Here is a 144,179-nt window from a genome sequence, read left to right as displayed (position 1 = left end):
TGTATGATCTCCGGCATAAAAAACCTCGGGTGATGGCAACTACCGATCACCAACTTCAATATAATAAAAATGTAGTTACAACTTCGGATGATAATGAGCTGAGTACAAGGATCACTGAGTGTCTAAGTGTTGAGAGTTGTGTCGTATGTTGTGTGTGTTCTTCCGAATGAGGAAGATGGGTATTTATACATGTGTAGGTAACTTATTTTAGGTAGATAGACCACTAATCAGCTCATTACCCCCTTTAGAAATAAAGATAATCTAGCCTAAATTGCTGCCCTTAGATCAAGCCATGTTTCCATATCCGGCACAACGTTCATCTTCAATTCAGCTCTTGCCATATTTGTAAAAGCGCGTCCCTGGATCATGATATGTAGGGCATATCCTGCTAGATATTCCTGCAAAATAATATTGTAGTAATCGAAAATGACCGTTAGTATAAGGATCACCATATCGTCCCATGATCCTGATCCTGAAGTCTGGCTGAGGATCACTATCTGCCAAAGAAACAAGGATCATTTGTCAGGATCACGTATAAGGATCATTTATAGTAAAATCCAGCCCCAACAGCTTCCATCTGCAATCTCTGGGATAGGTGTAACGCCCTGTGTTTTGTACTTTCTATTTATAGCTTGTCTTACTCGTGTTGCTAATTTTGGAAGCTTTGTATCATTGTACTCGTTCCTTCTAGTACTCGTTGTAAACTCGAGATTTTGATCATGAATGAAAACTTGCATTTCCTTGTTACATACTATACATACACCATAATACGATTAATCATGAGATCATTTGATACTTCTTTGTGATACTTACAAACATATGTTGAACTTGTAAATATGTGACATATACTTGTTACTTACAAACATGTTACATACTTGTACATTACACTTTTTGCCTAGTTAAATCATGTTTTATTTCATATTTCACCTTGTTACAAGTTAGGGGAAACATTGTTGCATATTATTACACAACTTAACTAATAAAATTACTCATTATAATGTTTTAAAAAAATAAAAAACTAAAGAAACATGGCAGCCCAAATTCAGCAAAATTCAGCCCCATATAGTTGGGTTTTGTGGGCTAGTTTCAAGGTGTAACCCCTTCTAAACACTTCCAAAGCCCAACCCATTGAAACCCTAATCCTTCCCCCTATAAATACCACTTATAACCAGCCTCCCTACCACTTTTGCAACACTAAAAACTCTCAAAACATCCTCCAAACCGTAGCTGAAAGCAAAGGTTCGAGTAGATTGACACCCCTTCACGAAAATGAGCATAACTCACTCAATTCTTATCCGATTCACTCGATTCTTTTTCCTACTTGCTTGTATAATCATGGGGTTCGATTCCTAGACTTCTCCTTGGAGAAATCAGACCTGGAAATGCCCCGAAATAGTCCATAAACTTTCTGTTTGTTTTTATGTTCATCAAAAACTTGTTTAAATCTATGCAACTTGTGTCCAACACATCTCATACCTATGTCCTAATGCTTACAACTTATCCCATGGTTGGTTAAGCTTAAAAACAAGGTTGAGACATCTAAATCAGAGGTTAAAACCTCATAAACTTTCTGTTTTTAATTAGGGTTTTACCCACAAGTAATGTTCAAGTGTGAAACTTGTTGAATGTGTGATGGTTGGATTAGCTTGGGCTATCCTTCATAAGAATCCACTCATTACTTGATGTTTTGCTATAGATTAGTTGTTGTTAATACCTTGATACTTGTATGTTCATGACCCTCCTTGTTGTTTATAACAACAAGTGTAGTGGTGAACAATAGAGGTGCCTAAATGGAAGCTTGTTCTTCCTACCTCATGTATGTATTCTATGACACAAAGAGGTACCTAAATGGAGACATTAATCTCCTACCTCATGCTTGAATCATAAGACTTGTAAACTATATAATATCTAAGTTATTCTATATGTATACATCTAAGTAACTAAGACTTGATGATGACTTAATAGTTATTTGTTAAGTGGACGTTACATCATCTATGACCATGCCCTTGTTACGACTCTAATGGATCTTAGAATCCATGAAATCATACCAACTCTTTTGAGTTTCAATAGTGTCAAGAACAAGAGTTATGCGTACAAGATGATTATTTTCACCTATGTTACTTTCTATATATTAAAAACTCCGAATCTATAATCTTCCGTTATACGCCAAACTCACACACCTACGTTTCCTTGTGTAGAAGGACAAGGTGCTCCGAACTAATTCATCTACAAACTTGCTCTCGGAATTTCAAGTCACCACTTGTAAACCGTGAGTATACTCGTATTTCCCCCTTTTTACTTTTACCACTTTTGGGGTGTAACATGTTTACCTATTAACTTACACATGAACACTTTATTAAACACATGAACGTTCCTATAACATGCTTGTATACGTGATGACTTGATACTTTAAACTTGGGTTATTCTTATGTGTTGAACTTATCATTAACTTCGTACGAGCCAAACCTTGACATATGTAGCGCTATAGGATTAACGACCCGCCCGTAAACTTGAGGTTATGTCTTGAGCATATTGCGTTTTCTTGGTTTGATATGTTAGACACATGCCATATTTAAGGTTTATCTTGAATCATATGCTTGCCATGAGGAATTGATCACACTTTTTAACTTATGCTATGTACGTACCAAACTTGTATACTCGCCTTTGCTTTTGCATTGAATTGTATTTTTAAACATGTTACAGGTTGATGATGATGAAATGAAAACGGATAGCAAAGATGCCTAAATACTCACTTAGACGTTTAGGTTTAAAGTGTTGTATCAATTTTGTTTATGTTATGTTGAACAATGTTGTTATTTGCTTTTCTTGTAATGTTTTGACATTTATTTTGGAAATGAAATTTGGATTATTAAATTATTGTAACAAATAGCGTTATGATGTCTCGAGCAATCTTCACACTTCGTCTCATCCCGATGTTTCCGCCATTGGTTGGGGTGTGACAGATTGGTATCAGAGCCATAACTATAGGGAATTAGGAAACTTTTGCCCTAGTCTATAGTTTTAGGAACTTTGTCTCTTATTTGTTGTTTAAAACATTTGTGCTCTATCTTACATGCTTCCTAGCTACACTTCTTGTTAATAAATTTATGTGCCTTTCCTAAGGCTAACACGAATACACTTTTGCTATTTTATACTCTTGTAACATCAACGAGACAACTTTACCAAAATAGGCGTGAAACCCACAATTTGGTAAACGACTCTCACTCTACCTTTAATCTATTTTTGCACGAAATTTCACCATTAAGCTAGGAGTGACATCCACAACTTAATGGTAATTTCCATTTCAACTCTAGTGGACCCTTGTCAAAGTGTCAAAATTTTATTTTGGCCGACAAGTACCAACCACATTTAGGGTACGAAATCGTCAAGTTAGGGGTGAAACCCGCATCTTGTCGATTAAGTCCCATTCCTTGATTTTTTTATTCTCGCCAAAGTCCCGAATGTTCCAATCATTTAGAGATGTGTAGTAACCGGAAGGGTAAGATACCGTTAATCGCTTCTCGACGAGAGTATCTTACTTATAGGCCAAAGCACAATATCTCTAAATCGAAAGGACTTTCGACCCACTTTGGAATTGTCGACGTTTCTCTACCCGAAACATTCCTATGTTTTATTGAGCCTCTCTTTTATGTATCTCAATTTATATGTGATTTTATACTTGAACGTTCATTCATTTCGAAATGTCGTTTTAATCATGTCGCACATTATCGCAATCACAAACAATAATAATTCTCATGAACCAACTAAATTTATATTTTCCTATTCGCAACTTATGTGCTATACATGTTGAATGTGTGTTGGAAACTTATGCTTTATGTGAACTTTACTTGGTACTTGAACATCTACTTGCTTTGCATACACAAACCTTGTTTTCAATTAATGATCAAAGTCTCATCCTTTCCCTTCTCTTTCAAATCTTTTAGATGTCTTCTAGTTCATCCAAGAAACTCAAGTCAAAGAAGGGTTCGACCTCCTCCGCCATGTCCCAAAAGGATTGTATGAAGTTTATGGCTAAACAATTTGCAAAGGTCCTACCCGACATTGTTAGCAAGATCCAAACCGATTCACCCCATGGTTCGGTCGACTCAAAGGCCGACAAACCCAAATCGACCTTCCAATTTAAGCACTTCATGGCTTGTAAACCCTTAGAATTTACCGGCAAGAATGGCGCTACCGCCATGATGAACTGGTTTGATGCCATCGAGCTTACCTTCTTGCAAAGTGGTTGCCCTGACGAACTAAGAACCTTGAATGCAACCGGTGTGTTTCGTGAAAAGGCACTTGAGTGGTGGACAACTGAGCGTAACAAGAGAGGAAACGAGGTCGCACACGCTATGCCGTGGGACGATCTCAAACAACTTATGAAGGATCACTTTTGTCCCCCTCACGAACTCCAAAAGTTGGAAAATGAATTCTGGAACCTCACGCAAAAAGGGAGTGACATGGATGGTTTGATTACACGCTTCAAGCAGCTTAGTGTTCTATGCCCTGGTCAAGTAGAAACCGCCCCCAAAACCGTGGCCAAATTCATTCGTTGTGTTGCACCTTCTTTAACAAACCATCTTGCATCTGCCAACCCTCAAACCATTGAAGACGCGTACCGCATAGCTACCGAACTTAACAACAATTGTGTTCTTCATGGAACCTTTGACAAGGTTTCAACAAAGAATGCGCACCAAGCCACCATTGACTCCCCTAATGAGTCTAAACCCTCCCAGCAATCTAAGAGAAACCAAGGCAAGAAGCGGAAGGCTTCAAGCCAAAACTGCGCGGTCGTCACTCCGCCAAACCCACAACCCCTTCAAACTGTGCCTGCTTTCGATGGTGAACGCAAGGTTTATACTGGAACGCACCCAAAGTGCGACAAATGCCGATATCATCACCCCCCAAACGCTCATTGTCGAAAGTGTGACAAGTGTGGCCGGTATGGGCATCTCTCGCCATACTGTCGTATCCCCCCACAGGCCTACCAAAACCAAGCTCTTTTGGCTCCAAATCAAGTCGCCCCTGTGCGAGCATGCTTCACGTGTGGTGATACCAACCACATGGCCAATGTGTGTCCTCAACGATATCAACCACAACAACCTCGACAGCAACAACCACAGCCACAACCCCAACAACAACAACAGGTTCAAGAACCCGCTAGGGGTCGAGCTTTCCTTCTCACCACAGCTCAGGCTCAAAATGCAAACGACGTCATCACTGGTACGTTTCTCATTAACCATGTCTATGCTTCATGCCTATTTGATACTGGTGCCGATAAAAGTTTTGTGTCGTTAGAATTCGAGTCTTTGCTCAAGTGTAAACGCTCTAAGTTGCCAAAATCTTTCGCTGTCGAAGTTGCTAATGGTAAAACCGTCAAAGTCAATTCTGTTCTCTCCAATTGTTCACTAATCCTTAACGATCATACGTTCTCAATCGATCTCATACCTATGCAAATGGGTAGTTTCGACGTCATAGTAGGTATGGACTGGCTTAGGCGAGTTCGTGCTGAAGTTGTCTGTTCTGAGAAGTTTATTCGCTTGCCTCTTCCAAATGGTGATTCTCTACACGTCTATGGTGAAAAGCCTTCTCAAGGCCTTAAGCTTATGTCATGCATCAAGGCAAACAAGTGCTTACGCAAGGGTACCTTCGCCTTTCTCGCCCACATCGTGGAAAAGAAGGATAAAGGCCCAAGCATAAGTGACGTTCCTGTTGTACGTGACTTTCCGGATGTATTTCCCGAAGACCTTCCTGGTCCTCCTCCTGCTCGTTCTGTCGATTTTCGCATCGATTTAGTGCCTGGCGCTACGCCTGTCGCTAAGTCCCCCTATCGTTTAGCACCCTCTGAGATGCAAGAGCTCTCGAGTCAACTTCAAGAGCTTCTTAACAAAGGCTTCATACGCCCTAGTACTTCTCCTTGGGGCGCTCCCGTTTTATTCGTCAAGAAGAAAGATGGGTCCTTTCGTATGTGTATTGACTATCGTGAGCTCAACAAGCTTACTATCAAGAATCGATACCCTCTTCCTCGCATTGATGACCTCTTCGATCAATTGCAAGGCGCAACCTGCTTTTCAAAGATCGATCTTCGTTCTGGGTATCATCAACTTCGAGTACTCGAAGAAGATGTGCCTAAAACCGCCTTTCGTACGCGTTATGGTCATTATGAGTTCGTGGTCATGCCCTTTGGTTTGACCAACGCACCTGCTGTCTTTATGGACTTAATGAACCGCGTGTGCAAAGCATACTTGGACCGTTTTGTGATCGTCTTCATCGACGATATCCTCATCTATTCCAAGACGCAAGCAGAGCATGAGCAACACTTGCGCCTTATTCTTGAACTCCTTCGTACTGAACACCTATATGCCAAATTCTCCAAGTGTGAATTTTGGTTACAAGAAGTTCAATTCCTTGGTCACACTGTCAACAAACTTGGTATTCACGTTGATCCCGCAAAAATCGAAGCTGTGAAAAATTGGGTCGCACCTAAATCTCCGTCCGAAATCCGTTCGTTTCTTGGTCTTGCTGGTTACTACCGTCGTTTTATCTCCAACTTTTCGAAAATCGCTGTTCCTTTGACCTCCTTGACTCAAAAAGAGAGACCTTTTGTTTGGGGTCCCGAACAAGAAGAGTCTTTTCAAACGCTCAAGGACATGCCTTGCAATGCTCCTATCCTAACGCTTCCTGATGGTAACGATGATTTTGTCGTGTATTGCGACGCTTCAAACCTTGGTCTTGGTTGTGTCCTTATGCAACGTGACAAAGTTATCGCTTACGCATCGAGGCAACTCAAAATTCATGAGAAAAACTATACTACTCACGACCTTGAACTTGGTGCGGTCGTTTTTGCATTGAAGATTTGGCGACACTACCTTTATGGTACTAAATGTGTAGTCTTCACCGACCATAAGAGCCTTCAACACATCTTCAATCAAAAAGAACTAAACATGCGTCAACGTCGTTGGGTGGAATTGTTAAACGACTATGACTGCGAAATCAAATACCACCCGGGTAAGGCGAATGTAGTAGCCGACGCCCTGAGTCGTAAAACTCACGTCCAAAGTATCCGTTGTTTCCAACTCGTCCACGATCTTCAAAATCGCATACGTAACGCCCAGTATACATCCGTTAATGAGGGTAACCTCTACAACGAAATGCAATGTGGTGCTGAGAATAGTCTTGTGTCCAAACCCGATGGTATTCTATACTATCTCAATCGCATCTGGATTCCCAATCGTGACGATCTTCGCAATTTCCTGATGAAGGAGGCCCATAACACGAAATATTCTATTCACCCTGGTGCCGATAAGATGTACCATGATATGCGTACTTCCTATTGGTGGCCTGGAATGAAGAAGGATATAGCCACCTTCGTTTCTAAATGTCTTACGTGTTCCAAAGTAAAAGCTGAACATCAACGTCCCTCTGGCTTGCTCGAACAACCAATAATTCCCGTTTGGAAGTGGGAGAGCATTGCCATGGATTTCATCACTAAGCTTCCTCGCACTACAGCTGGTCATGACAGCATATGGGTCGTCGTTGACCGATTGACCAAATCAGCTCACTTCCTCCCCATTCGTGAAGACTTCAAAGTCGAGAAATTGGCTAAGGTCTACATGAAGGAAATCATCTGTCGTCATGGGACGCCCATTGATATCATTTCTGACCGTGATGCCCGTTTTACGTCTCGTCTTTGGGAAACTTTTCAATCTGCTATGGGTACTAAGCTTAACCTTAGCACCGCCTTCCATCCTCAGACTGACGGTCAAACCGAGCGTACTATCCAAACCTTAGAGGATATGCTTCGTTCATGCGTAATAGATTTTGGTGGCAACTGGGATTCATACTTGCCCTTGGCTGAATTCTCGTACAATAACAGCTATCACACGAGTATCCAAATGGCTCCTTTCGAAGCATTGTATGGTCGCAAGTGCCGTTCGCCTATTTCTTGGCACGAGATTGGTCAAGCCCAAATCACCGGTCCCGAGCTTATACAAGAGGCTACGGACAAGATTTTACAGGTTCGAGACAACTTATTGAAAGCCAGGAACCGACAGAAGAGTTACGCTGACAAAGGACGCAAACCTATGGAATTCGAGACAGGTGACAACGTGCTTCTCAAGGTATCCCCTTGGAAAGGCGTGGTTCGATTTGGCAAGAAAGGGAAACTCGCACCTCGCTACGTTGGTCCTTTCAAGATTCTCGAAAGGATTGGCAAGGTTGCGTATAGACTGGACCTGCCTGAAGGACTCAGCAATGTACACCCTGTCTTCCATGTGTCCAACTTAAAGAAATGCCTAGCTGACGAAGGACTCCACGTTCCTCTCGAAGACTTGCAAGTCAACGAAACACTTCACTTTGTAGAAAAACCGGTCGAAATCATGGACCAAGGAACCAAGCAATTGAGGCGCAGTCGAATTCCTATTGTCAAAGTTCGATGGGAAGGAAAACGTGGCGCTGAATTTACTTGGGAGCTCGAAAGCGAAATGAAATCGAAATATCCTCATCTTTTCCCTGAGTCTTCCTAAATTTCGGGACGAAATTTCCTAAAGGAGGGGAGACTGTAACGCCCTGTGTTTTGTACTTTCTATTTATAGCTTGTCTTACTCGTGTTGCTAATTTTGGAAGCTTTGTATCATTGTACTCGTTCCTTCTAGTACTCGTTGTAAACTCGAGATTTTGATCATGAATGAAAACTTGCATTTCCTTGTTACATACTATACATACACCATAATACGATTAATCATGAGATCATTTGATACTTCTTTGTGATACTTACAAACATATGTTGAACTTGTAAATATGTGACATATACTTGTTACTTACAAACATGTTACATACTTGTACATTACACTTTTTGCCTAGTTAAATCATGTTTTATTTCATATTTCACCTTGTTACAAGTTAGGGGAAACATTGTTGCATATTATTACACAACTTAACTAATAAAATTACTCATTATAATGTTTTAAAAAAATAAAAAACTAAAGAAACATGGCAGCCCAAATTCAGCAAAATTCAGCCCCATATAGTTGGGTTTTGTGGGCTAGTTTCAAGGTGTAACCCCTTCTAAACACTTCCAAAGCCCAACCCATTGAAACCCTAATCCTTCCCCCTATAAATACCACTTATAACCAGCCTCCCTACCACTTTTGCAACACTAAAAACTCTCAAAACATCCTCCAAACCGTAGCTGAAAGCAAAGGTTCGAGTAGATTGACACCCCTTCACGAAAATGAGCATAACTCACTCAATTCTTATCCGATTCACTCGATTCTTTTTCCTACTTGCTTGTATAATCATGGGGTTCGATTCCTAGACTTCTCCTTGGAGAAATCAGACCTGGAAATGCCCCGAAATAGTCCATAAACTTTCTGTTTGTTTTTATGTTCATCAAAAACTTGTTTAAATCTATGCAACTTGTGTCCAACACATCTCATACCTATGTCCTAATGCTTACAACTTATCCCATGGTTGGTTAAGCTTAAAAACAAGGTTGAGACATCTAAATCAGAGGTTAAAACCTCATAAACTTTCTGTTTTTAATTAGGGTTTTACCCACAAGTAATGTTCAAGTGTGAAACTTGTTGAATGTGTGATGGTTGGATTAGCTTGGGCTATCCTTCATAAGAATCCACTCATTACTTGATGTTTTGCTATAGATTAGTTGTTGTTAATACCTTGATACTTGTATGTTCATGACCCTCCTTGTTGTTTATAACAACAAGTGTAGTGGTGAACAATAGAGGTGCCTAAATGGAAGCTTGTTCTTCCTACCTCATGTATGTATTCTATGACACAAAGAGGTACCTAAATGGAGACATTAATCTCCTACCTCATGCTTGAATCATAAGACTTGTAAACTATATAATATCTAAGTTATTCTATATGTATACATCTAAGTAACTAAGACTTGATGATGACTTAATAGTTATTTGTTAAGTGGACGTTACATCATCTATGACCATGCCCTTGTTACGACTCTAATGGATCTTAGAATCCATGAAATCATACCAACTCTTTTGAGTTTCAATAGTGTCAAGAACAAGAGTTATGCGTACAAGATGATTATTTTCACCTATGTTACTTTCTATATATTAAAAACTCCGAATCTATAATCTTCCGTTATACGCCAAACTCACACACCTACGTTTCCTTGTGTAGAAGGACAAGGTGCTCCGAACTAATTCATCTACAAACTTGCTCTCGGAATTTCAAGTCACCACTTGTAAACCGTGAGTATACTCGTATTTCCCCCTTTTTACTTTTACCACTTTTGGGGTGTAACATGTTTACCTATTAACTTACACATGAACACTTTATTAAACACATGAACGTTCCTATAACATGCTTGTATACGTGATGACTTGATACTTTAAACTTGGGTTATTCTTATGTGTTGAACTTATCATTAACTTCGTACGAGCCAAACCTTGACATATGTAGCGCTATAGGATTAACGACCCGCCCGTAAACTTGAGGTTATGTCTTGAGCATATTGCGTTTTCTTGGTTTGATATGTTAGACACATGCCATATTTAAGGTTTATCTTGAATCATATGCTTGCCATGAGGAATTGATCACACTTTTTAACTTATGCTATGTACGTACCAAACTTGTATACTCGCCTTTGCTTTTGCATTGAATTGTATTTTTAAACATGTTACAGGTTGATGATGATGAAATGAAAACGGATAGCAAAGATGCCTAAATACTCACTTAGACGTTTAGGTTTAAAGTGTTGTATCAATTTTGTTTATGTTATGTTGAACAATGTTGTTATTTGCTTTTCTTGTAATGTTTTGACATTTATTTTGGAAATGAAATTTGGATTATTAAATTATTGTCACAAATAGCGTTATGATGTCTCGAGCAATCTTCACACTTCGTCTCATCCCGATGTTTCCGCCATTGGTTGGGGTGTGACAATAGGCTTGACTACCTCTGGAACACTTGAGATCATATCTTTTAGCTTCTGCAATTCCCTGGCCATAGCATGATTGATACCTGTATCCTGCATGAATCCATGGTTAGTGGTATGATAATTATTTAAAGTATTACCTCCCATTGGGTTCAAGTTAATGAATCCATATTGTTGGGATTCTGGAATAACGGAGGGACCAGTGGAAGCAATGGTCTGCATTGGAATGAAGTCCCCTTGATGGACATCTAGACTTCCTGTTTGCAAACTTTTTAGGGATCCTGGCATCTGGGAGGATCCTGGTATCTGGAAGGATCCTGGAACGAAGGAGGATCCTTGACCCTGGGATGATCCTGGAACAAAGTAGGATCCTTGAAACTGCTGTGCTCCCGGATAGGCTCCCGAATTCATGAAGGATCCCATATGCTGGGGATAGGATCCTGCCGGCTGAAAGTGTGAGCCTGATGCCTGAGTCATTGTTGTTGATCCGAGGTGCAATCCTCTTGATTCTCCCATAATTTGCACGTCTGGAATTTCCGATGGCTGAGAAGTGATCATTGGAGTATCAAAGCTCAAGGATTTGGGCATCAGTGGGGAATGATCCTCTGCCGTTCTCCTTTGTCTTTTGAGATCTCCAATTTCCCTGAGGATCCTTTCATTAGTTTCATCCTGCCGCTGCATACGATCCTTCATCTGCAAAATCAAAGTAAATACATCACTAGTACTGGGAATATAAGAATTCATAGCAGAAGAAGATGGAGGTTTAGAGTTAGTAGGAGTTTGTCTCTTCTCAGCATTCTTCTGGGATCCTGCCGGTGGAGGAGGCAGAGTGTTCTGAGACGAGGTGACTGCAGACATCGTCGTGGACATGTTTTTCAATGATGAAGCCATGTAATTCTTTGAAATGATTTCGAACAGAAAGTTTTCTTATGAATGAAGCACCAATTGCCCCACGGTGGGCGCCAAACTGTTTTGGTCAAAAATCACACAAGGATAATGCAACCAAACTTTATGTAAATGGGGTATGATGCTTGGTTTGTAGAAAAAGTAAAGGATCACTTCAATGTGAAATATGCAAAGACACAATGATTTATACGAGGAAAAAGCCCTTGATCAATGTATGATCTCCGGCATAAAAAACCTCGGGTGATGGCAACTACCGATCACCAAACTTCAATATAAGAAAAATAGTTACAACTTTGGATGATAATGAGCTGAGTACAAGGATCACTATAGTTTCGAGTGTCTAAGCGTGTGAGAGTTGTGTTGTGTGTTCTTCCGAATGAGGAAGAGTGTTATATATACAAGTGTAGGTGACCTATTTTAGGTAAAAAGACTAATAATCAGCTCATTACCCCTTTAGAAATAAAAGTAAATCTAGCCTAAATTATCGCCCTTAAATCATGCCAAGTTTCCATATCCTTCACAACGTCCATCTCCGATTAAGCACATGCCATAGTTGTAAAGACGTGTCCTTTAATTGTGATGCTTAAGAGCGGATCCTGCTAGATGTCCTGCAAAACAACATTAAACTCAACGAAAGCAACTGTTAGCATGAGGATCCTATGATGGTCCGTGATCCTGATCCTGGAACTCTGCTGAGGATCACTATCTGCCAAAGAAACAAGGATCACTGGTTAGGATCACATGTGAGGATCATGTATTGTAAAAATCCAGCCCTAACAATCATTATCATTATCATTATCATTATTATATTAAAAAACCATTCTTATGAATAGTAACACTACTATATATTAAAGGGTAAATTACACTTTTTGTCTTTTTGTTTGTATCGAATTACAATGGATACCCTTTAACTTCGATAATTATAGTCATAATCCTTTAATTGTAAACCACATCACACCCTACGTCCTTTGGCACTAACCAAAGTTTTACCTTCGTCAGTGGATCATCCCATTAATTCAACATAGTGATTTACATGAAATACATTTGATTGCTAAACATGCTCTTATTGTATTTTAAAATTAAAACTCTCCATTTACATTTAATTCAGTTACATGCTTTTGAAACTATGATTTATGATTTTCTATTTTAGTTATATCACTTATTTTTATTTATGTACAGATAAAATTTTTATTCAAAATTTAACGGGTCAAATGTATTGGAGTCTTTTTTATCGTGAGGAACCATATTGACACCGTGCAAACAACTTTCTTAGCGATATAGAGTACTTTTTATATCGTAAGCTATAGCGAGTGTCCGTACTGTACCGATATTATGACGAACCGAACTGATATCTCCCAACAGTTTATCTTTTATAACTTTTAAGACATGATGTTTTCAAAAATTATGAGTGTATGTTATGATGTGTTTATTTTTATCTACGTCTTAATATAGTTTTTTTTATTTTTCAAAACGAGTTATGAATAGTAATATACAAATAATCGAAACATAAACATACAACAATGTTAAACCACTAACTTTAATTTTTGGGGTCAAATATGGTTGGCTCACTTGTTCTTTCCTTGCTACCGTTTCAACCAAATTTGTGCTGGAAAGTCAAGAAAAAAAAAACAGAGTTATGTATTCAGATTTATTTTCAAAAAAAAAAAAAAAAAAAAAAAAAAAAAAAACTGATTGTAAGAGGAAAATCAAATTAGATATTATTAAGAGTAAACTTCCGTTTTGCTCCCTGTGGTTTGGTCACTTTAACGGTTTTGCTCAAAACCTTTAAAAATAGCCATTTTACTCTCTGATGTTTTGGTTTTTTTTGCCTCTAACTCCATCCAAATTGTTTGTTTTTCCATTTTGCTCCCCGCAGGGAGCAAACTGGGAACAAAACCAAAACATCAGGGAGTAAATGGCTATTTTTAAAGGTTTGGGGCAAAACCGTTAAAGTGAACAAACCACAGGGAGCAAAACGGAAGTTTACTCTATTATTAATTAAAAGCTTTTAAAAATAAAGTTACTATTTATTGTTGTTGTTTGTTTGTGATTCAACTACTTATACAATATTACTCACAACTTGGTTTTGAAAAATAAAAAAAATATCTTGGGACGTAGATAAAAATAGACACATCGTAACGTATACTCGTAATTTTATTAAACATCGTATCTTAAAATTGTAAGAATTTTTTTATGGCTTTCAGTTGAAAGTGTGAATGTCATTTTAAGAATATCATAACTTTATTTTTTAAATTTTTTCTTTCGGTTGCTATAACAAGTGTTGGTACACCAAAAAAATAAATCGATGATGACCAAATTATCGCCGCATTAAGCGAGGAATCACACTATTTAAAAGATAAAAATTGCAATCCCTCTAAAGTGATATGTTGTATTAAAAATTGGTATTCTCAAGATATGTCGATATAAAAGGTTAAAAAACATTACATCATGCCGTGTCGGTGTACGTGTGGCGAGACTGGGTCTTTACTTTTAGCAAATAAACTGTCAAAAGTCGTGGGTATCCCAAGTCACTTCCAATATCACACTATCCATATTTAATTATATGCGATATATCCACCGAATATACACGTACCTTAAGAAAAGTCTTTTTTGATTGTTCATAAACAAACAAAAATAATATGAAATGCTTGGATATTATCACTCTTTTACTTTATCTAAGTAGACAACTAACTAATTGAATATGTCTTAATACATGTTTTTCTTTAACTGTGAAACATGTATGTTTACCATGTAATCACGGAAGGATCTCCTAAAAACTTTTTTTTTTGTAAGTGGTATAAGAAGAATTATAATATGACATGGGACACTTTTATAAGTAAGATTAAATAATACAGGAAAAGTTATTGTACAAGAAAGACTTTTATCTATAATATATACTAGAATTACCACCCGCCGAAATGCGGCGGGAATTTATTAGTTATATATCATATTAGATATATTAGATGAAAGGCAAATGTTTCTCACATGGTCACGAGCCTATGTGAAACCGAGAAAAAAATAACTAAGTCGATTTCTGACTTGCGCATTACGAAAGACCTATCAAACGGGAAAAATAGACGCGCTGCGACGGACATTGCAAACAAGAAAAAAATAGATGAAAAAATGTTGAACCGTACACGCACGTTGCGGTGTGTTAACTCGGAAATTTAGAACGACACGTTAAACGGAGAACTTATGAAAGATGAAAAGTATATAAGAGACTAAAGTTGAAGGTAAAAAAAGTATTGAGATTAAATTGCGAAAGATGAAAAGCTTTGGGTTGAAAGTAAAAAAAAACTAAAGGGGTTAAATTGCAAAAGATGAAAACTTTTGAATTAGAAGTGAAAAATCAAATTAATCAAAGGGGTTAAAATACCAAAGATTGAATCTTTAGACTTAAATTGACAAAGATTGAAACTTTAAAGTTAAAAAAGAAATCAACTTCAAATTATGAAAACAAAAGAGATAAATAGATTTAGTTAAATTGATTATTATTATTATTATTATTTAATAAAAGAGATAAATAAAAAAAATAAGAGTGAGAAATTACCAGAGAGAATGACACGTGTCAAAAAAGGATTTTTGTTTATTAGTATAGAAAGATAATTCATAAGGACTTTATAACTAAGATTAAATAATATGGGGAAGGTTATTGTACAAGAAAGGTTTTTATATTACATAAGGATATTTTAAAATATCCAAACATTAAGATTTTTTTAATTGCATAAGGTTCAACTTAAAATGAGGTAAAGTAGTCTTTCAAACACTAATTACGTTTTAACTTTATCTTAATTACACTTTAATTCCCTTATCTTTACAGTATTATAGATAATTAGTTAGACCGTAAGTAGTCGAGCGCCATAGGGGCGCCAACCATGCCATAGCGCCCAATGGCACCAGGGACCCCCTCCCCCCTCGCGCTATGGCTTATTGACCCCCCCCCCCCCCAATGCCAATGCTGAGGTGAACGTCGTGTTCACTAGGAGTGGAAGGAGCACGGGAGTGGAGCGACTACCGATAGAAGATGCCATACCGCGTGTTGCAGCGACAACATAACGTTTGTGACTTCGTAGTTACATATGATACGATGATGACATTAACATGTGGTGCCCAGGAGTTACGTGACTCGTTTTATACTTTGTTACACACATTACGTTAGTGACATTAACGTGGTTAGACATAGATAAAAAAGTATAATGTCTTGGACGTTGTGGTGTAAAGTTGTAAAAGTAATTCAAACAAAAGAAGTAAAGTGTCGGAGAAGATGAAGTGTGAAATTATTAAGTAGAAATAAATCAGGGTCAAAGTTGTTAAATAATAAAAGTCATGGATCAATGTGTCACTTACCAAATGATTAAGGTTAAATTGTAAAGCTTGTAAATTTGAGGGTAAAAAAGAAAATATCAAACTATGTTTGAGGGTAGAAAAGACATTTAAAGGGTAAAAAAGACAATATCAAACCATGTTTAAGGGTAGAAAAGACATTTTCAAACCATAGTCCACGGGCCATGGTTTTTAAGATATAGATAATTATCTTTTCTTCGGAAATTTATGTTATTATTATGAAATTAGCGCATAATAAAAAGTTCAAACATCTTATGGTGAAGCTGATATGTATGTATTGTAGGTATAAACATAACAATATAAAACAACTAGAATTATAAGAAATAATATACCTAGAAATCTTTATGAGTACTTTTATAATAAACTAACAGGGCACTTGATGCCCGTAGATATGCCCAATTCCTGCAAGTATGCCCGATATCCAACTCCATCGGGTATTGAGCCATTGAGATTAAGGATACTTGTCTTGTTACCATCTCTAAGTTTCAATTTGATCCGAATTTTACTAGACACAAACCCTTACTTTTAGCATAAATGGTAAGATTCTTTATTCAAAGCAAGACAACAAAAATAAATTTCACTTTCCTCACAAACTATGCGAACCACTATGTCAAATCCGGTTTACAATATGAACACTTTCAAACCGAAATTACGATTACGAATTTTGATGATATTTAAAACTTAACCTAACCAATCGAATTGTTTGCAACCAGTCATAGCTAATGCTTCCAAAAAACAAAAGTTAAAAGCTAATACCTTTATTTGACTATAAAATTCATAATAAGTTAAAGACTAATACTTTTAATTGACTATCAAATTCAAATAAGCCTACATCTTCCTGTAATGTTTTCAGAACGGGATCAGACGTTGAACCGGTCTTTTTACCGGTTCAATGGTCTGACATGTCCGACCGGATGTAAGAACTGGAAAGTATCGTAAATATTATCAAAATTAATAGCATTAAATCTGAAAAAATATATAAAAAACCAGTTCAACCCTTCCAAAAACCAGTCCGACCGGCCGGTTTCCTGGTCCAACCGCCGGGTCGCCGATTCAACTCCAGTTCAATGTATTTCTGGCCCGATACCATGACCCGGACCGGCTCAACCTCTGGTTCCCGGTCCGACCGGCCGATCTGGTCTAGATCTGAAAACACTCACACACAGTTAATATAAAAATTAGAAGACGACACATTTATCGAGTATTATAGGCATTAACTTTTCATTTCCCAACATATATCTTTTTAACAAGAATTATAATACATTTTTTTAATAAAAGCAATTAGAAGTTTACACTTGTTACAAAACTATCATTTGAACGCAAGTTATACAATAATAAATTGAATGATAAGGTAATGTCACAAAAGAGAGCAACCGTATTGGACATGTGTAGTGATAGAGTTTCATTGAGTAAGTGGCAAAACATGTAGGATAGTGGGATTATATAATTTGAGAGTGTAGTAAGGTTTATATAGATGTGGGGTTATACTATGTATATAGGTATGTGTGTATATGTGTGAGGGAAAACAAATGTGTAGCGCCGTATTCACCATAGCGAGCTTCCATAATCTCAAGCCATAGCGCCCCGAGGGATGGTGTGCCCGGGCTATATGGTGGTGGGTGGCGCTGGATAACGCTCGACTACGAAAGGACTAAGACCCGTTATACATCTTTTTTTTTAACAGCGTACGGTTAGGATGTTGCTAACAAGGTTAGTAGTTAGTATGTTAATATCACCAAGTTAGTATTAAAAATTTAAAATCACCCCTTGCCTGGGTTTGAACCAAGGACCTCCAAAAGAAGCAAAGCTTCTCACCTCCCTCTTAACCATTAGACCAAGAGATCATATTTGATTGTTATACATCTACATTAAAACAAACAAGAGTTAAATAATGGGTTATTCGAAACAACAAATTAAATGTTAAAACAAAAAAAATTAGGGCTGGCATATCGTGTATACCTGTACACGATAAGACACGACACGACACGATAAGACATGATACACGAAATCCCATACACGAACACGACACGATAACTTATCGCGTTCTTTTTTTCAAACACGAACACGCCACGATATACACGAAAATTACCTGTTAATACCTGTTAACACGACTGTTATACACGAAAATTACCTGTTAATACCTGTTAACACGAACAAAAACACGAACACGACATGCTATCTGAGAGCTACAGAGGGAGTTTAGGGTTTTTTTTTTTTTTTTGAATTGAATGAGGAATGAAAATAGAAAGGAATTAAGGAACACACACGCACGTGGTTGATGAGTTTAATTAAATTTAATTTCTTATCATGTACTAACGGGTATTAACAGGTATACAGATATATAACCTGTTTTGTACACGAAAATTAACAGGTAATCTTGTGTCTACCTGTTTGGTACACGATACCTGTTAAGGCCACACACGATACCTGTTAACTTCGTGTAGGTTCGTGTCCAGTGGCGGAGCCACACTTTGAACAACGGTGTCGTCCGACACCATTGAATTTTGTGTAGCAAATACAACGTATAATAGGAAAAATTCAAGCGACACCATTGTTTTTTTACGAGCGACACCATTGTCTTTTTACAAACGACACTATTGTTTTGTTTTCTTCTAAAAGAATTACTTAATAAACAAATTTATATTTCAAAAATTAAGCCCAGTTATTTGAATTTAATTATTATACTTTAAATCAATAAAGGTCCATGCTTAATTTTTATTTTTTTCTAATCCAGTAAGCATTATAGCCCATGTCTAGTTGGTTTTATTTCAATTGTTTAACCTAACAGGATGTTTGATGATCATTTGAGTGATGCGTGCACTTATTTGTTATAATGAAAAAGAGGGTTTTTTTTTTTTTTTTTTTTTGCAAGTTGCCATTGAAAACATAATGAATCGTTTTCAAAACATGAAAACGCGTACAAAGCAACTATTAAATGCATTTTTTACATATTTCAAATGACTTTGTAATTTTGTTATGTGTTTTTATTCAATGATAGTACTTTGGGCATGTTTGGCTAAGCTTATTTTACCTAAAAAGGACTTATTAACTTACTAGTTTTTGAAAAAGATTTTTTAAAAAAGTGTTTGGATTAGCTTATAGAGTGAGAAAAGCCAATAAGTCAATAAGTTGTTTTTTAAAAAGTGTTTGGCTTAGCTTATTGATGTAAAATGACTAAAAGCTAATAAGTCAATAAGTTGGTTCAAAAAGTCACAACATTCTAACTTCTTAAAAATAACTTTTTGATGACTTTTTCTCCTTCTCAAAAACTCCTTTTTAACTTTTTGATTAAGTCAATAAGTCATAAGTTGGGTTGGAAAAGCTTAGCCAAACATGCTCTTTTACTGTGATATTTGCTTTTATTGTGTGATTTGACCCTACTAGATCCGAATCGATCCAAAAGTTCGACTCTGGGTTACTATAAACCGAGGTATCCATAAAAAAAGACACCATAAGAAAAATTTTCTGGCTCCGCCACTGTTCGTGTCGTGTATTCGTGTATTTGTATAAAATTGCCAGCACTAAAAAAAATACATGTATTGTTTTAATTGTAAAAAGGCTAGTTATATAGCTGGCATAAATGCCATTCAGAAAAAAAAAATATAGTTGCATAAACGTTTCCTCTCTCACTATGTATAAAAATGCATGTATTGTTTAGTCAACACTATGTATGTACCATTTTTACGGTTAAGTAAAATTGTTTCGAACGTAGCCGGACCTAAATAAATGTACCTGGAGTTAAATATACACGTATGATTTACGATAAATGTTTATGTTAAAAAGCTGGATTGTCTAATCGAATGGCTTTTAACGAATGAAGTTAACACTTAACACCATCTATAAATGTTTGTACGCAGTGGTGGAGCCACATAGGGTGATACGGGCTCACCCAGGGGCGAAGTATAGAAGGTTGGGAGGGGCGCCTGACCCCCCGAACTTTTCGCTCAGTAGTGTTATATATGTAGTTTTCGTATAGAAATTTTTGGGTATATACGTTTTCGACCCCCCGGTTCTATAAATTTTTTTGGTATATACGTTTTCGACCCCCCCCCCCCCTCGCGTCATTCAGGTCAAGCTTTGCCAATCAGATTTTCAGTTTATGTAGAACATACAATAAAAACTTTTGAAATAACACAAATGTTATTTACAATTGACACGATTGATTTTATTAAAAAAATTTGATACCATTGACATGAAAAACTATATATACAGTTTACTAAAGAACAAAATTAATGAACGTTTTATTTGATGAAACAAAAAACTTATAGTTTATTAGTTAAGCTTAATTAGTTAATTCTATCTATAGCATAAACGTCAATTTACTATCCTGTGGTTTGACCCAAAAATCAATTTTGATGCCCTTAAAAAACCTTTGGTGAGTTACACCACTCACCTATGAAGCACGGGGACGCCAAGTATCATCAAGTACCTGTTTCGGGGACGTTTTGTGGACGAAAACGCCATGGGGACGTTTCCGGGAAAGTGGGGACGACAGTATGACGTTTCGGGGACGTTTCCTATTATATCCGCAGAAAAAATCCGACTCCGGTGATGCTCTCTGCCGGAAACCATGAAGAAGAAGATAATAGAAGAAGAAGATGAAGATAGCGGCTTGTTTCAACATGTTTTATTTAGGCTTTAGGGTTATATAACTTTATGTATTTTGACATTTAGCCCCTCTATCTTTCACTAGTTTTCATTTATTCCTAAAACTTGTAAAATTTACATAAAAAAGTGTAAAATTAGTGAGTACATGTTAACATTTAACCTCCATTATTTTCACTAATTTACATTTGGTCCTTAAGCTTATAAATTTATACATAAAAATATATTTTTTTTTTGCAGTACCTTCATCGTACCCTTATCATGAATCTTTGAGTTTTGTCGTTCCCCGTACCCGTATCATCCCCGTACCTGTTTCCGTGCTACATAGCCACTCACGTTTGAAAAGCACTATACTTTACAACCTTCCGTTTGTTGACCGTCAAATATGTGGTGAACTGACTATATGGCCCTTGTTTTTTAGTACCAACCCAATTAATACATTCCATGCCAAATTTCTTCCCCAATTCGATGTTCAGTAGTTCGAGCATCTTCATCTCCAATTCAATCGATTGAAGTAAACATCGACCCAACATTGATACTTAATTAATTCGTAATTTCCATCATTCATCATCATTATCATCGAGTCCATAGAGGTACGAAGCATCCAATATAATTTGCAGCAAGTGTGGTGGAGCTACATGCAGCAAGTTTGGTGAGTATGTTGCAATTAAATGAGATAAATGTGGCATAATTTGCAGAAGGGCGATTGTGGATGGCTACGATGGGCTGATATTCCCATTTGTTCCAGGTGTGACAATTTAATACCTGCTTTGTTAAGGAGTATCGACGACCATGAACAATTGGCAAAGACGAAAGCTAAGGAAGTGTTGAAATGGAATATTGTCTTAGGGATTAGTTGGTTTTTTTATGTAATTTACTAAAAGCTATGTAATTTTTTCAGTGTATTTGTATGTAGATGACTTTTAATCGATCTAATGCTTATAATGTTATTGTTGAAAACCTCTAACGGATCTAATGTTATGTAACTTATTGTTATTGTTGTTGTTCAATTGTTGTTCTTGTTTCTTACCTATCTTACTAGCTATTCATTCCTGTATTTTGGTAGCAATGTTGTGAACATGTTGAGGATCATGAGGTTCAAAAAGCAAAGGTTGTGCAAGTAGAAGAGGTTCAGAAAGTAGAAGAGGTTCAGAAAGCGGTTGTAGAAGTAGAGGTTGTGCAGGTAGAGGTTGTGCAGATAGATGAGGTTCAAGAAGGCAATGATGAAAATGATGAAGAATATTATGAAGAATCGAAGTTGGACTATGACACGAAAGTATTGAAAACGACGTGGGATTACGATATAGAAGAGGAGGACGATTGGTACCATAATCCATATGAAGGGGAGCATGTTTTTGATTCAGAATGGTCGATTGATGATCGTCATTGGAACATGAGGGGCCATTAAAATTAGATTGTTATTTGTAATGCTTGACTTTTGTGTTGATGGTAATGTATGACATTTATGTTTACTGTTATAAAATGTCATTTTTCCTTCCAACAATTGTTATTTATAATGTACATGTTGACTTATTGAGGTCATACAGAATATGCTATGCAAGACTTTCATTGGTGTTGACTTATTGTGATGTGCAATTTGACTTTCTTTGGTCAAATTGCATATTGTATGCTGCAACATAAAACATCACAAACAAATTGGTTCTTTTACCAAACATCACAAATATAGACCTTATAAAAGTCAATCCAAACAGAGTCAGACATTGTCTTTTACCATACATCATAAACATAAAAACCTACCATTGTCTTAGCATGACCACACATAATACATAACCAGTCTTAACATAAAAACATGAAAACATTAGAAAGATCTAGAACCTGTTTTAAATCATCATCATAAAAACATCAGAAACCATCTTGACTTGGGGTTGGAGCATCTTGTGTAACATTCCGTGATTCTTGAATTGCATCTTTTGTTGCAACCACATTTGAATCCCCTTCACCACATTGCCCTTTGCAGCTTCTCTGCTTGTGACACTTATTGCCACATTTGCTACATGTAGTTATGTTACCTTATCTTGTCATTTTCCCCCAGTAGCAAAGTCCTTTTCCACAACAGCCTCATCAGATGCCTTTCTTTTCTTCTTTTTTGGCCTTCCAACCTACAAACACAAATGACTTTTATAAGTCAAACACATTCAACTAACACCAATGCATTTTAATACATATGCAAATCTCACCCGCTTATGATGTTTAGGTGGGGTCAATGTTGTTGGACACTTGGAAGGTCTCCACATGTCTGGCCCTTTGATTGGTTCAATTGCATTTATGTAAACTTTTTTTCATGTATCTAACCAGTACACTTCAGAGACACATTCATCTGGTAGGCCAACCATCACATAATTCCTTGACATGTCCAATATGGCTGCTACAACATGTTTACATGACATGCCAGTTAATTCCCACTTCCTAAAGGAACATGTTTTCTCCTTTACATTCACTACACACTTGGACCTTTCACCGGTTACCCAAACAAATAAAATCCAAGTTAAGCATACTTTAGCCTTAACAAATAAAAAAAGAAGGGTTACCTGGTATTTAGTAGCTTAAGATGCATGTTCTTTTATGCTGTTGAAGATCTCTATAGCGTGTCATGTTAATGGACCACTTACCCTTGCTTGCAGCTTCTTCACTTTGACAATCCTTTTTGTCATGCATTCCCTTATGTACTCCAAACAAGTTATCATAGGCTTGTCTCTTACTCTAATTAGTTACCTGTTAAAGACCTCACAATTGTTGTTCAATAGCATATTACATTTAGCAGTCTAGAAAAATGGGTTCTTTACCAGCTGTTATAAGGGATCAACTTTCGCCATTCATATAAACTAGGTTCTTTATCCTTAATTTCAACTATAGCTCTTTCAAAGTAAGGAATGAATGTTTTTGAAGTTGCTCCCCACATCATGTTCTTGTAGACATCTTCACGCCATTTCTTCTTCATGTTTTCATGAATGCGCCTTAAACAAAACCTGTGCGCAGCTTTAGGAAACACCTTATTCAGAGCTGGTAAGAGCCCTTACATGAATACACAAAATTCAGGTAGGAATTCAAATAGAAACACCATTGTTATATAACTCAAAAAATCACAAATGAATTACATTTTGCCTATCACCAATAAAAGTGAAATTTGCATTGATTGGTAAATCATGATCTTCTTTGGTTAATTCCAAGAACCACTTCCAAGATTGAAAGGTTTCTGCCTCCACAAGTGCAAATGCCAATGGATAAATACCATTGTTACCATTTACACCTACTGTAGTCAAAATCTATCCTGGAAATGGACCTATCATAAAACAACCATCTAAAACGAAAAGTTCTCTACCACGTAACTCAAAGCCTCTCTTCATAGATGCAAAACAAAAATAAACCCTTATGAATTACCTAGTAGGTCTACTGGGGTTAGAACAGGGTTCCACATTTATTCTAGTTGTGCTTCCAGGGTTTGCTCTATGCAGTTCTTCACAGAAAGATTTAAGCATACCATACTACTCATTATAGTCACTAATTATCTTTTGAGTTGCCAACCTGTTAGCTTTGAAAATTATTATATTAGAAATCTGGATTTGGTGCTTATTTTGGAAATAAATCTTGAATAGCCTAAACATGCATGTTTGGTTTACTTTTAATCAGTGGTTGAATCTCCTTGGCTATGGTGCTCATAGTGTAAAAAGTAATATCTCGAGTTTGGAGACACTGATGTTGTTCTTTAACTGTCGTCACACGCTACATATCATAAGTCAACTGCCCTGAGATATGAATTGACCAAGGGATGTAGGTTTACACTGATTTTTCCTAATTTTTTTTACCTCGCCCCTTCACTTTCACCTTTTGCCCTTAAGATCCTTCACCAATTTCAACAGTTGTATTTGTACCCTTGAAACTGTGTAATGTTATATTAGTACCGAAACAAACAACCCTATATCTTAATTACCCATTACTGTAAATCTACGCATGCCTTCTAGCCCTATCAACATACCTTTTCACCATTTCGTTCAATTTCTGCTTGTCATCGATTAACTACTCCAACAAAGAAAGGATCATATGATTGGTCACCACCTAAAAAATTGTATTTTCTTCTCCTTCTGGCCCTCTTTGTAGCTCTTTCTAGAACTGTGAAATTCTCATCGTCATCACTAGCAAAGTTATCATGATCAACACTCATGGCTTCCTGTTCATCATCGCATTAGTCACTTAGTTCATCATTTTCCTCAACATCAATGTCAAAAATAGACCTAGATTACCTCATATCTACTTCAACATCCTCTATAATATTATCTTCATCTACAATATAATCAGGATCATCTTCATCATTATCCTCTCTATTCTCACTACCCTCACTGCCATTGTTACCCTCAGATGATCCATCATCACTGTTTACCTTTTTCAGTATCAATCTCATTAACACTTTTTATGAATTCAACATATAATAGTTGGTTCAAAATCCTTACATGGATCAAATTTCCCTTCAAATGTGTTCAACACCACATGTGAATTCCAATGTCCAACATAAATTTCTATAAGCTTAATTCCTTTTCAGACGTGATCAAACATACATTCAAAATCATTATCATTACCTAACACTTTAAGACCTAAATCCAAACACAAACTAGGAACCTTAAGATGAAAATAAAATACCATGTCACATGGATATCCGGTTGCTTAACCATTTCCTCCAATACATCAACACCAAAATCATCCATGTCAAGACTATCAATGAGGTGTGTTGTACCACCTACGTGATCGGAGTGTCGCACCCCGGTCAAAGATAAAATTTATAAGCCCTAATTACTTCAAACTAAGAGTTACTCGTAGCAAGGGGTCGAACCACAAAAAGTGTATGGTGTGTGTTAAGCTTTGATTGATTATGAAGTGGAACAACTTATGAAGCTCGCTAAATTGAATTTTTGTTTGTTTGTTGAAAAAGGTGTCGGAATTTGACCGACAATTTTACTATGAATTACTTATAAGATTACTTAAACTATTGCAAAAGTTGATTACTTGATTTAAAACTATAATTGAAACAAGGTTCACACTTGGTTCAATAATCGCAAGACCTAGGGTTCCTAAACATTTTAACTTGATTTAGTTGAATTAGGTGATTAACGAATTTAGTGTCATGTGGCTTAGGTGCCAAGAGCTATCAACGTTACGAGAACGGACCGCAATGCACTTCATTACCAAGAACATGTAAATTCTATTATATGATAAGGCATAATTGCACATAAACATTTCGCAAAGTCAAATCTAATCTTCACTCGAGAATTTACGAATCCAATACAAATGCAAGACAATTATCATAAAATTCAAATGTTTAAAACTACTTGTAACAAAATCAAATTAAGCACAAATGTTGAAACCCTAGAAATTCTTACAAAATCTACCCCAGGGTGAAACCCAAGGAGAATAGCCGTTCATGGTTGATGGAACAAGATCACCGGAGGATGAACACGAGCCACTAGCCATGATCATGATTCTTGGAAGAGCGATTAAGGTTAGGGTTAGGGTTAGGGTTGGATGGTTAGATAGTGATTGTGGATTGGATGGAAGATGTGGGATTGGTGATGATGATTGATGGATTATGGTTTAGGATTATGATGGATGATGGTTGTGATGATTGGTAATTAGTGAAAGGTTTTGAATGATGGTGATAGTATATTTGGCTCCCAAGAACTGATGATTATGTTTTTAAAAACGTAACTCCTTATTATTCCTTTTCAAATTCGGTCAAACCAGCCAAGACACAAATCCCAAGAACTGATGATTATGTTTTTAAAAACGTAACTCCTTATTATTCCTTTTCAAATTCGGTCAAACCAGCCAAGACACAAAAATCAGCGTCAGGAATAAGGGTCGGTGACGCGATGTGTTAAATGACTTTGTGTCCGATGCTTTTTGCTACTGCCTGCGGGCAATGTTGGTCGACGCGATGCATCAGCCATGCGTCACCATGTTGTCGCCAATGCCACTTCCATATCCGATTTCCTGTTTCTTCCATTCTCGCACCCGGTTAGTCCCAATCGTATCTCGATGCTCTGTAAAGCTCCCGAAAGCCTCCTTAAACTTAGTTAGACCTGCAAACTACAAATTCTATCAAAGTAAGCTATTCGAAACTCAAATTCATGAAAAACATAAACCTTAAAATGATTAAGCGGCAGGTTTTTGTCAAGAACACGATATCAAGAACGTGAAAGCTTTATAAGCCACTAGTCGGCACGGTTTATTCCAAAAGAGAACAGACCAATTCCGACAAGATTACCGGTTAAAACCTTACAACCAAACAAATCAGATCAGGGGTATGATCTGTTACAGACTGAGATCAAAACGAGATCTCTAATACTCTCGACACTGAGAAAAAGACAAGAACCTCTTGCTGATGGTTCTGGAAAAAAAGGAGACAGACTTCAGCAGCGATGAATATAAGCTGATGTTCTTTTTGTGTTGAAAGGATGATGTATTGGTGTGTTGTATGACTGTCACAAACCCAAAGCCAGCACCTCCTTATAAACAGACAAGAGGCTTTTGCCTTAAGCAGAAAAGGCCCAATCGAACGGCAGCCCAACAAGCACAAAAGGCCCTCAAACAGCAGCAACGGTAACATGACAGAAACAAGGAAAGGATTCAATTGATTGCATAAAATAAGGAAAATATTGAATTGCAAATAAAGAGAATATTATGATATTTTAACACCCCCCCCTCAATTCAATATGCAAAGCAGTTAAACAGGCCAAGTTTTTCACTAACCTTGTCAAGAGCTTGAACGGGCAGCCCTTTTGTAAACACATCTGCCGTTTGATCTTCAGACGCGACACCAATGGTTTTAATAACACCTTTTGAAATTTTTTCTCTTAGAAAGAAGAGATCAATTTCAAAATGCTTTGTACGATCATGAAAGACAGGATTAACAGCTATTGAAATAGCGGTGGTATTATCACAAAAAAGAGAAACAGGAAGTTTGGCATTAATTTTAAGTTCATTTAAAATGTTAAGAAGCCACATGTTGTCGTAGCACACATAGCACGATATTCTGCCTCAGCAGAAGATCTAGAAATGGTAGTTTGCTTTTTTGCTTTTCCATGAAATAAGGGAGTTACCTAGGAAGACACAAAAACCTGTGATAGACTTCCTAGAGTTAACACATTTGCCCCAGTCAGAATCAGCAAAGGCTTTAAGTTCTAAGGAATCCCCCTTTTTAAATAACAAACCTTTTCCGGGAGAGCCCTTAAGATATCGTAAAAGTCTTAAGGCAATTTTAAAATGAGCATTAGTGGGACTATGCATATATTGACTTAGATATTGAACCGAATAGGCAATATCCGGTCTAGTATGTGAAAGATATATTAGTTTTCCCACTAATTTTTGATAAACAGAAATATCAGGTAAGGCTTGATTATTTTTTTCACATAAATGGGTTAAAATATGATTAGGTTCAATGGGACTGTTAACTGGTTTACACCTAGTCAAACCAAATTCAGCAAGTAAGTCAAGACAATATTTCCTTTGCGATAAGCATAGACCATCTTTGGTTTTGAAGACCTCAATCCCAAGGAAATATTTTAACATTCCCAAATCCTTAATCAAAAATTTAGATTTAAGAAGGGATTTAATTTTAGAAATCTCAGTAGAACAACTACCAGTTATGATTATATCATCCACATAAACAAGTAAAACAATAAACATAGATTTACTTGTTTTGACAAACATGGAGTGGTCACACTTACTTTGTTCAAAGCCAAGTTCAAGTAAAACATCAACAAGCTTTTCATTCCACATCTGAGGAGCTTGTTTAAGACCATAAAGGGATTTTTTAAGTTTACAAACTTTATTAACTTGATTGGGATTATAACCATCAGGAAGGGTCATATAAACCTCTTCATTTAAATTACCATATAAGAAAGTGTTATTTACATCAAGTTGATGTACATCCCAACCTTTGTTAGTAGCAATAGTTAGAACACATCTAACTGTAACCATTTTCACAACAGGAGAAAATGTTTCAAAAAAGTCTATACCCTCTTTTCGACTAAAACCTTTGGCAACAAGTCTAGCCTTGTACCTTTCTATTTCACCTGAGGCTTTATATTTGATTTTGTAAATCCATTTACAGCCTATAGCTTTCCTATTGGGAGGTAAATCGACTATTTCCCAAGTATCATTCCTATGTAAGGCTTCTAATTCATCATTCATGGCAGTAACCTAATTGTTATCCGATTTAGCTTCAAAATAGTTTTTAGGTTCATAACTCTTATTAAGCATAGAAGCAAAACACATACTTTCAGAATCAAGGTTAGCATAGTTTAACACTTTTTCAAGACCATATTTAACTTCACCATCAATAATAAAGTCATCAAGTTTAGATGGAAATTTTATATTTCTAGAAGATTTCCTTAAAACACTGCTAGGTTGCCCTATATCATCTCCCTCAGAATTGCTAATGTTTTCCTCAACGTCTAAATCTGGCTCAACCCTACCAGTTTCTAACTCAACATTACTTGGTTGCTGTACATCAGCCATTCCTAAAGTATTATTAGAGTCATTAACAGGTTGCTGAGAATGATTTAGGACTGTGGGATTTATGCTTGTGTTATCATCATTGGGAGTGGAGTCAGATTTGGAGTTTTGGGTGTTATTTTGATCAAATAAGTCAAAAAAATTCAAAGTATTAACTTTAGAATCCGGATCAATAGAGGTTTTCTTTTCTTTAAACGGAAAGACAGATTCATAAAATCTGACATCCCTAGAATAAAACATAACTCTTTGGTCTAGACTCCACAGTTTATACCCTTTTCTCTCATTAGAATATCCAACTAGAACACATTTTTCAGCATGACTATTAAACTTGTCAGAATTGTTTAAAACAGTGCTAAAACAAAGACACCCTACAATCCTCAGCTGACTCATCATTGGAGCAAAACCAAACACAAGTTCATAAGGAGACCTACCATTTAAGACAGACAACGGAGTCCTGTTAATCAAATAGGTAGCAGTTAGGATACACTCAGACCAGAATTTAAGAGGAAAACCGGCTTGAAACAATAATGCTCTAGCAACGTTTAAAAGGTGCCTATGTTTCCTTTCAACTATCCCATTTTGTTGTGGAGTATGAACACACGAGGTTTGATGAATAATACCATTATTGTAACAGAATTCTTTCATTTGTTTGTTTATAAACTCAGTACCATTATCACTTCTAAACATTTTAATGTGTTTACTGAATTGAGTTTTAAGCATGTTGAAGAATCCTTTTATATTGTAAAGCACTTCTTCTTTATTTTTCATAAGGTAGACCCAAACAGCTCGTGTGTAATCATCAACCACTGTTAGGAAATATCTAGAGTCATCCCTACTTTGAACCCTATAGGGACCCCATACATCAAGATGTACAAGATCTCCTAAAGACTTAGTCTTATGATCACTTAAAGGAAATGGTTCCCTATGCTGTGTTGCCCTATGACATGTTTCACAAGGATCAATTTTAGTGCCCTTTTTAATATCTAGTTTGTCTTTTAAAACATGCAACACAGGTTCAGCAGGGTGTCCTAATCTAGCATGCCACATATTTGCATCAAGGCTAGCATTACACACCTTGTTAGACATAGTAGAACTACCACAAAAGTACAGACCATCAAGCTGACTACCAGTCACCAGGACTTTCTTTGTTTGAGAGTCCTGAATATAACAATTATGTTCATCAAAAGAAACAGTCAGATTGCAGTCTTTGGGAAGTTTATGAACAGAAACAAGATTGACACAATAATCGGGAATAACAAACACATCATATAAGATGACATTATTACTTAGTTTAACATCACCAATCTTAGTTACCAAAGCACTTGTCCCATTGGGATGTTTGACTTTGATGTTATATTCTGTAACATCCATTTGGTTTATAAGATTAGTGTCATCTGTGATCATGTGTTGATTTGCCCCTGAATCAATTATCCACCCCGCCTTTTTCCCATTATTTCCAAAGTTGGAAAAACAATAAGCAGGTTTAAAGTCACATGTAGGTTTAACACCATTAGTATAACTGTTAAAGCAAACATAATTAGACCTACCAGCAAAGTTACTGCCTTGAGTTTCACTTTTGGATTTATTATTCAACAGGCTAAGCAATTGCGCAATCTGTTCATTTGTTAAACCATTCACAGTAGACGATGAAGCAGTTTCAGGTGTATCAACAACCACATTATTACTAACCCTACCTCCCTTATTACCACTCGTTTTAGATTTCATCCAAGAGGGGTAACCAACCAGTTCATAACATCTATCAACAGTGTGTCCAGTCTTGTTACAATGTGAGCATTTAAGATTTGGATTAGGGGGTCTAACAATTTTCTTTTTTGAATCAAAAGATTGACTGGTTTTAACAGCAAAGCCAACAGGATTATTAGAGATTTTTTCAGAAAAGTTGTTTGAATTTCTGTGAGATTCTTCTCTTGAAACAATAGAGAAGGCTTCCTTTACAGAGGGGAGAACTTCCCTAGTTAATAGAGAAGTTCTTACAGACTGGTAAACACTGTCAAGACCCATTAAGAACTGCATCAATTTAATCAAGTGATTGAAATCATTAAATTGTTTGGAAGCATCACAAGTACACGTAGATAGAGATAGAATTTGATCTAATTGTTTCCACATGCAGTTAAGTTTATGATAATACTCATAGACAGGCATGTCATTTTGAGAAAAGGAATTAATTTTTTGATACAAATTAAAGATCACCGACCCATCAACCTTATCATAGGTTTCTTTTAGTTCTTTCCACACAACAGAGGCAAGTTTAGAATAAACATGACCCAAATATAATTCTTCCGACACAGAATTTAAAATCCATGTAAGAACAATAGAATTACAACGATCCCACTGTTTTCCTAACTCTTCATCAGTAGTAGATCTAGCACATGATCCATCAATAAACCCTAATTTATTTTTAACTTGTAAAGCCAGATTCATAGCATTAGCCCAAATATTGTAATTGTCGGTTCCTTTCAGTTTTATATTAACAATGGTCAGATTAGCCGAGTCACTAGGATGTAAGTAAAGAGGGTCACCAGCATCAATTTTACTAATCAAAGTGCCACTAGCAACAAGAGAATCACTATCCTTATCAGGCATGATAACAGGCAAACACAGACAAATTCAGGAAAAAAACAGCCAAGACAAAGAACTAAACTTAACACAGACAATCAAACAAGAAACACAGAAACAGATAATCAATCAGAATGCAACAGAATGAACCCTCTCTGTGTCCTAAATCAAACCGGTCTTCACTAACAATATGCCTAGACACACTGACTCAGTGATGCAAAGTAACGAATAACAAGGAAAAAAAAGGTCAGAATACTCTCACAGTGGGTGCGAAAACTTCAGTGGATCAGACTTGTAACCTTCACTTAGGGTTACAAGAACTGATCAGAAGACAAGACTCAAAGCCTGTTGGTTTGCCCTTAAAAAGGAGACCAACGAGACCCCTACACAGCACAATAAATCCTTGATGTTAGGGTTTTAAATCTTCAAGAGAACACCCGTGCCTCCTAGTAGATGGATACCACAAGAAACGAACCGGAATCGGCAGATTCACTGAAACCACCAAGGATTCGAGAGTGAACCGTGGCCCTCTGAGATCGAACAGAATCTGAACGGAACCCTATAATGCAGCGGAACGGAGCAAGGAGTCCCAAGAGCACCTAGTGCTCTGATACCATGTCAAGAACACGATATCAAGAACGTGAAAGCTTTATAAGCCACTAGTCGGCACAGTTTATTCAAAAAGAGAACAGACCAATTCCGGTAAGATTACCGGTTAAAACCTTACAACCAGACAAATCAGATCAGGGGTATGATCTGTAACACCCCGTGTTTTCGAATGTCAAAGTCAAAGTCAAAGTCCAAGTCAACTTTGACTTTCTTTGACTGTAAATAGTCTATTTTATGTTTTATTTGTATTATGTGGAGTAAGTGTTGTAATCAGAAAGAGTCGAAGCAATCGAATGTTTGATCGACGCGAAGCGATTTACGACTATGAATAGTAGGAAGTAACAATGCGATAAAGTCAAATAATCAGTAATCAAAGTGATCTAACCATCATCGAACTCGAATCTCGAATTACGCGAATTGTGGTTACTGTTATACGTGTGTGTGTGCCTTATGTGTTACCTGTGCGTGTTTACTTTATGCTTTGTGTGGTGATCAATCGAAACTCAAATATAAACTCGAAACTCAAACCGAATGCAATCGAAATCAAATTATGACAAATGGTAACGTAAGGATAGGGTGAAATATAGATGATTGTATGTTAGATATAGTAGTTGGGACTGAAAGCAATTTGAATGGGAAACTCTATCGTACTCGTATCGCCTTTATCGAAATCGAAATATCGAAAATCGTCACACCGAACACTCGAACCAGGCTGCTAATCGATCAGGCTGTCAGCCGATCGAACAGCCCAGCCGATCGAACAGACTGTTTGGTCTAACCAACGCGCCCGCGGTTTTTATGGATCTGATGAATCGTGTGTGTAAGCCTTATCTTGACCGTTTCGTCATCGTGTTCATCGACGACGTCTTGATTTATTCCAAGTCGAAAGCCGAACATGCGCAACATCTACGTTTGGTTCTCGAGTTACTCCAGGGAAACCAACTCTACGCCAAGTTCTCCAAGTGCGAATTCTGGTTGGAGGAGGTTCAGTTTCTGGGTCACATCGTGAATAGTCAAGGTATTCATGTCGATCCCGCGAAGATTGAAGCAGTCAAAAGCTGGATTACGCCTAAGAACCCGTCTGAAGTCCGATCATTTCTTGGATTAGCAGGTTTAAATTCACATGTAGGTTTAACACGATTAGTATAACTGTTAAAGCAAACATAATTAGACCTACCAGCAAAGTTACTGCCTTGAGTTTCACTTTTGGATTTATTATTCAACAGGCTAAGCAATTGCGCAATCTGTTCATTTGTTAAACCATTCACAGTAGACGATGAAGCAGTTTCAGGTGTATCAACAACCACATTATTACTAACCCTACCTCCCTTATTACCACTCGTTTTAGATTTCATCCAAGAGGGGTAACCAACCAGTTCATAACATCTATCAACAGTGTGTCCAGTCTTGTTACAATGTGAGCATTTAAGATTTGGATTAGGGGGTCTAACAATTTTCTTTTTTGAATCAAAAGATTGACTGGTTTTAACAGCAAAGCCAACAGGATTATTAGAGATTTTTTCAGAAAAGTTGTTTGAATTTCTGTGAGATTCTTCTCTTGAAACAATAGAGAAGGCTTCCTTTACAGAGGGGAGAACTTCCCTAGTTAATAGAGAAGTTCTTACAGACTGGTAAACACTGTCAAGACCCATTAAGAACTGCATCAATTTAATCAAGTGATTGAAATCATTAAATTGTTTGGAAGCATCACAAGTACACGTAGGTAGAGATAGAATTTGATCTAATTGTTTCCACATGCAGTTAAGTTTATGATAATACTCATAGACAGGCATGTCATTTTGAGAAAAGGAATTAATTTTTTGATACAAATTAAAGATCACCGACCCATCAACCTTATCATAGGTTTCTTTTAGTTCTTTCCACACAACAGAGGCAAGTTTAGAATAAACATGACCCAAATATAATTCTTCCGACACAGAATTTAAAATCCATGTAAGAACAATAGAATTACAACGATCCCACTGTTTTCCTAACTCTTCATCAGTAGTAGATCTAGCACATGATCCATCAATAAACCCTAATTTATTTTTAACTTGTAAAGCCAGATTCATAGCATTAGCCCAAATATTGTAATTGTCGGTTCCTTTCAGTTTTATATTAACAATGGTCAGATTAGCCGAGTCACTAGGATGTAAGTAAAGAGGGTCACCAGCATCAATTTTACTAATCAAAGTGCCACTAGCAACAAGAGAATCACTATCCTTATCAGGCATGATAACAGGCAAACACAGACAAATTCAGGAAAAAAACAGCCAAGACAAAGAACTAAACTTAACACAGACAATCAAACAAGAAACACAGAAACAGATAATCAATCAGAATGCAACAGAATGAACCCTCTCTGTGTCCTAAATCAAACCGGTCTTCACTAACAATATGCCTAGACACACTGACTCAGTGATGCAAAGTAACGAATAACAACGAAAAAAAAGGTCAGAATACTCTCACAGTGGGTGCGAAAACTTCAGTGGATCAGACTTGTAACCTTCACTTAGGGTTACAAGAACTGATCAGAAGACAAGACTCAAAGCCTGTTGGTTTGCCCTTAAAAAGGAGACCAACGAGACCCCTACACAGCACAATAAATCCTTGATGTTAGGGTTTTAAATCTTCAAGAGAACACCCGTGCCTCCTAGTAGATGGATACCACAAGAAACGAACCGGAATCGGCAGATTCACTGAAACCACCAAGGATTCGAGAGTGAACCGTGGCCCTCTGAGATCGAACAGAATCTGAACGGAACCCTATAATGCAGCGGAACGGAGCAAGGAGTCCCAAGAGCACCTAGTGCTCTGATACCATGTCAAGAACACGATATCAAGAACGTGAAAGCTTTATAAGCCACTAGTCGGCACAGTTTATTCAAAAAGAGAACAGACCAATTCCGGTAAGATTACCGGTTAAAACCTTACAACCAGACAAATCAGATCAGGGGTATGATCTGTAACACCCCGTGTTTTCGAATGTCAAAGTCAAAGTCAAAGTCCAAGTCAACTTTGACTTTCTTTGACTGTAAATAGTCTATTTTATGTTTTATTTGTATTATGTGGAGTAAGTGTTGTAATCAGAAAGAGTCGAAGCAATCGAATGTTTGATCGACGCGAAGCGATTTACGACTATGAATAGTAGGAAGTAACAATGCGATAAAGTCAAATAATCAGTAATCAAAGTGATCTAACCATCATCGAACTCGAATCTCGAATTACGCGAATTGTGGTTACTGTTATACGTGTGTGTGTGCCTTATGTGTTACCTGTGCGTGTTTACTTTATGCTTTGTGTGGTGATCAATCGAAACTCGAATATAAACTCGAAACTCAAACCGAATGCAATCGAAATCAAATTATGACAAATGGTAACGTAAGGATAGGGTGAAATATAGATGATTGTATGTTAGATATAGTAGTTGGGACTGAAAGCAATTTGAATGGGAAACTCTATCGTACTCGTATCGCCTTCAATCGAAATCGAAATATCGAAAATCGTCACACCGAACACTCGAACCAGGCTGCTAATCGATCAGGCTGTCAGCCGATCGAACAGCCCAGCCGATCGAACAGACTGTTTGGTCTAACCAACGCGCCCGCGGTTTTTATGGATCTGATGAATCGTGTGTGTAAGCCTTATCTTGACCGTTTCGTCATCGTGTTCATCGACGACGTCTTGATTTATTCCAAGTCGAAAGCCGAACACGCGCAACATCTACGTTTGGTTCTCGAGTTACTCCAGGGAAACCAACTCTACGCCAAGTTCTCCAAGTGCGAATTCTGGTTGGAGGAGGTTCAGTTTCTGGGTCACATCGTGAATAGTCAAGGTATTCATGTCGATCCCGCGAAGATTGAAGCAGTCAAAAGCTGGATTACGCCTAAGAACCCGTCTGAAGTCCGATCATTTCTTGGATTAGCGGGTTATTATCGACGATTTATCGAAGGGTTCTCTAAGATCGCTGTGCCGCTTACCGCTCTTAGCCATAAAGACAGGTCTTATTTTTGGGGAACTGAACAAGAGTCTGCTTTTCAAACCCTTAAGCGTAAGCTCTGCAATGCTGCCGTTCTCAGGTTGCCGGACGGAAACGACGATTTCATTGTCTACTGTGATGCTTCCAACCTTGGTCTTGGCTGTGTTCTCATGCAATGAGACAATGTTATAGCTTACGCATCTCGTCAGCTCAAAATCCACGAGAAGAACTATACAACCCACGATCTCGAGCTAGGCGCAGTTGTTTTTGCATTGAAGATTTGGAGACACTACCTGTATGGTACCAAGTGTACGATCTTCACCGATCACAAGAGTTTACAACACATCTTTAATCAGAAAGAACTTAATATGCGTCAACGCCGATGGGTAGAACTTCTTAACGATTACGACTGTGAGATTCGTTATCACCCGGGCAAGGGAAATGTCGTAGCCGACGCACTCAGCAGACGGAGTTATTTACTCAGTATTCGCAATACCCAAGCCCAGCACAACCTCGAAGCTCTTATCCGCGAAGCTTAGCATGCTTGTTTTAATGAACGCACTTTGAAGTAGGAGAGAATCTATCACGATGGAGCACAGCTTGTAAGCAAAGCAGATGGGATCTTCTATTATCTGGACCGAATTTGGATCCCTAAGTGGACCGATTTGCGAAAGATTATAATGAACGAAGCCCACAAATCCCGATACTCTATTCATCCCGGTGCCGATAAAATGTACCAGGACCTTCGTTACAAGTACTGGTGGCCGGGTATGAAACGGGATATCGCTCTCTATGTTGGAAGTTGCCTGACTTGTGCAAGAGTTAAGGCTGAACATCAACGACCTTCTGGCTTACACGAACAACCTCCAATCCCTATATGGAAGTGGGAAAGTATAGCTATGGATTTCATAACCAAACTTCCACCCACGCCATCAGGTCACCACAGCATTTGGGTTATAGTTGATCGATTGACTAAATCAGCCGACTTTTTGCCAATACGGGAAGACTACAAGGTAGAACGACTAGCCCAAATCTACACCGACGAGATCATTTGTATTCATGGTACGCCTCGTGACGTCATTTCAGATCGTGATGCTCGGTTTACTTCGCGATTGTGGGAAACATTTCAAGCGACCCTTAGTACGTCGCTTAATCTGAGTACTGCATTCCATCCTCAAACCGACGGACAGACTGAAAGAACGATCCGTACTCTTGAAGACATGCTCCGCGCGTGTGTCATAGACTTTGGTGGTAGTTGGAACAAATACATACCGTTAGTCGAATTCTCGTACAACAACAGCTATCATGCCAGCATACAAATGGCACCATTCGAGGCTTTATATGGAAGAAGATGTCGTTCGCCTATTGTATGGCACGAGATCGGCCATTCTCAATTAACTGGTCCCGAGTTACTACAAGAAACGACTGACAAAATCCTCCAGATTCGCAACAACTTGGCAAAGGCCAGGGATAGACAGAAAAGTTACGCCGATAGAAGACGCAAGCCCCTTGAATTTGACGTTGGCGACTACGTACTCCTAAAGGTATTACCTTGGAAGGGTGTAGTCAGATTCGGCAAGAAAGGGAAACTAGCGCATCGATATGCTGGACCTTTTAAGATTCTGGAAAGGATCGGCAAAGTCGCCTACAAACTCGAACTACCGGAGGAACTCAGTAACGTCCACCCGACTTTCCACGTGTCGAACCTTCGAAAATGCCTAGCTGACCATGATTTGATTGTACCTCTCGACGATCTTCAGGTCAACGAGACGCTACACTTCGTGGAAAAGCCTGTCGAAATCATGGATCGCCAAACCAAGCAACTCAGACGCTCACGCATCCCTATCGTGAAAGTCCGATGGGAAGGCAAACGAGGCGCGGAGTTCACTTGGGAACTCAAAAGCGACATGAAGGCCAAGTACCCGCAGTTGTTCAAATGAAGATCTGAAGCGTCAAATTGGTAATTTACGGTGCTGTGCAGCTTCGAGCCTAATTTCGGGACGAAATTCCCTATACAAGGGGAGGCTGTAACACCCCGTGTTTTCGAATGTCAAAGTCAAAGTCAAAGTCCAAGTCAACTTTGACTTTCTTTGACTGTAAATAGTCTATTTTATGTTTTATTTGTACTATGTGGAGTAAGTGTTGTAATCAGAAAGAGTCGAAGCAATCGAATGTTTGATCGACGCGAACCGATTTACGACTATGAATAGTAGGAAGTAACAATGCGATAAAGTCAACTAATCTGTATTCAAACCGATCTAACCATCATCGAACTCGAATCTCGAATTACGCGAATTGTGGTTACTGTTATACGTGTGTGTGCCTTATGTGTTACCTGTGCGTGTTTACTTTATGCTTTGTGTGGTGATCAATCGAAACTCGAATCGAAACTCGAAACTCAAACCGAATGCAATCGAAATCAAATTACGACAAATGGTAACGTAAGGATAGGGTGAAATATAGACGATTGTATGTTAGATATAGTAGTTGGGACTGAAAGTAATTTGAATGGGAAACTCTATCGTACTCGTATCGCCTTCAATAGAAATCGAAATATCGAAAATCGTCGCACTGCACACTCGAACCAGGCTGCTAATCGATCAGGCTGTCAGCCGATCGAACAGCCCAGCCGATCGAACAGACTGTTCGATCGAGCAGGCTGTCCGATCGGGATGCCAGCCGATCGGCCAACCCTTTCCTCTTTTAGAGCCTATAAATAGAGCTGTCATTGTCACTCTTTACCACTTTTGGAAAGCTCTGACCGACCAGCTTGTGCTCCCCTTCTTTTCTCAGATTTTTCCAATTCCGGTAAGTTTTCATCTTAAATCTTGTACTTTCTTGATCAAAACATGCTCCTACACCTTTCTGTCTTTCAATTTTTTATTTCTAACCGTGAAATCACCAAGATCTAAGCATTCTTGGATGATGTCATCATGGTGTTCTTCAAGAACATCATGTTTTGGCTTCAGTCCACCATGAATAGCTCGGATCTAACCGATTTCCACATAAACAAGCTAAGATCTACCGAAGATCTAAATATTTACACGACGTGAAGGATTGAAAGAAGGAATTCCAACTTTCTTTCAACTCTTTTACACTCAATGCCTTCAAACCGGTAGAAACGGAGCTTGTGCCAACTCACTAATCATTCCAATGGTTGTGTGATTCAAGATCCGGGTTCTATCTACAAGGTTCACCGACTTCGGGTTAAACGTTAAGCCGCAGTTCCGAACCGTTCACCGGCCGGACTTGGGTTATTCCTGTCCGAGCAGGAGGAGCAAGTAAGAACGAAGGTTCCCTGGTTAAGCTCGTTGTCAAACTACCTTAATACAACGTCAAATGAACAGAACAATCGAATGTTAGACGGACAGGCCGACGAGGTCAGGATGCTGGCCGAACGGTTAGGTGTTCGAACGAACAGCCCAACCGATCGGACATGCCAGCCGATCGACCAGGCCAGCCGATCGACTAGCATATGGCCCCGCAACTTTGACAATTTCGTGAAGTATAGTATTGAACAAAGGTGATGTTCGACCGAACAGCCGTTTGTCAACATTACTCCTCGGATCATGAGATACTATGCTTCAACACTTAGTCGATTTTCAATTCGTTTGTCGTATAGGAATGCCACCCGATCGAGCATGCTATTCGATCGAGTAGGCTGTTCGATCGAGTGACATCCTGATGAGGACTACTACTGAAGTTCCTAACCGATCGGTTATGCCGACCGATCGAACGGATCGTTCGATCGATCGACCTGAAAGGTAAGGACACTTCGGTGTTCTCAAATGCTACAACGAAAACTTCAAAAGGACAAACCATCATACACAAACACATCCCTCACAAAGGAAGAAACAATCCACTCGAACAGCCCAACCGATCGAGCCTACTGGCCGATCGAACAGGCTGTCCGAACGGATTGTCCAGCCGAACGAACAATCCACTAGATCGAACCAACTGTTCGATCGACCAGGCTGTCCAACCCACTTACACTTGTTTCCATTCTACGTGTTATTCATCGTTATGCTATCGAACTGTTCAGGCTAACCCTACTCCCAAGCGCTCCATTCAATCCATCAATCAATCGCTGTGAGTATACTCGATCCCTTTTTGCTTTTAGCACTTTTGGGTGTTACATACGTTACTTATCAAATCACTCTCGAACACACTAATCAATTGTTTGAACGCTAACCGAATCGCATGTATTACGTGACTATATGAATGCTAGTTGATTGTGTTTACACGTGGAATGCTGTCTACCTGCCTTAACGACGTAGTACTATAGTTTGGACTCATCACCCGTTCACACAGGGGTTGTTAAGGATAATTACTTGCATGGATTACGGTGGTAATCATGTATTGCGAACCGTCTCGGACGGTCAACCCGCAGTCATTGGTATCGATAGGTCCATGTCAATAATTAACATGCTTCGTTTTCCTCTGTGTACGTGCTGGTTATGCGTAAACTATTTCGAACTCTATATGTTATTATGAAACTTGCATGCTCACCTTTACATTATATGTATTGACTTTATTTTAACGTATGTGACAGGTGTTTAAGATGTTTGCTTGCTAGGAAAGCGAGGCTAGAATAAAGCTCTAGAGGCCCCCAACAAATAGTTGTCTGTCAGGAAAGAGCAACTAGAGCATAGTTGTCTGTAGATCTTGTCAGGCTGGGTCTTTAGGAGCATTGAACAATATTTATTTGTCTTATTTAAATCTGAGTTGTCGGAACAGAATATTTGACTAGTTGTTATCTGTAATAATTTGTTTGTTATTTGGGACACGGTATGGGACGTGTTAATTTAAACTAAATAGTGATGATAATTGTTATGGAAACTCCTGGACAATCTGTTTCGCTCAGTGCCATGCCCCGATGATTCTGCCATCGGTTGGGGTGTGACAGATTGGTATCAGAGCCATAACTATAGGGAATTAGGCAGGACACGACCTAGTCCGGGTCGCTGTCTTAGAGACCTAGACTATAGTTAGGAACCAACAGACCAAGCTTATGTGCTATATTCCGATATTCCTCGCTAGCACTGCACCCGAATTTTCAAATAGAGTCAAGCGATTTGGTCGAGATTAGGTGTGAAAGCCGCAAACTCTCGACTAAATTGTTTGACCGATGAATTCCTCATTATTTTCGACAACAAACGAGGAGAATTATACCAAATCAGGAGTGAGATCCATATTTTGATGAATAATCTCCTCAATATTTTACTAAAACAAGGAAGAAATTGCTAAGCCAGGGGTGAAACCCGAACCTTGGCAACTTATTCCGACTTTTACTCATCTCACCAAAGCCTCGACGGACTCCAACGACCTGAACTCACTAGTATGACCTAGGGAATACGTGTTGAATGCCCAAGAATCGAGGCAGAAACGCGATCCCGAACGTCGAAAAGTGACGACAAGTCTACTGCGAATAGTCGAATCGCTTTGGGTAGTCGATGTCTAGTAGCCGTAGACAATCTATTTCTCGATTTTATGTGTTTCGATTCTGAGCCTACAACCGCAGACTCTGATAATTCGTCGATTTTAGGTGTTTTATGTGTGATTACCTGTTTATGTGTTTAATTTTGAAGTTCGCCCGATATTTTTGCTATCACTTCGATCGACACACACGACTCGCATTGCTCTTCTATCTTAAAACGGTAACAAGTCGCTGCAATTCTAGACGATACTATGCTAGGATATACGCTATACTATGCTATACTCAACATACAATACGAATATGTGATACTATTCGATATACTATACGCGATCGCTATACACGAACGACACACGCGCTTTGAATAATAGGTTTCTGTATTCTGACTGCATCCGTGATTAAGTGCCTATGTGCTTCTATGATTACGTGTCTCTGTGCTCTACGTGCCTATGTGCTTCTGTGATTACGTGAATCTGTGGTTATGTGCCTACATATTTATGTGATGCGTGATTCGACGTGATTCTAAGCTTTAGTAAGTAGTATACGTGTGAGGCGAGATTCGATTTGTTGTGTCTGAGACATACGACGATGTCTGTTGCAGACCATGTCGTCATCTGGACACCGAACCCCACTTACTCGCCAAGAGAAGAGAGACAGGCGTCTCGCTACTATCATCGCCAAGAGTGTGGCAAAAGCTGTGAGCGATGTCTTTGAAAACGCCAGCAAGTCATCTGAGGAGTCGCGAATCGATGCTCCTAAGGATGCCAACAAGACTGGTTTCAGCTTCAAACAGTTTAAAGCATGCGGACCCAAAGAATTCACCGGAGAAGATGGCCCTACCGCCATGTTTCAATGGTTCGATTCAGTTGAAATCACTCTGCGCCAAAGCGGCTGTCCTGAGAACCTCCGCACCCTCAATGCTACAGGCGTCTTCCATTCCCGAGCTCTAGACTGGTGGACGGCCGAACGAAACAAGCGCGGAAATGATGCAGCTTATGAGCTGACTTGGGAGGAGTTAAAGGCAATTATGATGGACGAATTTTGCCCTCCCCATGAACGCCAAAAGCTGGAGGACGAGTTTTGGAACATCAAGCAGAAGGATGGAGACAACGCTGCTTTAACTACACGCTTTAAACAGCTCAGCATCATTTGTCCCGATCAAGTCAAGACGTCAGACATGGCCATCAAGAAGTATATTCGAGCTCTACCTGATTGTGTTGCCGATTTCGTTCATGCCGCCAAGCCATCATCGATTGAAGAGACCTACCTGCTTGCCGCTGAGATCAATGACAAGCGGGTAAAGTCTGGTTTTTGGGATAAGTATACCAAGTCTCTGCACCAAGCCACCGCCACATCAACCGTCGACACCACCACTGCTCAACCCTCTAAGTCATCAAGAAGAAAGAATAAGCACAACAACAACAGCTCCAGCAACAAGAACTGTGCTGTGACAACGACTGCTGCCCCTCTGCAAGCCGTACCGGCTCAACAGCAGTCTCACCACCGGTAAGCTCTAGTGATCAATGCGCCGCCAGCTAAGCGCGCCTACACAGGTCCCCACCCGCTCTGCCCGACATGCTCATACCATCATCCGGTGGGAATCGCCTGTCGTTTCTGCGCCCACTGCAATCTTTACGGACATTTCACTGCGAATTGTCGCTATGGTCCCCGTCAAGCCCCAGTTCAAGCCGCCGCTCATCAAGCTCTACTTCCAGCCCCTCAAGGCCAACCAGCAGCTCAAGCACCCGCGGTCAATGCTCGAGTCTGCTTTGCATGTGGTGACCCTAACCACTTTGCAAACATGTGCCCGAACAGGGTTGTGAAACAAGAACCCCAGCAGCAGCAGCAGCCTCAGCAGCAACAACAACCCTCCCGTGCCAGAACCTTTAACATCAATGCACGTCAAGCCCAGGCTGACAACAACGTGGTTAATGGTACGTTCCTTGTGAATGGTATTTATGCATCATGTTTGTTTGATACTGGAGCCGATAACTGCTTTGTGTCGTTTGAATTCGAGAAGCTCCTTAGTCGTAAGCGCTCTTATCTCCCCTCGTCATTCGAAGTCGAAGTTGCTACTGGAAGAACCGTCGCTGTTAACTCTGTTCTTCGTGATTGTACCCTAGAGCTCAACAATCACATCTTTCCAATCGACCTTATCCCCATGCAACTCGGAAGTTTTGACGTCATAGTAGGCATGGACTTTCTTCGCGAAAACCATGCTGAAGTTGTGTGTTTCGAAAAGATGATTCGATTCTCGCTCGCGAATGGTGATATATTATGTGTGTACGGTGAAACAGCTTCGAAAGGTCTCAAACTCATGTCATGCATCCAAGCTAGCAAGTATCTCCGCAAGGAATACAACGCTTTCTTGGCCAACATTGTAGTAGCGAAGAAGGAAAAGAAAAAGAAGGTTGAAGTCATAGACGTTCCAGTGGTCCGTGAATTTCCTCAGGTGTTCCTTGACGACCTTCCTGGACTACCGCCAAGTCATGATATCGACTTTCGTATCGACCTTATTCCTGTAGCTAACCCTATTGCTAAAGCCCCTTATCGACTCGCGCCATCCGAAATGAGGGAACTCTCAAACCAACTCCAGGAGTTACTTGAAAAAGGCTTTATTCGCCCGAGCACCTCTCCTTGGGGCGCGCCAGTCCTTTTCGTCAAAAAGAAGGATGGATCGTTCAGGATGTGCATCAACTATCGGGAATTGAATAAGCTGACCATCAAGAACCGTTACCCTTTGCCTCGAATCGACGACTTATTTGATCAGCTGCAAGGTGCCAAGTGTTTCTCGAAGATCGATCTACGTTCAGGCTATCATCAGTTGCGCATTCAAGAGGAGGATATACCCAAAACAGCTTTTCGCACTCGATACGGCCACTACGAATTCGTTGTTATGCCCTTTGGTCTAACCAACGCGCCCGCGGTTTTTATGGATCTGATGAATCGTGTGTGTAAGCCTTATCTTGACCGTTTCGTCATCGTGTTCATCGACGACGTCTTGATTTATTCCAAGTCGAAAGCCGAACACGCGCAACATCTACGTTTGGTTCTCGAGTTACTCCAGGGAAACCAACTCTATGCCAAGTTCTCCAAGTGTGAATTCTGGTTGGAGGAGGTTCAGTTTCTGGGTCACATCGTGAATAGTCAGGGTATTCATGTCGATCCCGCGAAGATTGAAGCAGTCAAAAGCTGGATTGCGCCTAAGAACCCGTCTGAAGTCCGATCATTTCTTGGATTAGCGGGTTATTATCGACGATTTATCGAAGGGTTCTCTAAGATCGCTGTGCCGCTTACCGCTCTTACCCATAAAGACAGGTCTTTTGTTTGGGGAACTGAACAAGAGTCTGCTTTTCAAACTCTTAAGCGCAAGCTCTGCAATGCTGCCGTTCTCACGTTGCCGGACGGAAACGACGATTTCATTGTCTACTGTGATGCTTCCAACCTTGGTCTTGGCTGTGTTCTCATGCAACGAGACAATGTTATAGCTTACGCATCTCGTCAGCTCAAAATCCACGAGAAGAACTATACAACCCACGATCTCGAGCTAGGCGTAGTTGTTTTTGCATTGAAGATTTGGCGACACTACCTGTATGGTACCAAGTGTACGATCTTCACCGATCACAAGAGTTTACAACACATCTTTAATCAGAAAGAACTTAATATGCGTGAACGCCGATGGGTAGAACTTCTTAACGATTATGACTGTGAGATTCGTTATCACCCGGGCAAGGCAAATGTCGTAGCCGAAGCACTCAGCAGACGAAGTTATTTACTCAGTATTCGCAATACCCAAGCCCAGCACAACCTCGAAGCTCTTATCCGCGAAGCTCAGCATGCTTGTTTTAATGAACGCACTTTGAAGTAGGAGAGAATCTATCACGATGGAGCACAGCTTGTAAGCAAAGCAGATGGGATCTTCTATTATCTGGACCGAATTTGGATCCCTAAGCGGACCGATTTGCGAAAGATTATAATGAACGAAGCCCACAAATCCCGATACTCTATTCATCCCGGTGCCGATAAAATGTACCAGGACCTTCGTTACAAGTACTGGTGGCCGGGTATGAAACGGGATATCGCTCTCTATGTTGGAAGTTGCCTGACTTGTGCAAGAGTTAAGGCTGAACATCAACGACCTTCTAGCTTACTCGAACAACCTCCAATCCCTATATGGAAGTGGGAAAGTATAGCTATGGATTTCATAACAAAACTTCCGCCCACGCCATCAGGTCACCACAGCATTTGGGTTATAGTTGATCGATTGACCAAATCAGCCGACTTTTTGCCAATACGGGAAGACTACAAGGTAGAACGAGTAGCCCAAATCTACACCGACGAGATCATTTGTAATCATGGTATGCCTCGTGATGTCATTTCAGATCGTGATGCTCGGTTTACTTCGCGATTGTGGGAAACATTTCAAGCTACCCTTGGTACGTCGCTTAATCTGAGTACTGCATTCCATCCTCAAACCGACGGACAGACTGAAAGAACGATCCGTACTCTTGAAGACATGCTCCGCGCGTGTGTCATAGACTTCGGTGGTAGTTGGAACAAATACCTACCGTTAGTCGAATTCTCGTACAACAACAGCTATCATGCCAGCATACAAATGGCACCATTCGGGGCTTTATATGGAAGAAGATGTTGTTCGCCTATTGTATGGCACGAGATCGGCCATTCGCAATTAACCGGTCCCGAGTTACTACAAGAAACGACTGACAAAATCCTCCAGATTCGCAACAACTTGGCAAAGGCCAGGGATAGACAGAAAAGTTACGCCGATAGAAGACGCAAGCCCCTTGAATTTGACATTGGCGACTATGTACTCCTAAAGGTATCACCTTGGAAGGGTGTAGTCAGATTCAGCAAGAAAGGGAAACTAGCGCATCGATATGCTGGACCTTTTAAGATTCTGGAAAGGATCGGCAAAGTCGCCTACAAACTCGAACTACCGGAGGAACTCAGTAACGTCCACCCGACTTTCCACGTGTCGAACCTTCGAAAATGCCTAGCTGACCATGATTTGATTGTACCTCTCGACGATCTTCAGGTCAACGAGACGCTACACTTCGTGGAAAAGCCTGTCGAAATCATGGATCACCAAACCAAGCAACTCAGACGCTCACGCATCCCTATCGTGAAAGTCCGATGGGAAGGCAAACGAGGCGCGGAGTTCACTTGGGAACTCGAAAGCGACATGAAGGCCAAGTACCCGCAGTTATTCAAATGAAGATCTAAAGCGTCAAATTGGTAATTCACGGTGCTGTGCAGCTTCGAGCCTAATTTCGGGACGAAATTCCTTAAACAAGGGGAGGCTGTAACACCCCGTGTTTTCGAATGTCAAAGTCAAAGTCAAAGTCCAAGTCAACTTTGACTTTCTTTGACTGTAAATAGTCTATTTTATGTTTTATTTGTACTATGTGGAGTAAGTGTTGTAATCAGAAAGAGTCGAAGCAATCGAATGTTTGATCGACGCGAACCGATTTACGACTATGAATAGTAGGAAGTAACAATGCGATAAAGTCAACTAATCAGTATTCAAACCGATCTAACCATCATCGAACTCGAATCTCGAATTACGCGAATTGTGGTTACTGTTATACGTGTGTGTGCCTTATGTGTTACCTGTGCGTGTTTACTTTATGCTTTGTGTGGTGATCAATCGAAACTCGAATCGAAACTCGAAACTCAAACCGAATGCAATCGAAATCAAATTACGACAAATGGTAACGTAAGGATAGGGTGAAATATAGATGATTGTATGTTAGATATAGTAGTTGGGACTGAAAGTAATTTGAATGGGAAACTCTATCGTACTCGTATCGCCTTCAATCGAAATTGAAATATCGAAAATCATCGCACCGAACACTCGAACCAGGCTGCTAATCGATCAGGCTGTCAGCCGATCGCACAGCCCAGCCGATCGAACAGACTGTTCGATCGAGCAGGCTGTCCGATCGGGATGCCAGCCGATCGGCCAACCCTTTCCTCTTTTGGAGCCTATAAATAGAGCTGTCATTGTCACTCTTTACCACTTTTGGAAAGCTCTGACCGACCAGCTCGTGCTCCCCTTCTTTTCTCAGATTTCTTCATTCCAATGGTTGTGTGATTCAAGATCCGGGTTCTATCTACAAGGTTCACCAACTTCGGGTTAAACGTTAAGCCGCAGTTCTGAACCGTTCACCGGCCGGACTTGGGTGATTCCTGTCCGAGCAGGAGGAACAAGTAAGAACGAAGGTTCCCTGGTTAAGCTCGTTGTCAAACTACCTTAATACAACGTCAAATGAACAGAACAATCGAATGTTAGACGGACAGGCCGACGAGGTCAGGATGTTGGCCGAACGGTTAGGTGTTCAAACGAACAGCCCAACCGATCGGACATGCCGGCCGATCGACCGGGCCAGCCGATCGACTAGCATATGGCCCAGCAACTTTGACAATTTCGTGAAGTGTAGTATTGAACGAAGGTGATGTTCGACCGAACAGCCGTTTGTCAACATTACTCCTCAGATCATGAGATACTATGCTTCAACACTTAGTTGATTTTCAATTCGTTTGTCGTATAGGAATGCCACCCGATCGAGCATGCTATTCGATCGAGTAGGCTGTTCGATCGAGTGACATCCTGATGAGGACTACTACTGAAGTTCCTAACCGATCGGTTATGCCGACCGATGGAACGGATCGTTCGATCGATCGACCTGAAAGGTAAGGACACTTCGGTGTTCTCAAATGCTACAACGAAAACTTCAAAAGGACAAACCGTCATACACAAACACATCCCTCACAAAGGAAGAAACAATCCACTCGAACAGCCCAACCGATCGAGCCTACTGGCCGATCGAACAGGCTGTCCGAACGGATTGTCCAGCCGAACGAACAACCCACTTGATCGAACCAACTGTTCGATCGACCAGGCTGTCCAACCCACTTACACTTGTTTCCATTCTACGTGTTATTCATCGTTATGCTATCAAACTGTTCAGGCTAACCCTACTCCCAAGCGCTCCATTCAATCCATCAATCAATCGCTATGAGTATACTCGATCCCTTTTTGCTTTTAGCACTTTTGGGTGTTACATACGTTACTTATCAAATCACTCTCGAACACACTACTCAATTGTTTGAACGCTAACCAAATCGCATGTATTACGTGACTAAATGAATGCTTGTTGATTGTGTTTACACGTGGAATGTTGTCTACCTGCCTTAACGACGTAGTACTATAGTTTGGACTCAGCACCCGTTCACACGGGGGTTGTTAAGGACAATTACTTGCATGGATTACGGTGGTAATCATGTATTGCGAACCGTCTCGGACGGTCAACCCGCAGTCATTGGTATCGATAGGTCCATGTCAATAATTAACATGCTTCGTTTTTCTCTGTGTACGTGCTGGTTATGCGTAAACTATTTCGAACTCTATATGTTATTATCAACTTGCATGCTCACCTTTACATTATATGTATTGACTTTATTTTAACGTATGTGACAGGTGTTTAAGATGTTTGCTTGCTAGGAAAGCGAGGCTAGAATAAAGCTCTAGAGGCCCCCAACAAATAGTTGTCTGTCAGGAAAGAGCAACTAGAGCATAGTTGTCTATAGATCTTGTCAGGCTGGGTCTTTAGGAGCATTGAACAATATTTATTTGTCTTATTTAAATCTGAGTTGTCGGAACAGAATATTTGACTAGTTGTTATCTGTAATAATTTGTTTGTTATTTGGGACACGGTATGGGACGTGTTAATTTAAACTAAATAGTGATGATAATTGTTATGGAAACTCCTGGACAATCTGTTTCGCTCAGTGCGATGCCCCGATGATTCCGCCATCGGTTGGGGTGTGACAGATCTGTTACAGACTGAGATCAAAACGAGATCTCTAATACTCTCGACACTGAGTAAAAGACAAGAACCTCTTGCTGATGGTTCTGGAAAAAAAGGAGACAGACTTCAGCAGCGATGAATATAAGCTGATGTTCTTTTTGTGTTGAAAGGATGATGTATTGGTGTGTTGTATGACTGTCACGAACCCAAAGCCAGCACCTCCTTATAACCAGACAAGAGGCTTTTGCCTTAAGAAAAAAAGGCCCAATCGAACAGCAGCCCAACAAGCACAAAAGGCCCTCAAACAGCAGCAACGGTAACATGACAGAAACAAGGAAAGGATTAAATTGATTGCATAAAATAAGGAAAATATTGAATTGCAAATAAAGATAATATTATGATATTTCAACAGTTTTCAACCACGTATCAGTACGTATGCCCTACCTAGATACCTAGAGAACTCACCTCCATGGTGAATCTTCACAAATAAAAACGTGGGCATATCAGCTGCAACAAAAATCAGAATAAAAGTTTAGCATTTTAACTAAGATGCATGATCAAACCAATTCACTACTAAACTTACTGTAAATGGAGTATGGGTCAACATCTTCTACAATTTCACGAACCATCCAATATCCACCGACCATCGATCAAGTGAATGTGGGTTTAAGTTAAGCACAGGGTCGATTTTTGGAGATAAGGGAAAAACTAGGATTGTCTTCGATTATACAGGTGCAAATCAACAACATTACTGAAATACCCCTCATGCTAATTAACGATCAACAAACGAAACATTGTAAAGTGTAGTGCTTTTCTAACATGAGTGGTGTAACTGTCCAAAGGTTTCTTAGGGGCGTCAAAATTGATTTTTGGGTCAAGCGACATGGTTGTAAACTGACGTTTACTCTTTTATCTAATATACAGTGCAATTCAAATCATTAAAGGCTCATGTCTTGTCTTTAAGTTTTTACTCAATAACCAATTAAAGGCTCACTTAATTAAATAGAATTGTGTAACGTGAATAAATATTTAAAAAAAACCGTCATGGACGATTGGACGAACTAAAGAGTCCTGCAAATAAACACATAACACTTGAACGATGCTTGCGTTTATTATATTGAAAAAGAGTTCTTTGCGATAGTTGCTATTGAAGATGTTATGGATTATTATCAAAACATGAAAATCCGTAGGAAGCAACTATAAAATGTATTTTTTCTATTATATCAAATGACTTTGTATTTTTCATTATGTTTTTCCAAGGGCATTCTAATTATTTTTTATTCTTACTTTTATTATGTGATTCAACCCTATCTGACCTGACCCAAAAAATTTAACGTTAGGTTATTATAAATCCTAGTATCGAAAAATATGACACCATATAAAATTTTTTTTCTAGCTCCACCAATGTTTGTATGAATTTTACCTTTTGTTTATTTAAAACGATTTCTTGATGTTCGTAGCCAAAGCAATAAACATAACCAGATCTAATATTGGGGTTGTTGTTCGGCTTTTGGTTTATTTGGGTTTGTTATTATAGAAATCCTACACGTTACCTGACCCAAATAAGATTCGGGTTAATTGGTTTTGGGTTTATTTGGGTCAGGTTAATTGGCTTACGGGTTTTTAACTACAAGTTGCAAAGCATACTTTACAATTTAACTTTACATGATATCGATTAAAATAGAATACACAAAATGTTGAATAAAATCACTCTCAGTATGATATTTCGTTCAAAATCATATAGTAAAAACATATAAACTACAAAAACGTTAAATAAAATAAGCACAAAACAAAACTGTAACAACCAATCGTATAAACTAAGAAAAAGTCAAATCGTATCAACCAAACCAAACATTTTTAGTCGCTTAAACATCTAGCGACACAACGAAACAAAACGTCACATTCAAAACAAAAACAAAAAATATAGAGGAAAACTAGCCTTTTTTACTTTGTATGTATACGTATAACCTACATAACGCCTTGCTTGCGGTATGCGCATATAATGTATATATGTGTGGGCGCTTGGGGGGCAAAAGTGAAAGTGCACTAATGTTAATGTTATTTTACAAAATTTTGTGAAAATAACGTTAAAAGAGGGGATGGTTAATCATGCATGCATCATGTGGTGGTGATGGTGGTGGTAGCCGAAAGACAAGAGAGTACATGCACTAATCGGTCTTTGTCTCAATTGTTATGTGCCTTATGTCCAAGGCTTGATGCAAAACTACTATCGAGGCCGGGTCTCACTGGAAGCAGTCTTTCTATTCCTACGGGTAGAGACAAGGTTGTCTACAACTTACCCTCCTCAGACCCTACCTTATCTTTGCTATTGATGAGATTTTCTGAATATGATGATGATGATGCTGACGTATGTATAACTGACATTTTTATGTGAATTCATTTTTATTATATATTTATACGAAGTATCATTGACATTTTTATATAAATTCAAGTTAATCAGGTTAACCATTGACATTTTTATATAAATTCGAGTTAATCAGGTTAACCTAATTAACATTTTCAACCCAGTTACCAAACCAAATATTAATTTCGTGTTGCCGGTTTTATCTTGTTCGGGTTTGGGTTAATCTGGGTAACACCATAATCGAGTTGGTGTTAGTTTTATTCGGATCGGTTTTTAAGTTATCGGTTAAAAAAGCCCACCCCTAGCTAAAACAAATAACCATGACTTGGGCTTGTAGTTTAAAAGGCCATTGTCTTAGCCCAATCTAATACAACGGAAAAACAACCCAGTCTCAACGGCTAGTTTCGAAATAACCCAATAGTCACGCGCTTCCCTCTTCCCAACGGTCATATTTTCCCTTTTTCTCCCCTTGTTTACAACCCTAAATTCCCATAAATCGCCCTTAAAACCCCTAATCTTCTGTCTCTTTTCACCACTCTAATCTTTCTGTTAATCAATTCTCCGGTGACCCTTGAAATTTCCGGTGATATTTTTTTTGATCAACTTCAAAAAACATAAAGGGTTTAATGGAGACTCCACTGTCATCAAGAAGAATCACAAGATCATCAAGTAAGTCTTCTGATCCATTATAATTTATTTTTTTCAGTAATTTATCATCTGGGTTTTATTTTTTGATCCTAAAAATTGTGATTGTAGAGGGTTTTTCTATTTTTAATTTATTTTTTTAGAATTTATCATCTGGGTATTTTTTTGATGTTAAAAGTTGTGTTTTAAGGAGTAGAGAATCAAGGTTTTTTTTATATCATAATTTATTTATTGAGATATTTATCTTCTGGTTTTTGTTTTTTGATGTTAAAATTTGTGTTTGTAGAAGTGAAGAATCAAGGGTTTTATATCATATAATTTATTTGTTGAAAAATCTATCATCTGGGTTCTGTTTTTTAATATTAAAAGTTGTGTTTATAGGACTGGAGAATCAAGAATCTACTAACAAGGGTTTCTTGAAATCAAGAAATCAAGAAAGAGAGAATTCCGCATTGATCGATATAACCAATGGTTCGCCTATCGTAGGGCTTGCGATGGGGAGTTTAAAAACTCCATCATCAAGATGTTCAAAGAAAAGGATGATGATTCCCAACAGCGAATCGAAAAACGCCACAACTCCGGGATCCGGAGAAACTTTGTTGAGGGGTCAAGTGAAAACCCTGTTGAAAAAAGTGGAAGAAGAGGGTGTGATTTCAAAGATTTGTTTTGAACCCAACCCTTTGATTTATAAAAGGTTTTTGAACTCTCCAATGGCTGTTCTTGCACCAACACCTGCTAACACTCCTCAGGTTTATAACTTTAGTAATAACAATGGTTTGGAATCATTCACTGTCTCTCCTGTTGCTGAAAACTTCAGTTTTACTCAGGTTTGATACAATCTTTATAGATGTTGATTAGGATTATTGTATTTGTTTTTTTTTAACTTGTTTTTTTTTTTTTTTTTTTTTTTTTTTTTTTTTTGTAATGTAGTTGCTTAATGAGGTTATTGCTGAATCAAATAAAAAAGTCAAGGGTGAAAAGCATGAGATAACAAGGTCATTGTTCATGGATGATTCTGAATCATCTGACTGTAACTCTCTGCTGACATGCGAAGATTCCAATTCATCCGGATGGTCGGTTCAGGTAAATGTGAGCACAAGTGAGGAGGAGCATAAAGACAATGAGGTGGTGGATGAGTTGTGTGAAGGGATGAGCAAGATTAGTGTCAACAAGACTTCTGAGTTCAGTGGGAAACACACAAGATTTGTGTATGACAGTGATGAGGAAACCGAAGGAGAGTTGTTGTTGTTGTCATCATCATCAAAGGGAAGCATTTGAGGTTTGCGAAAAGAAGAAGGATTTGTAATAAGATGTTGATTGCTTTGGTTGTCTTTCTTGTGACACCAATTATTGTTTTGTCTAAGGTTTTGAAGTTGAATTCTTATTGTGTCTGTTTATCTGAGGTTTTGATTTGAACATTTGAGAGTTCATCAAAGTTATGTTAACTTTTGTGTTCTTTACAAGCTTGATGTTAGTTTAATCAAAGAAAAGTTTGATAAAAAATCATTGTGAAAAAGATGCATTTTAATGTCATGTTTGTATGAAAAAAAAGGATGTAACTTGTAGCACGGAATTGCAATATTCAAAAGGTTTCTTCACTCTTCTTTCGCATATTCACCGATCCACATATGAGTTCGCTATACGAGTTACCGATCCCTTAATGTAGCGTGGCAATCGTGTCGTGTCGGCAGGTTGATGGGTTTTGGGTCGGCGGGTTGAGTTCTTCAACCCTAAAATCCCACCCATATACTTATCCGTATCGTGTCGGACCTATTTAAAATCGTGTCGTGTTTCTGGTCACCTGTTTTACGTTCATTTGTTATATAGCTTGAGATTAGAAGACACCAAATGCAAAGGATTCGAAAATCGGTAGTAGTAATACTAATCAAATAAAATTGTTGGAAGTGAAATGGTTCAAAATGGAATGTAATTTGACACTTGGAATTTACTTATTACAAGAAAAAAAAAATTAAAATATATTCATTTTAAATCAAAATATTACCCCTTTTTAAAAACACTTGAACGAGTTAAAAGGTTAACCCACTTATTAAACGGGTCGTTTTTGGGTTAACCCATTTATCATACGAGTTGTGTAAAGGGTCGTTTATTAAAGGGACGTGTCAACTGACCCAAAACCTTTTTTTCATGTCATGTAGTGTATTCAAAAGTGTGTAGCTTGACCTATTAACATTATCAAACCAAGGATCGTCTCGTCATCAATCCGGTGATTTACCTAAAAACACCACGTAAACACAATATAGTAATGCTAAGTGAGTTTACAAAATCATATCTATCATCTACACAAAAAGATACATGTTTAAATGTCAGAACAACAAATTCAACAAACTTTTCCTTTGATACCGATTTGGTATCCACTTTTTGATGTTTTCAATATCGGTACAATACCGATTCTTACCTTCAAATACCGGCACCGTACCGTACCGAACATTTTCGGTACCGGTATCAATACTCACTTTTAGAGATTTTTGATACCAATACTGATACCAATACCATGCTCATCCCTAATAGAATCCTAACATTCCATACTGACCCATGACAACACCAATTTACACCAAACACATACATGTCTTCTAATATAATAATACCACCAATTCACCATGTTAACCCAATACAAACGTGCTTATCCAAATAATCAGAGTTGTCCCTGTCCCTGATGATTTAAATGCATCGGGTGATCCGAAAAAAAGCTCTTTCGCTTAACGAATTATACAAACTATTTTCTTAATGAAGATTAACTTTATAACAATAAACATCCAATAACAACACACTCAATTTAGGGCTCAACATTCAATAAAACACTCACTTTATGGTTAAATTAACAAGGGTTAATGGATTTAAACACCCCCAATTATTTGCCATTTGGCCGCTGGCGCTCTCAACTTTCACTCAGACCACTCTCAACTTAACACTTGGGTTGCTGTATCACCCCGTCGTTAAATAAACACTAACTGGGTTAGTTCTTTTTGCTGACGTGGCCATTTTGTCCAACGTGGCAAGATGACGTGGCCTATATTAAAAATTAGTTTAATAATTCAGACTTTTAATTTAATAATTTTTAATGACGTGGAGAAAAATCTGTTTTAAATATAATAATAATAATTAAAAATAAAACAAAATACATTTTTTATATATAAAGCCCCCCCCCTCCTCTCTCCTCCCCTAAACACCACCACCGCCATCACCCCCACCACCTCCTACCACCACAACCTCCTGCCACCACCACCACCGCGTTCTCGACAAACTCAAATTCTATGTCCGACAAACTCGTTCTTCATCAAATTACGTTGAAATTTTTTATAAACTCAGATGCTAGTCGGAAAAACTCGTTCTTCATCAAGTGCTGAAATTTCCGGTGAGTTGACCCGCTACATATTCTATGTCCCACAGGTTGACCCGAATAGCACCACATAAAGACGGTGAACACTCGAGAAACTCAGAGACAACCAACATGCTTGATTTGTCCTGATTTGAGTTGTCCTAATTTAGTATTTCCTGGTGAATGCTGAAATTTCCGGTGAGTTGACCTGCTACAGATTCTATACCCTGAATAGATTTAGAACAAATCCGAACGTTGATTTAGAACAGATTCAAACATGAATGCCCATGTGAATGCCCTGATTTGTCTGCAAACGTTTACTTATCTCGTTGTGGTGAAGATTTAGAACAAATTCAAGCCGCCGATGTGATGCCTGATTTGGTGTGTTTCCAGCGAGAGATTTAGAACAGATCCGCCTGATTTGGTGTGTTAAAATAAGAGGTTCTTTTATAAATAATTCATATTACAAACTTGTTATAATTGGGCTAATAGTTATTGGGCTGATACTTATTGTTGTTAAAGTTGTTACAGGCTGTTGATATATTGTTATGGGCTCAGGGACTAAAGTGTAACTTCAGGGGCTTATGTGTATTGTTCGTGAATGTCAAAGGGGCTCAACGAAAGTCATTTGGATCTCAGCTATATATTGGATGAGAGAGAAAGCTTATCTCAGTTCTTCGAGATATTTCTTAGGGTTTCACTAAGTTTTCTCTGTACCAGTTCATCTTCTTCGTTGTTAGATCTCAGTGTTGAGATTGTTTCTGTATTAGAGATCGTGTTGATCTCAGTTTCTGTATCCTTTATTTTGTTTGTACTTTTTTTGTGATTCAACAGATTTCTCTAATCTGTTGAACTTGTACTTTGTATCATTTAGATATCATAAGTTTGAGATCTAGGGTTTCTGGTTGGGGTTTTTTTGGTTTGGTAAAATAATAAAGATTTTGTCACTATTTTGTCATTATATCTGGTGTATTTGTGAGTTCATGTTGGATCTACACCATTTTACATGGTACCAGAGCATTTCAGGCTCTGTATTACAGATCTAAGTCTTCCGCTGTTAGAGTTGTTGGTTTTCTTTTGTACTGATCTGTTGTTGTTTTTTTTTTTGTAGATCTGTAGTTTTTTGCTCTTCCTGGGAAGTGTGACGGCGTAGATCTTGGTGTTGATCTTCTCGATCTTGGTGTGTGAAGGCTGTGTTGGTCTCTGAAACCATAGAAGGCTTCAGAGCAAACTAACCAGTTTATTTGTCTTCTTTGTATGATCTGTAACCCTAGAAGGTTACAGTTTCATATTTCTTGGAGTTGCTTGCACCCACTGTGAGATTGTTCTTCTCTCCTTTTTTAGTTTCTGTTGATTGGTTTAGTTGAAGTCGGGGTAGTGAGGATCGGCACCTTTGTTGCTTGTTTTTTGGGTTTGATTATTATCTGTTTTTTCTGTTATCTCTTTGTTATTTGCTGTTGTTACATTGGGTTATTGTCTTAGTGTTTGGCTCCTGTATTAAGACCTGTCCAGGCACTATAAGTGATAAACCTGGAATCTGGACACTAATACAGCTTCGCCTTAGGGTATTTTGTGTATCTGTCTTGGTTGTTGTTGTCTATTTTCTATCTGTTTGTTATCTATTGTTGGTTGATTCTCTATTCGTGAATCTGTTTGTTGCTTCTCTTGTGCGTAATCATGACTGATACCGATCCAAATGCTAGTACATCTCAGACTTTGATAAGTAAGTTAGATGTTGGAGATCCATTGTATCTTCATCCTAGTGACTCTAGTGCTTTGACTATTGTTAGTGTTAAGTTGAAGGGTACTGAAAATTATTTTGTATGGTCTACTTCTATGAAATTGGCTTTAGAAGCCAAGAATAAATTTGGTTTTGTTAATGGAAAATGTGAAAGGTCCACTGAGGATCATGTGCTTGCTAGTCAGTGGGATAGGTGTAACTCTGTGGTGTTAACTTGGCTTTTGAATTCTGTATCTGAGGAACTGTTTTTAGGTCAAGTTTTTTCTACACTTGCTTCAGAGGTTTGGGAGGATTTAAAAGAAACCTATGACAAGATAGATGGTTCTGTGGTTTATGATTTATATAAAAAAATAAATTGTATCTCTCAAAATGGTTCAACTGTGGCTGACTATTATAATAGACTGACCACTATGTGGAAACAGTTTGATGCTATGCTCAAACTGCCCACATGTTCTTGTAAAGCAGCTAAAGACTATAATGATTTTTCAATGTTAATCAAGTTAATGCAGTTTCTTATGGGATTAGATGATGTTTATCAACCAGTAAGAACAAATATGTTAACCAGAGAAGTATTTCCATCTGTCAAGGTTGCTTTTTCTGTGGTTTCTAGGGAGGAATCACATAGGATGTCTAGTAGTGGGTCAAAAGGTCAGAATGTATCTTTTGTATCTAAGTCTAATCAGTCTTTTGAGTCAAAAAAGAAAGCACCTAATCAAAGAGGACCTAATCCTAGTTTAAAATGTACACACTGCAATATGATAGGTCACACTGTTGATAGATGTTTTGAGTTAATTGGTTATCCTCCAAATTTTAAAAGAAGATCTAATACTATATCTGGTAAAACTACATTAACTGGTAAGTCAAATGCTACTGTTGGGTCTTCTGCTAGTATGTCTACTTCTGGTTTGCCTTTTACATCTGAGCAGATAACAAAGTTGTCTACTTCTGATGTGGAGTCAACAAGTGTAGGAGGTGAGTCATGTACTGTTAATAATTGTGTTAGTTGTTCTAGGTCTATGTTCTTTGGAGGTGTTATTAGTTGGATTGTTGACTCTGGGGCAAGTCAACACATGGTGAATAGTGATAAAGACATGTTTAATATAGTTGATGTTTCTGAATTTGATCTTAAAGTTGGTCATCCAAATGGAACTAATGTTAAGGTTTTAAAAATTGGTAACAACAAACTAATGAATAATATTATCTTAAAAGATGTGTTTTATGTCCCAGGGTATCATGTCAATCTTCTGTCTGTTCATAGATTAGCCAAAGATAACAACATTAGTGTTGTGTTTAATGAAAACAGTTGTGTGTTACAGGATTCCAAATCAAGGAAAATCCTGGTGACTGGTAGTCAAGATAGTGGTCTATATTTTGTAGGTAAAGATGGTAATTCTGTGAATGTTTGCTTTAATAGTTTTGTTAAATCTAGTTTGTGGCATAGCGGATTAGGTCATCCGTCTGATCAAGTTCTAACTGTGTTAAAAGAGAGTTTTGATGTTAAAAGTATTGAGCATGGACCTTGTGATGTTTGCCATAGGGCTAAACAAGTTAGGGTTCCTTTTCCTCTAAGTGAGCATAAAACAAAAGCTATAGGAGAGCTAATTCATCTAGATTTATGGGGTCCATATAAAGTGTAGGTCCCCGGAGGTTGAGGTTAAACCTTATCCTTGTTATGTTTAACACACTAGCAAGTGCGGAATCCAAGCTAGAATGCAAACCGGTAGTTTATATGAGAACACAAGCTACAAAGAGAAAGGTAGACACACGAGATATCAAAGTTTTCTCTTGTATTTCAGTGGACACGGTTACAGCACTTGACCAAACTGAAAATACGCTCTCTACAAGACTAAGTTCACTCACACACTGAAGTGAACACATTACATGAGTATATATACCCATCACAGATCGTCTGGTCGAAGGATCAGATAGACTGATCGAAGGATCATCTATCGATCTGAAACCTATCGAAGGATCCACATATACCTCGAAGGATGATATCCTTCGAGGTCCATCAACATCCATCGAAGGCTTATCTTTCGAGCTCATCGAAGGATCTAAACAATCCTTCGATGACTCATCCTTCGACACAAACATATTACAACCATGTGCTAACTGTTTGGCCAAGTCAAACCAGGAGGATGGTTGACTTGGTCAAACTTACATCAAACACACATATTAACAAACATAAGACATAAACAAGACTAACAAAAGACATCGTTTTATATCATGACAAAATACAGACAAAGTACAGACACAAGTGCACCAACAAACTCCCCCTTGGCTGTAGCTTTGTCTCGATCTTCGTGTCTTCAAGTCTCTGACGTCCTTTCAACCGTTAAGTGATGCGTTGACCATTTACTTCCCGCATTCACAAGTAGGTTGAAGCAATACAAAGCCATCTTCTGAAACTTCATTGCTTGTGCACGATCCCTAACCAAGTAGTTGATCTCGTGATCCTTAAGAATAATAATATCCGACCTGGACATGTTAGTAATCCACACTGGATCTATCATTCGAAAGTTCTCTGGACTGTCTTGGAATAAGATCACCGCTTCTCCAGTATCTGCATCATAAACCCAGCAACGAAAGTTACCCAGAAAATCTGTCCTCATCTTCAACAACGGTATTTTCTTCATCAACTTCGGAGGATCATAAACCAATTGATAACGAGCAGTATTTGTATCTGGATCAAGCGTAAACCTGATCTGCTCGTATCGAGGGAACTGCGGCCTATATAGCGGATCCTTCCAACCAATTCTTCGTTCCAACCTGATCTTCTTGGCGAACAGATTCACCATTTTGTCTTCGACTCGATTAATAACCCTCAGCTGAGCCAAAACCGCAACATCATAATAAGGAAGTGAAAGAATGCCGAGAAGAGACCTGAAGTACTGAAGGCCGCATTCTCGCTTCACAACCATGCAGTGAAGCTCCTTGATGAACATCCAGCTGATAATACGTCCCCGAGCCTGATTCCTTTCCAGATTCATGTAGTTGGCCTGATCCAACGGAGGGAGCGGAGGAGGATTCCTAGCTAGGAAATCCGCTCGCCATTCGTTCACGGTCTTCTCACGGCTTTCTTGAGCTGTAGGAGAATCTGAAGAAAGATTAGTAAATTCTGCTGTCTTTGCCTCCACAAACTCATCATCAAGCGCATTAAACTCTGCATTATCTTGACCAACATAAACAGGACGTTCTGGATCCGAACCGATGAAGATTTCTTCAATCGTAGAGAAATCGGTTTCGTCCGGAACTAACGGAGTATCATCGATCGTCTTCAAATCAACTTCAGCCAATTCCTTCAAAGCTAATATACGTTCATCAGACATCTCTGTAATGTGTTCTCCCTCTTCTAATAGTTCACCCGTGACTGGATGATACTGTTGAACAGTTGAGGATTCAGGGAGATCGGTAAACGCTTCCGGTTCAAGACTAACATGTTCAAACCCTGCCGAAGCTTCCAAAGTTTCAGTCTGCTCAGACGGACCAGTAGTAGCTGTTGGAGGAGCAGTAGGAGCAGCTTGAGACGTACCAGACCCACCTGCAGCACCGGAAGCAGTTGCACCGGAACCTGAGGCAGCTGGTTGATCAGGATTTGCTGCATCATCGTCTTTGTCATCGCCACGCTTTGAGGGAACGATGCCTAATGCTTTGCACCTTTCATTCCAAAGCGTAACTACTTTGTGATCCATTTTCTTGAAATTTGCTTGAACAGGCTTGAAGGCTTCTATTAATCGATCATCACGATTTTTATAGCGATCCGACAGCTCTTCATGCTTCTGCCTTAACACATTTGCCTCATGCTCTAACACATTGCTCCGCCCTTTCATTATCTCAACTTCCCTATCACGAGCCCTGTTTGCTTCTTTCAGCCTTTCAATCTCTAGAGCCTGTTCGTTTATCTTAAGATTCTGTTCGTTTATCTTAAGATGCTGAGCACTAACAATTGAGACTAGCTTGTTGTGTGCCTCCACATCCTGTGTTCGCTGTACACGATACTCTTCAATCTTTCTAGTATGCCGACCGACTAAGTTACCCAATTCACTGACTTGTTCGATCAGGAAGTGAATTCTCTCAGCTTCAGACAAACCAGACAATGTTTCTGCTAGAGTCGGCCGTGAAGGCTCAGGTCCTGAGGAGCCAGACTGACCAGATGGACCGGAAGTACCTGTTGGACCAGTAATAATAAGAGGAGGACGTGCGTGTGTACCTGAGACAGGAGTTGCAGGCGGCTGTTGATCAACAGTCGCCGTGCGTGTCCCAGTAGACGTCTGCGGAGAAGAGACCAGCGCCAGCATCTCTGATGTAGTTAATTGATCACTGACAGGTGGTAGCTGATGCTCTGGAGGCGTTGAATGTTGGATTGAATCAGGAATAGGGACATCACCAGCAGTTTCACCCATTGACCCTGATCCGTCCTTTGATTTCTTTGAAGTACGAGTACCCTGTTTTCTTGCTTTCCTCTTCTTTCTAACCAAACCAGGAGCAGCAGGAATATAATCATCATCTTTGTCAGATTCTGCGGCACTAACCGGTTTCTCTATACGTTCAAGACCACGAAGATTCCCGCGCTGATCATAAACCTTTCGCATCCCTGGTGGAGGAGGATTATCATCCTCAGAAGACGAATCATCATTACCAGAACCTCCTTCATCATCAGAAGACGAACTGCTTTCATCCACCAACCTCCTCGGCTCGTCCACCTTACCTTTACCTTTGTCGGTCGCATCATCGCCTGACCGACTTGCAGGACCACCAACATTACCACGGACATCAGATTCGACGAACACTCCTTGAACTTCTTCTGCAGCAACATTCACATCAACTTCAACATGTGTTGCAGCACTGGAACTGCCAGCAGACTTCTTGCTCGATGCTTTAACACCGTGCTTAGCCCCGAGTTGTGTGTTAGCCAACGCGATTAACCTTGGCTCTTCGTCATCAGAATCACTTGCATCTCGACGCCACTTGTGGTTCTGTGGTGCCTCGTAGGTCACATCATCGAGGTGGCCAATAAGCTTTCTGACTGGATTGGATTCCTTATACTTAGACATAGACTTGAAGATCAGCAATGTACGCTCGTTCATCGGATTAACTGGTAGAATATCTGCATCAACCTTGGGAAGATTCGGAATCTGATCATCCATCATCATTTGCAAGAATCTTGGATATAACCAAAACTTGGTTGACGTCCGTTGATTTGCTGACGGAAGTGGCCTGCGGGCATTCTCTTTCAGATTGTCAAAGATGTAACGTGATATGTTGAACGGCTTGTTCAGAATTAAAGCCGTAAACAATCCCGTCAATTCAATAGGCGACAGATCGTATCCAGACCGTTTGTTGCTCAGACAGTGAATAAGAATATGCAATAAAAACTTGTATCGTAACGGCATGAACCCTTTGTTTATCTGATTTGCTAGCACATTCTCGGTGTAACGTAGCCTCATCAATAAACCACGCTGACACTATAAATCAATAGAAGTCAAGTCTTCTGGTTGATCTCCCAATTGCAAACGCGCTCTGATGGTGTTCTCGGTGATCACCACGGGTTTCTCAGTAACGAATCCTCTAATCACTTCTTGGTTATTCACTATATCAACCACAGCAGAATTCCAGAATTCCTTGATCTGGGACTGGAAGGCGGTGTGTTGTGTAGTAATGGCATAGTTGATTCGTGCCCGGTGAAGATACTGCATTATCCCATCGAATTTCGGACTAACTTTGTCTTCCGGTTGCAGATACGCGGCCATGTTGTGTCTTGGCTCGGACGTAGATTCAACTTCAGACTTTTCTTTCTTAGTTGGTTTTGCCCGTTCCTTCTTCTCTTTCGGTGCCATTTCTGTTCATGAAAACAAGGACACTTAATGAGAAAACAGTCAAACAGTCAACAAAGATTTCACACTTAGAAAGATTTCAGTTTCTTGAAAAATTTCTAAGTGTTGTTTCCTCGAAGGATACCATTTAGACATCGAAGGATTGACACTGGACTCGAAGGATGACAATTTGATCGAAAGATGTTATTTTCCTCGAAAGATGAAAGGCCTTATCGAAGGATCAACTTACGAAAGATCATTAATTTTGAAAGATATCTTGGTCAATCGAAAGATCTGATCAATCGAAGGATGATGTTTGATTGATCATGGATCCTTCGAAAAGCTTAGTATCCTTCGAGTCTCAGTTCGAAGGATATTTTGCAGTCCATCCTTCGAGGTTAAGAAACATCATCTTTCGTGATCGAAGGATGTTTTCCGGTGGCACTGTTCATCGGCGTGTTTTCCGGTGATTGTTTTAAGTGTGTTTTAAGTGTGTTTCAAACCATTTAAAAACATCAACATCAAACCATTTAAAAACATCAACATCCTAGTGTCAAATACATTACATCTGGTGTCCGATTTAAACCAAAATCCCCAAAACAGAACTCTGGTTAACCCATACCCAAAACCCTTGACATCAGGAACTACCATCCCATGTTTCATCCGAGTATTTCAACCAAAATTGTCATCAACATCAAAACCAACCCCGGACACTAATCCTAACCCGGATACTAACACAGACACAGGTACCGATTAACCCCAAGAACACACAAGACATCAGTCAAGATAAAAACCTTATGATCATCAAAACCTACCACTAACATATTTACAACACATTCACATTACATATATATCACATTTCATTCCATCATTTTCATAAGTATGAGAACAAGAAAAATAAAATCACATGATCAGATGAGATGTTCATGTTGTTGTTTGTTAAGTGTATTAGGATCATCCTACCGTGATTGTTGTTGTAATCCTGATAGCCTAACTTTTGTTTCGATTTTGGCAGAGTTTTGGTAGGATCAGAGGTTTTTTTTTTTGTGATGAAATTTGAACTGTTATGTTGAAATGAAGAAGAAGGCCCACTTTTATACTCTGTCCTCGAAACGCGAACCGCCTCGAAGGATCATTAACCTTTCGAAAGATGAAAAGGTGCTTCGAAAGATGAGACTTTGGGTCGAAGGATCCAGATCTGGATCGAAAGATACCAGATATTTGTGGGGACCCTCAACAACTTCGAAAGACGATCCTCGAAGGATATCTTTCGACCTGATCCATCCTTCGAAAATTCTGATCAGCTCGAAGGATCCAATTGGTCAAATCCTTCGTTGACCAATTCATCTTTCGAGCATCAAGATTGACTTTCATTGACCATCTGATCTTTCGAGGGCCATTGCTTCCTCGAAGGATCAGATTTTCACCAACACTTTGGATTTTGGGAATTTGCAATTCAAACCCTTCAAATTCTTAAAAGTTTTCAGAAACGACCGTTTTGAAAAATTGCCCGTTATGAAGTTCTGCAAAGGTCAGTTTTATGAAGTATCTCGGCTTGCAAAGTATCGGATCAAGCACCAACATCGGTTAATCAAAAATAAGATTAAATTGAAAATCTTTTTGGATTTTGATAAAATAAAAGACAACAATTTTAATATCTTTTGAATGTTATCAAACGACATCACCGCTAATGTCGTGCTGATATGCACCAAACGACAAAACTGTTTAAAATAAGACAATAAAAGTTAAGCAGTAAAGTTAAGCAGTAAATAAATATGTACAAACACAACAATATTTTTGCGAGTTTCTGGCGAAGAGAATCATATCAGTTTGCGGTCTTTTGTCAAAACACATTTCCTTTTAATATTCTTTTACAGATGTGGATAAGTATTCTACCACAATTACCGATATTGTTATCCACTTAAACTCAGCGATCAAGTGTAATCATAATACATTGAGATACATTTAAGGTATGATTTATATTTACCGACCGGTGTTCATCCACTCACGACACATTCCCGTATCAAGGTATGCACGAGAGTTCATCTTACTGGCGAGTATACCATTTATCATCCGTTTTTTAACGTATATAAAATGTGAACAAGTCACTTATTTGAGTTTGAAAACCAAGCCCTATGTGATGAAATCACTTATTGATGAGGAACTTGATTTTCTATGCATGCATGAATGTGAATAAATTCACTTATTGGGTTGAGAGCAAGTCCGTGAACAGGTCAGTACTTCCGTACAGCAAAGAGACGAACTTGACTCTCGAATGATATGCAATGTGATTCATTGATCACTTATTTGATGGCTGTGATATTTTATCACTTATTTTTTTTGTGCCAAATGCAGTATGAGATATGTACACGTATGTATGATATCATGGAAGAACTAGACTTTGTCTTTTATAGAAACAACCATGATACCCAGATGATAAACAGCATAAACCCCGAATATCTCAGAACCTCGGCAATCTATCAAACGAAATTTCGGTACCAAGACCATATGCTAATGAGCGGTTCCCACGCGGTTTCAGTTCGTTATGTTTATATCTCCTGCATACTTTAAAATGATCGTGAGTCTACCGGTACATCATTAGTAGAGCTACTTATCATTTTCTTTTCTTTTGATTTCTAGAAACATGTTTCGACCGACCTCTGATGTAATATCATTTTCTCTTATATTACCAAGAAACTCATTTTTGTTTTTCTATTGTTTTTGTGTTTTTCTGAATTTTCTCCCCCTTAAGTGCAGAAAGTAAATAAAGTAAAGACATATTTTTGTATTTTTGCGGTTTTTCAATGTTTTTGTATTTTCCTTGAAACTCTCTCCCCCTAAAATTCAAAAATAAAATAAATTAAAAACATATTTTTGGATTTTTGGTTTTAGAAAAATATTTACAAAAACGATTTCCCGATGTCAGTTACTCTTGCTTCACCTTTATGCCGTTTACCAAAAGTAAATAATCGAATCTTGATTTATCAAATGCTTTGGTAAAAAGGTCGGCACGTTGGTGATCCGTATGAATGTGAACCACATCGATAAGTCTCTTTTCAAAGCAATCACGTATGAAGTGATATTTAATATCGATGTGCTTCGTTTTAGAGTGCTGTACAGGATTTCTAGTGATCTGTAAAGCAGCTTCATTATCAACATAAATAGGAGTAGTTAGGAATTCAAAACCGTAGTCCCGCATCTGTTGTTGGATCCATATAACCTGGGAGCAGCAACTAGACGCAGCAATGTATTCCGCTTCACATGTAGACGTAGCCACACATGTCTGCTTCTTGCACTGCCAAGTGACTAGGCGATTGCCTAAGAACTGACATCCTGCTGTAGTTGATTTGCCATCTTTCTTGCAGCCGCCGAAATCAGAATCACTGTAAGCCTTGAGATCGAAGTTATCATCCTTAGGGTACCATAACCCGGTGTCAGGGTAACCCTTCAGATAACGAAAAATCCTTTTGACAGCAGCATAGTGAGAGACCTTCGGATTCGCTTGGTATCTGGCGAGAAGGCACGTTGGATACATAATGTCGGGTCTTGATGCGGTGAGATACATTAAAGATCCAATCATAGCACGATAAAGTGAAGAGTCCACAGCTTCCCCTTTTTCATCCGGAGTAATCCCGTGATTCTGCGGAAGAGAAGTAGAAATTGGCTTCGAATCAGACATATGGAACCGGCTCAAGATGTCTCCGACGTACTTGGTTTGATGGATAAAAATTCCAGATTCGGACTGATTAACTTGCAAACCCAAGAAGAACGTCATTTCACCCATCGCACTCATCTCGAATCGATCTTGCATCACCTTCTCAAATTCCTTGCATAGCTTATCATCGGTAGAACCAAAGATAATGTCATCGACGTATACCTGTACCAACAGAAGATCTTCACCTTTTTCCTTGATGAAGAGGGTACAATCGATCAAACCCCGTCTAAACCCGTTGTTCAGCAGGTAGGTAGACAGTGTCTCATACCAGGCTCGGGGTGCTTGATGAAGACCATATAGCGCCTTGTTAAGTAGTAAAACTCTGTCAGGATGTAATGGATCTTCAAACCCCGGTGGTTGCTCGACATATACTTCCTCTTCGACTACTCCGTGAAGAAATGCACTTTTAACATCCATCTGGTACACCTTGAATTTCTTGAAGGATGCGTAGGCTAGAAAGATTCTAATAGCCTCCAGACGTGCAACAGGTGCATACACTTCATTGTAGTCAATACCTTCTATCTGACTGAAGCCTTGAACAACTAACCTTGCTTTGTTTCGGACAACAATTCCACGGTCGTCCTTCTTGCACTTAAACACCCAACGAGTTCCGATCTTCTTGTAGTGGTCGGGCCTATCAACCAATTTCCATACGCCCAACTTCTCGAACTGCTGAAGTTCTTATTGCATGGCTTCCACCCAGGAATCATCTTTCAATGCCTCCTTCCAAGATCTAGGCTCTTCTTGGCTAACATAGCAGGCGAAAGACCAATCATTTTGTTGTCCCGATTCTCGTATCTCAGCATACAAGCCAGCATTTTCGTTATTTCTGATTTGATTCCTTGTCCTTACACCACTGAGAACATCACCTATAATATTCTGCTGAGGATGAATGTTATGAATTCGGGTTTCAGGAACTGGAGGAATTTCAACATTGGTCCTCAAGTTATTGATATTTAAATTCCCAATATCATTCTGAAGCTGTTGAGTTGTAGAAGATGATGCATTTTCTTCTTGGACAATTGGCGCAGACACTGGATCCGTTGCTTCTGAAGTACCTTGAACCGGACCCCGTGCTTCACCATTATTTGCATCAACATACTCCTCATCTTCCGATGACAAATTGTAGTCGACAGCATTATTAAACACCTCATTTGAAACGAGATTGTTGACAGAAGAAGATGCTTGTGAGTCAACAATGATTGGGCGAACTAACTGAGAGCCAGTCGCATTCTCGCTTTCAGACAACATTTGAGCAATTGCATTGTCATCATCAAATGTCAGCAGATTGAATGAGTCGAAAAGACCATCATAATCGAACATCCATGGATCTCCAGAAGGCTTCGGTGGATTAGAATATCTTTGAACTTTTACTTCACCCCACTCTTCAATCTTCTTGGTAGTCAGGTTCCATACTCGCAGATTAGGAGTAGCATACCCAAGGAAGTAACCTTCGATAGCTTTGGCACCAAACTTCCCGTCAGGCTCAATCATGGTACATGGTGCACCAAAAGGTTCTAGATATTCCAAGTCAGGAGTCTTCTTGTGAAGGAGTTCGAAGCACGTTTTGCCATGTCTTTTCACTGTGAGAACCCTGTTTAACGTGTAGCAAGCCGAGGCAACAGCTTCAGTCCAGAATCGAACTGGAAGCTGAGACTCAACCAACATGGTTCTTGCAGTCTCAATTAAGGTTCTGTTCTTTCTTTCAGTGACTCCATTTTGTTGTGGCGTGTACCGAGTGTTGTATTCATGAAGGATTCCTTTTGCAGTGCAAAATTCATCCATAACCCTGTTTTTGAACTCGGTTCCGTTGTCGCTTCGAATTCGCCTCACCTTTAGATTATAAAGATTTTCCAACAAGGTGATCAAATTCTTTAGAATTTCTGGAGTCTCGCTCTTGTGGACCATGAAAGCAACCCATGAAAATCTTGAATAGTCATCAGTGACTACCAAGCAGAAAACCTCCCCGTGCACACTCTTGTTTTTGATTGGGCCGAAAAGGTCCATATGCAGACGTTCGAGTGGCATGTTTACAGTGTTAACCTTCTTCAATGGATGTGATTTCTTGATCTGCTTCCCTTTCTGACACGGCACACAGACATCTTGAAGTTGAAAATTCTTTACATTAACACCTCTCACCAGATTGTTTTTGACAAGGTGATTCATTTTTCTGAGGTGAATATGACCCATCCGTCTGTGCCAAGAGATCGTCTCCTTTTCAGTGGCTTTTGAAATAAAGCAAGTAACTTGTTTGGACTTAGTTATTGCTTGGCTCATATCGAGGACATACAAATCATTAACTCTTGGTGCTGATAAGAGAATCCATTCTTCGGGAATCTTGAATCCTGGCTTCAGCACATAACAACCGGCATTATCAAAATGCACGGTGAACTTCTTATCGCAGATCTGAGAAACACTCAGGAGATTGTGATCCAACTGTTGCACATAATTGATTTTGTCGAAACTCACAACTCCATTTGAGATCATTCCCTCGCCGGTGATATACCCTCCTTTGTCTCCAGCAAACGCGACATATCCTCCTCTTATACTTCGCACATCGAAAAGAAGACGATAGTCGCAAAACTATCAACAATCCAATGACTATTAATAGTTCCTCCTAGAGCCTCCTGCACATGCAACTAACTTATCAGTTTGAGAGGGGGACCCAAGCCTTTGTGGACTTGGGTCGTCCTTGATCATCAAGGAAAGTGATTTGAATCACTTGATGATTAGGAAAAAGAACCTGTGGTGCTCCCCCTGATTGAATTACATGCTTTTGCTTCCAAGTTGTTTGTCTTTTACCAGTATTTGAATTTATTGTTTTAGCATTTACTGGTTTTATAGTTTCAGGTTTTGCTTGTACAGGTTTTTCTTCTTTGACCTCTGATTTTAAGGCCTTTTCAGTTACCTTTTGATTCTTTTGCTTTAACTTCTTTTCCCTTTCTTTCAAGACACGTGGGTCTTGTTTCGGGGAAACTGGTCGTTTTTGGTAATCGATTTCTTGGGGAGCACTCGTTTTTGACTTCAGCTTTTGCACGTGTGGGCAATATCTTACAATATGCCCAACTGTGCCACATTCAAAACATGTTCTCTGCTCTACAAACTTCGAAGAAACATGCTGATGACCAGACGGAGAACCAGACAATGAACTTTGTGATCTAGACGTGCTTGGACCTAAATCACATCTGTTGGTGTGTTGGGTGTAATTATTCTGATCATTTCGTTTTAAAATTTTAACTTGTTTTACAAAATCAACGTTAGATTTATCCTGAAATGTTTCAAGTTTGTCTGAACCCGTGGATCCAACAAAGTTCGTTTTCGGTTCTCGTTTCTTAACAGGAGCTCTTTTGTTTTGCACCTTTTGTTGTTGAACCTTAGGTTGCTCAACCTTTGATTGTTGAATTTTAGGTTGTGCAGCCTTAGGTTGAGTGGCCTTAGACTGTTCAACTTTAGGTTGTTGAACCTTTGGTTGTTCAGTCTTAGGCTGCTGAACTTTAGGTGTTTGAACATTCTTGTTCTGAGCCTTCTTTCCCTGTACCTTACCCTTTCCGGAGTTGACTTGTTGTTTTCGCTCAATTGGTAGTTTTTGGTTTCCGTATTGTTTTCTAATTTGTTCACACGGAATTGGATCACATTGAGTGACAGTAACTTTGCCACTTTTGTTCCCCAAAAACTTATCAGTGCATCCTTCAAAAATTTGCTCAATTAAATCTTGATTTACATTTTTAATTGGAAAATCTTTGTTAGAGTAGATTTTGCTATCTCCTTTGAGCGTGTACAACAAATTATTCCCTTCAAGGCTAGATACAAGGGACTCCATTGCTTTTGACATTTCAGTCTTACTCGGTTTCACTGGTGAATCACACAGGATGTGATTCTCGATTGGAATATCTGTTGTAACCGAGTTAGACTGTTGTTTCACAATTTCTTCAGATTCATCGTCCGAAGAATCAGCATCCTCAACAATGGGAGGACTCTGTTCCTTATCACACGATGAATCTGTCACATTCTCAGATTCTGATTGACCCGAGGATGATGTACCAGTTGTGAACCCGAGGCCTGCTGCAAATTCATCTAGACCGAGTGGCACAGTAGGTTCAAAACGGGGCATATCCTCGTCATCAGGCAATTTGGAGTAATTGTGATTCATTGGGGGAGGACATGATTTGAATCCAATACATTTTGCATCCCCCTTTAACTTTTGAACGTCAATGATGTGATCCAATACATAGCGGGAATTGGAATAGCTTTCCAGTTTCTGCTTAATTGTCTCACATTCACATCGAGCTGTTGCTAACTCTACCATTTGCTTTTCAATTGTGTCAATAAGATTATTGTTAGCATGTTGTTTTCGCAAAACAGCCTTTTGTAATTCTGAAACATCATGTCTTAATGACGCAATTGTTGCTTTAAATTCCTTTTCATTTCTGGTTAAAAACAAGTTAGCTTCGGTTGCTTTAGAAAGATCTACAATCAATTCTTGATTGTGTTTGTGTGTGATTTCAAACTGATTTTCCTTTTCAGCATATTTTAAACACTTTGCACATTCAATAGGAACAGAAATAGAGTCAGAATTAGTATCACATACCTGAGAAGTCTGACCTTCTACGTGAGCCATAAAGGCTGTATGAAAAGAAAAAGATCCATCTTCAGAGAAGAACTGAGCAAGCTTCTCGGAAGTTCCAGCAGATTTCTGGCAGAGAATAGATCTCCTCTTGCATAATGCTTCAGCTTCAGCCAAAAGCTCATCAACTTCCAAATCTAAAGCATCACTTGATAAATCACCAGCATCAAGTGATTCCCCATCCATGCTCCCACTATAACCCGAACTATCTTCATCTTCTGAAGATTCACCAGCAGACACGGGTTCTACTACCTTCTCAATCACTTTAGCATAACATGCTGTTCCACCATTTCCTCCTTCTCCAAGCTGAAGGTTCCAGTTGCAGATTTCATCAGCTTGAACAACCAATCCTCTGTGGGGATTAGTGTTTGTGGATCCAGATGCATTTCCTCCAACGGGAACTATTGATCTGACAGAATTGTTGTTCAGTTGCTGTTGTGGCTGTCCTTGATTCCTGAAGGGATTCTGATTTCCTTGCTTAGGTGGCTTCTGACATTCCCGCTTGAAGTGACCCTTTTCACCACAATTGAAGCAAGTGACAGCATTCTTATCAAAACCATACTTGGTGTTCTTGTTGCTATCCAAGTTGGTTCTCCCCGTCCTTTCCATAAACTCCTTTGCTCTTCGAATTGCACTAGCAAGAGCCCATTTGATATCCATCATTTCAAACTCTTCTCTATCCACTTGCTGATAATCTTCATTGGTTAGATTGATATTCCCAATCTGACCTGCGACCAATCCACAATAAGCACTAACCAAGGTGTTCAACATCTCCATATGCTCCTTGGCTATTTCGACATTGACTTTGGAAAAGTTGGAAGTGTCTAATCTGACTGTGTTTGGATTGGAAGTGGCTTGAAAGTTTGAAGAGCTTCCATAAAACCCTTGCTGTTGCGGTTGTTGCTGCTGAGCTCTGCTTGGGTCTAAGAAAGGCGGTGGTGTGAATTGCTGAGCTGTCGGTTGCACATACTGTTGTTGAGAAGAAGAATCTGGTCTTGAATACATCGTGTATGCTGAAGGATCAAACTGATTTGTTGTGGAAGGTCCGGTGTTTGAGATGAAAGCTGTTTGAAGCTTCGCGTGTTGAGAGGCTGGTTTTTCTCCACCGATACCTCCTGCAATCCCATAGTACATCTCTGGATTTTGAGGAGTTAGTGTTCTTTTTGCCTTAAGCTTTTCTTCTACATCCTTGTTCTCCAATTTTTGAATTAACTCATAAACGGTGATTGTGTCTAGAACACCATTTTGTTTGAGAATTTCAAGAAAACTGCTCCACTTTGCTGGTAAGCTATCAGCGAATCTCTGCACCATTTCTTGTGGAGTGGCAGTGACTCTAAAAGCAAACATCTCGCTCAACAAGTGATGGAACCTTGTAGATAACTCTGCCAAAGTCTCATTCTCCATACACGTGAATCCTTCAAACTCTTTCTTCAGTAATTCTTGCTTGATCTTTCTAGATTGAGCATTTCCTTCACATCGTAACGTGAGCATATCCCACAAGCTTTTAGTAGTCGTGCAGTAAACAAACTGGTGGTAAATGTCTCTGTGAAGAGCTTGTGTGAGAATCATGAATGCTCTCTTTTCTAACTCAAATTTCTTCTTATCCTCATCAGACATAGTGCTGTAAGTTGTTGGATTAGATCCTGCAACTTCCAAATCATTGTCAAATGCGGTGAAGAAGCACATCCATAGATCTTGACCTTGCCCCTGAACATAAGTTCTCAGTCTTTCTTTCCACCATCCCCAATCATTGATGTGATTTAGCTTTGGCGGTTTTGTGCTTGTACCAGTTTCACTGTCGTTCTGCATCATTGCTTGAATGCTGCTGCTTTGATTTGTGACCAATGCCCACTGATTTGCAGTTATCATTGCAGCTTGAGGTGGGGCAATAGCCTGCATCCATGCAGTTTTGTTGAAATCTGATGCAGATTGCGTAGCTGATGATTGTGGAGTCAAAGTTGTTTGAGTCCACGCGGCTGGATTAAAATCTGACGTTGTTGATTGATTTGTTTGATTCGTTTTAATATTCTGTGCCCAATCCCACTGACCGTTTGTTCCCATTTTATAGAAATTAATATATTAAGTGAAAATTGATTTAAAATTTGAAAAACAAGTTTTCCCTTTTTAAAAAAATTTAATTTTCACAAACTATGTTAATATCTCGAATGATAACAACCAGCCGAAGGATCCCTGATCGAAAGACCTGAAAAACACAAACTTGTTAAATTTAAACAGACTAGGATCGAAGGATCAATACTTGTTCGAAGGATCAACAGTGTTCGAAAGATCACTGTTGAATTTCGAACAATGATTTTGAAGGATTCTCCAATCGAAAGATCCTTATCTTTCGAATAAGAACTGTAGATCGAAAGATATATCCTTCGAAAAGATTCCTTGGATCGAAGGATAAGTCACAGACTTCGAAGGATGTTCGAAGGATGATTATCTATCAAACTTCCTTTGATCGAATGATGATCTTTCGACTTCGAAGGATATCCTTTGATCTGTACTGACACAGTTGACAAAAAGTGACAGGTTGGTGAAAAGGTGATTGGTTGGTAGAAAGCTTTCGGCAGAAGGTATGTTCAGACCATACTTTTTACCAAACCATATTTGACTCAATAAAATATTACTTAAAAAGAAAGGTTCTTATCCAGAAAACCGGTCACCGGAGTAAGCCGGAATTTGGCCGGAAATTACCAAACTTCTTAAAAACAATTTTTAAGTTACCCAACCCGTCCTTTAACACACCCGGTTAGTTTAGAACACGTTTTTACGTCTAGAAATGCGAGAAAAACACTAAAAACAGGTGCTAAACCATGTGAGTTTTTGTTCAAACACTCCAAAGTCTTGTATAAACTTGGTTTTTAACAAGGAAAAGAGCCACGGCTCTGATACCACTTGTAGGTCCCCGGAGGTTGAGGTTAAACCTTATCCTTGTTATGTTTAACACACTAGCAAGTGCGGAATCAAAGCTAGAATGCAAACCGGTAGTTTATATGAGAACACAAGCTACAAAGAGAAAGGTAGACACACGAGATATCAAAGTTTTCTCTTGTATTTCAGTGGACACGGTTACAGCCCTTGACCAAACTGAAAATACGCTCTCTACAAGACTAAGTTCACTCACACACTGAAGTGAACACATTACATGAGTATATATACCCATCACAGATTGTCTGGTCGAAGGATCAGATAGACTGATCGAAGGATCATCTATCGATCTGAAACCTATCGAAGGATCCACATATACCTCGAAGGATGATATCCTTCGAGGTCCATCAACATCCATCGAAGGCTTATCTTTCGAGCTCATCGAAGGATCTAAACAATCCTTCGATGACTCATCCTTCGACACAAACATATTACAACCATGTGCTAACTGTTTGGCCAAGTCAAACCAGGAGGATGGTTGACTTGGTCAAACTTACATCAAACACACATATTAACAAACATAAGACATAAACAAGACTAACAAAAGACATCGTTTTATATCATGACAAAATACAGACAAAGTACAGACACAAGTGCACCAACATAAAGTAACTAGTTATGAGGGGTTCAAATATTTTTTAACCATAGTGGATGATTTTTCAAGAACAGTTTGGTGTTACTTGTTGTCAAGTAAAACTGAAGTGTTTGAAAATTTGTGTAACTTTTATGAACTCATTCTAACTCAGTTTGAGAAAAAGATAAAAACTATTAGAAGTGATAATGGAACCGAGTTTGTAAATAACCAAATGGGTGTGTTTTGTAAAAACTAAGGTATATTACATCAAACATCTTGTTCCTATACACCACAACAAAATGGTGTGGTGGAGAGGAAACATAGACATCTCTTAAACACAGCTAGAGCTTTAATGTTTCAAAGTAGTTTACCTCTTAAATACTGGTCTGATTGTATTTTAACTGCTGTCTACTTAATCAACAGGTTACCCTCTTCAGTGTTAGGTGGTAGGAGTCCTTATGAAGTTGTTTATGGTTTTAAGCCCTCGTTAAATCATTTAAGGAACTTTAGATGTCTTTGTTTTAGTACTATTTTGTCTGAAACTGATAAGTTTGCTTATCATGCTGATAAGTGTGTTCTTATTGGTTATTCTAATGTAAAAAGTGGGTACAAATTACTAAGTTTAGAAAATAGAAAATTGTTTTTTTTTCTAGAGATGTGAAGTTTTATGAGAATGTGTACCCTTTTAAGTCCAATCTGAGTAATAATCAAGAATTGTTAAATAAAACTGATTTGAATCATGTAAATTTTTTTTGATTTTACTGAAAAATTTCATCTGAAGTTCCAACAGTTCCCAATGATGAAGAGGGTACAACTGGTGCTCAAGATCACTACAGTGATGATCAGTAGCCAATGTCACCCTCTACATCTGCCACTGCCCAAAATGTTGAGAATGATCAACCTGAAAGTGGGCAGTTAGGTAGTAGTAATTCGGGTAACAATGGCTGGGCAGAGGACACTGTAGGATCACATGATGAGACCAACCTATCTGAGGGACAGTCTGTTAGGAAATCTTCTATAAAAGTATCTTTTCCACAAAGATTTAATGATTTTGTTGTTGAAGGGAAAGTGAAATATGGTATTGAAAAGGTGGTTAACTATGCTAATTTATCTGTTGAAAATTTGTGTTTAGTTTCATCTTTGAATAAGTCTGTTGAACCTAACTCTTATAATGAAGCTATTAAAGACCCTAGGTGGATAGAAGCCATGAATAATGAAATGGAGGCACTTTATAGAAATAACACATGGGTTGTTGTTGATCTGCCTAAAGGTAGAAAACCCATAGGGTGCAAATGGGTTTATAAAATTAAATACAAAGCAAATGGTGAGATTGAAAGATATAAGGCTAGGTTAGTAGCCAAAGGTTTTAATCAAAGAGAGGGAATTGACTTTGGAGAAACCTTTTCTCCAGTTGTCAAGATGGTTACTGTTAGAATTGTTTTGAAACTTGCTGTGAATAATGGTTGGCCTTTATATCAACTTGATATAAATAATGCCTTCCTGTATGGGTCATTATCTGAAGAAGTGTATATGTCTTTACCTCAAGGTTATTTTAGTAATGATAAAAATAAGGTGTGTAAACTTGTTAAGTCTCTTTATGGACTTAAACAAGCTCCCAGAAAATGGAATGAAAAACTGACTTCTGTGCTAGTTGATATGGCTTTGTTCAAAGTTTGTGTGATCATTCCCTGTTTATTATGTGTAAGAATGAGATTTTCTTGGTCTTGTTGGTTTATGTGGATGATATTGTGGTAACTGGTAATAGTCTTGCTGAAATAAAAAAAGTCAAACAGTGTTTAAGTGATAATTTTAAAATAAAAGACTTAGGACTGTTGAAATATTTTCTTGGTATAGAGGTTTTATACTCTAGTGAGTCTATCTGTTTGTCTCAAAGGAAATACTGTCTTGAGCTTCTTAATGAATTTGGATACTTGGGGTGTAAACCTGTTGGTACACCAATTGAACGGTCTCATCTTGTCACAAACAAAACTAATAAAGATACTAAGTTTTTGGACAATGTTAACGGTTTCCAAAAATTAATTGGCAAGTTAATATATCTGTCTTTAACTCGTCCAGATATAAGTTATTCTGTTCAATTTTTAAGCCAATATATGCATAAGCCATGTCAAGTTCACTTGGATATCGCTTTGAGATTATTAAGGTATCTAAAGCAATGTCCAGGAAAATGTGTTATGTTTAGGAAAACTGGTAGTCTTGATATTTCAGGTTTTGTTGATTCTGACTGGGCAAAGTGTATTTTAACCAGAAATTCGGTTACTGGTTTTGGGATATATCTAGGTGATACTCTTATATCTTGGAAAAGTAAGAAGCAAAATGTTGTTTCTAGATCCACAGCTGAGGCTGAGTACAGAGCAATGTGCTCGGCCACATGTGAAGTTACGTAGATTAAAAATGTTTTGGAAGAGTTGAAAACTAGTTGTACTTTGCCTATTAAACTCTTTTGTGACAGTACATCTGCCATTTCTATATCATATAACCCAGTTTTCCATGAAAGAACAAAACACTTTGAATTAGATTTGCATTTTTACGAGAAAAAATTGCAAGTGGCATAATTGAACCACAAAAAATTGCTACTGAGTTTCAAGTAGCAGACATTTTTACTAAGGGTTTAAATGTTGCTCAACATAACATGTTGTGTGAAAAATTGGGTTTATTTGACATGTTTGCCATATGAATTATGGGGGGGATGTTAAAATAAGAGGTTCTTTTATAAATAATTCATATTACAAACTTGTTATAATTGGGCTAATAGTTATTGGGCTGATACTTATTGTTGTTAAAGTTGTTACAGGCTGTTGATATATTGTTATGGGCTCAGGGACTAAAGTGTAACTTCAGGGGCTTATGTGTATTGTTCGTGAATGTCAAAGGGGCTCAACGAAAGTCATTTGGATCTCAGCTATATATTGGATGAGAGAGAAAGCTTATCTCAGTTATTCGAGATATTTCTTAGGGTTTCACTAAGTTTTCTCTGTACCAGTTCATCTTCTTCGTTGTTAGATCTCAGTGTTGAGATTGTTTCTGTATTAGAGATCGTGTTGATCTCAGTTTCTGTATCCTTTATTTTATTTGTATTTTGTTTGTGATTCAACAGATTTCTCTAATCTATTGAACTTGTACTTTGTATCATTTAGATCTCATAAGTTTGAGATCTAGGGTTTCTGGTTGGAGTTTTTTTGGTTTGGTAAAATAATAAAGATTTTGTCACTGTTTTGTCATTATATCTGGTGTATTTGTGAGTTCATGTTGGATCTATACCATTTTACATGGTGTTTCCGGCGAGAGATATAGAACGAAGAAGAAAAGGTTTGCGGCTGCTGAATAAGTGAAATAGGGTTTAGGTATTTGCGGTGAAGTAAAGGATTTTGTAAAACAGGCCCCTATAGTTTAGTGCTTGTTTCAATATGAAGCTTAAACTTTTTATCTCACATACTAACTTGCCACGTTGGACAAAATGGCCACGTCAGCAAAAAGAATTAACCCAGTTAGTGTTTATTTAACGACGGGGTGATACAGCAACCCAAGTGTTAAGTTGAGAGTGGTCTGAGCCAAAGTGAAAGTTGAGAGTGCCAGCGGCCAAATGGCAATAGTTGGGGGTGTTTAAATCCATTAACCCAATTAACAATGATAAATTAGGGCAAAATTATGTTAATCAAGAAAGTGGAATAATAAAAAAACATACTTTGATTGGGCTTTGGTGGTCGCTGACATCAATTCCGGTGGTGCCGGTGTGGCTGTGGTGGTGGACTGGCGGCGTGAAGACCTGAAGTGATGATGTTGATTGTTGAATGTGTCGGTAGCTGCTGGAATGAAACAACGACCACAACAGCAGCTAGGGTCGTCTAAACCGCTCGCTACTTACTCGGAAAATGCTCGTTCGATTTGAGGATCGGTTGTAGACAAGTTGTTCTTGAGCAAAGGTCCGCTCAGCTCAGTTTGGCTTGAATTATTATTTTTAATTAGTATATATATACATATAAAATACATATATAAACACGTATAGGGGACCGCTAAAATGAAAACCACCTCCAGTTGTAAGAACCATGAGAACTTTTTGATCCGGGGCGAGTTGGACCAAATTTTTTTTTCATAAACGTCGATACGTGTATTATAAACACATCTGTAAAAAAAAACTCAAAAAAAAAAAAAATGTCGTGTGAGTAGTTTTGAGCACCACAAGTTTGTGTTTTGAGTTTTTTTTACAAACGTGTTTATAATACACGCATCTACGTTTATGAAAAAATTTTTTGGTCCAACTCGCCCCGGACGATGTAGTTCTCATGGTTCTTACAACTGGAGGTGGTTTTCATTTTCGCGGTCCCCAACACGTATATACACATATATACACAAATAAAAATTATACATATATACACACACACCTATATATAGGGCATGTTTGGGATTGCTTTTTGAAACAACTTATTGACTTATTGATTTTCTGAAAAAGTCAATGAGAAGAAATAGTTTTTGGATAAGTGAAAAGTATTTTAAAAAAAAATTTTGCATAAGGGGGAATTTGAAAAGGTCAATGAGGAGAAATAGTGTTTGGATAAGTGAAAGTATTTTTAAAAATAATTTTTTGCATTTTTTTTAACGGCCAACAGAATCAATCCCGAGCACTCTCGGGGCACTCACTGGACAAACGGAGTACTCCGAGAGTAACCCGAGTCCACCACCAATTCTGGGGAAAACCCGGTAACCTACCCACCCGTAGGCACGACGGTGAAATTACCGGTAAAACCCGTTTGGCTCATGGATCCAACCAAGGTTTCCCTGGGTCTCCCATCATTGTCCACAAGTGCCTCACTTTGCACCAAGTGGGAGTTGAACTTGCATCTCTCAAGAGAAATGCAAGCCTTCCACCACTTGATCTAGAGATCATTGGCAAATAATTTATTGCATAAGGGGGAAAAATCATTTTGAAAATAATTTGGCTTTTTTTAAAAGTCTTTTTAACTTTTAAAGAAACAATTACAAAAATGCCATAATCTAACCCTTTTAACTTTTTAAAGAATGTTCTTTTTGATCATTTTATTTGAATAAGCTAAGTCAAACACCTTTTATAAAACAACTTATTGACTTTTCCCACCATATATGTTAATCCAAACATTTTTTTAAAAACTCCTTTTAGATAAGTTATAAGAGCACCCACAATAAGAAATATTAAGTGGGTGTCTTTGGGGTGCCACATGGCACTTGCCCAAAACTCTTTGTTGCCCTTTCACAAAAAAAAACATCTATAAAAAACTTATCTTCTCTCTCCTCTCTCCTACATCACACTAGAGCTGTTCACGAGCCGAACCGAACCGATCAGACCTTTGCTTGGCTCGGTTCATTTATAAACCGAACCGAACCTAGCATTTCTTCAACCGAGCCAAAGTCGAGCGAGCGTCTTTCGAACCGAGCATTTTTCGAACGAGCGTCGAGCAAGTATCAAGCGTCGTAGAACAAAAACGAAAATGACGATGGGGTGCTAGTTATCCGAATAAAGTGAAGTTTTCGTCCAATTAGAACACAAGTAAAAAATTTAACAAATAAAAAGGAATACGAAAACGCTCAACTAGTTCTATCGAGATTAAATGAACGGGAAGATAAATCATCTACCGATTGAAGCATACCCTTGTTCTATGGGAAATTTGAAATTGAATGAACCGATTGAAGCAGAAACCCTGGTGAGTTGGCGTCTTGGCAAGTGGCGATGGAGAAATCGAATAATGATGGCCAATGGGGGGTTTTGATTCGGATCTTGTACATCTGAATCGAATAGCTTATAGCGGGTTGAGACTTGAGTATTGATCGATACTTCACATTTCAGCATTGGACAATCGACTATTGGTATTGAACTTCAGTTCTAACTACTTAAATGAGCTATATTTGGATCTTGGATCAAACATTGTTAATGTGAGCCTCTAATCATTTCATAAAAAATGACACGAACACATACACATATACATATTAAAAAATAAAGCGAGCTAACCGATCCGAACCGAACTGAGCGGACCTTTGCTCGTGCTCGGTTCGTTTACAAACCGAACCGATCTGAATTGAGCGTTTTTTGAATCGAGCTGAATCGAACGAGCAAATTCCGAGCATTTTTCGAGCGAGCATCGAACGAGCATCAAGCGCCGAGCAATTTGAACAACCCTACATCACACTAACATTACTTCCTTCCATCCATTTTTCCTCACATACATCACCACACTCTCTCTCCTCCATCTCACACCCTCTCTTCTTAAAAACACCCAAAAATACCTTTATTGTGGATGCTCTAAGGGTGTAAGGAGTGATTAATCACTTGAGAGTGGTAAACTTAAAAATCAACCAATGAGAGTGTGCCATGTCATTCAATAAAAAGTGTTTAAACTACTGAAAAGTGTTGGCAATGGTTAGACATTTATTGAATTGGTAAACTTTTTTTTTATTTTTTATTTTTTATTTTTTTAATTTAAGATAAAATGAATAAAACATCAAACTTTTATAAATATAAAGAAAGCATTACATTAAAATCTAAGTTTAAAAAAACTAAAAATTACAAGGCCATCCATATTTTTTTTGCGATCTCACGTTTTCTAGCGAGTGTGAACATAAGCCTTTGCCAACGCCTCTTCTTATTTAGACGTCCAATTTTCCCGTTTCGCTTTTCCTCTTCTTTCCGGTGCGGCTTCATTTTGGTTTACGGGATTTTCTTGAACGGTAACATCTTCATCCTCATCCTCATCATAATGTTGCTCTTGGGTATCCGACACGAACTCTTCTTCGGAGTCATCTTGTATGTCATTCGGTGATTGTGAGCGTGAGGTTTGAAAAGCAAACGGGTCAAAAGAATTTTGGGCGTCTAGGGGGTAATCATAAACACCGGGTCAAACCATCGTCGGACCGTGTAGCATCCAATTTTGGTGGGGTTGGCTATCATAACCGAAATTTGGATGCATGGGTTGGTTAAAAAAATGGAGGTTGGGTTTGATGAGCAAAGTCAAGTTGGGGATGAAACGGCACACTAGAACCACCCGAACCACCGCGTTTATCTTGAGCCCCCGCCTTCAAACTGGACCCTACATTTTTTTCTTGCCTTCACCTTTGTTTGGGCCTTCCATTTCTTTGAAAAGATTTGAAAAATTGAGTAAGAATGGTAGTGAATATGGAGGTTGGGTTTGTTTGGTGAAAATGGAAATGGATTTGTTTTAATTTATAAAGTTAAAAATTAATTTTTTATATTGTAACGGCTATATAGCCGTTGGAAGGCACAAACACCGATCGGCAACTGGTCACCGATCCTCAAGCAAACCGCACGGCAAGGGGGGGGGTAGGCGGCGGTGTTCCCGAGCGGCAAACTGAGTTTGCCGAAGCCCTTTGCCGCCCACACCGTACACCCTAAGTCAATATGTCACTTTGCCAAAAAGTCATTTTTGAGTTAAATAAGCAATCCCAAACACCCCAATAGACACACATACATATATACATAAATATAAATATAAATTAAATTTATAGTAGTATACCACTCTATAAGATTTTGGTCCGTTATATACAAATTTACAATTGTATTTATACGTACTAGCCCAATCACGTCATGCCGACCCTGCAAATAATGCTACCACACTCTTTTAGGATTCACTGAATAAGATCTTGTATGATCAATATTACACAAATTTGATGCTTGGGGAGTTATACAAACTCACCTTGTGTCTAGATATATCATTTGCGGATATTTTCCCAAATGCCCTTTACCACTTCAAAGGCCACACAAAATGACATATAACACCATTAAGTTATTAGTTGGTATGTTATTTTACTCCTAACAAACTTCATTTGAATGTTTAGAAATATTGGCATCTACTAATCTATAAACGAACGTCAGGAAATAAGTTTGAAGCCTTTGAGTTGTGAGTTTAACACATTTTGACTCGTTATAGAAAATCAACCGTTTCAAGTGCACACAAACCACCCTAACCACATTATAATAAGTGTAAATGATCTATTGCACCAATCGTTGCCAATTAATCTAGCCAAAACATCCATATGATTTTTTTTTGGTAATTTTGGCATAAAACACCATTCTTACCATTTTTTTATTGTTTCTTTTTACCATTTTCAATGCTTTAATCAAATTTAATGATCTAAACACCTTTCAATAGTTAATCTAGTTCATATACATCAAATAGTATTGATCAAAACATCATTTTTCATACAATCACCATCTAATATACATCAGTCGGTAATGATCAAAACATCATTTTTGTTAACAAACATGAATGAAGATCGAACACAAAACAAACACAAGAAATAGCGATAAAACCAGGTGACAAAATCTTATTAAACCAACCCAAATATTTGCCCCCCAATACCAACTGATCTTACAATTGTAAGATCATTAAACAATACAAAAATATAGATAGAATCCTTCATCAATAATAGAAGATCAGTATCTCTGTAAACACAGATGAGAGACTACAACAAGATCTTTAACAGACTAACAACTATAACAAACCCTAATATTACAGAGAGAAAGTGAAAGTATGTGCGAGAGAGTGAATAAGCCCTCAGATCAGACAAAGAGCTTTTATATGCTCGCCACACCATATTTACATCCAGGTCCAAAAGAATGTCAAGAGATGATCGCAGTCCCTGAATATTTCCACAAAAGCCCCTATACTTTCACCAGATAACATATTGAGCAACAACAATAACAACCAACATAACAATAAGCTTGGCCCATATATAATAACACAATGAGCTCAATACACCTGATACACGAGCCCAACAAGTATAAGCCAGAAGCCCAAATACACTTAATGATCAAAACATCATTTTTCATAAAATCACCATTTTAGGCAAAATTACATTATTTTAACCAATAACACCCTCCATTTCTTGAGTTTACTACCATATATCATCAGTAATTGCATTCTAATCACTTCTATACGTCATATATGGATTGTCTACACATGTAGATGCAATGAATAACACATTCTTGCCCTTTGGTTGGACTTGCGAAGAATAAAACATATTTCTGGAAAAATGATCAAGAAAAGTTCGAAGATCTTCAAGATTTACGAGAGAAAAAGATGGAGAGAAATTCGAAACGGTGATGAAAACTAATGAGACCTTCCCTGTTAATACCTATCGCGTTTAATGCGATGGGAAAACGTGCAGACCGCCGTGCGCAGGAGGGCGAATAAGGAAATTCCACGTCAGACGGGAAAACCAGAATGACGAAGCAAGTGGGCGCGTAGCCGTCATGTGCCTGCAAAAAGCAAAAAAGATGTCTGATGCGCAATACGCCATACGTTGTAACAGTGTTAGACGTCACATCAGCCCCTGTGACAACTCGAATTTCCAAGATTCTTATTCCGCATTTATTGCACGTTCAAGTATTGTTTAGCTGTTTAAATTGCACAATTGATTACTATGGAATTGTTTACGTTTTGGTATAATGAAGTGTAGTGTGTGATTGTGCATGACTATGTGTTAATTATGATAAACTTGTCAAATGTGTAAACTTGGTGGTGAAACTGTGTAATTAATTGGAATAGTGCACTATTGTAAAATATAATACTTGAGGATGTAGAAGACAATTAGTGGAATTCTAGTAATACATAACCCTAAACTCTTCCACTAATCATTTGGCACAAAAACCAAAGCACGTACATTCATCTCTCTAGCAATCATCATCACCACCATCATTGGCACAAGGCATTCATCACTTTCGATTTCTCTATTTCGTTGGAATCATTCAAGGTAATTGTTAATGATTGTGCGTTGATTATTTGATTGTATCAATTCTTGACTAATTGTTGATTGATTGATGCTTATAAAACCCTAGTCTTCACGTGATAGGTTGTGATTTTGATTTGATTCTGAACTATTGATGATAATGATTAGTCGTATGATTGATAGATGGTTCCTATAATGATATAGTTTGATTATTGTTGAGCATGAGTGGATTGATTATGATTCTGCCGTCACTGTGTTTGATATTAGGGTTTGATTGAATGATAAACGTAACTGCTATGATTGTTAATGTGAAATTGAAAGTTCACGAGCTATGTTTGTCTGAGTATGATAATGAAATGTTGCCTGAGTTTAAATGAATTGAAGTTGCCCGAGTTTAAACCCCCCCTCACCCTAGTCCGACTTTAATTTCATGAATATGGTCCGAATGTAATAAATGGGCTTGGTCCGAACATAATGCGCATCATCTAGTCCGAGTTTAAATTAGATCATCTAGTCCGAGTTTAAATTGGACCCTCTTGTCCGAGTTTAATTCATGGGCTAGAGTCCGAGTTTACCTAATTGTGAGTGGACCGAGTTTAATGTCTTGATAATGGACCGAATTTAATGAATTTCAAATGGTCCGAACTTAATGTGTGCTCATGGTCCGAGTATAATTGGATCCCTTGTCCGAGTATAATTGGATCCCTTGTCCGAGTATAATTGGATCTCTTGTCCGAGTATAATTGGATCTCTTATCCGAGTTTATTATAATAACAATTGATCCGACCTTAATTTCATGTGTATGGTCCGAGTTTAATGTTACATAGTTGGACCGAGTTTAATGTTATATAGTTGGACCGAGTTTAATGACTAAATGGTTGGGCCGAGTTTAATGGATTATATACTGATGGACTATCTAATGCACTGAGTTTAATATGATTGACCATGTCTGAGTTTGCATACTGATTATATGTCCGAAGTTGTATGATATATCATGTGTTACCCAAGTTTTGAACAGGGGAGACCCCCCCCCATACTTGTCTGAGTTTTTGAGAGGTGCATGATCCTGTAAATGTTCATATGAATTATGTGAATTGTATGAATGGGTTAACTGTTACGTGATACATGATTGATACATGATATTGGCTATCAAACACTATGTGATATTAGATTACTAGCGTATCATTTCGAACATGAACTGATTTGTTATACGTGCATACAATAGGACTTGATTAATTACTTGTGAGTGCATAACCTAGCATACCGAGCAAACCAAGGTGAGTTCACACTCCTACTAAGGCATGGGATTCCCGGGTCGTGGGAATGGGATAAAGGTTACCATTGACTAAGAACGTATATATGCTTTTCCTAGACTATCACCTACTATGGTCCTCGGATGTCAGGACGGTTCCGTAGGTTAGGATAACACCTACGTGGTCATATGCCAATTACTGCCTCGGATGTCAGGCACGCACGTAAAACCTACGTGTACGCATTACTTACTTCTATCCTCGGATGTCAGGACGGTTCCGTAGGTTAGGATAACACCTACGTGGTCATATGCCAATTACTGCCTCGGATGTCAGGCACGCACGTAAAACCTACGTGTACGCATTACTTACTTCTATCCTCGGTTGTGAAGGATACGTGCGTAAAACCTACGCACACCCCATACGCGCTACTGTTCTCGGATGAAGAACAGGGATGATACGAGTACTTGATACGAATAGTCTAGTGGTCACATAACATGGGAAGCCCCCACCTGTATAACTTACTATTGGCCCAGTAGAGCCACCCGTTACTTACTGTTACGCATTTACTTACTGTGAACTCGCTCAACTAGTTTGTTGATCATTCTGTTACATGCCTTGCAGATCGTTAGGTACTTGGAGTTTGCACTGGAGAAGCGGGTCGTTGTGGACAAGGATCGTGGTTTCTACGTTGAACTATTATGACATTTAAAACTATTAACTATTGTTGGATTATTTACTATGCTTCCGCTACACTTTGAAACTATGGTTATGTTTTGAACACCTATCGTATTGGATGGATGGTTTACATTTATTTTACTTAATATTAATTACATGTTCAATATGATTGGTGGCTTGATCCTGGTCAGTCACGCTCCCAAGCGGTGATACTCCGCAGGTGGATTTTGGGGGTGTGACAGATTGGTATCAGAGCCATTGGTTATAGAGAACTTGGTTTTAATATGGAAAAACGTTTTTATTAAAACCAGACTATAACCAGAACAGTGCTCTCAACGATCCACAACGACGCTTCGCTCCACGTGCAAGACTCAACTTCCTAGGTAATAAGGTTTATGTTTATTGCCTACATGCTAGAATTTGCATAGAACTTTGCTCGTAGTATGCTTACATTACTTTGCTCACAACTTGTTATTGCTTGAGAACACATACGTGCTTACACTCTTCTGTCATCGCACTATTCGTGAACCATTCTTACTTATGCTACCTTTACTGTTCGATCATGTCTGGACGTGTTGACATGACTCAAGCCCAGTTGACGGCTCTCATTAACGAACAAGTTGCTGCGGCACTTGCAGCCGCACAAGCAGGAGGTATAACCTGCTATTCCAGACCTATTCTAGGATGTTAGATCCTACTCTCGTGACCCAACTCTCGCGCTTAACCTTGACCTATCTTTCTCGCGCAACGGGTCAGAACGCATAGCAACATGCCTGCACATTCAAGAACTTCATGGACTGTCGTCCAAACACATTCAGTGGCCCAGAAGGAGCAGTTGGACTACTCCATTGGTTTGGGAAGCTCGAGTCGGTATTCGAGATGTGTGAATGCCCTGAGGCTCGCAGGGTCAAGTACGCCACTGGTACTTTGGAAGAAATCGCGCTAATCTGGTGGAACGCGCAAGTACAGATACTAGGGTTGGCAACTGCTAACGCCACCCCATGAAACGAATTCAAAGAACGCATTAAAAGGGAACACTGCACACGTCATGACATCCACAAGTTGGAAGTGGAGCTTTACCATTTGAAAATGACGGGGTCAGGAATTGATGCTTATACGAAACGGACGAACGAATTGGCCATCTTGTGTCCAACCATGGTGGACCCTCCAAGCAAGTGTATCGAATTGTACCTCAAGGGTCTAGCCTCAGAGATTCAGAGCCATGATACATCGGCTAACCTCGACAATATCCAAGACATTCAGCGTCTTGCTCATCGCCTCACGGACCAGGCAGTGGAACAGAACAGGCTGCCTAGTTGTATCATCCCTATTACTATCGCTACCACTTCTGCTACCACTTCCAGCAAGGGTTCGGCTACCGTTCAGTCTCAAGCATAGCAGCAGCGCAAGAATAGTGATCACCAGAGCACAGCAGAAGCTAAGGATTCAGGAGTCCACGACCTGCAAATCGGAATCGCCGGCAGCAACAGCCAGCAGAAATCCTATGCAAAGAAAAGATTGTTCGCATTCCTCATTCGGGTCAAGAACCTCTCGAAGTTCAAGGCGACAAGAGTGGTGCTATGGTTGGCATCACCTCTTTCTGGAAGGCTCAGAAATGTTTGCGGAAGGGCCACACCGCAATTTTGGCTCTAGTTACTGATGCATCAGCAAAGGAAAAGAAGCTGGAGGATATCCCAGTTGTACGTGACTTCCCTCAGGTGTTTCCTGAAGATTTACCCGGTTTACCGCCTCATCGTCAAGTTGAGTTTCAGATTGAGTTGGCTCCTGGAGCAGCACCAATAGCCCGCGCACCGTATCGTTTAGCTCCAACCGAACTAGAAGAACTGTCGAAGCAGCTACAAGAGCTCTTGGAAAAGGGCTTTATTCGTCCAAGCTCTTCGCCTTGGGGAGCTCCAGTGTTATTTGTAAAGAAGAAAGACGGTACGTTCAGAATGTGCATCGACTACCGTGAACTCAATAAGGTGACGGTGAAGAACCGTTATCCTCTTCCGCGCATAGATGACTTATTCGACCAGTTGCAAGGGTCGTGTTATTACTCCAAGGTAGATTTGAGGTCAGGGTATCATCAGCTGAGAGTCCGGGATGAGGACGTCTCCAAAACCGCTTTCAGAACTCGTTACGGTCACTACGAGTTTCTTGTCATGCCATTTGGGCTTACAAACGTGCCTGCAGTCTTCATGGATCTTATGAACAGGGTGTGCAAACCTTATCTTGACAAGTTCGTCATCGTTTTCATCGACGACATTTTGATTTACTCCAAGAGTCAGGAGGAGCACGAGCAGCACTTACGCCTTATCTTGGAACTTCTTCGAAAAGAGCAACTGTACGCAAAGTTTTCAAAATGCGACTTCTGGCTTCATGAAGTCCACTTCTTAGGCCATGTGGTGAATAAGGATGGGATTCATGTCGATCCATCCAAGGTAGATTCGATCAGGGATTGGCCAGCACCGCGTACACCAACAGAAATACGCCAATTTTTGGGTTTGGCAGGGTACTACAGGCGGTTTATCAAAGACTTCTCCAAGATCGCGCAGCCGCTTACTATGCTAACACAGAAAGGTGTCGTTTACAGATGGGGTAATACGCAGGAAACTGCTTTTCAGTACTTAAAGGATAGGCTTTGCAGCGCACCTATTCTCTCATTGCCAGAGGGCACAGATGACTTCGTGGTTTACTGTGACGCATCGATACAGGGGCTTGGTTGTGTATTGATGCAGCGGGATAAAGTTATTGCCTACGCCTCTCGTCAACTCAAGGTTCATGAACGGAATTATACGACGTATGATTTAGAGCTGGGAGCTGTTGTTTTCGCGCTTAAGATATGGCGACACTACCTGTACGGTACCAGGTGCACGATTTACACCGATCACAGGAGTCTCGAGCATATTCTTAAGCAAAAGGATTTGAATATGCGTCAACGGAGATGGGTTGAACTTCTGAACGACTACGAATGCGCCATCAAGTACCATCCAGGCAAGGCCAATGTTGTGGCTGATGCCCTCAGTCGGAAGGACACTTTACCTAAGCGTGTACGAGCACTACAGCTTACCATCCAGTCTAGTCTTCCTGCACAGATACGAGCTGCTCAGATAGAAGCACTAAAACCCGAAAACGTCAAGGCTGAAGCCTTACGTGGCTCAAGGCAACAAATGGAACAAAAGGAAGACGGCGCCTACTATGTAACGGGGCGTATTTGGGTCCCACTTTATGGCGGTTTACGCGAACTTGTGATGGACGAAGCGCACAAGTCTCGCTACTCGGTACATCCAGGGTCGGATAAGATGTACCACGATATCAGAACAACTTATTGGTGGCCAAACATGAAAGCTCTTATCGCAACTTACGTCGGCAAATGTTTGACATGTGCAAGGGTTAAAATCGAGTACCAGAAACCATCAGGCCTACTTCAGCAGCCTAAGATACCGCAATGGAAATGGGAAGAAATTTCCATGGATTTTGTTACAGGTTTACCTAGATCTCAGCGTGGGAATGATACAATATGGGTCATAGTTGATCGACTCACCAAGTCTGCACACTTCCTGCCGATTAAGGAAACGGACAAGTTCTCCACTCTCGCAGACGTCTATCTTAAAGAAGTTGTTTCGAGGCACGGAGTGCCCACCTCTATTATTTCGGATCGCGATGCACGATTCACGTCAGAGCTATGGCAAGCAATGCATAAATCTTTCGGCTCACGATTAGACATGAGCACAGCATATCATCCTCAGACGGATGGGCAGTCTGAGCGAACGATTCAAACTCTAGAAGACATGCTTCGAGCGTGTGTTATCGATTTCGGCAACGGCTGGGAAAAGCACCTCCCTTTAGTGGAGTTTTCATACAATAACAACTATCACACCAGCATTCAAGCCGCTCCATTCGAGGCATTGTACGGACGTAAATGCCGGTCACCTCTCTGTTGGGCAGAGGTGGGGGATAGTCAGATTACGGGTCCAGAGATTGTAGTGGACGCCACAGAAAAGATAGCACAGATACGACAACGCATGGCGGCAGCACGCGACCGTCAGAAAGCCTACGCGGACAAGCGTAGAAAGCCTTTGGAATTTCAGGTCGGGGACCGGGTATTATTGAAAGTCTCACCCTGGAAGGGTGTGGTACGTTTTGGCAAAAGGGGCAAACTGAATCCGCGGTATGTCGGACCATTCGAAATCTTAGAAAAGATTGGCAAAGTAGCCTACAAGTTGAACTTACCAGCTGAACTCGGAGCAGTTCACAATGTCTTTCATGTGTCGAACTTAAAGAAGTGCTTATCAGATGAAACCCTCATCATTTCTTTTAAGGAACTCACTATCGACGAGCGGTTGCAGTTCGTCGAGGAGCCAGTTGAAATCACGGACCGGGATGTTAAGGTCCGCAAACACAAGAGAATCCCTCTTGTTCGAGTTCGTTGGAACTCCCGACGTGGCCCAGAGTACATCTGGGAACGCGAAGACCAGATGACAGAAAAGTACCCCAGTTATTCGAAACCAATGCAACCACTACTGAGGCTGAAGCTACTACTACTGAATTTCGGGACGAAATTCCAAATCAACGGGGGGATGATGTGACACCCCAGGAAAACCAGTGAACGATGTAACTTACCTAGCTTCCTCAGTGAGTGCGTACCAAATTTCGGGACGAAATTTCTTTCAAGTTGGGGATAATGTGACAACTCGAATTTCCAAGATTCTTATTCCGCATTTATTGCACGTTCAAGTATTGTTTAGCTGTTTAAATTGCACAATTGATTACTATGGAATTGTTTACGTTTTGGTATAATGAAGTGTAGTGTGTGATTGTGCATGACTATGTGTTAATTATGATAAACTTGTCAAATGTGTAAACTTGGTGGTGAAACTGTGTAATTAATTGGAATAGTGCACTATTGTAAAATATAATACTTGAGGATGTAGAAGACAATTAGTGGAATTCTAGTAATACATAACCCTAAACTCTTCCACTAATCATTTGGCACAAAAACCAAAGCACGTACATTCATCTCTCTAGCAATCATCATCACCACCATCATTGGCACAAGGCATTCATCACTTTCGATTTCTCTATTTCGTTGGAATCATTCAAGGTAATTGTTAATGATTGTGCGTTGATTATTTGATTGTATCAATTCTTGACTAATTGTTGATTGATTGATGCTTATAAAACCCTAGTCTTCACGTGATAGGTTGTGATTTTGATTTGATTCTGAACTATTGATGATAATGATTAGTCGTATGATTGATAGATGGTTCCTATAATGATATAGTTTGATTATTGTTGAGCATGAGTGGATTGATTATGATTCTGCCGTCACTGTGTTTGATATTAGGGTTTGATTGAATGATAAACGTAACTGCTATGATTGTTAATGTGAAATTGAAAGTTCACGAGCTATGTTTGTCTGAGTATGATAATGAAATGTTGCCTGAGTTTAAATGAATTGAAGTTGCCCGAGTTTAAACCCCCCCTCACCCTAGTCCGACTTTAATTTCATGAATATGGTCCGAATGTAATAAATGGGCTTGGTCCGAACATAATGCGCATCATCTAGTCCGAGTTTAAATTAGATCATCTAGTCCGAGTTTAAATTGGACCCTCTTGTCCGAGTTTAATTCATGGGCTAGAGTCCGAGTTTACCTAATTGTGAGTGGACCGAGTTTAATGTCTTGATAATGGACCGAATTTAATGAATTTCAAATGGTCCGAACTTAATGTGTGCTCATGGTCCGAGTATAATTGGATCCCTTGTCCGAGTATAATTGGATCCCTTGTCCGAGTATAATTGGATCTCTTGTCCGAGTATAATTGGATCTCTTATCCGAGTTTATTATAATAACAATTGATCCGACCTTAATTTCATGTGTATGGTCCGAGTTTAATGTTACATAGTTGGACCGAGTTTAATGTTATATAGTTGGACCGAGTTTAATGACTAAATGGTTGGGCCGAGTTTAATGGATTATATACTGATGGACTATCTAATGCACTGAGTTTAATATGATTGACCATGTCTGAGTTTGCATACTGATTATATGTCCGAAGTTGTATGATATATCATGTGTTACCCAAGTTTTGAACAGGGGAGACCCCCCCCCCCCATACTTGTCTGAGTTTTTGAGAGGTGCATGATCCTGTAAATGTTCATATGAATTACGTGAATTGTATGAATGGGTTAACTGTTACGTGATACATGATTGATACATGATATTGGCTATCAAACACTATGTGATATTAGATTACTAGCGTATCATTTCGAACATGAACTGATTTGTTATACGTGCATACAATAGGACTTGATTAATTACTTGTGAGTGCATAACCTAGCATACCGAGCAAACCAAGGTGAGTTCACACTCCTACTAAGGCATGGGATTCCCGGGTCGTGGGAATGGGATAAAGGTTACCATTGACTAAGAACGTATATATGCTTTTCCTAGACTATCACCTACTATGGTCCTCGGATGTCAGGACGGTTCCGTAGGTTAGGATAACACCTACGTGGTCATATGCCAATTACTGCCTCGGATGTCAGGCACGCACGTAAAACCTACGTGTACGCATTACTTACTTCTATCCTCGGATGTCAGGACGGTTCCGTAGGTTAGGATAACACCTACGTGGTCATATGCCAATTACTGCCTCGGATGTCAGGCACGCACGTAAAACCTACGTGTACGCATTACTTACTTCTATCCTCGGTTGTGAAGGATACGTGCGTAAAACCTACGCACACCCCATACACGCTACTGTTCTCGGATGAAGAACAGGGATGATACGAGTAGTTGATACGAATAGTCTAGTGGTCACATAACATGGGAAGCCCCCACCTGTATAACTTACTATTGGCCCAGTAGAGCCACCCGTTACTTACTGTTACGCATTTACTTACTGTGAACTCGCTCAACTAGTTTGTTGATCATTCTGTTACATGCCTTGCAGATCGTTAGGTACTTGGAGTTTGCACTGGAGAAGCGGGTCGTTGTGGACAAGGATCGTGGTTTCTACGTTGAACTATTATGACATTTAAAACTATTAACTATTGTTGGATTATTTACTATGCTTCCGCTACACTTTGAAACTATGGTTATGTTTTGAACACCTATCGTATTGGATGGATGGTTTACATTTATTTTACTTAATATTAATTACATGTTCAATATGATTGGTGGCTTGATCCTGGTCAGTCACGCTCCCAAGCGGTGATACTCCGCAGGTGGATTTTGGGGGTGTGACAGCCCCCACCAACCCTTATCCTAGAGGAATCTTTTCAAATATTAGATGCCCACCTGCGAAAGGGCATTCGCAAACAAGGAAGGTAAAACACAAGCGCCCATCAGAGGCGGACCTCGAACCGCCCAATAATGGCCAATCCTCAGTCAAAGAATTACACAACTGTGTACCACAAGTGGGTTATCACCCGCAAAGCGCCATCTACGGAAAAATAAAAAAAAAAGGTCAACTAGTTCAGAATTCTAGCCGCTCATTCGCAAGCACTTGAAGAGATATGGTTTTGGACCCCCCGCGTGCCCATATTAAACCCTAGCGAACCCATGACTAAACTCGTCTAAACCAAAAAACAGCCAACTGGTCGTAATAAACCACCCGCATATGACTCCCGCTGCGTGGTACTATTCCAACACGAAGGAGACAAATGGCACAAGGTGAAAGTGACTTGTAACCAATCATTGTTCGCCAGGCACTGTACTAGGTGATCTCCACTAAATGCCATTGTGCAGGGGACAAGAGGTACAACCAAAAGCGACGTGTTGTCAATCACAAGAAGCCAGTCCACCTATCCTCAAACCTCTACCAACGACTGGAAATAAACGGGACAACAAGTACACCCAGAAAGCGATGTGTGGCCAATCAGAGTCCTAGGACGTACTCCCACCTCTGCAGGCACTAACTATCACAAGAGAGGAGACTAAATCGATATTCCTTGACAACGACGTCTCATTCAATCCTTCTCCAACCTCCTCCAACCCTTCGGCTATAAATACCACACTTCTCCAAAGGTGAAACCATTCCGTTCACTCTACTCTCACTCTAAGCTTATACTTTCTCTCTCTAGAAAGAACAATACTTATTCTCACGTTGGAGGGTGGTTACGAGAGAAACCCCCCACCTCTTCTTCTCATAACGAGCTCACGGTGTTGCTAGTTTTGTAGATTCGAACAAGGATTAGAGCTTATGTTTAAAACTTGTGATGAGAAAGAGATAGGACAAAAAGAACAAAATTAATTCATTAGTGAGAGAAATCATTTAAGTTTTACAAATTTAATTTTCAATTTAAATTTAATAATAATTGGGCTCGCGATTTTTACGCTCTTTATAACCGTGAGAAATAATGAAAAAACCAATAAAATTCATTTTTTATGCTACTATTCTTATTATTATTAAAATACACTACTTAAAAAAAGAATTTACTTTCCAAATAATCCATCATTTCTTTCAAAATTACTCTTAATAAGTTTTTACACATGTGTAAGTAAATTTTTTTACATATGTGTAAGTGGTAGTTTTCTCAAGTGCAAATTTTCTTTATTTACCAATGCATGTAAATTTAAATGTGTAAATTTATTTTTTATATTGTATTTTAATAATAATGATAAATGTAATTCTTATTTGAATTTGAATGTTTTTAATAGAGTTCTAGCGTTTGTCACAAAATATATAAGTTCTTAGATCACCCGTAGTGGCTCCTGAGGGGTTTTTTTTTTTGCCCAATCCCGCCCAAACACGCCGGGGAACCAACCCTGGTGTGTTTGGCCAGCTTTTCTATTTTGGCGTTTTTCTAACAACGCTTGCAACATTTTGAATTGGCCAATCCCATTTAATCTTCCTTTTTTAGTCCAATAGCTTTTTTTGTTGTTTTTTTATTTTTATTTAATTTTTTACACCTTTTTAACATAATATCCACATCCCCAACACACCCATTTTAGAAAAACGCCAAATAATGCCCCTTGCTGACTGTACTGCCATATGGCAGAAAATGCCCAAGGGTGGGGGCATTATTCACTAAACCACCACACATGGTCTTAAGACCATGTGTAGGGGCGTTATGCGATAAGTGGCGAAATGCGTAAGAAAGGGGTTTTATAAGGCTTTATATCAAAAGAGGGTGTAGTGGTAAGGAGGTTATATAACCCCTTCAATTATACATACATATGTATGTATATATATATGTGTGTGAGTGGGGGGAAACATTGTGCAGAGGATGACACCGCAAAGAGGATAACGGGAGATGGAAAAACCCACCCCATAGCACCCACCGTAGTAGTGTTGGCGGCGCTATAGAGGGATCCATATTCAAATTTGGCGTGATATAACGTGCCACTGGTGACCTAAGATAACTCTCTCCCATTATATGTGTGTGTGTGCGGGTGTTACATCATATAGTTATCACATGTTGGTCTTTTTTTCAGATATTTCGTTTTTTAAACATTCTTTTAGCTACCCAAATATGATGTCCATGTACAAAGTTACCAAAAAACTTGGTTTTTACGAATAAAAACAAAGAAGGATAACCAGAGAAAGAATATTACTCTATGTTATCACGTTTTGTTCATTTTCGTTATGTTTCTTGAAAACAAAAACATCACCGTACGTATTTTTATATTATATATGGTATATCATAAATGAAATATTTATTAATTATCTAGTTATAATCGCACTATCATATTAAGTGCATCCCTTTCATCAAGTTTTCTTTGTGGGTTGACGATTATAAATTGTATAATGGACAAGATGGCATGGAAATAAAAATAAATTTTTTTGGTGATATACATTAAGCTAACCACTTTACTGATCATTTATACAAGGTATAACTTAATGATATTAAAACAAAATATAACATAGTTGATATTATTATATGAATTTAATATGTGACTAATAGCTATTTTATATTAATCTTCTTAAGTAATTAACACAAAAGAACACAAGACCATCATATTAAATAGCCTTGATGTCAAATTTGTTAGTTCAAAGAGAAAATTCACCTAAACTGAGGCCAAAACATTGATGGGTTTATTGGAAAACACTGAAGTAATCAAGTGGGGATAGGAGAAGGGTCATAATCACAAGAAAAAGACAATTAAAAATTGAGTGGGCTCGTCCAAATCTAGCTAAATTTTTTTTATTGAATGGCAAGAAATTATCTGCAAACCAACGTGATACTGGGCGCTGTGGCTAAGATCGACTACTCGATCGCCGTCGGTTCTTTGGCTCTCCCCAGATGTGCGGAAACCCGACTTCCACCCGACCGAAGGCACGACAGTGGAATAATTGGTAAAACCTCGCTTTCCATCAAAGTCGAACCGGTGCCACCCGTATTCGCTCTTCACCTGCATGCCGCAGAAAATAATGAGGAGAGTGGGAATCGAACATGGGTCACAAGGAACACCAATTCTTTCCCCAACCACTCCACCACTACCTCATTGTCAATCGAACTTGAGGAGAGTGGCAATTGAACCTAACCTGAGTCAGAAGGAACACCAATTTGATCCATCTTCCAATACATGGTGTGTTCTGTATCAGTATATAATTATATATTCCAATACATGGTGTAATCCATATCTGCATATAACTGTATATATAGAGAGAGTGTGTAGAGATCCCAAGAAAAAAACATCATATTTGAGAAACTTAAAAACATTCTGAACCACACATTTTCTGCTATATATATATATATATATATATATATATATATATATATATATATATATATATATATATATATAGGAAAATGATAAATCGAAAACCTTAATTAAAGAAACTCAGAAAATTTATCTTCACCATTCATCTCATATAATCAATGGTGGATATTAGAAAGGTACAAAAAGTTACTTTTTTCAGACAAATATTACAGTCTGATAAAAAGTGTAAAAGGTTACACTTTTCTCTCTCCTCTCTCATCTGTCAGAAAAAAGAAAAAAATGTGACAGCTTTGTTATATAAAAATCTCATTGTAAAAAAATGTAACATGTTTTTTTACGTGTATTACAAAATAAAAAACTTCGTAAATTATAAGTTCTAAAATCCATACACACTTCATATAATCTTAAAAACTGTTGTCAAAAAACAATAAAAAAAGTGTTACAAAAGGGTTACAAAAGAATGTGAATAGCCGAAAAAATGTAACACATTCTATCTTCTCTCTCCACTTTTATAAAAAGCATGTTAGTGTCATAAAGTGTAACACGTGGCAGCATGATGTTCATCCATTAGGTTTTCATAGTTTTTGTAACTCACATGGGATTTCCCACTAAAACGCCTAAAAGTGTGAAAACGATTTTGGTGTTGACATGTGGCGTTTATGCTAACTTACACTAAGGGTAATATTGTCAAAAAGTTCATCCACATGCCACTCATACGCCAAAGACTATGCACATGCAAGTCACATGCATATTCCACCATCTTTTTTAAACTCTCGTAACTTTTCTATATGTGATTATTTTTTTTTTAAATTTACACCATAAAATCGAGTGTTTTATTATCCTTCCAACGGTATACTATTGCTATAAAACACCAAGTTCAGAAAAACGCATAAAATACCCAGTTGAAAACGCTATAAAACACCTTGTTTAGAAAAACACCATGAAAAATATCCCATGAAAAATTTAGTTAAAAACGCCATAAAAACACTCATGTAACGCCCTGCTTTTTCATACTTTCCATAATTAGAAAGCTCGCCTTGTAATGCTATTTTTGGAAATCTTGTATTATTGTAGTCGTCTTTTCGTTTTAAAATCCGAGACTTGGATCATAAATAAAATTCGTATTTCTTTAAATTCACCATCTACATATTCATACATGTTCATACGTTGGAATTCATTGTACATCGAATCCTTATTTGTAATTCATACTTATACGATACTTATTCACGATGCATGTCCATGCTTGTCCTTAAATTGTTGATACCTAAAAACCCCTAATAATATGCTTATTTATACAACGGTTAATCATCTAATATGTGACATATACTTGTCACTTACAAACATGTTACATACTTGTACATTACACTTTTTACCTAGTTAAATCATGTTTTATTTCATATTTCACCTTGTTACAAGTTAGGGGAAACATTGTTGCATATTATTACACAACTTAATTAACAAAATTACTCATTATAATGTTTTAAAAAAATAAAGACATAAAGAAATATGGCAGCCCCAATTCAGCAAAATTCAGCCCCATATAGTTGGGTTTTGTGGGCTAGTTTCAAGGTGTAACCCCTTCTAAACACTTCCAAAGCCCAACCCATTGAAACCCTAATCCTTCCCCCTATAAATACCACTTAGACCATGTGTAGTGGTATAACACTATAATGCCCCCACCATGGGGCGTTTTGCGCCATGTGGCGTCCTAGTCAGCAAGGGGGCATTATAGCAAAAGTGGTGTAGTGGTATAATGCCCCATAATGCCCCATTCAATCATTTTACAATCATTTCACAATTATTTTTTTTTTAATTTAAAACATAAAATAACATTCATTAATTTAAAAAAAATTACATTACTTGAAAAAAAAAATAAAAAAAAACATAAAAAAAAACCGAAACTAAAAAAAAAAGCTGAAAATAAAAAAAAACAGAAAAATAACTGAAAAAAATAAAAAAAAAACATAAAAAATTAATATCATCTAGAGTCCATATTTTTCTTTAATTTTTTGGCGACGCATTTGCGCAAGGATTAACGCATCGCCTTGTAGGTGGTCGATAGGTTTGGACAAAAACTCGATGTCCTTTTCCATTTGCCTCGCCTCTTGCATCTCGTTAAATTCTTTTGTTTCGGCCACTCGTTCCCTCATAATTTCATAACGTTGGTGGCCGAGATCTCGAATGTCTTGGAGACGACGGTTCATCTCCTCGAAATCATCCTTTAACTCGAGATCGGAAGACGACTCGACCGTTTTTTTCCCGGCTCCCTTTCTTCTACCGCCGGGTCGGGCCAACTCTTCTTGAATGCCCTCGTCCACTGCCTCATTTAAATCAACATTGCGGGCATCCGATGTCGGAGTTGACGGGTCAACGGAGGATGATGTTTTTGACCTTTTAGCCCGACGTCTACTACTAGACGTCATTGGGTTAACTACCGCCCACTTTGGACTTTTTCGAAGTAGCTCCCAACACTTGTAGTACGCGAAAGGGCCTTTTGTCCTGTCGAACTCCTCCAAACTCTTCGTTAAAACCCCCACGTCACCTTCACCACTCGGGCGATTATCGTAGTTACGTTGGAAGACTTCTTGAAACGCATGACACTTGTTGTTTATGTCGGTCCATTTGCTAGAAATCGAGTCTTTGTCCCGATGTTCGCCTTGACCCCACGTGCTAAAGAAGAGTGCACGAACCCTATCCCAAAAAACAGGACCCGTTTGAAAGTTTGCTACAAAAAAAAAAAATAATAAGTTGTTTGTTAAAAAATAAAATAACAAAGTAAGTAAAGTAATATTTATATAAAATATTTACCCGTCTCTTCGTCCTCCGAAATGTCGACATACGCCCGAGTCAACGCGTATTCCTCTTCCTTCGTCCATTTGATTATATTTTTTGTACGCCTCGGTGCGTCCTTATCCTTCTTCTTATGCGACCTTTTGCCGCGTTTCGATGTTTCTTGCACCGGTTCGGGTTGCGTCTCCGGTACGACTTCCACATCGGGTTCGGCTTCGGGTTGTGACGGTTGAGACCCGCCGGCTTGACCATAGCCGAAAGTTGGAGGAACAAACGGTGGGGCGCCACTTAAGTAAGCCGCGTAAGTTAAAAAGCTCGGGTCCATGTCTTGAAGGTTGAATGGGGTTTGCGGTTGGGTTGTGTTCGGGTTTGCGGGTCTAGCGGGGACACCAAAAGGAGGGCGGAAAGGATGCATGGTTGTATAAAAATAAGAAGAAAGTGGGTTTTTTTTATAAAAGTTGGAAGAAAGTGGGAGAGTTTGTGAAGTTTTGTATAAAAAATGGTGTGAATGGGGGTAATATATATATAGTGGGAATTATTTTAAATTAAAAAAAAAATAAAGAATATTACCGTTTGAACAACGGTCGGATTTTTATGGCCCCACACGATTAAGCGTTATTTTTAAAACGCCGCCCCAATTTTTTTTCGAAAAACACGCCCGAAAACGCCCCCCGTAGTGGGGGGTTGGGCGTTTTACGGCGTTTTAGGGCAAAATTTTTAAAAAAAAACGCCCCATTACGCTTGGTCTTATAACCAGCCTCCCTACCACTTTTGCAACACTAAAAACTCTCAAAACATCCTCCAAACCGTAGCTGAAAGCAAGGGTTCGAGCAGATTGACACCCCTTCACGAAAATGAGCATAACTCACTCAATTCTTATCCGATTCACTCGATTCTTTTTCCTACTACTTTGTATTGACCTTATCTACGTTTCCATGGGTTTTTCACAGTAAATAAGTCCCTGGAACTCCAGCAAAAAGGCTCCAAAGTCCACTGATTGTTTTTGTTTTCATGAAATCCTTGTTATTTCTTACCAAACTTGAGTCTATCTCATCTCAAACCTATGTCCTAATGCTTACAACACTTTAGTGGTTGGTTAGGCTTAAAAACAAGGTTGAGACACTTAAAAATCAGAGGATTAAACCTCATAAACTTGGTGTTTTGTTTAGGGTTTTTAACCCACAAGTCGTGTCAAACTTTGTCTTTGATACATGAGTGATTATGGAACAACTTGGGTTGTCCAAACATACAATCCTCACATGATTTGATGATTTCTCTTAGTTAGTGTGTATATTTCTTATTCTTTATTGTATGTTCATGACCCTCCTTGGTTGTTTTTTTTTACATCAAGTGTAGTGGTGAACACATAGAGGTGCCTAAATGGAAGACTTGATCTTCCTACCTCCTACATGATTTCTATGACATTTAGAGGTACCAAAATGAAGATTTTAATCTTCTACCTCATGCTTGAACTATTGGACATATATTATATACCCTAAACATATTATTCGAATAATCGAATCTTTGATGATGAACTAGTGTTCATATGTCGGGGTACTAGATTACATCATCCTAGACTATGATAACTTGTCACGATTCTAATGGAACCTTGTTCCATGAAAACATCTAAACTCCTTCGAGTTTCCTAGTGTCAAGAACAAGCATCATATGTACAAAATGATTATTTTCCATGTTATTCTCATATCTTATTTTTATGTTGTTTTAAACACCGAATCTCGACTCTAAACATACTTGAACTTTAACCCTTATACATTCGGACTCTAAATCTCTACTCGTCAACAATTGGATAATCGGAAAGCATATGCAAGCCTTGTGAGTATACTCGTATTTCCCCCATTTTACTTTTACCACTTTTGGGGTGTAACATGTTTACTTATCAAAAACTTACACATGAACATTTTTCTTAAACACATGAACATTCCTATAACATGCTTGTATACGTGATGGCTTGATACTTTAAACTTGGGTGAAACTTATGTGTTGAATTTATCATTAACTTCGTATGAGCCAAACCGTGACATATGTAGCGCTATAGGATTAACGACCCGCCCTTTATCATCGGTAATGTCATGAGCATATTGCGTTTCCTTGGTTTGATATGTTAGACACATGCCATGTTTAAATGTTTATCTTGAATCACATGCTTGCTATGAGGAATTGTTCAAAACTTATCTTTTGCTATGTATGTATCAAACTTGTATACTCGCCTTTGCTTTTGCATTGAATTATTTTAAACATGTTACAGGTTGATGAGGACGATGCTAAGAAAAGAAGTAGCGTTGATGCCTAGATACACATATAGACGTTAGGGTTTAATATGTTGTATCAATTTTGTTATGTTGTCATGTTATTTTGTTAAACTTGTTGTATTTGAATTTCTTGTAATGTTGACAATTCATCTTATGAAATGAAATCGGATTATTTAAATACTTGTCACAATTATTAGCGTTATGATGTCTCGAGCAATCTTCACACTTCGTCTCATCCCGATGTTTCCGCCATTGGTTGGGGTGTGACAGATTGGTATCAGAGCCATAACTATAGGGAATTAGGGAAAGTAGGAATGCTTTAGCCTAGTCTATAGTTTTAGAGCTTTATTCTTATGTTTTACTTGAAACTACTTGCATGCTACCTTATTTGTTCTTATTCATTCTCTTTTGATCTTTTAAGCATATATGTCGCTTATGTGTTAACACTTGGCATGCTATATTTGCTTTATTATGTGCTAATACATGTCTTATTGTCCCATTCATTATGTGCTATTCTTAATATGCTTCATTGTGCGTTTAAATTTGTTTGTTTATTCCTTTAACATACTCTTTCCCTCATGCATTTTACTCGACTATTCTAAATCCGTAAACACTCGCATTATACAAATGAGACGAATTCACCAAAATAGGCGTGAAACCCACAATTTGGTGAATGACTCTCAATCTATCTATTCTTCTTTTTGCACGAGATATCGCCATTAAGCTAGGAGTGAAATCCACATCTTAATGGTAAATCTCAAATTTCAAATTTCAAATTCTAGTGGACCCTTGTCAACATGTCGAAACTAAATTTTGACCCGACGAGTACCAACCACACTTAGGATACGAAATCGTCAAGTTAGGGGTGAAACCCGCACCTTGGCGACTAGTTCCACTCCTTGATATTTTTTTAAATCCCGCCAAGTCTCGAAATTTCGATTGATTTGGGACATGTAGTAACCGGAAGGGTAAATACCGTTAACCGACTTGTCGGCGAGAGTATTTTACCTATTAGGCCAAAGCATGCTCCTCAAATTCAAAAGACTTTTCGACCACTTTGGTTAGTCAAAGTTCCGTTTTGGAACCATCCAAATTTTGATCAAACATGTGTTTCTATTATTTATTTATACGATGCAATCTTTCAAACTCGAGTTTACTTTCGATTTCTCTTTTCACACACACAACATATCGAACCTTTTCCATACATTTATATATATGCATGATTTCATATAATATAATTTCATATTCCTTGTAACGACGAGTGGAGACATATCATTAAGATTGGAGTGATTTCCTTACCTTGACGACTAACTCCACTCCCCTTTTTCTAAAAAAAAAAAAACGACATCACCAACGAGTTAGGGTGATTCCCTTACCTAGGTGATCGTTACCAAAACGTCTCTTCAAAATATCTTATTATGCAAACTCGATCATATTTTATACCCAAATTGTTTATCATTATTCAAAATACCCACTCATACCGATTTCAAAATGCATTGTTTTATCAAACGTACTTCTTATTCTACAATCTATTTTCACTCAACTCATATACGCGAAATTCATAATCATGTCTTAAAACGTCTTATTGCTCGAACTTCAAAACCTTACGAAATGCTACCTATCAATTTAATCGGCTCAATGAAACTCTTGCCCATGAACTTCATATTCGACTTAATCACTAAAACATGCTCACCTTCTACTTTTAATCAAAATCCAACCAACCTTTCTCAAATACTTATAAGATCTTATAGAAGTTATATGATTGTTTTACCAAATACCCTTTTCACCATCAACAAATCATTTGTTAATTTTTTTAATCACTAAGTCCTTTTGCTAAATTTCTCCTCTAAGGATCCTAGTTTTCACAAGAACCTCCTAAATTCATAATTTCTTCTTTAATGAAACGAACTTACTTTTTAACGAAAACCTTTTTCCTACACCAATTTACAAAACACGTGGGCAAGAAGACTTCATAGGGACCGACCATTTTTTCGAATTACGTAAACCCTTTTAAACAAAATTAGCATTTCTATTTGTTACAAAATACGTTATGCATAACCAACGAGTACTTTATGTTCCTTTACATATACAAACTATATTCTACCTTTCAAACCAGGCTCAATCTAATTTTGATTCGATAAACTCAACGTTTTGTTGGAACAACTATACATGCACATCGTCATACACGTTTTAGTCGATATCTCGCGATAACACTATTTATATCGTTCGTATCTACATACTTAGCCTTTCTAATCCGCAATGCCTCAACGTACACCATATACGCAATATTTATTTTTCATACCTACACCTATGTTCATACGTTTTATGCTTGTACTCATACACATACTACTTATACGTTTTACGCTTCTGCTTGTACACATACTACTTACACGTTTTATGTTTATGCTCATACTTTCATCCTTACTCATGATTCATACATTCGTACTTATACGCGAGCGTAACCTGAGGGATTCGCTTGCGTGGGTCCCACACATTCTAAACTTTTTTATGTATACCCCGATTCATACACAACTAGTACAAGCTATGCGGATCATGCGACGATCAAAATAATCACGGGTGCACACGGGATTATAGTGATAGGCGTATGAGAACCATAGAGTGTGCTACTGCGTATGGTAATACACGGAACGTAACATGACACCGAAGACGAAACGGACGTAACATGGTCAAAACATGGTGGATACGCCGCTGGTACTTCCTATATATAAGTGTTTTCACCATGTTACCAAAATTTCGTAAAACGTGCCATGGGAAATTCAGTGTTTTACAGACCTCTTGGACCTAATACAAGCTTTAAGCAACTCACAAACACATTATGCCCGATTATCCATGACGAGACTTCATCCTTAACATGCTACTTTCATCTATCTAATGCCCATATCATTCGTATACTTGCGTTCATTTAGTGTCAATTGTTCGCCCCATGCTCCTATTTCCTTCCTTTCATACGAACCTCGTTCACAATCAAGCTCGTTTAAGCATTCAAATCCTAACTTATCTTATTACCCTTAGAATTTTCTAATTTTTAGCCATTTCAAATCGTTTTACCTATACCTGTTTACCCTTGCTTATGCCTCAAACCCATTTCGGCTCGACAAATCATTTTACAAACTTATCTTTATCTTCCCAAAATCTCGTACTTTTCAAAACGTTTCAAAATCTCAAGTCTCGAACTGTTGCCAAAACTCTTTAAATCTACCTCTTAAATAAATTTCGGGACGAAATTTCCTAAAGGAGGGGAGACTGTAACGCCCTGCTTTTTCATACTTTCCATAATTAGAAAGCTCGCCTTGTAATGCTATTTTTGGAAATCTTGTATTATTGTAGTCGTCTTTTCGTTGTAAAATCCGAGACATGGATCATAAATAAAATTCGTATTTCTTTAAATTCACCATCTACATATTCATACATGTTCATACGTTGGAATTCATTGTACATCGAATCCTTATTTGTAATTCATGCTTATACGATACTTATTCACGATGCATGTCCATGCTTGTCCTTAAATTGTTGATACCTAAAAACCCCTAATAATATGCTTATTTATACAACGGTTAATCATCTAATATGTGACATATACTTGTCACTTACAAACATGTTACATACTTGTACATTACACTTTTTACCTAGTTAAATCATGTTTTATTTCATATTTCACCTTGTTACAAGTTAGGGGAAACATTGTTGCATATTATTACACAACTTAATTAACAAAATTACTCATTATAATGTTTTAAAAAAAATAAAAAAATAAAGAAATATGGCAGCCCCAATTCAGCAAAATTCAGCCCCATATAGTTGGGTTTTGTGGGCTAGTTTCAAGGTGTAACCCCTTCTAAACACTTCCAAAGCCCAACCCATTGAAACCCTAATCCTTCCCCCTATAAATACCACTTATAACCAGCCTCCCTACCACTTTTGCAACACTAAAAACTCTCAAAACATCCTCCAAACCGTAGCTGAAAGCAAGGGTTCGAGCAGATTGACACCCCTTCACGAAAATGAGCATAACTCACTCAATTCTTATCCGATTCACTCGATTCTTTTTCCTACTACTTTGTATTGACCTTATCTACGTTTCCATGGGTTTTTCACAGTAAATAAGTCCCTGGAACTCCAGCAAAAAGGCTCCAAAGTCCACTGATTGTTTTTGTTTTCATGAAATCCTTGTTATTTCTTACCAAACTTGAGTCTATCTCATCTCAAACCTATGTCCTAATGCTTACAACACTTTAGTGGTTAGTTAGGCTTAAAAACAAGGTTGAGACACTTAAAAATCAGAGGATTAAACCTCATAAACTTGGTGTTTTGTTTAGGGTTTTTAACCCACAAGTCATGTCAAACTTTGTCTTTGATACATGAGTGATTATGGAACAACTTGGGTTGTCCAAACATACAATCCTCACATGATTTGATTATTTCTCTTAGTTAGTGTGTATATTTCTTATTCTTTATTGTATGTTCATGACCCTCCTTGGTTGTTTTTTTTACATCAAGTGTAGTGGTGAACACATAGAGGTGCCTAAATGGAAGACTTGATCTTCCTACCTCCTACATGATTTCTATGACATTTAGAGGTACCAAAATGAAGATTTTAATCTTCTACCTCATACTTGAACTATTGGACATATATTATATACCCTAAACATATTATTCGAATAATCGAATCTTTGATGATGAACTAGTGTTCATATGTCGGGGTACTAGATTACATCATCCTAGACTATGATAACTTGTCACGATTCTAATGGAACCTTGTTCCATGAAAACATCTAAACTCCTTCGAGTTTCCTAGTATCAAGAACAAGCATCATATGTACTAAATGATTATTTTCCATGTTATTCTCATATCTTATTTTTATGTTGTTTTAAACACCGAATCTCGACTCTAAACATACTTGAACTTTAACCCTTATACATTCGGACTCTAAATCTCTACTCGTCAACAATTGGATAATTGGAAAGCATATGCAAGCCTTGTGAGTATACTCGTATTTCCCCCTTTTTACTTTTACCACTTTTGGGGTGTAACATGTTTACTTATCAAAAACTTACACATGAACATTTTGCTTAAACACATGAACATTCCTATAACATGCTTGTATACGTGATGGCTTGATACTTTAAACTTGGGTGAAACTTATGTGTTGAATTTATCATTAAAAAGCAGAGCTGGTGTGAAGTTACTTATATTAGATGACGATGGAAATGTTACAAATAAGACAATAAATGTTGTGTACACGGAGATTTTTAATGAAATTTGAATTATATTTTGTACTTTTAAACTATCCTATATATTGTTAACTATATTTCTTAAAATATATGATAAAATTTCTATCTTCTTTTTATTAATTCCAGACAAAATAAAACCACCCTCATTTGTTAAACCACGTGTACACGCGAGTTATAACCTTATATATATATATATATATATATATATATATATATATATATATATATATATATATATATATATATATGGGTAAGATCAAATAGAGTAAATTGCTAAAATAGTCCCTAACGTTTGTTCACATTTGCTAGATCCATCCAAAAAAAGATTTTTTCTCATATGAAGCACTAAGGTTTCAAAAAAGTTGCTAAATCCATCCAAACTTCAGGGACGATTTTAGCAATTTAATAAAACAAACTTTTTTTGGATGGATTTAGCAAATGTGAACAAACGTCATGGACGATTTTAGCAATTTACTCTATTTTTTATTTTCATCTTTTTATTATATCTCTTAATTAACATAAAATCTATTTATTTTCATCTTTTTATTAAATTTCTTATTTAACATAAAATCTACTAGTTTTTTTTCTTTGAACAACGAATTTCTACAACAGGCGATAGATTCGCACCTGCTTTTGCAGGCCCTCCACCCCAATTTGGCCAAGACTATGTTGTCTTAACCGGGCTCATGCTTGGCATCAGAGTTTGGCTTGGCGCTCCCCGACAAAATTTCCAGCCTACTGCCATATGCGAGTAGTTGCACCCTCCACTAGAGCCGAAAACTCTCTGGAGTAAATGCACTGTAATAGAAAACTCGGGTGTGCTCTGCGGGTTTCGAACCTGTGACCAAGCCTTCACCCACTTCATAATAAAGGTTAATCGTTTATATTTTACAATTATGAATACGGTTTTATATTTATAATTATCTAACCAAGTCTTTTAAAATGTAAACATTTTACTCATTACTAATCCTTTAATAAAGTTAATTATACGACAAAATGTTTTCAACGGTTTAATTTGTTACCTGTTTAGCAAGAACGTGTATTTTATTTTATAAATGAACAAAAAAATACTGGGTGAAGGCCTGGCCAAAGGTTCAAAACCCGCAGAATACACCCGAGTTTTCTATTACAGTGCATTTACTCCAGAGAGTTTTCGCTCTTGTGGAGGGTGCAACTACTCGCATATGGCAGTAGGCTGGAAATTTTGTCGGGGAGCGCCAAACCAAACTCTGATGCGAAGCGTGAGCCCGGTTAAGACAACATAGTCTTGGCCAGATTGGGGTGGAGGGCCTGCAAAAGCAGGTGCGAATCTATCGTCTGTTGTAGAAATTCGTCGTTCAAAGAAAAAAAAAACTAGTAGATTTTATGTTAAATAACAAATTTAATAAAAAGATGAAAATAAATAGATTTTATGTTAATTAAGAGATATAATAAAAAGATGAAAATAAAAAAAAATAGAGTAAATTGCTAAAGTCGTCCCTCACGTTTGTTCACATTTGCTAAATCCATCCAAAAAAAGTTTGTTTTGTTAAATTGCTAAAATCGTCCTTGAAGTTTGGATGGATTTAGCAACTTTTTTGAAACCTCAGTGGTTCATATGAGAAAAAATCTTTTTTTGGATGGATCTAGCAAATGTGAACAAACGTTAGGGACTATTTTAGCAATTTACTCGATCAAATAAAAAGTTTATTTTGCCTAAGTAGGATGAGAAGAAATCTTAGCCATTCATTTTCCAAATCAATGGTTAAGATGAAAGTGTAGGAGAAAGGAGAAGTGCAAGGGTATCTTGTGAAAATCATATTTATGGACTTTCTCTCTCCACATGCAAGGCACATGCATATTCCACCCCTGTTTTTTAAACATTCATAATTTTTTTATACGATATTATTTTTTCATAAAAATTTCACCGTAAAATCGAGCGTCTTTTTATCTTTAATTTGAGTACCATATTGCTATATAAAATATGAATAGTAAAAAAACCCACTAAAATGTGTTGTATTTATATGTTATATAACATTTTTTGTGTTGGATTTTTGTACTATATTTTTATGCTAAACTAGGTGTAGTACCCGTGTAACCACACGGGTACGTTTAGTAATGATCGAAATCAAATACTAAAAAACAAATTATAATATATCATTTAAATTTTGGTCTTTATTTCTATATCTTTATAAAGTAATGTTGAAGACAGTATGTGTGACCACACGAGTAGTTTTAATAACCATCGAAATAGATTATAATACATCATTTAGATTGTTTGTATTTAGTTCATGTTTGATATAGAAATTAGCTAACTAACTCAAAATTTCTTGTCTAAACTGAAAGCATGACCTAATTTTATATTGTCTAATAATTAAAGCCTGACCTAATTCAAATAACCAAATGTTATTAAACAGTTCAATAAAGCCCCTTATATTTGATCCAATTAAGCTTACTAATGGATTAGATTTTGTAGGCCCGTTAAAACCCTTCTATCAAATATGGATTAGATTTGTTAAAGACATGTATGAAATGTCCTTAATACCCTTATCCCTTAATATCCCTTAATATTCCTTAATACCCTTATCCCTTAATACCCGTAACATAGGCAGATTTACATCAGATTATAATATATTATTTAAATTTTGGTCTTTAGTTCTATTTATACTATATTAGACCATGTTTTATAGATAAGTATTATTTTAGTTTAATCTTTTCTAATTAATTTATATATAATCCTCCTACTAAATATTATTTAGTTTAATTTCTTATGGATAATTATTTTTTAGTTTAACCTCCTTGTCATCATCACACTTCTCCAAAAATGCAACTTGACTGTTATAAGTTGTATGAAATGACTAACATCATCACCGATCATTATCATCATCACAATTCTCCAAAAATCTCCAAATATCTCTCTCAACTCTCAACAGTCAACACAGATCTTCATCATCTTCATCCAGCTTCATCATCTTCATCCATCTTCATCATCTTCATCCATCTTCATCATCTTCATCCATCTTCATCTTGAAAACAGAGGTTTGAATCATCATCTTATCTATATATATTTTTGATATTTGTGATGTTTTTGTAAAAAACAGAGGGTTGATTTGGGTATTTTGTTTCAGTTTTTGATAATGATAATCTGAATGTCGCATGATGATGATGATGATAATCAGTTTTTTGTGAATGTTTTTTTGAAAAAACAGAGGGTTGATTTGTGTATTTAGGTTTCAGTTTTTGATAATGATAATCTGAATGCCGCATGATGATGATGATAATCAGTTATTTGTGAATCAGTTTTTGATAATCAGTTTTTTATAATCAGTTCTTTGATAATCAGTTTTTGATAATCAGTTCTTTGATAATCTGAATGCCGTATGATGATGATAATCACTTATTTGTGAATGGGTTGATTTGGGTATTTTGCTTTCAGTTTTTCAGGTTTGTTTGTTCTGTTTTGGTTCTGTTTTGTTCTGTTTTGTTCTGTTTGTTTGTTTTGTTTTTGTTCTGCTTTGTTATGTTTGTTCGTTTTGTTTGTTTTGCTTTGAAAAAATAGAGGGTTGATTTGTTTTGCTTTGTTCAGGTTTGTTTGTGATGTTTTTTGTGAAAATTTTGTACAGAATGGCTGTGGATGTAAAGATACGCAAAACACCAACTATGAAGGCGAGAACACTTGACAACCTCCTAGAAGATAGTACGGTGCACATAAGGAAGTGATTGATCAAAACGATCAATTGCATATGAATGAATACAACCCCAGTGGTAGATATGTAATTAGCGAACTCTGGAATTTCAAGGAAAATCTAAGAGCTACACTGGCGTTATATTCATTCATATGAATGAATATAACCCAAGTGGCAGATATGTAATTAGCTACACTGGGGTTATATTCATTCATATCTGCTACATTCCGAAGTGCACCGTCAGTAAAGATCCACAATTGCTTGTGGTGGTATGACGTTTTGTCTCTGTATTGTATGTTACAGTCTTTTGTTATCTAGTCTGTAAGTTCCGTCAAGTCTACGAAGTTGGTATGACGTTTTGTCTCTGTATTGTATGTATTAAAACTTTACATTTAATATACAATTTAGGCTTTAATAATTTGTTATAAAAAATATTAGCAATGTCAATACAACTTTCATCAAAAACTCTCCTTAAATATCAGGTTATGTGAATGATATGAGAGAACCAGCTGGATCAACTTTTTCTGTAATACGCAACTCTTCGGGAAGATGTCCTCCTTTCATCAGTTATAATAGATAAATCAACATTCAATGAATGATTAATAGTTATAAGAAAACTCTATAGAGAATACAGTTTGTAATATTTGTTAATGGGTTGCTCTCAATGTTATGATTTGACGATTCAAGTTGTGTGACCATTGAAGATACAAACAATGATAGATTGGTGAATTATACTTAGTGTTGTTAAAAAAACTGTTTTGAAAACACTTTTGGCTTAAAACATTGGTTTCAAACACTGTCCTTAAATCAACAGTAGTTTCAAACAGTGTTAACCCCAAAATGGTTTCAAAACATATCATTAACAACACTATTTTAACCGAACAGTGACAAACTAAACTACTGCTTCTTCATTCCATTGTTGCATGTCAAGCACTGATGTTTGACATTCAGTGGTTTCTTCAAAGTTGATCAGTCCTTGAGTGGGCACTACTTTAATCAACAGCAGTACTTATATAGCATCAGTAGATTGAACCAGCAGTGTTTAATCCTTAACAGTCTTCAGGGCTTCATCAGCAGTTTGAAGGACAACAACTGTTGTATAGAGACAGTGGATAGAGGACATCAGATGTTATAAACACTTTCAAGGGGAAAGCCTGGTGTAAACTACTGCTTATGATGAATGATTAACAGTAATAAGAAAACTCTATACACCATACAGTTACTGAATTTAGGCACAAGTTATCAAATCCATCTGAGAAGGTTTCCACGACAGCGCCAAAAAATATCATTAACAACACTATTTTAGCCGAACAGTGGTTTCAAACACTGCTAACCTTAACCACTGATTCTATACAATGTAAGTAACGAACTAAACTACTGCTTCTTCCTTCCATTGTTGCATGTCAAGCACTGATGTTTGACACCCAGTGGTTTCTTCAAAGTTGATCAGTCCTTAAGTGGGCAGTACTTTAATCAACAGCAGTACTTAGATAGCATCAGTAGATTGAACCACCGGTGTTTAATCCTTAACAGTCTTCAGGACTTCATCAGCAGTTTGAAGGACAACAACTGTTGTATAGAGACAGTGGATAGAGGACATCAGATGTTATAAACACTTTCAAGGGGAAAGCTTGGTGTAAACTACTGCTTATGATAAATCCACTGTTGTGAACCAGTTTTGGCTTTAATTATCTATTCCTCTGATAGGGTTCAATCCCAATACTCTTTAGATTATTTTTCAGTACTGTAAAACTTATCAAAGTTTGAATTTTCTTCATTCGTTCAATAATAAACCATAGTATTAAAAAATTATGATTTTGAAAAATAATAAAAATTAAAAATTAAACATTACATTTAACACTTCCTAGAATATCTCGTTCTCTCGCCTTCTTTCATCCAATTTCATTTTTTGTTTTAATTTGTAGATCAGCTAGCATATCACAGGTCTTCTGATCCTGTTTCAGCAAATTTGTGATAAACTCTTCCGCTTTTTCTTTAAATTCTGTTGGAGTAGAAGAGGCAACTTCATCCAGCAGTGCAATGCTACTCCAGTTTTGCTTATAATATTTATCACTAACCATACCAACTTTTTTGTTGAGTTCTTCAGCGTTTCTCTGTTCTTGGAGTGACCATGTTGAAAATTCGATTTTAAGATCAGTAGTATCCGACCAGTGGTAGAAGGTTTTCCTTGCCATTTACGAAGAATGTGAGTGTTTTTGGACGGTTTGCTTTAGGATGAACGTTTTTTTTTAAATTGAAGTGTTGATGTTTTCAAGTAAACTAATAATGATCCTTTATAGTGTTTAAAATGTTTGATAGGATAACTGAAGAGACATCTCCTAATTATGATAACCTTTTTTTGAAGGTTTCAATTTTGTTCTTTGGTTTTCTACATATTTAATTTTACTTGTTTTCCCATGAAAACTCATTTTTCAAAGGTTTTGCATTAAAATGTTTGATAGGGTGACTGAACAGGCATCTCCCATATACACGTTTTTTGACTGTTAAATCATTAAATGTACATGGTTTTTAAGTATAAATGTTTATTTAATGATTGCATTTAAATCTGACCTTTGGCCTGTTTACATATATTCTATATAATAGCATTGCTAATAAAAAGTTTTTTCATCACAACAGATTCATTCAGTGAAACAGAAGAGTAACTATTATTATTTTGCCTTAATTCTTATAAATACACTAAAATGGAGTCATATACTTCTGCAAAATATGACGATTTCAAGCAACGTTTTATTAAACAAATCGAAGACCAAGTTTTGGCTGATAGGTATACTCTTTAAGAGTTGAAGAGGTGTTTTAACGGTCTGGAAGTTGGTCTGCTGACAAGAGACCAGGTTTCGAGGGACTTAAGAGCGATGCCAACTACTTCCGTTCGTGACCTGTGTGTTGCGAGTAATATAGAATGTGGAGAAAGAGACCTGGAGTTCATGAGAAAGATCAATGAGATACATCGAGAGGTTCAGCGCTCCATGGAGTTGAAGTTAAAGTTTCTTGATTCTTGTTATTAGAGTTAGACGTGTCTGATTAGTTTTCTTTTTTTTTATGTAATTGCTACTTTCTTAATACTTCATATTTTAATCGTATTAATTTTGTCACACCCCGATTTCCACACGTTTCACCGGTGGGCCCGGTGGGGGATTACCGTGACGTTGTTGGCAACAATATAGTCAAACCATACAATATTTAAATGCACAGCGGAAGCATAAAGATAGATATTTCAACCATCAAATGTAATATCCAAGTATCACAAGTAGTCGAAATAATCCACAGGGGATCAAAAATAAAATAGGAAATATAATGTTCAACAGATAGTGGCATCCAGGCTTGCGAGACTCTAACGATGCTAAGGAGTGGCCAGCCTATTTCGTGTAGAACCTGCATTTAATCTTTTTGGGGAAAATACGTCAGTTTACACTGGTAAATACATTCAACCGACACTTTTGTAAAAGGTTTAATAAAATTGATTTGAATGCACAAGGCACAAACTCTTTATAACTTGGGATAATTAATCAATCAAATCTAGTAAAAGAATTACATGTTCACTATGCGTTCAGTCGCCCGGGTCATGCCGGGTTTAAGGTTAATAGACACGCCACATAGCATAAAGCCGTGGCGGGAAAACCAACGGTTATACCATTATAAGTATAGATACATTGTCGGGTGTACGCCTACACCCGCGTGTCAAGGTCGTGGCCATTTCGTAAAATGCTGCCAAGGATATCCGGGACATGGTCATTAAGCTCCCAAAGGCGTAAAGCCAACAAAACAAATTTTTAAACGGGTCACATTGATAATACCCAACTTCTAATGAGTTAGGGTCAATTGCCTGACCAAGCGGTATTTTATATACCGTAACCCAAGCCCGTATAACGGAAAATAAGTTAAAAGTATTTACCTGAGCAAGTATTAACCACAACAAGAAATGCAAGTATCTTTTACTGGTCTCCTATTCTGGAACGAAGGTTTATAACAACCTATTAGAATCCTAACGGGTCTTTAATTTAGCCTTAGCTTAGACCAGTGAGTTTCAAAGGATAAATACGGTTTAATCGCGTGAAAGGCGAAAACCGGGAATGGAATGTGGTTTGGACCCAACAAGTTTGAAGACTTGTTTTATATGGGTAATATAAACACATTCTAGATTTTGAGGTAAAAATGATAAGGTTTGACCCGTTTCGGCTAGTTTATGTAAACTAGTTACATAAACCGAATCGTACGCGCAAATGGCGTAACGGGTAACCGTAAGAGTCCTACACAGGTTTCCTAAGTTAATATACTCTAAGGAGGTTGTGGTATCAGTAGGATACCTTCCATTATGCCCATAACGAGTTCAATCCCAATATACGCCCCGTAGGGGTATTTTGGTTATTTTAAAGATTATAAAAGAGGTTTCCGAGTTCTACAGGAAATCGGAGTTTTCCGAATAGGTTATAAAGTTCAAAATACTTTATTTATTATTTAAAATCAGTAGCAACTGGATTCGGGTCAAAATACCATGTAGAACTCATTTTACGTCCGAAAAGGGTATATTCGGTATTTACCGAATCAACGCCATAACCGCAGGTTATGAGCAGGTTAAAAATAATTAAAAATCTTTAAAAATCCCAAAATATTATTTTACATCAGTGTGTAAAAGGTTTGGTGTCGAAATTTGGGTTTAGATAGGTTTTATGCTAATTGCACCGTTTAATTACTGAAGTTTCCGTAATTGCGCTATTTAGCATAATTCCTATTCTAGACCTCGGATTGACATGAAATTTTAGGAACATGCTTAGGAATCAGTAACTAAAGTTATTGTCCTTTCACATGTCCAAAATTCTCTCTTTAAAGTTAAAAGGGCGTTATGGTCAACATTTAAGCATATAACGGAAATGTGCAAACGACTCGGACAACAACGAACCGGTCACAGAGGGTTATACCATCATGTAACTTGGTCCTAAGAGAGTCCTAAGGCATATCTAAGTCATATCATAACGGGTCAGAACTGAAGTCAAAGCAAAAGTCAAAGTTTTGCGACTTTCGGTTCCGAACCAGGTCAAAACAGTAAATGGTCGGATCAAACAAGCTTAGACCAGTTATAATACCTATTATCATGTTATATGAGTGTCAAAACAGGTTACACGCCATCTACATTACTGATTATGCATAAAATCGAAAGTTAGCATTCTGTTGACTTTTTCTAAGCAACTTTGACCCGTCATTTGGACTAGTTAGAGTGAGAATCAGAGGGTGCCCTTTTAAGGGTTTAATGCCCACATGATTACCAACATATAACTACCTTTGTTTCGATTAACCACTGGACCATTTGTGATTAATCGTTAAGTCAATCGTTAATTACGACAGATTGACTTTTAAGCTATATCTAAGCAAAAACTAAACCATAAAGGGTTAAACACACTTACAGAAGTTAAGTACACGACCAGAGATGCTAAGAGAGTATTCTTGAGCTCCAGAAGTGATCAAGAAAGCAGATTGAGGTGTGTTTACTAAGTGTGCACTTCATGGCCTTTTATAGTGAAATTGGAAGCATAAGATCATTACAACAATGCCTATAAGTGTTTCTAGATGATCAACAACTGTCCCTGAGTGCTAGGGGACGTTTAGGGGGCGCCCATGCTCATAATATTGGCTCCAAGGTCGGTTAAAACACTCAACAGTGCTTCTGTCCGAATTATCTGCATCTGGGAGGCTGACGTGGCCCGCGTCCATGATCCTTCATCTTTTATGCGGCCCGCCTGAATCTCAATGTCAGAGCCCATATCTTTACTGTCAGCGCGGCCCGCGTAAAGCCCTTTGCTACTTTTACGCGGCCCGCCTGAGACCTGTTTGCAAGATTTTCAAATCTTTTTCATTATTGCAGTTGGCCTTTGGCGTTTCGAAGGGGTAACTTTGCGTTTTGGGCCTCTTTTATTTACGTATAAGGGCCTCGTGACTTTTACCCGCGCCGTTAAGTCCTCGGTTAGTTTATTACTACCCGAAAAGTCCTAACTTTCACTGTTGACGCTTTTAACCCCTCGCATACAAATTTGATCATAACTTTCTCGTTTTAAAACGAACTTTGCGAAATTTATATCGTATATTCTAGTGAGCGTAATTTACCATTACAAAGCCTCGGGTTTGTTAAAGGGTCACTCAGAGGTATAACTTAAACATGTTGACACATTTAACCCCTGTAGTTTGTAATCTCTCACTTTCTTCCACATTTCGTTCCGTACGATGCATGATTTATTCGTTTGAAGGTTTGAGCATCATTTAGGGTTACTGTACAGTATATTTATCCTTTGTTGACATTTTGAACCCTCGGATTCACATACTTTCTATGTTTGTCAACTTTAGTCCTTATTTAGTATTTATTACCACGTGTAAACTTATGACACGTATCGATACATTATAGGACGAAAATTTTCGAGGTGTCACATCCTCACCCCCTTAAAAGAAATCTCGACCTCGAGATTTATTGAAACAATTGAGGGTACTTTTCTTTCATCATGGATTCTACTTCCCATGTATACTCGGGACCTCTACAGGCATCCCATTTTACCTTCACAATCGGTATATACTTCCTGCGAAGCTTCTTAACCTGTCGATCCTCGATCGACACCGGTTTTTCTACAAACTTTAAGCTCTCATCGATGTGTACATCTGTATGCGGTATAACCAGTGATTCATCAGCGAAACACTTTTTCAGATTACAGATGTGGAACACATTGTGGATACCACTTAGCTCTTCCGGTAAGTTTAATTTATAGGCAACCAATCCGACCCGTTCGATTACCTCGAAGGGTCCAATGTATCTCGGGCTTAACTTGCCTTTCTTACCGAATCGCATCACCCCCTTCCAGGGTGATATCTTAAGCAATACTTTGTCGCCTACTTCGAAATTGAAAGACTTACGCTTCAAATCTGCGTAGCTTTTCTACCTATCTCGGGCAGCTTTCAATCGATCGCGAATTTGGACAATCTTGTCCGTTGTTTCAAATATTATATCAGGTCCTGTCATTTGGACATCTCCGACTTCTGCCCAACAAACGGGCGTTCTACACTTTCTACCATATAGGGCTTCAAAAGGTGCAACCTTAATGCTCGTATGGTAGCTGTTGTTATATGAGAACTCGACTAATGGCAGGTGGTTATCCCAATTACCACCTAAGTCGATCGCACATGCACGAAGCATGTCTTCCAACGTTTGGATTGTACGCTCACTCTGTCCGTCTGTCTGAGGGTGGTAAGCCGTACTGAAGTTTAAGCGCGTGCCCAAAGACTGTTGGAAACTTTTCCAAAAGTGTGACGTGTACCTGGTATCCCTATCCGAAATAATAGCTACGGGTACTCCGTGCAGAGATACAATCTTGTCAACGTACACTTGTGCCAACATGTCGGAGCTACAAGTCTCCTTGATGGGTAGGAAATGTGCTGACTTAGTCAGTCTATCAACTATTACCCATATTGTATCATTTCCTTTCTTTGTCTTTGGCAGCTTGGTGATGAAATCCATCGTCACCATTTCCCACTTCCACTCGGGAAGTTCAGGCTGTTGCAGCAAGCCTGACGGCTTTTGATGTTCAGCTTTTACTTGAGCACAAGTCAAACACTTTGCTACATAGGTGGCTATAGACTTCTTCATGCCTATCCACCAAAAGTTTGCCTTCAAGTCCTGGTACATTTTATCAGCTCCAGGATGAACGGAATATCGGGAACTGTGGGCTTCCTGAAGGATAACGTCACGAAGACCTCCATAAACAGGAACCCATATCCTTCCGTTTAATCTCAGAATTCCGTCTTTTCCATAGGATAACTGTTCTTCAGTTACTCCTAGCTTTTCGTTAGGATAGTTAGCTTCTGACACAGCTTCCTTCTGTGCAGCTAACAATCGTTCATTCAGACTGTTCTTGATTTCAATGCTCTTGGCATTGATCCTTATAGGTTTCACCCTTTCTTTTCTGCTCAAGGCATCTGCGACTACGTTGGCCTTGCCTGGATGGTATCTTATTTCACAGTCATAATCGTTCAGAGTTTCCATCCAACGTCGCTGCCTCATATTCAAATCTTTCTGATTGAACAGGTGCTGGAGGCTTTTGTGATCAGAATAGATCACAAACTTAATATCATACAAATAGTGCCTCCATAGCTTTAGTGCAAATACAACGGCACCCAACTCCAAGTCATGGGTGGTGTAATTCTTTTCATGCACTTTCAACTGACGCGAAGCATAGGCAATGACCTTGCCTTTTTGCATAAGCACACATCCCATCCCGGTGTGTGATGCATCGCAGTATACTACAAATTTGTTAGGATCTGAGTTTGGATTGATTGTGATTTGCGTTTGAAATTAAATGAACAAGTGAAAGAGTGGTGCATCGGAATTTATATGGAACAAACTTTTCACAATCAAACAGAAGAAATGCTTTCAATCATACATTTTCAACAATGAATCAAATGATTAAATTTATTTTCAAACTTTGATTATAATGCAAGTATGATATGCAAACTCCCCCCAGCCCGAGCTCAGTGTTTGTTCGTGCAGAAAGAAGATGGTGAATGAGCTAAACAGAACAGTACAGAGTACTGTTCTATTTATAGGCACTTGCAAACCTCTGAGCATCTAAGCTGACGTCACCATGAAAGTGACATCTAACCTCCTAACAAACTCTAACAACTGATCTATACAAATACTGCTTATGCTAACTACTGATATTACATTACAATGCATAAACCAAATATAAACTGCTGCTGCATCCTTCCACTGCTGTGAGCCCAGCAGATGTTGTCATGATCAGCAGTGCTTGATCCAAGGCAGTAGATTGAGCAGCAGAGCTTTAGTTCTTCAATCAGACTTTGTCTTGGTCAGTAGTTGTAGGTCAGCAGATTGCATGATCAGCGGATAGGAGGTCAGCAGATGTTGAAATCACTTTCAAGGGGAGAGACTTGCAACCAAACATCTGCTTATTTTGAATCTACTGCTGTGATCCAGTTTTGGCTTTTATTATCTGTTCCTTTGGTAGGGTTCAATCCCAACAATCTCCCCCCTAGAACAGATAATGCCAAAACTCTCCATTATTGTAGATTTTTATTGCCTCAACAACAGTTCCCTTATTTGCCCTTTGAATTGTAGTTCGAAGGTTAAGGCATCTGTATCATTTTCATCCCTGCTAAGTGGAAGATCAAGGAGATCCTGCAAATCTTCAAGTCTTAGGCCAAGAGCTTGTTCCCTTGTAAATTTCTTCACTTCGCCATCTGCCCTGACCATAGTCAATACGTGGTTCTGTTTGTCAGTTTTCCACTCTTGTATTTTTAGGCGAGATGGGTTTCTTGGGAGATTGTTATTTGTTGAGGAGTTTAGTGAGGCTGGCCTATTCATAACTGGCTGAGCAGTATGTGTAGATTTTTCCAGTTCAAATTCTTCTTTCAACATTACCAACGCGCCCGTTTGCACAATGGCTTTTCCAGTACGAATTTCTCGAACTGTTTCAGAACCTAACTGGCTTTGTCTCCTTCTTTTGTAGATGGCAGTACCAGCAGGAGCAGTGGTTCTTTTGAGATGTGGCTTTGATGATCCTTTCGAAACCTCTGCTTTGGAGTAGTTTGTGGAGCTTTTGGATCTTTCTTCCTTAGCTCTTCCAAACATTTGTAGGTGGCCCTGACCCTCGCTTCTCCCCACTTAGACACAGAGTTCTTTGACCTATATTCAGCAATTATCAGCTCTTCTTTCATTCTCTTCAGCTCTAAAGCTTTATCAGCTTCAACCCTTTTGAATTTTTCTGGGGGAGTCTGCTTGACTTTATTTTTGATCATTTCATGAATCCTGGCTACTTCCTTTTCAAGCTCAGGAATAGTCCAGTTTCTGAACATGTGCTTCTCCCCCTTGTATGTCTTGTAGGTCATGATGTTTTCAATGTAGTCTTTTCTCAAGGACTCATCTGCCTTTTCTGAGATTTGCCGACATACATTCTTTGCAAACTGTTCCAAAGCTTTGACCTGTGTAAGCAGAAACTGATAGTTTTGTTGATACTCTCTATCAGATTTCCCTTGTTTTTTTTTATTGAGATATCCTCTGCTTGCTTGGCCTTGATTTTCAAGTATTCTTCAATATTAGTTGGCCTGGGATATCCTTCAATCGATGGCAAACTCCTTTTGGCAGGGTCATCCTTATAGTAGAAGGACTTAATCTCTTCTCTGACTGTTACAAGTTCAAGAGGAAATTGAACACCTGCAGGAGGTAAGGGTTTGTATAGTTGAGCTGAAGAGAGAGGAATGGGTTTTGAAACTGTGACAAGTGCTTGGGATTTTGAAGCTTTTGGTGGTGGAGATGGAGAATCATCATCTGATATGACAACCCTTCTCCTTTTTATGTTAGGGAGGGCAGATGATGTTTTGGGTGAATCAGTGATTTGTGGTTGACTAATAGCTGTTGAAACAACTGGTGTTTCAACCAATGTTGTCATTACAGCAGATGTTTTGTCATCTGCTGTCTTCTGCTTTAGGGCAGGAACAGATGTTGATGGTAAGGCAGTGGTAGTGGTGTGTGTTGAAGTGGTGTGTGTTTGAGTGGGAGCAGTTGTTGTAACAACTGTTTGGGTGGAAGTTTGATGTTGGTGGCTTTTAGGCAGTGATTTTGGAGTGTGCTTTTGAAGGCTGGATGGTGTGAATTTGGGTTTCCTTACTTTTCTAGTAAGATTTCTTTTTGGAATTGGATTTTGATCATCCTTTTCATCAGAACAACCCTGCGCATTCAGTTTCATGAAAGCTTTCTTCTCCTCATTCCAGCTTGACAAGGCCTTTGCCGCTCTATCCCTTTTTACACTTATGACAGCATCATTTAGTGCATTCTGGGTAACATCAACCTTTTTACTACCATCTGGCAAAGGAATATCTCTGAGCATTGCACCTGTTGTTGTATCAAGATACAGCCCATTATCAATCCCCTTCTTTACCCACTCCTTAATTTTCTCCCCCTTTTTGGCATTATCTGCAGGGAGGTCATTAATATAAAGTACAGTCGGAGGAGCAGTGCCAGTGGTTGTTAGCAATTGGGCCTTAAGAGCCTTGATGTCATCATTTGTATCCCGGAACCTAGACTCCATTGCCTTTTTGAGCTCTTGAACATGTTTTTCATGTTGTTGCTCGGCCAATTGAAATTGTTGATGGAGAAAAGGTTGAAAGAGGTTCCAGAGCTCATTTGTAACATCTGCTGGTGGTGGAGCAGGTGTTTGAGATGGAACAGCAGTGGATGGTACCTTTTGAATTGTTAACAACTGTTGCAACATTTCTTTAATTTCTGCAACAGATGTGTCCAATTTTTCAACACGTGCCGTCAATTCTTGGTACTTTAAACCATCACCCAATTTAATGGGATCATCTGATTTCCCACTAGCAGTGGTTTTATCAGAAGTTGAGGTAGGGAGTGTACTCCAAACATCAACAACTGATGCCCCTTTTTCTTGGTACTGGGGTCTTCTTCCTTCAACACTTGATAATCTTTTGATGTTACCAGTGGTTAGTATAAACTCATTGGCAGATAACAGAGGTGTTATAGAAGGAATTGCCTCCAAGGAAGTCTTATTGATGTAACCACTGTCCAAGTGTAAACCTGTAGGTTCAACACTTGTAGTGGCTGCTTCACTTGGAATACCACCAAGAGTTACTTGTAACTCAAGGGGTGTAACCTCTTCAGGTTGTGTTGGTGGGTTAGCAAAGATTGATACATCAAGCCCAGTCTCTTGTTGAGGTATTTTCTCATAAACAGGTGATTGAGAAGGACTGGTTTGTGCTAGGTTCAAATCAATTGCATCCAACAGTAGTTTGGTGTTTGGTGGAAATGGGGATGTGAGGGTAGGCTTAGAAAGCGGAATTGCCCCGGGTATTGGGCTGTGGAGGATGGAAACGAGTGCTTCCAGAGCCTCATGATGTGGTGACCCTGTTTGTACAACCTGTTCTTTTTGTGAAGAGACAGGAGGAGTTTCAGGTATGGGTGGAGATATTTCTACCAACTGCTGTGAGGAAGTAGCAGCAGTGGTTTGTTGTGATTTTTGTGCAATCACAGGCAGTTGCTCTGGTATCTCATCCTCCAGAGTTGCCTTTTTGATGGGTTTGGTGGGTTTTTGATTTTTCTTTTTCTGTGGCTGTTTGGTGATTTTAGGTGTGGGTTTCAAGACAGTTGTTTGACTGCCTTGATCACCTTGAGCAGTGGGCTCAGCAGCAGATACCTGAGGAGCAGTGTTTGCTGCTGAAATCTGCTCAGGCACCTCTGCTCGTGTTTTACAAGGTGTTGACATTCTTGAAAAAGTTTCAGCAGTTAAGCTGTTCATTTGAAAAGAGTCACCTTGGTTTATTACCGCAATATCATCCTTACTGAACGTTTTCTCAAAATAATAACTTAAAAATCTTCGGAACAGCAAGAATGATTTTGTTTCAACATTTTTAACCAAATCATTGAAAATTGCCTTGGAGTAGTTAAGATTTTCGCCTTGTAAAATAGCATACCCCAAGTTTTGAATTTTCATTGGTATTTCATTAAAAGAGGTGGTTTTGTTTGAAACACACATGAGAAGGGTATGAAATAAAAATCTGGTTGCAGAAGGGAAGAAACCTTTTTCTAAGGTATCCCTCTTCATCATTGTGTCTGCATACCCTCTCTCTATGAAGTTAATTTTTAACTCGTTTTTAGGGAAAGAGTCTTTACCTTGCAGATCATCGAGTTGAAAGACTTCAGATATGGATTGCGGTGTTATTCGGACTGCTTTCTTCTGCAGAGAAGAGTTAATGGCTATGACATCTTTTTCTTGTTTTTCAAGGATGCAATTTTTCCAAAACTCTCTCTGAGTTTGCAGGTAAATTGGTGCATCAGCGGTCAACAAAGTTTTGTACTTTGAAGCGTTGATAATATCGAGGAAGGAATCAAATGTATCGATATTGCCGGGTTTTGTGAGAAGACCCAGTAGATTGTGAGATGGTTTGTGTGGGATGTCGGTGGAGGTAGCCTTTTGAGAGGCACCTTTTGAAGCGGAAGATTTCAATTTTGTCATTTTGAAGATGAGGATCGAAGATGAGATTGTGGAGTGATTTGAAGAAATGTGATGAAAAACTGCTTTGAGAAGAGAATTTTTAAGAATTCAATTCGACAGTGAAACCCTGTTTGGGTGTTGAAAGGGAGTTTTATAGAGGAAGAGTGAATGCTGACGTGGCAGCAGTTACAAAAGATCTGACCACTAAGTACTGTCCGCATGCCATCCCCTGGTGAAATGAAGGACGGTACTTTTGAACAGTACTTTTTGTGAAAACAACTGGTGATAGCAGTAGTTACAATGGAAATGGAGGACAGTGGATGCTTTTTACTATCAGTAGATAGCTTAGCGGTGGATGCAACACTGATTATGACCATCAGTGGCTATCAAGAAAAATGAGAACAGGGGATGACTTTCAGCAGTGGACAGACTTTTGTAGCAGCACAGACTTTTGAACCCAATCAGTGGTTATGGCAGACTTTTAGGATTTTAATGAAAAATTCATTTTTAGCTATTTTTAAGGATGGATTTTTGATTTTCTGAAAACATTTTAATGCTTTTATTCATAGAAAAACAGGATTTTGCCTGTTATTCCATGTTGAGCATGCCAATCCTAGAGATCAAGCTTTCAAAGGTAGATGTGTCTAATGCTTTGGTTAGCACATCTGCCAGCTGATCCTTAGTTGGAACATGATGCAGAGAAATCAAACCTTTTTCATAGCAATCCCTCACAAAGTGATGTCTGATGTCGATATGTTTGGTGGTTAAATGGGAAACTGGATTTTTGATGATATTTTCTGCTGCCTGGCTGTCCAACATGAGTGGTGTCTTCAAGGCAGTGATACCAAAATCCAGTAACTGATTCTGAAGCCAGAGCAGTTGGGCTGTACAGCTTGCAGCAGCTATGTATTTTGCCTCAGCAGTGGATGTGGAAACAGCTGCTTGCTTTTTGCTTTGCCAAGACACTAAGCAATTGCCTAGGAATTGGCACCCTCCTGAAGTGGACTTCCTTGTTTTATTACATCCAGCAAAGTCACTATCTGAGAAACCTGAAAGCTCAATTTTACCATCAGCTGGATACCAGATACCTAGTGTGGGAGCACCTTTGAGGTATCTGAATATCCTTTTTACAGCAATAAGGTTTGACTTTCTAGGGGATGATTGGGATCTTGCACAGACACATGTTGCAAACATGATATCTGGTCTAGATGCAGTTAGGTACAATAAAGACCCAATCATGCTTCTATATAAGGTCTGATCAACCAAATCATCCTTTTCTTCAGACATGACCAATTTGTTGGTTGCAATGGGTGTACTACATGGCTTACAATCATCCATATCAAATTTCTTTAAAAGTTCTTTTGCATATTTGCCTTGATGGATGAAAGTGCCATTTTGCAGCTGCTTTACTTGGAGACCAAGAAAGCACTGTAGTTCACCCATTGCACTCATTTCAAACTCAGCTGTCATGAGTTGTCTGAACTCTTCACACATTTTATTACATGTGCTTCCAAAAATGATGTCATCCACATAAATCTGGACAATCATCAAATCCTTCCCTCTCCATTTTAAAAACAGTGTTTTATCAATCCTGCCTCTGGTGAAACCAATGGAAAGTAAAAAGGTGGAAAGAGTTTCATACCAGGCTCTGGGTGCTTGTTTCAAGCCATACAAAGCTTTGTTTAGCTTGTAGACATGATCTGGATAAAATGGATCCTCAAAACCTGGAGGTTGACAGACATATACCTCTTCTTGAATCTTACCATAGAGGAATGCACATTTTATATCCATTTGATACACCTTGATATTGTGGTTGACAGCAAAGGCCAGAAAGAGTTTGATTGATTCAATTCTTGCAACAGGAGCAAAAGTTTCATCATAATCAATTCCCTCTTCTTGTCTGTAGCCTTGAACCACAAGCCTGGCTTTGTTCTTGACAACAATACCCCTTTCATCAGTTTTATTTTTGAAGACCCACTTTGTGCCAATAGGACTTACATTCTCTGGCAGTGGTACAAGCTCCCATACTTGTTGTCTTCTGAACTGTTGGAGTTCTTCTTGCATGGCCTCTACCCAGCTGTTGTCTTTCAGTGCCTCTTGGTACTTGACTGGCTGATGGAGTGATAGAAAGCCAGCAAAAAGACAAATCTTTTGGGACTGCTTTCTTGTAAGCACCCCTTCATTGATGTTGCCAATGATTTGATCTAGTGGATGAGATTTCAAGAAGATTAGCTCTCCTTGGTAGGGAATGATGGCATTTTGTGGTGAAGGCTGCAGATGTGTATCATCTGAGCTAACCACTGCTGGTGACTTTGATGACCCAGCAGTGGCTTCAAAAGGTGGAGGCATTGGAGGTAAAGGTGTGAACATCTGCTGACTTTGATCCACTGTTTGAGGACTTTTGTCAGCAGTGGTTGATGAGGTGGAAGCAGTGGTTAAGGGGCTACTTTGGTCAACAACTGTTGAGGTAGTAGTGGTTGAGCTTTGACAACTGTTTTGAACAACTGATGCTCCCCCTCTTGAGGCAGACTTTTGAGGAATGATGATTTCATATCCATAGTCTGGTGATGAATCCTCTGATGGACCTGCAGTGTTAGTCTTGACAGCAGTATTTTCAAAGGTGAATTTTTCAAGATCAAACAATTCTGCAGGATTTGCAGGGATTTTCAGTGATGAAAGTTCATTGAACTTTACATTCAAAGTCTCTTCCACTGCTTTGGTCCGTGTATTAAACACTTTGTAGGCCTTAGCAGTGGATGAGTATCCCAAGTGATATCCCATATCGATTTTGGCTGCAAATTTTGATATAGAATCTTTTAAGTTCAAAATGAAGCATGGGCAACCAAAAACTTTGAAATATGAGATTAATGGCTTTATTTTATACAGAATTTCATAAGCAGTCTTTTTGTGCCTGGAGTTGATTAACACTCTGTTTTGGACATAGCAAGCAGTGTTTACTGCCTCTGCCCAAAAAGTTAATGGCAAACCTGAATCTGCAAGCATGGTTCTGACAGCCTCAATCAATGTTCTGTTTTTTTCTTTCAACAACTCCATTTTGCTCTGGTGTGTCACACCCCGATTTCCATGTGTATCACCGGTGGGCCCGGTGGGGGATTACTGTGACGTAGTTGGCAACAATATAGTCAAACCACACAATATATAAATGCACAGCGGAAGCATAAAGATAAATATATTTCAACCACTGATTGTAATATCCAAGTATCACGAGTAGTCGAAATAAATCCACAGGGGATCAAAATAAAATATAAAATATTGTTCAACAGATATTGGCATCCCAAGCTTGCCAGACTCTAACGATGCTAAGGAGTGGCCAGCCTATTACGAGTAGATCCTGCATTAATCTTTTTGGGGAAAATACGTCAGTTTACACTGGTAAATACATTCAACCGACATTTTTGTAATATGTTTAATAAAATTGATTTGAATGCACATGGCACAAACTCTTTATAACTTGGGATAATTTATAATTAAATCTTGTAAAAGAATTACATGTTTACTATGCGTTCGGTCGCCCGGGTCGTGCCGGGTTTAAGGTTAATAGACACACCACATAGTATAAAACCGCGGCGGGAAAACCAACGGCTATACCTTTATAATTAAGGACACATTGACGGGTGTACGCCTACACCCGCGTGTCTAGGTCGTGGCCATTTCGTAGAATGTTGCCAAGGATATCCGGGACATGGTCATTAAGCTCCCAAAGGCATAAAGCCAACAAAACGTATTTAAACGGGCCGATTAAATTATTCAATTAACCACCATATGATGGAAGATTTAATGCCCGACCAAGCGGTGATTTATATACTGTAACCCAAGCCCGTAAAGGGAAAATAAGTTAAAAGTATTTACCTGAGCAAGTAATAATCCTTAATAAACAAATGCAAGTTTCTTTTAGTGGTCTCCTATTCTGGAACGAAGGTTTAAAACAACCTATTAGAATCCTAACGTGTCTTTAATTTAGCCTTAGCTTAGACCGGTCAATTTCAAAGGATAATTACGGTTTAATCGCGTGAAAGGCGAAAACCGGGAATGGAATGGAATGTGGTTTGGACCCAACAAGTTTGAAGACTTGTTTTATATGGGTAATATAACCACACTCTGGATTTTGAGGTCAAAACAATAAGGTTTGACCCGTTTCGGCTAGTTTATGTAAACTAGTTACATAAACCGGACCGTGCGCGCAAAAAGGCGTAACGGGTAACCGTAAGAGTCCTACACATGTTTCCTAAGTCAATATGCTTTAAAGAGGTTGTGGTATCAGTAGGATACCTTCCATAATGCCCGTAACGAGTTTAAATCCATTATATGCCCCGTAGGGGTATTTCGGTCATTTTAAGGATTATAAAAGAGGTTTCTGAGTTCTACAGGAAATCTGAGTTTTCCAAAGAGTTTATAAAGTCCAAAATACTCTATTTATTATTTAAAATCAGTAGCAACTGGAATCGGGTCAAAATACCTTGTAGAACTCAAGTTATGTCCAAAAAGGGTATATTCGGTATTTACCGAACCGATGCCATAACCGCAGGTTATGAGCAGGTTAAAAATGATTAAAAATCTTTAAAAATCTCAAAATATTATTTTACATCAGTGTGTAAAAGGTTTGGTGTCGAAATTTGGGTTTAGATAGGCGTTATGCTAAATGCGCCGTTTAATTACTAAAGTTTCCGTAATTGCGCTATTTAGCATAACTCCTATTCTGGATCTCGGATTGATGTGAAATTTTAGGGACATGCTTAGAAATCAGTAACTAAGGTTATTGTCCTTTCACGTGTCCAAAATTCTCTTTTTAAAGTAAAAAGGGCGTTACGGTCAACTTTTAAGCTTTTAGCGGAAATGTGCTAAAGACTCGGACAAACCACGAACCGGTCACAGAGGGTTATACCATCATGTAACCTGGTCCTAAGAGAGTCCTAAGGCATATCTAAATCATACCATAACGGGTCAGAACTGAAGTCAAAGCAAAAGTCAAAGTTTTGCGACTTTCGGTTCCGAACCGGGTCAAAACAGTAAATGGTCGGATCGAACAAGCTTAGACTAGTTAATATACTTATTATAATGTTATATGAGTGTTAAAACAGGTTACTTGCTATCTACATTACTGATTATGCATAAAATCGCAAAATAGCATTCTGTTGACTTTTTCTAAGCAAGTTTGACTCGACATTTGGACTAGTTAGAGTGGGAATCAGAGGGCGCCCTTTTAGGGGTTTAAAGCCCACATGATTACCAACATATAACTACCTTTGATTCGACAAACCACTGGACCATTTGTGATTTATCGCTAAGTCAATCGTTAATTACGACGATTGATTTTTAAGCTATAACTATGAAAAACTAAACCACAAAGGGTTGGGCAAACTTACAGAGGCTTGGTACACGACCAGAGATGTTAGAAGAGTGCTCTTGAGCTCCAGATGTGATTCAAGAAAGCAGATTGAGGTGTGTTTACTAAGTGTGCATTACATGGCCTTTTATAGTGAAAATGGAAGCATAAGATCATTACAACTAGGGCTATAATTGTTCATGGATGATCAACAACTGTCCCTGAGTGCTAGGGGACGTTTAGGGGGCGCCCATACAGCCATAATTGCCATATAAGTCGGTTAAAACAGCAAACAGTGCTCCTGTCCCCGTATTCTGCATCTGGCGCCTTGACGCGGCCCGCGTAAGAGTTCACACATCGTTTACGCGGGCCGCCTGAATCCCAATGTCAGGCACCGAATCTATACATGGCTCGCGGCCCGCGTAAGATTCCCCAAAACTCTAACGCGGCCCGCCTGAGAGCTGTATTTCAAAATTTTCAAATCTTTTGTAATCATTGACCTGGCCTTTCGGTTTCGATGGGGTAACTTTGCGATTTGGGCCTCGATTATTTGCGTATAAGGGCCTCGGAACTTCTACCCAACATATTAACCCTTGGTTAATTTATTATTACCCGAAAAGTCTTATCTTTCAATGTTTGACGCTTTTAACCCTTTTTAACGAATTCGATCATAACTTTCTCGTTTTAAAACGGAACTTCGCAAAATTTATATCGCGCATTCTAGGGAGTATAATTTACCATTACAAAGCCTTGGGTATGCCCAAAGGTCACTCAGAGGTATAACTTAAACATGTTGACACATTTGGCCCCTGTAGTTTGTAATTTCTCACTTTCTTCCACAATTCGTTCCGTACGATCCATGATTCATTCGTTTGAAGGTACGAGCATCATTTAGGGTTACTGTACAGTATATTTATCCCTCGTTGACATTTTTAACCCTCGAATGTACATACTTTCAATGTTTGTCAACTTTGGTCCTTTATTTAGTGTTTAATACCTCGTGTAAACTTATGACACGTGTCAATACATTATTGGACGCAAAACTTTCGAGGTGTTACATGGTGTTCTAGGGATGTTGTACTGCCTTACAATCCCTTTCTTCACACAGAAGGCATCCAAGTCCTTATATTTTAATTCTGTGCCATTGTCACTCCTGAAGACTTTTACTGGAAGGTCAAATTGCTTTTCAACCTGTATCACAAATTCTTGCAAAATGCCTGCAGTCTCATCTTTAGAGTGTAAAAAGAAGGTCCATGTAAACCTAGAGAAGTCATCAACAATAACCAAACAATATCTTTTCTTTTTGAGACTCATGACTTGCACTGGGCCAAACAAATCCATGTGCAGCATCTGCAAGCACTGGGTTGTTTTGGACTCTTCAATGGACTTAAAAGAGCTCTTGTGCTGTTTTCCTTTTAAACAGGAAACACAGTGTTCAGGACATGAAAACATTTTTTGTGGCAAGCCTCTTACTAAGCCATTTTTTTGAAATTTCATTGATTGTTTTGAGATTTGTGTGTCCCAGTCTTTTGTGCCATAGCTCTGTCTCTTTGTTAGAGGCAGCTGAGAACAGATAGGCATCAGCTCTGGGACACTCTCTTGACATGTCAACAACATAAACATTGCCACTTCTTTGAGCAACAAGTTTTGTTGAGCCTTTCTTGATTATTGCTTCAATCTTACTAACCATTTCTGGTCCGACAATCCTACAACAATCCTTTGTGAAGAATGATCCAAACCCTTTATCACTCATTTGAGACACACTCAGGAGGTTGAATTTCAGATTATCAATAAGATTGACATTTTCAAATTTTACATTTCCAGACATTACAGTACCAGACCCCAGAACCTTTCCCTTACTATTATTACCAAAGGATATATCACCCCCTCCATGGATTTTGAAATCTTGAAGAAGGGCTTTACATCCTGTCATGTGCCTGGAGCCTCCACTATCTACATACCAAAGACTATCTAAGCATGCAGAAGCTCCCTGCACATGAAGTAAAGGATTAGTTCAAAAAGGTTTCCAAAGCCAACAGGGCTTTGGATGGGGTCTCAACAGTGTCTGGGATGGAGGCAGATGCATGGACAGTGGTTAGCTCAGGGGTTTGTACATTTTTGGGAATGTATTTCTCTAACCACTGTTGGGGGTCTTGACCTATCATCTGTTGATAACCAAAAGGATGCCTGTTCACTTTTGGTTTAGAGGGCTTTTTGTAAGTCTCATAAACGTGTGGAATCCTTTGGTATGATGCTGTTTCCTTGCCTTTTCTGAATTGATTGGCTGGAGGTGCATCTGTCACCTGTACATCCCTTTGAACAGATGTTTGGTTCAGCTGTTTTGTGACAGCAGTTTGGACAGGGATGAACAGTGGTTGTTTCTTGGTGAACTTAACAGATGATGCTGATGAACTTAAGGATGTTTTTGCAGTGTACTCTTTCTTCTTTTCATCAAAGTTTTTGAGATACACACATTCCTTAGTTTTGTGGTTATTTTTACCACAGATGGTGCAGCTGGCAGCAAGTGAAATGTTGCTTGTTTTGTTTATATCATATGCTTTTAGATGAAAACAATCTTTTGTTAGATGATTCTTCTTTTCACAGAATTCACAAAACAAGTTTTTGATCTTTTCTCTTTTCTTCCTTTTCTCAGATTCCTTTGCAACAGAGTTTTGAACCTCTGTTGGGATATCTTTGATAGGAATGACTCTTGCTTTTGGAGCTTTGACACCATCAGTGGTTGTGAAATCCATTGGTTTGAAATTTTCAAGGATATCACACTCATCAGACCATGTGGGTTTAAATTGGTATTTCTCAATTTCCTCAAAAGTTGAGGATCCCACAGATCTTTCCAGAGTAATTTTGTTACCAAGTTTGTCGGTTATTTTAACCTCTTGGCCATTTTTGTTGGTTGGTATGATTTCAGAAGAAACAGCTTGCATTGCAGCAGTGCTTGCAATGTCATCATATTTTCTATGACCTATACCAAACTTGACATTGCTTTTAAGCTGTTTCTCAAGCATAACCTCATACCCTTTGCAAGACTCCACCCACCTTTCACAAGTGATCTGGGTAGACTCTAACTCCTTTTTGCAAACTTGGTATTTTTCTACCATAGTTTGGAGTTGAGTTTTGGTTATGCTTTGTTCTTCTTTCAAACTGCTGATCTCTTTATCTTTTTCAGTCAATTTGTTTTTCAGTTCTTTCAATGACTTTTCAAATTTGACCTCATCAGACAAGATTTTATCTCTAAGGTTTTCATTCACCTCTTTAATGTTAGCAAATGCAATAATACAGTTGTCTGAACACAGTTTTTCAAGAACTTGAGGTGATACCTTAGCAGCAGCCATCATGGCACAATCACATCGATGATTATCTTCTTCATCAGCTCTCTCTTCTTCATCACCAGCTTCCTTAGGTTCTTCTTCCTCTTTGTCTTCTTTGGACCAGGGGTCGGTCAGTGGTTCAATCAGGATTTCTGAATTTTCTTCCAGCAGTAGTTCACCAGCAACTGCAGTAACCACTGCTTCAGCAACTTCATCCACTGTTTCAGCACTTAGCTGTTCACCTTCAGCTTCATCCCCTTCTGATATTGACTCTAATGCCATCAAACAAAATTCATCATTACAAGAATCATTAGAAGCATACAGAGCAAAATTTTCTTCACTAAGCTCCTCAGGCATGCTGCTCCAATCAACAAAGCCTTGTGTGAAAAAGCTTTGCTGATCTGGTTGTGTCACAGTTGGAGCAGTTGTTTGAGGTGCAACAGGTTGCACTTGTGCCTGAGGGACAGGGGCTTGAACATACTGAATTTGTGGAACAGTGGTTTGAACATAATGCACCGGCACAGGGGTTGCAGCATAATGAGTAGTGTTAACATGTGCTGCAGGGGCATATTGGGTATAGTGCACAGTGTTTTGTTGTTGTGGTCTAGGATTTGTGCTAGGGTGAGTTATTATGGGACCAGTAGTTTGACTCCTACATTCTCTAGCAAAGTGACCTAGCCTACTACACTTGTAACACTTGATTTTAGATTTATCCAACCCCACCCTTAAATTTCCATGAAGCCCTGGAAATTTTCTCCCTGTTCTTTTATAGAACTTGCTTGTTCTTACACTAAGCAAGGCCAACTGATGCAATATGTCCATTTCCTCTAAGTCAGTGGGATCAAAATGTTGCAAATCATTCAGCTCAAAGCACAAATTATCTGACATCTGGCTTTCAGAATTTGCTGTGAAAGCATAATTCGTAGAGTGAGGATCAGAGTTGGCAAAGTTACCCCCAGATGTTATGTCAATAAAGTGATCATAACTCTGATCCTTACTGCTACTGCCAGATTCTTCCTGACCGAACAGAGCTGTGCTGCCGAATGAATAGTCATCGGCAACCTTACCAGACTCTTGCAACCTCCTTTTTTGGTTCAACTCCCTTTCATAAGTCAGGAGCCTACCATGGAGTTGGGTCAGGGTCAGATCTTTAAATTCAGCTGAATTCCTGGTGACAAAAGCTATTGTGTCCCATTTTTCTGGCAATGATCTAAGGAACCTGCTATTTTGGGTTGCATTTGGAAATGTAACCTTAATAAGCCTTAGTTCACTGATGAGACAACTGAAACGTTCAAATTGTTGGGTTAGTGATTCCCCTTTGATGTGACAAAACGTTTCATACTGCTGATTCAGAATTTCCCTGTTGTTTTCGATAACCTCCTCTGTTCCTCCGAACTGTTCCTTCAACGCATCCCACAATTCTTTTGCACTGTCACAATGTAACAGTCCAGCATAGATTTCGTTAGGGAGTGCAGAGGCTATGATGCTAAACGCTTTGGCATCCAGTTCAAACTTCTGAAAATCCAATTCAGTGTAATTTTCAGATGGTTTAGGAACGGATTTTTTGGCGTCCTCTGCGCTTGGCACCATAGGAACATGAGGACCGAAAACGACAGACCTCCAACATCCAGTGTTTTGTTGAGCGAGGATGTGACGCATCCTTCGCTCCCAGATGTTGTACTCATTTCTTTTCAGCATAGGTGGTTTAAACAAAGAGCCAATGTTATTTTTATCATCTTGAGATTGCGACATCTTTCCGGTTGTTTTACAGGTACTGATTAATCAACTTTATCGGTGATTAAATCTTACTCTGTTTTTCAACACAACGAACAAACGATCAGTATCAACAATTTCGAGCTGAACTATTTACGTCAAAATGATTATTAGATCAAGTTTGACTGTCCTAGCTCTGATACCAATTGTTAGGATCTGAGTTTGGATTGATTGTGATTTGCGTTTGAAATTAAATGAACAAGTGAAAGAGTGGTGCAGCGGAATTTATATGGAACAAACTTTTCACAATCAAACAGAAGAAATGCTTTCAATCATACATTTTCAACAATGAATCAAATGATTAAATTTATTTTTAAACTTTGATTACAATGCAAGTATGATATGCAAACTCCCCCTCAGCCCGAGCTCAGTGTTTGTTCGTGCAGAAAGAAGATGGTGAATGAGCTAAACAGAACAGTACAGAGCACTGTTCTATTTATAGGCACTTGCAAACCTCTGAGCATCTAAGCTGACGTCACCATGAAAGTGACATCTAACCTCCTAACAAACTCTAACAACTGATCTATACAAATACTGCTTATGCTAACTACTGATATTACATTACAATGCATAAACCAAATATAAACTGCTGCTGCATCCTTCCACTGCTGTGAGCCCTGCAGATGTTGTCATGATCAGCAGTGCTTGATCCAAGGCAGTAGATTGAGCAGCAGAGCTTTAGTTCTTCTATCAGACTTTGTCTTGGTCAGTAGTTGTAGGTCAGCAGATTGCATGATCAGCGAATAGGAGGTCAGCAGATGTTGAAACCACTTTCAAGGGGAGAGACTTGCAACCAAACATCTGCTTATTTTGAATCTACTGCTGTGATCCAGTTTTGGCTTTTATTATCTGTTCCTTTGGTAGGTTCAATCCCAACAAAATTCTTCCATTCCGTCCGGCAATGTCAACACAAGAGCATTGCTTAGCTTCTGTTTAAGGATGTCAAACGCTTCTTGCTGCTTAGGGCCCCAATTAAACTTTATATTCTTTCTAGTTAAAGAAGTTAGGGGTGCAGCAATTCTTGAGAAATTTTCGATGAAGCGCCTGTAGTATCCCGCTAGCCCTAAGAAGCTGCGAATCTCCGTAGGTGTCTTCGGCTCCTGCCAATTCATGACGGCTTCAACCTTGGCGGGATCCACTTGGATACCACGCTCACTGACTACATGTCCAAGGAATTGGACTTCTCGTATCCAAAATTCACATTTAGAGAATTTGGCATAAAACTTTTCTTGATGAAGCAGTTTAAGAATACATCGAAGATGCTTCTTGTGGTCAGCTTGACTTTTTGAGTATATGAGGATGTCATCGATGAAGACAATGACAAATTTATCCAAATACGGCTTGCAGACGCGATTCATGAGATCCATGAACGCGGCAGGTGCATTAGTGAGCCCAAAAGGCATCACTAGGAACTCGAAATGACCATAACGAGTCCTAAATGCAGTCTTGTGCACATCTTCGTCCTTGACCTTCAATTGATGGTAGCCGGACCTTAGATCAATCTTGGAAAAGTAGCTTGCTCCTTGCAACTGATCGAACAGATCGTCGATCCTGGGCAAAGGATACCTATTCTTGATAGTAACCTTATTAAGCTCACGGTAATCGATGCATAGACGCATCGAACCATCTTTCTTTTTGACGAACAATATTGGTGCTCCCCATGGAGACGAACTACGTCTAACAAAACCTTTGGCTAGCAGGTCATCTAGCTGCGTCCTCAATTCCTTCATTTCTGTCGGCGCCAATCTATACGGTGCTCTTGCAACAGGCGATGCCCCTGGAATGATGTCGATACTGAATTCCACTTGCCTATCTGGTGGCAAACCAGGCAGTTCTTCCGGGAAAACTTTAGGGAATTCAGAGATGACTGGAATGTCTTCAATCTTGGGTTTCTCCTCACCAATGGTCACCTGTGCCATATAAATGACACATCCCTTCTTCAAACATCTGGATGCCTTTAGTATAGACACTTGCGCAGGTAATCCATGCCGAGTATCTCCCTGAATGGTAAGTGGTTCTCCAGACGGAGTCTTGATCACCACTTGTTTCTTGTTGCACACAATCTGAGCTTGGTTATGCGATAACCAATCCATACCCAACACTACGTCGAAACCAGCTAGTTTAAAGGGTAACAGGGATAAAGGAAATGAGTGGTCCCTAATGGATATGACACATCCATCTAACACAGTTGAGACTGTTTCCATAGTCCCATCTGCTAGCTCTACCTCATAATTCACATTCAAGGTTTTAACAGGCAATTTTAACAACTCACAAAACTTACTATCCACAAAGGATTTATCTGCTCCAGAATCAAATAATACTCTTGCGAATACATCATTAATGAGAAACGTACCGGTTATAACGTTGTCGTTCTGGATAGCCTCTTGAACATTCATCTGAAAGACCCTGGCATTGGTCTTTTTCCCTTCTTCAGCCTTCTTCACTATCTTTGGGCAGTTAGTCTTTATGTGCCCTTTTTCATTGCAACTATAACAAGTTGCATCCTTTAGTTTCTTGCACTCAAGAGTCCTATGCTCAGAGGACTTGCAAATCTCACACGCCTTCGGCTGGGATTTCTGTTCATATCTGCACCTCCCGAAATGGTGCTTCTTGCAAACATTGCACTTGGGCTTATCGCCCGGCTGTCGGTCATTCTTCTTGGTCTCTGATCCCTTCTTGTGGTCACGATTTCCCCGATGCTTCTTGCTTGACCGACGTGAATCATCATCTTCACGTTTCCTTTTCTCCGTGTCAGCATTTCTCAATGATCTCTGTCTCACTGCATCCAGCGTGAGAGACAGAGATATATCTGCTACGGATCTAAATGTAGCGGGCCTAGAAGCCTTTACGCTAGCTTTGATTTCCGGGGCCAGACCCCCAATGAAACGCGTGATCCGTTTGGGTTCCAAGGTCACAAGGTACGGAACCAATCTTGACAGGGTGTTGAAACTTGTGAGATAAGCCTGGCAATCCAGGTTCTTCATGACCAGTGATAGGAAATCAAATTCTATCTTCTCGACCTCGTGTTGAGGGCAGTAGTTTTCTTTGATGAGAGCAATAAATTGCTCCCATGACATGCTGTACAGAGCAACCTTCCCTGAGGCTTGAACTAATGATCTCCACCACGCTAGGGCTTCACCCTTAAATGACTGGGATACAAACTTCGCCACATCCCTCTCAGCACAACCACTAATGTCCACAACTGTGTCCATTTCGTCCAGCCAAGTCATGCAATCCACAGCGCCTTTTTCCCCAGTAAAATCTCGGGGCTTGCAGGAAACAAAATACTTATATGTGCAACCCTTGGCGCGAGGTGCATCATTGAACACTATCTTCTTGGGACAGACACTATTCTCATTTGAGGAGTGTCGATCGCCGTACTTCTTAGGTTTAGACTGGGTTGAGGGTGGTTTGCTATGAGATGCAAACTGAGTTCTTGGTTTAGAGTGTGGTGCAGATAGGGTCCTACTTCGAGACTCGCTATACTCTTCATATTGTCGTTCTAAGGTCGTCTTAACAGCGTCGTCTACCAAAGCTTTTAATTCAGCGCCCGTTATATTAATTTGGGCGTTATCATTGTCATTCTCCTTCGGATGACTATTATTCTCCTCCGAGTTAGCCATTGTAAACTTGATCTGCTACGGAAGATAATGACAAAATTTTATTTAGGAGTTTATTATGGAATTGTCTTTTATGGCAATTCATTAACCATGGTAAACATAGACCATATTTGGTTAATTTGCTACTCACTTTTATTTAGGATTTGAGTATAACTTATCCTAATTACAAACAATATTGTTAGTGGCACAGAAGCCTAGTCACATGGACATTTTTACATCATAAGCCAGGATTTCAGAGAATCCAGGCATGCAGGTTTGAACATAGTTCCTTACCTTTTTGACAGGGAGTCATAGACTACAGCTGTCCTTTGTCTTATGTGACAATGAGTATAGCCCGTAGGCACTACATCACTAATGGATGCTTGATAAGTGATCATCTACTTGATGATGTAAACCCTTGATTTGTAAACCATTAATTTAGGTTTTGGAATCCTTAGGAGGATCCTTGTGTAAAACGACACGTGTGGTTTTAACGAATCACGTTTGCTAGGAGGGTTAACATGTTTACAGAGGTTAACAAAAAACTGAATCTTTTAATCAGGTCTTACCATCTTGGCCGGGTCTTATAATGACACCAGGCTAGGTTTCACCATTAAGATTCTTTATTTAATAACTGGTAAGCAGATTAATTTAAAAGGAATGATTTTTGATTTATTTATTTCATATAATTATGCATATAATGACATAGATGAAATTTATAAACTTAACATTCCAATACATATTAAAAATTACACACTGCCCTAAACGGGACTTTTAAAAGACGAAATACCTCCGCAGAGGTTATACAGAAAACAAGTCCTCGCAGGGACCAAATACTAGGATAAATGTCCACATAGGGACTGAAAGACAAGTCCACGTAGGGACTAAACACTCAATAAATGTCCACGCAGGGAATAAAGCAAATAAATATCCACACAGGGACTTGATTACAATAGGAAATACAATAGTACATATAGAGACTAATGATCTCGCTTCTTCTTCCCCTTTAGCAGGTTTGCTAAGCCCTTGAGGAATCCACGATCTTACGTTCTTGCTCAAAATCTCGTTCTACCCTATTTAAACGGTGGAGGATTTCTTCCTGCTCCGGTGGGGAAAAACGTGGCTGCTGCGACGGTTGCTGAACCGGAGGTCTAGCATACCCATGAGCTGCGTATCCCAATCCCCAAGGATTTCCATAAGGTCCTTCGGGATGGAGGGCGTTGTAATTGGCCGCTACCAAGTATGGGTCGGCATCCGCGTAATTATAGTGGGTGTGAGTCGGCAACTCAAATGGGTTGTACGCGGTGGAACCGGCGTACGCAGGTATCGGGTTATCATAACCAAATGGTGGCGGAGGTGGTGCAACTGGTGCAGAATTCACCTCTGCAGGGTGACTCGAAGGCCCACCCATTTGTGGGTCTTCTGGCAGTGGCGGAAAATGACTGCCACTGGAGTGTCGAGGGGTGCTGAAATGAAAATCCCCTCTTCGTGCGGATATCCGCGCGCCTGATCTCCTACGCCTTGGCGGATCCAGAGGTGCTTGTTGAACTGGTGGCGGCGGAGGCGGTGGCATAACTGCCACGAAACGCGAATCCTCGTTGGGATCCTGTAGCTGCTGCTGCTGCTGCTGGTGAGGCGATGAATGGTGAGAGGGTGTAAAGTACCACTCGCACTGGTTAAACCTCGCCTGGTAACTGTCTGGACCCTGATAGGGTGTTCCATGGAAGGATGACCCATCAGAGATCTCGATAGGATGGTTGGGGGTACCTCTTGCAGGTTCGATGGGATCCGTGTCTTCGTCCATGTCTACCGCATTGTCTTCGGAGAAATGGTCCTCTGGTCCTAACGGGTTAAAACCTACTGGTTCTTGGACATAGTCTGTCGGGTTGAACTGGCCTTGAAAGAAAGGAGTAGGGTCGCCATAGGAACGATGCGACACAGAACGCTGGAGAGGTATGAACGAAGGTTGAGGGTTACTGGGCTCGTTTTTTGAGTTCGGCCCAAAAGAGTGATGGTATGAAGGTGTCGAACTATGCGAGGTAGACCGTCTAGCGGGCTCAAAGAGGTTCCTCCTACGCCTCTGAGGTTCTTCACTCCTTGTGCTGGAAGGAGCTCGCATGTGTGAAGGTCCGGCCTCATGATCATTGTGGGTAGTGATCGGCCCTTTGCCTCTTCCTCCTCTTCTGATTGCTGGTGGCATATTTCTTGCTTAAGAAAATTTTAAATTTAACAAAAACAATAAAAGACAAACTAGAACCACAATTCGAATTTGTCCTATGTTCTTGTCTAGACTCGAGTATGTGCAATTGTGTCATTGAGATTAAACACATAAGGATAGTGTTTAATTCACTCAACGTTGGCTCTGATACCAACCTGTCACACCCTGATTTTCACACGTTTCACCGGTGGGTCCGGTGGGGGATTACCGTGACGTTGTTGGCAACAATATAGTCAAACCACACAATATTTAAATGCACAGCGGAAGCATAAAGATAGATATATTTCAACCATCAAATGTAATATCCAAGTATCACAAGTAGTCGAAATAATCCACAGGGGATCAAGAATAAAATAGGAAATATAATGTTCAACAGATACTGGCATCCAGGCTTGCAAGACTCTAATGATGCTAAGGAGTGGCCAGCCTATTTCGTGTAGAACCTGCATTTAATCTTTTTAGGGAAAATACGTCAGTTTACACTGGTAAATACATTCAACCGACACTTTTGTAAAAGTTTTAATAAAATTGATTTGAATGTACAAGGCACAAACTCTTTATAACTTGGGATAATTAATCAATCAAATCTTGTAAAAGAATTACATGTTCACTATGCGTTCAGTCGCCCGGGTCGTGCCGGGTTTAAGGTTAATAGACACGCCACATAGCATAAAGCCGTGGCGGGAAAACCAACGGTTATACCATTATAAGTATAGACACATTGTCGGGTGTACGCCTACACCCGCGTGTCAAGGTCGTGGCCATTTCGTAAAATGCTGCCAAGGATATCCGGGACATGGTCATTAAGCTCCCAAAGGCGTAAAGCCAACAAAACAAATTTTTAAACGGCTCACATTGATAATACCCAACTTCTAATGAGTTAGGGTCAATTGCCCGACCAAGCGGTATTTTATATACCGTAACCCAAGCCCGTATAACGGAAAATAAGTTAAAAGTATTTACCTGAGCAAGTATTAACCACAACAAGCAATGCAAGTATCTTTTAATGGTCTCCTATTCTGGAACGAAGGTTTATAACAACCTATTAGAATCCTAACGGGTCTTTAATTTAGCCTTAGCTTAGACCGGTCAGTTTCAAAGGATAAATACGGTTTAATCGCGTGAAAGGCGAAAACCGGGAATGGAATGTGGTTTGGACCCAACAAGTTTGAAGACTTGTTTTATATGGGTAATATAAACACATTTTAGATTTTGAGGTAAAAATGATAAGGTTTGACCCGTTTCGGCTAGTTTATGTAAACTAGTTACATAAACCGAACCGTACGCGCAAATGGCGTAACGGGTAACCGTAAGAGTCCTACACAGGTTTCCTAAGTTAATATGCTCTAAGGAGGTTGTGGTATCAGTAGGATACCATCCATTATGCCCATAACGAGTTCAATCCCAATATACGCCCCGTAGGGGTATTTTGGTCATTTTAAAGATTATAAAAGAGGTTTCCGAGTTCTACAGGAAATCTGAGTTTTCCGAACAGGTTATAAAGTTCAAAATACTTTATTTATTATCTAAAATCAGTAGCAACTGGATTCGGGTCAAAATACCATGTAGAACTCATTTTACGTCCGAAAAGGGTATAGTCGGTATTTACCGAATCAACGCCATAACCGCAGGTTATGAGCAGGTTAAAAATAATTAAAAATCTTTAAAAATCCCAAAATATTATTTTACATCAGTGTGTAACAGGTTTGGTGTCGAAATTTGGGTTTAGATAGGTTTTATGCTAATTGCGTCGTTTAATTACTGAAGTTTCCGTAATTGCGCTATTTAGCATAATTCCTATTCTAGACCTCGGATTGACATGAAATTTTAGGGACATGCTTAGGAATCAGTAACTAAAGTTATTGTCCTTTCACATGTCCAAAATTCTCGCTTTAAAGTTAAAAGGGCGTTATAGTCAACATTTAAGCATATAACGGAAATGTGCAAACGACTCGGACAACAACGAACCGGTCACAGAGGGTTATACCATCATGTAACCTGGTCCTAAGAGAGTCCTAAGGCATATCTAAGTCATATCATAACGGGTCAGAACTGAAGTCAAAGCAAAAGTCAAAGTTTTGCGACTTTCGGTTCCGAACCGGGTCAAAACAGTAAATGGTCGGATCGAACAAGCTTAGACCAGTTATAATACTTATTATCATGTTATATGAGTGTTAAAACAGGTTACACGCTATCTACATTACTGATTATGCATAAAATCGCAAAATAGCCTTCTGTTGACTTTTTCTAAGCAAGTTTGACTCGACATTTGGACTAGTTAGAGTGGGAATCAGAGGGCGCCCTTTTAGGGGTTTAAAGCCCACATGATTACCAACATATAACTACCTTTGATTCGACAAACCACTGGACCATTTGTGATTTATCGCTAAGTCAATCGTTAATTACGACGGATTGACTTTTAAGCTATATCTAAGCAAAAACTAAACCATAAAGGGTTAAACACACTTACAGAAGTTAAGTACACGACCAGAGATGCTAAGAGAGTATTCTTGAGCTCCAGAAGTGATCAAGAAAGCAGATTGAGGTGTGTTTACTAAGTGTGCACTTCATGGCCTTTTATAGTGAAATTGGAAGCATAAGATCATTACAACAATGCCTATAAGTGTTTCTAGATGATCAACAACTGTCCCTGAGTGCTAGGGGACGTTTAGGGGGCGCCCATGCTCATAATAATGGCTCCAAGGTCGGTTAAAACACTCAACAGTGCTTCTGTCAGAATTATCTGCATCTGGGAGGCTAACGCGACCCGCGTCCATGATCCTTCATCTTTTACGCGGCCCGCATGAATCTCAATGTCAGAGCCCATATCTTTACTGTCAGTGCGGCCCGCGTAAAGCCCTTTGCTACTTTTACGTGGCCCGCCTGAGACCTGTTTCCAAGATTTTCAAATCTTTTTCATTATTGCAGTTGGCCTTTGGCGTTTCGAAGGGGTAACTTTGCGTTTTAGGCCTCTTTTATTTACGTATAAGGGCCTCGTGACTTTTACCCGCGCCGTTTAGTCCTCGGTTAGTTTATTACTACCCAAAAAGTCCTAACTTTCAATGTTGACGCTTTTAATCCCTCGCATACGAATTTGATCATAACTTT

General features: G+C 38.8%; 1 protein-coding gene across 1 annotated transcript; it reads left to right on the top strand.

Moving 5' to 3' along the window:
• The first annotated feature begins 52,569 nt into the window (after window positions 1–52,569).
• Window positions 52,570–54,203, top strand: LOC110878469. The gene is made up of 3 exons (XM_022126772.2): window positions 52,570–52,767; window positions 53,125–53,570; window positions 53,674–54,203. The coding sequence occupies exons 1-3, from the start codon at window positions 52,725–52,727 to the stop codon at window positions 54,019–54,021; spliced, it is 837 nt and encodes a 278-aa protein (XP_021982464.1). The 5' UTR covers window positions 52,570–52,724; the 3' UTR covers window positions 54,022–54,203.
• The last annotated feature ends 89,976 nt before the right edge of the window (window positions 54,204–144,179 follow it).

This window comes from Helianthus annuus, chromosome 9, assembly GCF_002127325.2.
Source record: "Helianthus annuus cultivar XRQ/B chromosome 9, HanXRQr2.0-SUNRISE, whole genome shotgun sequence".
NCBI lineage: Eukaryota > Viridiplantae > Streptophyta > Magnoliopsida > Asterales > Asteraceae > Helianthus > Helianthus annuus.
The sequence above is the reverse complement of the archived record's forward strand: the minus strand, read 5'-3'. Positions and strand labels throughout refer to the sequence as shown.

Excerpts from the sequence above, each read along its gene's own strand:
- LOC110878469 (XM_022126772.2), top strand. The coding sequence starts at position 52,725 with ATGGAGACTCCACTGTCATCAAGAAGAATCACAAGATCATCAA. Across the intron at positions 52,768-53,124 it reads AAGAATCACAAGATCATCAA|GACTGGAGAATCAAGAATCT; the intron begins GTAAGTCTTCTG and ends TTGTGTTTATAG. Across the intron at positions 53,571-53,673 it reads AAAACTTCAGTTTTACTCAG|TTGCTTAATGAGGTTATTGC; the intron begins GTTTGATACAAT and ends TTTGTAATGTAG.